This window comes from Moschus berezovskii, chromosome 23, assembly GCF_049115385.1.
Source record: "Moschus berezovskii isolate FMDL1 chromosome 23, NW_MosBer_1.0, whole genome shotgun sequence".
Taxonomy (NCBI): Eukaryota; Metazoa; Chordata; class Mammalia; order Artiodactyla; family Moschidae; genus Moschus; species Moschus berezovskii.
The window spans coordinates 36,652,844-36,795,679 of record NC_142482.1 but is presented as its reverse complement, the minus strand read 5'-3'; the positions used below and the strand labels follow the sequence as shown (position 1 = coordinate 36,795,679).

The window sequence follows — 142,836 nt, the reverse complement described above, 5'->3', positions numbered from 1 at the left end:
AGCAAATGGAGCTGAGATTCCAACCCAGGTGGCCTGGCCCCAGAGCTTGCATTTCTGCCTTTCTTACTGCATTTCCATTTCTCTCCACCAGCAAGTACACGTGTGTGCAAGTGCTCAGTTGCTTCAGTACTGTCTGACTCTGATCCCATGAAGTGTAGACTGCCAAGCTTCTCTGTCCATGGGATTATCCCAGCAAGAATACTGGAGTGGGTTGCCATTTTCTCCTCCAGGGGATCCTCCCAACGCAGGGATCGAACTCGTGTCTCCCACATTGGCAGGCGGATTCTTTACCACTGAGCTATCTAGGAAATTCACTTTTCTCACTGTGGGGAACCAAATGGTATTTTGATTATGAAAGAGCTTTGTGTATGGGAAGTATGATAAAAACATGAGAGATTATAACTACTTATTCAAGTCTCTTGGTGCTCGGTCTTATTTTTTTAATTTCTTTTTTTTTGTCATTCCCCTTGGCTTGTGGGATCTTAGTTCCTTGACCAGGGATTGGACCCGGGTCCCCTTCAGTGGAAGCTCAAAGCCTTAACTACTGGACTGCGGGAAGTCCCTCTTGGGGTTTGGTCTTGACCTGGAATCCTTACTCTTTCCTGGCAGGGTATAGAGCTGGGGGTTACTTTAGTTTTTCCTGAAGTCTTTTAGTTACTGGATGTTGAGTTGAATTGTGTTCTCCAAAAAAAATATATATATGTTGAAAGTCTAGCCCCTCATAGCTCAGAGTATGACTGTTTTTGAAAATAGGATCTTTTAAAAATAATTTTATTGACTGATTAATTGATATTTTTCTGGCTGTGTGGGGTCTTCCTTGCTGGGAGGGTTTTTCTCTAGTTTTCGGTTGCAATGCTTGGGCTTCTCACTGTGGCAGAGCTCGGGTTCTAGAGCACAGGCTTGATAGTTGTGGTGCACAGGCTTAGTTGCCCTGTGGCATGTGGGATCTTCCCTGACTAGGGATTGAACTCATGTCTCCTGCATTGGCAAATGGATTCTTTACCACTGACCCACCAGAGAAGCCCAGAAATAGGGTCTTGACAGAGGTCATCAAGTTTAGATGAGGTGATTAGGGGGAGCCCTAACCAATATGCCTGGTGTCCCTAACAAGAAGGGAAAATTTGGGCATGGATGTACACAGAGGGACAGAGGTCATGAGAGAATGCCAAGTGGAGGAGAAGTATTGGAGCCATCATCCCCCAGCCAAGGATCACTGAGGCCACCCGAAGCTAGGAGAGAGGCACAGAAAAGATCCTGTCGGGGTTGCCAGCACCTTGATCTTGAACTTCTAGCCTCCAGAATTGTGAGATGAAAATTTTCTGTTGTCTTAAGCTGATCGCCGAAGAATTGATGCTTTTGAACTGTGGTGTTGGAGAAGACTCTTGAGAATCCCTTGGACTGCAAGGAGGTCCAATCAGTCCTGGGTGTTCATTGGAAGGACTGATGCTAAAGCTGAAACTCCAACACTTTGGCCACCTCATGCGACGAGTTGACTCACTGGAAAAGACTCTGATGTTGGGAGGGATTGGGGGCAGGAGGAGAAGGGGACAACAGAGAATGAGATCGCTGGATGGCATCACCGACTCGATGGACATGAGTTTGAGTGAACTCCGGGAGTTGGTGATGGACAGGGAGGCCTGGCGTGCTGTGATTCATGGGGTCGCAAAGAGTCGGACACGACTGAGTGACTGAACTGAACTGAACTGAAGCCATGTAGTCTGTGGTACTTCATATGGCAACCCCAGGAGACAAATACACTTACTAAGATCAAGGTCTTGCCTGGAGAATCCCACGGACATAGGAGCCTGGTAGGCCACAGTCCATGGAGTCGCAAAGAGTCGGACACGACTGAGTGACTTAAGCTAAGCTAAGCTAAGATCAAGGAGGTGGAGATGAGATGAGGACAGAGATGAATGGGAAAGTCAAGGCTGACGATGGGTGATGAGAGGATGCTGAGAGGGGCTCAACGCTCCCACGTGCGCACATATGGATACACATGTGTATGTGCGCTTTGACTGTGAAATCTGAGCTGCAGGCTCACCAAGCCTGCAGAACTTTCTTCTACAAGATCACAGGAGAGGTCAAGCAAACGTTCAATCTGTTCCATCTCTACCTAAACAGGTAGGAAGGGGTGTCTTCTCTGGGAGAGCATTTAATTAACCCCCACCCCCTTTTTTCTGCACCAGAGGATGTGAGAAGTGGGGAGCTGGGCTCCCAAGACCCCCACATCAGTGAACAGCAGCAGTGGGGTCGACATCAGCCACGCTGACACTAGGGGTTTATTTTTGGTTGGCATGGAGGAATTCAGTCTTATGCTATTACAACTTACTTTACAAAATTACATTATGGTTTGTTTATTTTTTAGGAAACTTTTGCATGAAATATAACAGACATACATGTCACAGATCCTAAGTGGACAGACATTGAAGTGTGTCTACATCTGTGTAAGCAGCATCTGGACAAAGGCTGAGCCCATCACTGCACCCCGAGGCCCTCCTGCCCCTCCCAGCCACTCACACCAACAAAGGAACCACTATACCGACTTCTAACATCACAGATGGATCTGCCTGTTTCCGAGCGGATGTGAATGGGATTCACAGTCCTTCTTTGTGTTTGCCTTCTTTCTCTACACCTTATGTTTGTGAGATTTCTCTTCATCTGGTCTATGGAGCAGTTCATTCTCACTGCGACAGAATAATCCATGTTTCTGGTCTTTTGAATCAAATCAAGAGGTGCACAGAGAGAGAAGTGTCCTTACGTAATTCAAGCTAATCCTTTAAAAAAGCAAAACAGTTAAAGCCACTCAATTGCTGAGACAACAGCAAAACAAGTTAATTAATCTTTGTAAATTGGATCCAATTTATTGGCCCTCTAAAAAGCCACTTTCCCAGATCACTTTCAACCCACCCTTTCCTTTCCTGTTTCCCTGGATTCCCAAGCCCCAGTTATGTCACCCTGGGCTGACCCAGTCTGGACTTCGGGGAATGGATAAGGGGTTCACTTGCTCGGATTTCCCCGGGTGAACCCATCTCGACCCCAGAGTAACTGGGAGCCTGGACTATCCCTCACTTGGCTAGTAGGCTTTCTGTGCCTTAAGCAGTGTCAGAGCCGCCTTCACCCAGAGTCGAGGAGGCTGCCCCCCACATCCTGAGATTTTGGAGTTTTTCCCCCGCATCTGAATCAGAGATAAAGCCTTTAGAGCTCCAGTCCCTCCGAGGCAGGAGGGAGTCTGAGAAAGGGGGCGGGTCCTCTGCCGAGTCCCTCCCCTGGTACCGTGGCTGAGAGTCACTCCCACAGCTCGCTCTCGGGGCTCGGGCCTTCTTCCAAGGAGCAGCTTGGCTGGAAAGGGTCTGCACCCCATCCCCCACCCTGTCCCTCATCGTTCCACGCCAGACCACAATTGGCCAGATTCCTTTATGCTGACCAGCCTTTCTGGGGGCTTCCCTTTGGCTGGTAGCAATGACTTCATCCCAAAATGCAATTTTCTGGGAGCCCCGATGCCGGCCTGAGCCCGAGTCCATATATGGTCTTAATACAACCCCTGGGCCGGGGCAAGGGGTAGCGCTGAGAGGCCCTCTCCCTCCCCACGCCGCGCCTGCCCACTCCAGTTTCCAGTGACGTCAGCCCTGCACCCATAACAAAAGGTTAAGGCGGGCCCCCCTCGCAGCACTGCTTTGTGCCTTTGGACGGAGCAATCTAGTCGTCGCTTCTTTTCAGGCTCCCTAGTTGCTGGGGGCGCTTTCCCTTCTGGAATGTGATAAAACCGCGACACGACTGGTGCTTTTTCTTCAGTTACTGCTCTGGCTGTGGGTGTGGGCAGGGAACATGAGGAGAGAGGACAGTTACTTGCTCAAGCCCAGTTGCCCTGGACTGTTTTGAACTGGAAGCAGTCCCAGGGCCCCACCCTGGCATGGGGCAGAGTCCAGTTTTCGCAGACCTTAGTTGGAGCCTTGGCTGTGCCCCGGTCTCCACCCCTCAGCTAGTTTTTATTTGTTTGGCCTTCCGTATGAGCGAGGGAACTAAGACATTGTCAGACAGGGGAAAGAATATTGAAGTCTAGTTCCCAGCTCTGTTCAAAGCTCATTAGTAGATGAGCATGTTCTTTTTATTAGCATCCTCACCACCATTCTAGTAAATTAAAAGTAAAGCCTGGGACTAGACTCCAGCAGTGGTGTGCTGGAGCTAGCTCAAACCGGTTGTGAACCTAATTGTTAAGTTTTCAGGAACTTTGCAAGCCTATGGTTAAACACAACAATTACTAAAGATTAATTGAGTGAACTCCGGGAGTTGGTGATGGACAGGGAGGCCTGGCGTGCTGTGATTCATGGGGTCGCAAAGAGTCGGACACGACTGAGCGACTGAACTGAACTGAACTGAATTTATATACAATTAAAATAGAAGCAACTGGATTTAAAACAAATTTCAAGAAATGATCAAAACTCATTCACTTCCTAAAGATTTTACTGTATTTGCTGTTATCTGTGTTCTTGAAGTTGAAAAAAAGTGAAACTGTCAGTTGCTCAGTTGTGTCTGACTCTTTGTGACCCAATGGACTCTAGAGCCCACCAGGCTCCTCTGTCCATGGAATTCTCCAGGGAAGAATACTGGAGTGGGTATCTGTGTTCTTGAGATTATTCACATCTATTGTATCTTGGGCTTCTCTGGTGGTTCAGATAGTAAAGAATCTGCCTGCATTGTAGGATCCCTGAGTCAAGAAGACCCCTGGAGAAGGGATTGTTGGTGGAAACCTCCTATAACGCAAACATCCTATGATGCTATGCACTGTTCAGTCTTCCCAGTTCCTGGTTCAGTAAGGTCACACTGGGATGTTGACATCAGCCATGATGGGGGTATTTAGCCACTAGAAAACATTACAAATCAGAGCTCCAACCCCCAACCTCCAAGGCAGTTGTTGACCTTGACTGTAACTCTGAGAGGCAATAAGAAATGACCCACTCCCTGCCCTCAGGGTGCTTATAAGACGTGGAAGGGGACAAATCCTTCATGACTTGAGCTGCTCAGTATCTTCTCTAAAATGCCAAATGAAGGGTGTCAGAGGACACAGGCATTGAAGTCGGAGAGACCTGCCTCTGCATCCCAGTTCTGCCACATACTGGCCCCGTCCCCTTAAATAAGTTACCTGATGTCTCTGAATCATTTGCCAGGGAATAATAGCATCACAATATGGTTGCAGGGATTTAATGGTGAAGATATGCGCTTGTAGAAAGAATATTTCCAATTGAGGGACCAGCCTGAAGGGATGGTGTAGAAGCATATAGAAGTGGAAGGACTATTCAGGGAATGGCCATCAGTCTGGGATGTCTGGATATTATGATACATTGGAAGTATCAAGCTGGGCAGAGTGCAGGTAAGATGTGAATCTGAAAATACAGAATTAACAGGGAGGGAAAAGCTGAGACTCCTTGAAGCAGCGCTGGGGAGACTAAGCCACCGTGAGGGCAATCAGCAGTCCAAGTCACCAGGTTTGAAGGATCCAGCAAGTTCAGGTGCAATTCAGACAATCCTCTCAACCAGGATGTACAATCTTTGTTGTTATTGTTTAGTCGCCAAGTCATGTCTGACTCTTCAGGACCCCAAGGACTACAGCACACCATGCTTCCCTATCCATCACTATCTAGAAATTGAGCTTGCTCAAATTCATGGCCACTGAGTCAGGGATGTTATCTAATATCTCGTCCTCTGCCTCCCACTTCTCCTCCTGCCCTCAATCTTTCTCAGCATCAGAGTCTTTCCAGTGAGTCAGCTCTTCGCATGAGGTAGTCAAAGGATTGGAGGTTCAGCTTCAGCATCAGTCCTTCCAATGAATATTCAGGGTTGATTTCCTTTAGGATGGACTAATTTGATCTCCTTGCAGTCCAAGGGACTCTCAAGAGTCTTCTCCAGCTCCACAGTTCAAAATCATCAATGCTTCGGCACTCTGCCTTTTTTATGGTCCAACTCTCACATCCATACAGTCTGGCACATGGCATTGTGGACTATGGGCAACCTGTTCCTCTAAGACTAATCCCCAGCCATAACCAGAAATACAGGGTCCTCCTCCAGCCCTAAAGAGAGGGCCCGCAGAAGTAGGTTAATAGGCTATGTTGATTCAGTGGTTCAACATCGTCATCAAAAGGCCAAGCACTCTCTTCGTTTTGATATTCCCACTACTGTTCTCAGTGTGTCAGCTTTTATTCTTGGTGTTGATGCCAAGCATGGTATGATGGTTGCCACAGCTCACAACCCCTCAGTTAAAGTAGGTAAGAGTGGGGCAAACCTCAAAATCATTATGCTGCGCTGTGCTTAATCGCTCAGTCGTGTCCAACTCTTTGTGACCCCATGTACTGTAGCCTGCCAGGCTCCTCTGTCCATGGGATTCTCCAGGCAAGAATACTGGAGTGCATTGCTATGCCCTCTTCCAGGGGATCTTCCCGACCCAGGGATTGAAGCCAGGTCTCCTGCATTGCAGGCAGATTCTTTACTAGCTGAGCTACCAGGAAAGCCCCAAAGTTATTGTATCAGGGAGCAAAATCTTTCTCCAAGCCCCAGCAGATTTCCTCTATATCTCATCAGCCACAGTGGGTCACAAGTTATAGCAGGCAGACAGTGGCCTCCAAAGACACTTATACTCTTGTTCCTTGGAACCTGTGAATTTGTTACTTTACACCACAATAGGGACTTTGTAGGTTAAAGGTAGATTCTTGAGATGGAGAGGCTATCCTAGATTTCTAGGATGTTTAGCATAATCACATATGGGAATGCCCTGGTGGTTCAGTGGTTGGGACTTCGGACTTTCACTGCAGGGGGCATGGGTTCAGTCACTTGTTGGGGAACTAAGATCCCGAAAGCCATCCTGTGTGGCCAACCCCCCCATTAAAAAAAAAAAGTGGCACAATCACATAAACCCAGATTGGTAACAGAGATCGTAGTGTGGAGCAGGGGTTATATGTAAGAGAGAGGCCACTAGATACTAATAGAGGCCCCCAGCTGATATTTAGTGACCTCAGTCTTTCAGCTACAAGAAGCTTAATTCTACCTATACCTAAAAGAGCAAGGAAACCCGTTCTTCCCCAGAGGCTACAGAAAAGAACTCAGCCCTGCAGCCTTGATTTTAGCCCAGTGAGATCTACACCCGACTTATACAGCCATAAGAAAATAAGTTTGTGTTGTTTTATGCTCATTTGTTATGGCGGCAATAGTAAACTAACACACCTGCCCATCTCGAAAGCCAGTAAAGGCAAAAGAGACTGAGCTAACTATCCCTGGCTTAGGGATAACTAGGGAAAACTGGGGATTTTCCCCTGGGACTGGGTGACAAGCCAAGTTCCCTGTGGGTGCTGGCAACAGTCCATAAATCAGGAAGAAGTACCACAGTGAGGATAGGGATCGAGTAAGCTCCAAAACAGACATGCCAGTGGTTTCCAGCTGTCTTCTTTTTCTTTTTAAAAATACTTATTTATTTATTTAGCTGCATTAAATCTTATTTGCAGTATGTGGGATCTAGTTCCCAGGGACGGAACCCGGGCTCCTTGCATTGGAAACACCGAATCTTAGCCACTGGACCAGCAGGGAAGTCCCTATCTTTTGTTTTGATGGATCCAGTCTCTAAACATTTTAAATATCACACAGGGTTGCAAGCAGAGGTCCATACAGGCTTCCAGAGATCACTCCTGTTACACCACGACCCAGGTCTGGTTGGGGTCGGGGCTTCGGGGGGGGAAGACTCAGAGAATGGGCAGACAGCTTCCTAGTTCCTGGCCAAGCCTCCAGAGCTCTGCTGTGGAAAACGCTACCCACCACACTCCATCAAACCTGAGATGCCTTCAGTTGGAAGCGACATCGTTACTTCACAAACCAACAGAAGAAAAAGTGCTGTCAGATAAACAGCAGCCTGCCATCAATTGCAGTGCTTAAATGAGTAAGGTGTTAAAGTGAGAAAAAGAGTGCATCTTAAAGTCAACCAAATAGGATGCTGCGAATCTTCCACCAACAATCAGAGTTAACTCTTAAGATGCTGCCTGCGCAATCAAAATTGGCAGGGGATGTACTCATCAGTTTCTAGGGACCAAGGTGGGAGGGCGAGTACGTGCTTACGGCTCTCCTTGAAGCCAAGCTTAAGGATGTGGGCTTCCTCCTGTGGGCAATGGACAGTCACTGAGGGGTTCCTGGCAGAAGGGGGGTCCCCAGTTTCCGAAATCAAATTTACAACTCTGTTTCAGATCAGAGCATGAAAGACCACTCCTCTATTGCCCAAGAGAGTTGGACAAAGGTGAGCTCAACTTTGACTAGCACTGGTCACCTCTGTTACATGTGAGGATGCATTTGAAGGATAGCTCTTTATTAGTAAGGGGCTCGGGTTTACCCACCCTGATGTGCAGGGTCTACGTGTTCTTTGATTTACTCAGTTCAGTTTAGTCATTCAGTCGTGTCTGACTCTGCGAACCCATGAACTGCAGCATGCCAGGCCTCCCTGTCCATCACCAACTCCTGGAGTTTACTCAAACTCATGTCCATTGACTTGGTGATGCCATCCAGCCATCTCATCCTCTGTCATCCCCTTCTCCTCTTGCTCTCAATCTTTCCCAGCATCAGGGTCTTTTCAAATGAGTCAGCTCTTTGCATCAGGTGGCCAAAGTATTGGAGTTTCCGCTTCAGCATCAGTCCTTCCAATGAGCACCCAGGGCTGATCTCCTTTAGGATGGACTGGTTGGATCTCCTTGCAGTCCAAAGGACTCTCAAGAGTCTTCTCCAACACCACAGTTCAAAAGCATCAGTTCTTCGGCACTCAGCTTTCTTTATAGTCCAACTCTCACATCCATATATGACTACTGGAAAAACCATAGCCTTAACTAGACAGACCTTTGTTGGCAAAGCTGTCTAGGTTGGTCATAACTTTTCTTCCAAGGAGTAAGCGTCTTTTAATTTCATGGCATTAATTTAAATTAATTAAATTTAATTAAATTTTAATCACCATCTGCAGTGATTTTGGAGCCCCAAAATATAAAGTCAGCCACTGTTTCCACTGTTTCTCCATCTATTTCCCATGAAGTGATGGGACCAGATGCCATGATCTTAGTTTTCTGAATGTTGAGCTTTAAGCCAACTTTTTCACTCTCCTCTTTCACTTTCATCAAGAGGCTCTTTAGTTCTTATTCACTTTCTGCCATAAAGGTGGTGTCATCTGCACATCTGAGGTTATTGATATTTCTCCCAGCAATCTTGATTCCAGCTTGTGCTTCTTCCAGCCCAGCGTTTCTCATGATGGACTCTGCATATAAGTTAAATAAGCAGGGTGACAATATACAGCCTTGATGTACTCCTTTTCCTATTTGGAATCAATCTGTTGTTCCATGTCCAGTTCTAACTGTTGCTTCCTGACCTGCATACAGGTTTCTCAAGAGGCAGGTCGGGTGGTCTTGTATTCCCATCTCTTTCAGAATTTTCCACAGTTTATTGTGATCCACACAGTCAAAGGCTTTGGCACAGTCAGTAAAGCAGAAATAGATGTTTTTCTGGAACTCTCTTGCTTTTTTGATAATCCAACAGATGTTGGCAATTTGATCTCTGATTCCTCTGCCTTTTCTAAAACCAGCTTGAACATCTGGAAGTTCACAGTTCAAATATTGCTAAAGCCTGGCCTGGAGAATTTTGAGCATTACTTTGCTAGTGTGTGAGATGAGTGCAATTGGGTGGTAGTTTGAGCACTCTTTGGCATTGCCTTTCTTTGGGATTGGAATGAAAACTGACCTTTTCCAGTCCTGTGGCCACTGATGAGTTTTCCGAATTTGCTGGCATACTGAGTGCAGCACTTTCACAGCATCATCTTTCAGGATTTGAAATAGCTCAACTGGAATTCCATCACCTCCACTAGCTTTGTTCGTGGTGATGCTTCCTAAGGCCCACTTGACTTCACATTCCAGGATGTCTGGCTCTAGGTGAGTGATCACACCATCGTGATTATCTGGGTCGTGAAGCTCTTTTTTATACAGTTCTTCTGTGTATTCTTGCCACCTCTTCTTAATATCTTCTGCTTCTGTTAGGTCCATACCATTTCTGTCCTTTATTGAGCCCATCTTTGCATGAAATGTTCCCTTGGTATCTCTAATTTTCTTGAAGAGATCTCTAGTCTTTCCCATTCTATTGTTTTCTTCTATTTCTTTGCATTGATCACTGAGGAAGGCTTTCTTATCTCTCCTTGCTATTCTTTGATTTATTAGGTGATAGACAACCTTCTTTGGGGCCTCCCAGGTGGTTCAGTGGTAAAGAATCTGCCTGCCAAGCAGTAGTCATGGGTTCAATCCCTGGGTCAGGAAGAACCCCTGGAGAAGAAAATGGTAGCCCACTCTAGTATTCTTGCCTGGGGAATCCCATGGACAGAGGAGCCTGGAGGGCTACAGTCCATGGGATCAAAAAAAAAAAGTCAGACACAACTAAACAACAACAGCAAAACTTTTCATCCACCCAAGGATTTGGGCGCCCAGAAGCATAGCAGGGATCCCTCCAGAGGTGTTGTTTGGACAGAGGGAAACATGGTAGATGGAACTCTGAGGAGTCACCAACGATCACTTTTGCCACCCACTCCATCCCTTTGCCTGTGGTTGATCCCAGGTCCAGAAAGTTTGGAGATCTTTCTGACTGCTTTTATAATTAAGGAGGGAAAGTCACAGCATCACCACATGGAAGGGCCCCAAGAAATCACCTCTTCCTCTTAATTTTTCCAATTAGGAAAGAGTGTAGCTGGCCTAAGTTCACCCACCTGGGGAGTGGCAGAACAAGTCTGGAATCCGTCTCTTCCTGCCCACAGGGCACGTCCAGAGAGGCGAGGGTGGGGACAGGAGTGCCATCCCCAGGCACACCCTGCCCTGCCTCCTACTGTCCTGGGACCCTGGGCCAGTTACTTAGTATCTCTGGGCTTCTACTTCCTGTAAGTTAGGGCTAGCAGCAGTACCTGCTGTCAAGGTTGCCATGAGGATTACGTTTAGAAGTTCATGAGAGGGCAGAGACCGTTGGGTGCCAGCTGGTAATTGCTCCATCAAGAGCAATGGCTGTTATTATTCTTTCGTGTGATCTCAGGCCACCTCCATCACTGAGCTCCTGCTATCAAACAGGAGGTCTGAACTTTGAGACTCTGGGACTGAGGCATCCATGGAATTTGCTCCCCTTGCTAATCTGGCAAAGTCAACAAACCCTTTCAGTCCAACCCAACGGGAGCCTCCTGGAGGTGTTAGGTCGCAGCATGGAAGAGTGTGCTGGGAGGTCCCAGGGTGCTGGCTGGAGGGAGAGCGGGTGGCCCTAGTGGCAGGGACAGGCGGCCTTCCAGGAGCTGGGGGAGCCCAGCCCAGGGTGCTGGGGAAGGGGTGCAAGAGCCAGCAGGCGCCGGGCGGGGCACTTGGCATGTGAGTGGAGTGTGGAAGGCCAGGAAGGGGGGCGTGATTGGGCCTTCACGCTAGAAAGGAAGGGGACTGGAGTCGATGAAAAGAAGCATTTTCTGTGGCGCTCAGGAAGGGCCTCTCACTGGGGATTTCCTACCCGGGGCCGCAGGCCTTGGCCGCCTTCCCAGGAAAAGGTGGTGCTGGTCGTGGGGAGCCCGCACACTGCGAGGTGCCCACTCCCGCCTCTGGTGCTGCCGGGCTCCCGGAGCCTGCTTCAGCTTGGAACAAAATGCTTTTTGCTTGAACCGTCCATTTCAGATGTCTCTGTGCAGGACAGGGACCCCAAAGTCTGGGCGGAAGTGGAAGAGAGGACTGGAAACTACAAACAGTGGGTAGTAAGGGAGGTCAGGGCCTCACAGGGTGGGCCTTAGAGACTGAGCAGAAAGGCTATTTCAAAGGAACAGGCCTTGGCACAGGGGCTGGCATGGGCCTAAAACCTCAGGTCAGCCCCAGACCACTGGTCATGCTGACGTGGCTATTCCAAGGAGTTCGATGTGGGCTAGGGCGAAACCTCCTTGGGGAAAAGAATTTCAAGATTAACGAAAAAGAAAGAAAGAAAAAACAGAGATCAACTCCCTTTTTCTCTTTTTCCCAACCCCAATCAAAAAGTACGCTATCTGCTATTGAAAAATCACATCTCAGAAGTGGCACCACTTTCTGACAGTATCTGCCAAGATTTCTGCTGAGGCTGATGGAAACGTGTTCCATTTCCACGTTATGTAGTGAGTAGACAGAGTCCTTGCACATTTGTTCAGGCGAGATAATGACGATATTATTACTGGAAGCACTGTGTTGCAAAGAGAATCTATTTTTCTCTCCCTTTCCTACCCGCTGCCTGTATCCAGCCTCGCTTTCTTTCCTCTCTTCTCTCTTTACCGTCTCCTGCCGCCCATCTCGTGTTTACTTTCTTGCTCTCTCACTCCTCTTTCTTTCTTTCCTCATCTCAGTGCCCGACTCAGCCTGTGGGAACGCAGGGGACAAAGCAAGGAATTCTTCTCTTATCAGGAGGAGGGGCTGCGGAGAAGGGGCAGCAGTGGCCAGGGGCTGGCTGCCAAGATCAGGAGAGAGGGGTCTCGTCTCCCTCCGCAGAAGCCTGGTGCCGCCCGGTGAAGGGCCCTCTCCCGCTCGTCAATGAGTCCTTCAGCCCAGTCAGAGAAACCTCTGGGCTTGCCCAGCAAAGAATCAAGCGAAACAGCAATGTGACCCACTCATTCCTGCCAAAGAGACAACAGATGGAAAGGGTTTCATGTATTTAGCATCCAGGAATATTTTGCATCATAACTGGACACTTGCTGGACACATACTTGATTTACAAAGGAATGAACTTTCATGTTGGAATATAATCGCAGAGAATCAGAACGTGAGGATGAATATCAGAGTCAGGGGGAGCTTTCATTGTGTTTCCCAAATCATTCATTCATTCATTTTTGTCAACAAATATTCACTTAGCACCCATTCTGTAGCAGAGAATGAGGTGGTTATTAACATAAGGCACACATGAAAAGCTATGATTCCAGTCTCTCAGGGTCTTAAAATCAACCCCAAGGTTCTATCCAACCTAAATATAGCTTTGTTCTTGAACATACCTCCTGTGTGGAAGCAGACTCCCCTTGGGGCCCCTTCACTATGGAATTACTTTGGGCACCGCTATAAATATGGGATGGTATGGGTTCCTTCATGATGGTGGTGGTTTAGTTGCTAAGTTGTGTCCAACTCTTTCAACCCCACAGACTGTAGCCCACCAGTCTCCTCTGCCCATGGGATTTCCCAGGCAAGAATACTGGGGTGGGTTGCCATTTCCTTTTTGAGGGGATCTTCCCAACCCAGGAATCCAACCCACATTTTCTGCTTGGCAGCTGGATTCTTTACAGCTGAGTCACCAGGGAAGCCCAGATTCCTTCCTATTGATCCGTTAATCCATCTACTCTTCCACACATCCAATCATCCACCTTTCCAACCTTTCATTCACCTATCCACCTACCTTCAACCCACGTATCCACTCATTCATCTACCTGCCCATCCAACCATCCTACCATACACCAGTCTTCCGTTCCACTCATCCATCCATCCATCCACCCACCCTTTGACTCACCCATCATCCTTTCAAGCACACAGCAGCAGGTCAGTTATCTGCTCAATGGGGATCGAGGCACCCATAAACAGTTATTGTGGTTGGGAACTGTCCAAAGAGAGACCCAGTGGTCCTATGTTGTGTTCCTGATCGACAGCTCACAAGTGAATGGTTCCTGAAGCCTGGGCTGTGATGTGAGAATCAAGATGGGATGAATTTCATGGACTGGTATCAACGGTCCACAGAGAGGTGCTTAAATGTAATCAAAACAATGTCTCCCTTTCTCCCTAGTCTGGGCGAAAGCTGCTTGGGGAAGGCAGTGGCTCCTATAAGTCATCTTTCCATTGAGCTTTTCCTCACTGTGACGCCCACTGCATAACAGAGCTGCTGCTCTGATAGTTACTGCCTTCTTTTTAAACAAGCAAGGATACGTTTCCCAGATAGTTTCCATCTAAAGATGCCCCCCACATTGGAGAACTCAGTGGAAGTCAAGATCTGAAATTGTTCCTTTGCTCCCCAAATGTTGTATTCTGATCATTTTTCTGGTTGCAGGAATTCTGACTGCAATGTATTCATTTCTCGTGTTAACTTGAGTTGCATCTCTTCTTAAAAATGCCCCCCACTTCCCTTCTGAATGGTGGTACATTCATTAGTCGTCTGGAATAAATCTGTCTCCAGCTGAATGAGAGCTGGAAAGAGGAAATAGAGGGCAGTGGTTAGAGCCCTGAGTGGTCAGGAGTCCTGGTTCCCATGTGTTACTCTGCCACTGAGTCACTATCTGCCACTGGACAAGCTACTTGTTTTTTTCTGAGTTACTGCCTGTCTGCCAGAAACTAGTGAGCATGGGATACTGAGACTGGGCTGGGAGCTCCAGGCCAGGAAGAGAGGGCTTGTCCTCGCCCCAGCTCACCAGTCTTACAGGCTTTCCTCTGATTGTCTCTAAAAGGAGGGGAGTGAGCTATATAATCTTTAAGGTAGGTTTAAATACCTGGGCTCTTAAGTCTATATTCTCTTATACTTAGCATATTTAATAGTGAGCTGGCTTTTTTTTTTTTTAAGACTCTGCTCCTTTACCCAAAAATTAAAAAAAAAAAAATAATCATGAAATATGGCATGAAATTAATAATAATAATAATAAATAATAATGGTATTATGTACTCTGTCTCACTGTTCTAAATTTTAAAACACAAATAAGAGTGATCACACAGAATGATGGAACTAAAGTAACAATTTGTCTCTTCATCTGTAAAATCATTATCATTGTTTATTTCCAATTTGTGGTTCAAATACAAGCTTCTGTTACACCAAAGGGTGGAGATCTGGCTGTGCTGGAATTGAGCTCTGCTGATTCCAATCCCGTATGAACTTACCTGAAACAAATGTGAGCATCTGAGAACCTGTAAATTAGAGGGCAGCTGTATATGTGAGAGCTGAATTAACTTCACATAGGATGCAATGTTTATTAAAAGATAAGTAATAAAAATGGGCTAAGTTACATATTTATTATTAAAACTCAATAGCAACAACAGTTATTTAGAACTTGGAGCAAAAGTTTTGGGCAAGGGGGAGGTATTTTACATATTTATTATTACAACTTAACAGCAATGACAACAATTGTTTAGAACTTATAGCAAAAGTTTTGGGCAAGCGGGAGGTATTTTTTACTTCTGACATTGCTTAGAATTGCCATGGTGATATTTTTTTAAAAAAAGAAACACCAATTTTTAGTCACTTTTGTCATTTAAATTCTTTTAACTTTGAAATAATTTTAGATTTACAGGAGAATTGCAAAAATATTATGGATAGTCCTCATAACACTTTTCACTCAGCTTATATAACTGTGGTCCATTTTTTGAAACAGAAATTAATGTTGGTACAATACTATTAACCAAACTATACTCTTTGTTTCGATTTAAACAATGTTTTCACTAGTGTCCTTTTTCTTTTCCAGGGTACAATCCAGGATACCACAGTGCCCTTAAAGGTTTATCATTGTTTTAAAATTCTTTATAGATCATGCAACCCCTTGGTCCCTGCCCCCAGGGCTAACTGCTTGCACTGCCCTGACCTTGGTACACCACTGATTCCACTACACTGCTGTGGGGTAGGAAGCAAGAAGATCAGATGGTTCATCATTTGGCAAAAGGTGGTGTGGAGTCTGTTTTAATATGCTAGCAACAATGCTTTGTCAAGCTGGAGCTCCGTCAGCCAGACACTTCAACAATGACCGTTAGGTGTGTGACATTTGCAAAATTCACGTGTCTACTGTACAGAAACCAGAAAGCCGGACTCATTTTGGGCAAGAGTGCCTTGGGTCCCATAAGGCAAAGAAGTGAAAATATGCAGAGTGAAAAACCCTGACAGGGGCTTCCCTGGTGGCTCAGTGGTAAAGAATCCGCCTGCCGATGCCGGAGACATGGATTCAACCCCTGATCCAGGAAGATCCCCTGTGATGTGGAGCAACTAGACTGTGGGCCACAACTATTGACCCTGTGCTCTGGAGTCCAGGAGCCACAACTAGAGAAAAGCCTGTGCGGCAACAACATCAAAAATACATAAATTATAATAAAAAGCCTTGACAAAAATTACCGTGCAGACGTTTCCAGATGCGTGCTCCATACCAGTCTCCCAGCCCTTTTTGCTTGCCATCAGTAGTCAGGATCTTCACAGAAGGCTGAAAGCCTCAGCTCCTTTGAGGATGGCTTCCTGGTGAGGTTAGTCTAATCATGTCAGTTCCATTCCCCTTGCCAATGATTGGGTTATGAATGGACATGTGGTACAATCTGGTCAATGAGGCATGAGGGGAAAGTCGGGTTTCTAGGGAAGTTTTCTTCACTCTTCAAAATGCCCCTCTCCATCTTGTCTAAATTTTGGGTCTCATTGTATGAAGGATAGAATACCTGGAGCTGTTGCAGCCCCTTTGTAACCGTGAGGAACAAGTCTGAGACAAAAGCAAAGTGGGAGGACAGTAAGATTCCAGGGCTGGATGAATCACATAAACACTTGGAAATGAACTAATTCAGGACTTCTTGTTATGAGGGAAAAGACATTTTCAATTTGCTGGGGATAGTTATCATACTTGTACCAGTTATGACAACAACATTTTTCTTTCAGTCGTTTATTCGATTAAATAACACTTAATGAGAACACACCATGATATGAGAGTGAATGGCTAGATTCCTGCCTTGAAAGGTGACATCACCCAAAGGGGGTGTAAAACTCACAGACAAATCCACTGGTTGCAGGAGAACTTGCTGCTTCCTGAGAGGAGTACACAGGTGCTATGTGATGTGTCCAGCCTGAATGCCCTGAAGACAGTTTAGTGAAGGAACAGATAATGACCTTTATCTTGAAAGTTGGCTACTTTTAGCAAAGGGACACAGCACAAGGGTCTTATGAGGGGAACAAAGACACAGAAAGTAGAAACCACAGGGTGTGGTCTAGAAAGAAGGGCTACTCCAGTTTAGTTAAGAATTGGTATTTCAGAATTATCAGTCACTACTTCCCTGGTGACTCAGATGGTTAAGAATCTTTCTGCCATGAAGGAGATCCGGGTTCAATCCATGGGTCAGGAAGAACCCCTGGAGAAGGGAATGGCAACCTACTCCAGTATTATTGCCTGGAGAATCCCATGGACAAAGGAGCCTGTGGGCTATAGTCCATGGCGTTGCAAAGAGTCAGACATTTTACTATGGGACAGGTGGAGACAGAGAGATGGCACCTACCTGATCAGTGCCATGCTTTAGGAAGCCTGAAAGGCTCCAGTCTGGGCAGGCAGAAGGGACCCGGTGCTGACCTCTGGTCTGAGTCCTGTTTCAGCAACCTGCTAATGATGTGGCCCTTGGTCATTCATGTGTCTCAGAACACTGTAAGAAGGGGCTGGTAATCACTGTCTTGCTCCCTTACGGGGCAACTGTAAGCACAATATAAATGTGAGAGGTTATTATCTCCTCCACCTCCAGGCCTAACTATATATTCACCCATCTTAGGTCGTTGTCCCAGGCTCAGAGGAGTTTCCCTTCTTGCTTTTGTTGTTGGAGCGGCCCTCATGCCTCTTCCTTGGTTTCATTCACGATCTCCCATATTTCTAGTACTTTATATTTCCTTCTCTCTCTCCTGAGTGTTTCTTCTCTGTCTCCAAACAATCTCAGATCTTAAAAAATAAAGATCCTTCCTTGGATCCTCCATATCTCCCAAGAACACCATCCAGTTTCCTTTTTTTCACCAAACTTCTTAAAAGAATAGACTACTTTCTCATCTCCTACCCAATGTTAACTAAGTCCATTCTAATATCCATTTAAGAGCGGGCCTCAAAACTCTCCTACACTGTGGGTGTAGCCAAGACATGGAAGCAACCTAAATGTCCATCAACAGATGAATGGATAAAGAAGATGTGATATAGATACACAATGGAATATTATTGTTGTTCAATTGTTGTGTCTGACTCATTGTGACCCCATGGACTGCAGCACACCAGGCTTCCTTGTTCTTAACTATCTCCTGGAGTTTGCTCAAATTCATTTCCACTGAGTCAGGGATGCTATCTAACCATCTCATCCTCTGCTCTTCTTTTCTCCTTTTGCAAACTTCCATCTTTCCCAGCATCAGGGTCTTTTCCAATGAGTCAGCTCCTCACACAAGGTGGTCAAAGTATTCAGCTTCAGCATCAGTCCTTCCAATGAGTATTTAGGGTTGATTTCCTTTAGGATTGACTAGTTTTATCTCCTTGCAGTCCAAGGGACATATCCACAATGGAATATTAACCAGCCATTAAAAAAGAATGGAAGGACTTCCCTGGTGGTCCAGTGGCTAAGAAGACTGCACTTCCACTGTAGGGGCATGCACAAGAATCTGAAATATGTATATAATTGAATCACTTTGCTGTATGCTTGAAACATTGTAAATCAGTTCTACTTCAATTAATTTTTTTTTAAAGTAGGCTCTTGAACACTGTAATGCCTACATCTAGGGGCTTCATCATCTTCTCATCTTGCCTGGTTTAACCTGTCCTGGTGAAATGCTTATGTTCCAGCTTCCTCCACCCGACCCTTTCCTTTTCCTTTTCCTTCTCCTTCTCCTCTCTTCTCAGGGTTGGGGGTCCTGCAGATTCTGCTGAGTTTGGGCATTTTCCTCACTCAGCACACTCTCCTGGAACACTTGGTTAACCTCATTGATTCAACAGTCCCCTTGCAGATGAAGCACAGATACCTTTGATTCTGGCTTTCCCTCCCTTAATCCAAGCCAATGGTTTCCAACTGACCAGTCAAAGCATCAAGGACTCCTCAGACTCAGCTTGTGCAAAGCAGAGGCCCACTTTTCCTCTCTTATAACTGTTCTTTCTCTGTTGTTCCATATACATTTTTTTTAATGGTCCCACTATTATTTAGGTCATTACCTGGAAAATTCCATGGACAGAGGAGCCTGGTGGGTTACAGTCCATGGGGTAGCAAAGAGTCTGACTCAACTGAGCAACTGAGCATGAGTACCAGAGCCTGAAGTTTTGACTCCTCCAACTTCTATATATCATATATTAAAGCAAACACCAAATCCAATGAATTAACCCTAGCAATGCTCCTGAAATCATCCACTGCCCTTTCACTCTTATCACCACTGTTGAGAAGGGTTCCTTTTTTTTTTTCTTGACCAGGCTGTTATAATAGTTTTTTAATTGGTCTTCAAGATGCCACTCTTTTTAAATAAAAATGATCTTTACACTCCTGATGGTTCTCTCTCTAAAGAGAGATTTCAGTTCAGTTCAGTTCAGTTGCTCAGTCGTGTCCGATTCTCCGCGACCCCAAGAATCACAGCACGCCAGGCCTCCCTGTCTATCACCAACATCCATATCACCAATATCCCTGTCTATCACCAACATGAGTTTGAGTTGAGTTGAGTTCACTCAAACTCATGTCCACAGAGTCGGTGATGTCATCCAGCCATCTCATTCTCGGTTGTCCCCTTCTCCTCCCGCCCCTAACCTTTCCCAGCATCAGAGTCTTTTCCAGTGAGTCAACTCGTCGCATGAGGTGGCCAAAGTATTGCAGTTTCAGCTTTAGCATCAGTCCTTCCAGTGAACACCCAGGATTGATCTCCTTTAGAATGGACTGGTTGGATCTCCTTGCAGTCCAAGGGACTCTCAAGAGTCTTCTCCAGCACCACAGTTCAAAAGCATCGATTCTTCGGCGATCAGCTTTCTTCACAGTCCAACTCTCACATCCATACATGACTACGGGAAAAACCATAGCCTTGACTAGACGGACCTTGGTTGGCAAAGTAATGTCTCTGCTTTTTAATATACTATCAAGGTTGGTCATAACTTTCCTTCCAAGGAGTAAGCGTCTTCTAATTTCATGGCTGCAATCAGCATCTGCAGTGATTTTGGAGCCCAAAAAATTAAAGTCTGGCACTGTTTCCACTGTTTTTCCATCTATTTCCCATGAAGTGATGGGACCAGATGCCATGATCTTTGTTTTCTGAATGTTGAGCTTCAAGCCAACCTTTTCACTCTCCTCTTTCACTTTCATCAAGAGGCTTTTGAGTTCCTCTTCACTTTCTGCCATAAGGGTAGTGTCATCTGCATATCTGAGGTTATTGATATTTTTCCCAGCAATCTTGATTCCAGCTTGTGCTTCTTCGAGCCCAGCGTTCCTCATGATGTACTCTGCATATGAGTTAAATAAGCAAGGTGACAATATACAGCCTTGACGTAGTCCTTTTCCTATTTGGAACCAGTCTGTTGTTCCATGTCCAGTTCTAACTGTTGCTTCCTGACCTGCATACAGGTTTCTCAAGAGGCAGGTCAGGTGGTCTGGTATCCCCATCTCTTTCAGAATTTTCCACAGTTTATTGTGATCCACACAGTCAAAGGCTTTGGCATAGTCAATGAAGCAGAAATAGATGTTTTTCTGGAACTCTCTTGCTTTCTCCATGATCCAGCGGATGTTGGCAATTTGATCTCTGGTGCCTCTACCTTTTTTAAAACCTGCTTGAATATCTGGGAGTTCACGGTTCACATATTGCTGAAGCCTGGCTTGGAGAATTTTGAGCATGACTTTACTAGCGTGTGAGATGAGTGCAATTGTGTGGTAGTTTGAGCATTCTTTGGCATTGCCTTTCTTTGGGATTGGAATGAAGACTGATCTTTTCCAGTCCTGTGGCCACTGCTGAGTTTTCCAAATTTGCTGGCATATTGAGTGCAGCACTTTCACAGCATCATCTTTCAAGATTTGAAATAGCTCAACTGGAATTCCATCACCTCCACTAGCTTTGTTCGTAGTGATGCTTTCTAAGGCCCACTTGACTTCACATTCCAATTTAGTTATGCTAAAAAAATTCCCACTGTTTGCAGAGTAAAGTCACAATTCTCTCTCTCTCTTTTTAAATTTTCAGTTTTACTAAGGTATAATTGACAAAATTGTAAGATATTCATGCTGTTTTGATAAATGCATACCTTGAAAGGTACAATTCTTTATCATGGCATTTGAAATGCTTTACTATCCAGCTCCATCTTAAGTCTCCAAAATTTATCTCACACTGCTCTTCTGCATTCTCTATTAGTAAAACAGAGAATGGACCTACTAAAGGTCCAGCCTGAATGACCTCTTCCCAATACCCCAACCAGAATTAAGTTGCCTTTTCTTTGTCCTCATAGGGTACATATTTCAAACTGTTCTTAGAGTCACCATCATCACACTAAATTGTAATGATGCCTCTGTCTCTTCTAATAGATTGTAAGCTGCAGCATACCTCCTGCTGTATAACAAATGACAAACAGATTCAATGACTTAAAACAGCAGATGTTTATTATTTCACAGTTGCTGTGTGTCAGGAATTTGGGAGTGGCTATCTTGCTGGTTTTGGCTAGGGGTATCTCATGAAGTTGTAGTCAAGAGGTCAGCCAGGGCTGCGGTCATCTGAAGGCTTGATCAGAGCTGAAAGATTTGCTTCCAAGAGGGCTCATGCAGAAGCTTGGCAAGTTAGCACTGGTTGTTGGCTAGAGGTCCTGGTTCCTGTCCATAGGGACTTCTCCATAAAGCTGCTTGAGTATCCTCACAACATGGCAGCCCACTTCCCCCCCCCAGAGCAAGTGATCCACGACAAGAAAAAAGAAAACAAAAATGCCTTTATGACCATCACTTATTCTGTTTGTTAAAAGCGAGCCACCAAATCCAGCCCACACGCAAAGGGAGAGGGGAATTAATCACCATCTCTTTTTGGGAGAAATACCGAAGAACTTGAGGACATATTTTAAAACCACCAACAAGGGTTGTCCTATCTTTCTGTCTTCAGTAACTAGCACAGTTTCTGGCACTTGGTAGGTGCTCAGTAGATGTTTCTAGTGGAATAATGTGTGAAGGGGGAGATATTGGAGTCATGGTGTCATGGATAATTAGTGTAGCCCAGGTGAAGAATGGTGGAGGTGAGACTTGGTGGGAGAGATTCTGAGGTAAGAATTCATGGAACTCCATGACTGGTTACATGAGAAGGGTTGGGAAGAGGTCCATTTGGGGTGGAAGGTGGTCTTGAAACTAGGACTTAGAGATGGTTGTGACAGTTGAAGTAGGCATCTAGGACTTTCTTCTTGGGGTTTCAAAGGTAATGACATATAAATCATACAGCTAAACTTAAGCCCCAAGTCTATCAATTCGAGCCAGACGTCATCCCCTATATATCATGTTTCTCATTTATAAATGTGGAGGTTATAGTACCTAACTGTGTACCGGAACTTTCCAACTAAACTCTTGGGAATATTAAAAGGTTGGCAACATCTCATCTTTTGCAAGAAATTCCCACCACCGCATCCTCTAGATGTGGTCATGTTTAAACACAAGGGAACTATCAGATTAAACCATATGAAATGCTGGTATTCCAGTTTTGACTTATAAAGAAATCAGTTCCATAGGGTTCAACCTAACAGATATATGTCTGTAGTTTGAAGATTTGAACACCTCTTCACAGATGGGAAATTAAGATGTTCCAGAGTTCTGGATCTTTCTATTCCTGAGACTGAGGTCCAACTAAAAGAAAGGTCAGTCTTGAAGTTAAATTAGGTTTAGCCCAATACAGGCATTACTTTCTCATTTCCTTAAGTCAGATAAAGGAATTAAAGAACAAAGGCTAAATACTGGATTCAAGAAACTTAAGATGGAAAACTTATCTTGGAACTCCAGCTAAGTCCAGATTCAACCCCACTTCCTACACTGTGCCGTTTCTAAGAAATTGTATTTACTTAGAAGTGAGATAGCTGAGGACCTAATAAAAAAGGAACTAGGAATTAAATAGTTCTTTGCTCATTTTTGTATTTTTGTATATCTGGAAAGTGATTAGTTGACTCCTTCATTACTGGTAGGAATAAATCCAATATTTGCCGATATAAATTAATTTATGAAAAATACCTTTTGTCCTTTCCAGGAGTACTTCTAAAGCTTAATTCTGAATAGAAACTTTCAAAGTGAAAGGTCTTTCTTTTCTTCTTCTTCAGTGTTTATTCTTCCATTTTTTAGATTAATACCGAAGATATTTGGGTAAAAGGTGTGAAACTAACTGATAGCGGCATAAAGATCTCAAATGTCAATAGAGCAAAACTGCACGAATCCATCTATTCCCCTCTTTGGAAAGCAAACTCCCCGAGGGCAAGGTCTTTGCCGCTTATCCCAGCATTGTGAACCATGCCTAACACAAACACTTGGTTATCCGCCCATTCATAATCATCGGTGTAGGGCGCGGGCCATCAAGGAAACCGGCCTGCAGCTTTTCCTTCCTGCGCCCAACCTGCGCTGCTCTCAGCCCCCCAGGGTCAGAGCTCGCACCCCCAGAAGAACCCCGGAGGCGCGGCCCACCTCTCGGCGGCCCTGCGGCCCTTCCCTTCCCGTGGAGGAAGGAGCGGTAGCCGAGGAGAGAGGGAAATCCAGGCCCACTTCCTGTCCGGGCATGGCAAGGCGTCCGTGGGCCCCTCGGCTGGAAAGTCGGGTGCGGGAGCCGGGCGACAGGGCGCGGGTACCGCCCCCACCGGCCCCGGCCCCGCCCCCGCGCCCCGGCCCCGCCCCTCGCGTCCCCGGCCCCGCCCCCGCGTCCCGGCGGCGACGCGAGGGTTAAGCGCGCGGGGGGCGGGGCCCGAGCGAGCCGGGCGCGCGGATTGAAGGCCGCGGGCGGCGAGGGGGCTGCGCCGGGGGCGGTTCCGGGCGGCGGGGGCGGGGGCGGGCGGAGGAAGGGGGCGGGCCCCAGAAGTTGTTGGGCGCTGGGCCGGCGGCGGGAGGGCGAGAGAGCGGGCGGGCGGCGGGCGGCGGGCCGGCGGGTGGAGCGGGGCCGGGGCTAGAGAAGTTTGCACGGCGGCTCCTGAGCGCCGGGTGCGGGCCCCGCCGGCCGTGCGCGCCCGCTGCCATGGCTTTCCGCCGGAGGACGAAAAGTTACCCGCTCTTCAGCCAGGAGTTCGTCATCCACAACCATGCGGACATCGGCTTCTGCCTGGTGCTCTGCGTCCTCATCGGGCTTATGTTCGAGGTGAGCGACATCCGGGCGGGGAGCGCCCCTCTCGCGCGCCGCCCGGCGTCCCCCTACGGGTCCCCCGGGGTCTGCGTCTGCGCCCGGGCGCCGGGCCGCCGTGTCGGTCCCCCGCATCCCCCCGGCTTTGTGCACCGTGCGCCCCTCGGCCTCCTAGTCAGCCCAGACACCGCCGCCAGCTCCGCGTCGTGCCCGCCAGCCCTGCCGCCCCCTTGGGTACCCACTGGACCCTGCAGTTTTCTCTGCAGCCTCGACTCTCAACCCTGGCCTTGAACCGACACGGCGCTGCCACCCTGGCCCGCCCAGCGGAGGTTCCTTTCTGGTGTCCAGGAGCCAAACCCGGAGACTCCCAGACCCGCAGGCATTGCACAACTCCCCCTTCCTAGCCCTAGCTGCCAGCTCCTCTGGGCTTTTCCAGTGGGAGGGACCCCGGCCCTTATCCACTTCCCACCTGATTTTCGGGGTCTTTTGCATCCTCAATTCTGGGCCATAGTGGGGGGATTCGGGCTACAGCCCTAGCCCCATCCCAGCAGTGCCCTTTGCGGTCCTCCTGACAACCCACCCCTTTTTTTTTTGCTCTTGGCCCAAAGGCCAGTTTTCATATACTTTGTGAACATAACATTATGTGAACTGTTCCTTCACTCCATCTGTGGTAGACCTAGAGCTTCTCCCTGTGACAGGAGCAAGGTGAAGGCGAGCCGTACCCTCTGCTTTTAGGAGAAAGGTGATTCTACCATAACTGTGGGCGTAGGGGACAGCTGGGGCAGGCCTCACGGACTTACCTCGAATGGGGTCGGAATCCAAGGGGGCTGATGGGAAGACTCCCTGCTCCGGACAGCCAGAAAAATGTGTTAGTCACAAGCAGGGAAAACTGGCAAACAGCGAAGGACTCACCCTGGTCTGCCTTGTCTCAAGGTGAGTGCCACTTCATCGGCAGCTTATCTGCATCTCAGGAACGGGCTGGGAAGCTGTAACCTTCTATCAGTTGCCTTGGATATGGAGGATTCCTGGTGTGGCTAATTTCCTCTTCCATGTCCCTCTGTGTCTGGGTTCCCTATCTCCTCTCTCAGGATGATGAGGGCCCTGCTAGGCGGGGAAGCTGCCCTCAAGGTGGGGATGTTCTTGTGGTGGCTGAGCCAGGGTTGAATTGGTGCACGTGTCCTTGTCTGGGCTTCAGGGTCTGTTGGAAGTAACTGGAGATTACTACTGGGGTCTGCAGGCCTGCTTTACTCTTCCCTCAGCCCCCACAACTCTCGCGGTATATCTGCGACTAGGGCCTTGTCAGGCCAGAGTCATCTCCTGTGCTGCCATCTCTGCTTGGTCACTAAGCTGATTAAAAAAAAAACAAACAGCTGCAGCCTCAGTTTCCCTATCAGTACAGATTAGTAAAAACCTGTCTTTCTCACAGGGGTTATTGTGAGATTTAATTGAGATCATGTGAGCAGCAAACTCAGTAACAACTTCTCCCAATATAAAAGCAAGTCATTTGCGCCTGAACCTTTATTGTTGGCCATAAAAATAGCCTATGGGATAGAGGATTTGTTTGCTCCAGCAGATGCCCTCAGTATCTCCTTGCTGTCCTTCATTCTGAGAGGCCTCCCAATGCCTTGTCACCAGTCTTGGAGGGTGTGGTTGGAGAGACACACGTGACAGCTCTAGCACTCACAGCCACATGCTCGCCCTGCAGCCTGGTGGGCCTCTGCTGTGTCTCTGGCGTTCATTAAGGGTGGTGACTCTACCTACTCTGTCTTTGCTCCAAAAGAGCTGCCGAGCATTTGAGCTCCGGATACCTCCTTCCCTCGCCACCTGTGGTCTGGTGGAAAGTCCTGTTGGTTAAACCTGGCCACCTATGGGAGGTAGAAAGTGCCGGGAGTCCTTAATCCCCTACGTGAAGAGAGGAGGAAGGAAGGCCCAGGGTGGGAAAAAACAGCAAAAAGATTGCCCTGCTCTCCTCCCCATCTTGGGATTGGACTGGGAAATGTGGAAAGGGTTGTGGCTGAAATGCCTATGTCCGTCCCACCACCCTCTTCCAGTAGAGCCTTTAGTCCAGTGGCATCCATGCCTTCAGGCGGGTTGTCTCCTGGGAAAGGAGGTGTGATATGTGGGTCAGTGTGGGCTGGCCTGGGAGGAGGAGGCCTGTGCCCCAACCTCCCTTATGAAGCGTGTGTGTTCTGTTGTGCTAGGCACTCAGAAGGTCCTCATCATATCTACCAGCTGACGCTCCATGAAGATAGGTATTTGGGGAGACTCAGGCTTCTAGAACTACCAAATGAGAGTGGAAACAACTCACTGTCTTCTGGGGACCTCCGAGAAACACATGTGGGCGCCCTCACAGGGGAGACCGTCAGGGGACTTACTGCTGTCACTCAGGGCCATCTGGGCTTTCCCCTGGAGGGGTGCTGTGCCTGTGTGTGTATGTAGGGATATGGGTCAGGGTGTGGGGGCAGGCCAGCACTTAACACTACCAGATTTTTCTTAAGAGTGAAGATGGAAGGAGGTGGAAAGGGGAGGGGGAGGCAGGGCGAGGGGACTGCCGGCTTTTGGGTTTCTAACTTGGGGCAGGGCTAGGATGCCTTCATTCAGAAGCTGAGTCAGGAAAACTCAATTATAATTCTTCCCACAAAGAGCGAGTATCCTGGCCACTCCCTCCTCTGGGGTCCCCTGCCCAACCTCGGCCAATGAGCTGAGGCCCTGTCCCCCCACCCTAGCAGCCATGGCCCTTGCATCCTAACTGGTCTCCACCTCTTCTGTGCCTTGCCCCTTCCCCAACTCACTGGTCAGCTCACCAGCATTCAGAAGGGCTTTCGTTCCCCAGCAGGGACCTCAGGACCTTAGTTCTGTCCCCTGGGAGATGCTGACTCCACGTTCCTTCCCTTGGGATCTCTTCCTTTGGGAACACACGTGAAAGAGTTCCCCTCCCACCTCCATCTGGCTCACTTTTGAACCCTCCTGAGATTCCTTCTCCCATTTTTGAGGCTGGGGTAGGGGGACAGGCTCTTGCCCGTTGAGCCCAGGTTTTCTTTCCATCCTGCGGGCTGTTTGGAATAGAGCTGTTCTGTGCAGTCTCGGCACTGGGCTAAAAAATGTCAGGAATGTGGAGCTTTATTTTCCCCCCTCCTTCCCTTCCAGCTCTCTCTTTCTTGACTCTGCTGGGGAGAGATGGTGCAAGGCGGGGGTTTATCCTCTACACTTTGGGTCCTTCAGGCCTGTCTTAGGTGGAGTCCGGCCCCAGCGGCTTCAGGGTGTGGGCAGCCAGTGGGGTGTGTGTCCGATTTGGAAGCCGCATTCCCTCCCCTTTCCCTTCCCTTTCCAGTGTCCTGTTCCTCCGCTGCCACGTTTCAGACCAGACCAGGCAGGGAAGAGAGAGGAAAAGGCGCTCATTAGCGATCGGAGAATGAAAACAAGGGGGGGCATGTCCAGCGGAGATGAGGCCACTTGTATATTACCTCTAAAGTCATTTCGAGACAGAAACTTGTTTGTTGCCCAAGCTCATTTGCAAGCACTGCCGGTCTGCAGCATGGAAACGGTTCTGAAATTCTGGGCCCATCATTTGGAGGTTGGGTTTCTGTTTTGGTCCATGATGACTTTAAGAATTTCGGACTCAGAACTTTGAGGGCAGTGGCTGGCTTTTACTTTCAAATTGTTTTGGAGACAGATGTAGTAGGGCCACCTTTCCCCCAGGAACCACCTTCTTCCTGGTTGCTGACTGGTTGCCACAGTAAGCTTTTCAGGGTGATGTGTTTGCAGCATATACAGTGGGAGCCGGTTGTGTTACAACCTGGCAGGACACGGGTCCCGTGGCACCAGTCCACATCCTGCCAGGTGTCCCCTTAGGCACTGCAACCTGAAGTGAGGCTGCCAGTCCTGCCCCTTAGCATTCATGAGTGCCCTAAGACAATTCTGCCTCCGTTCTGTTAAGACGAAGAGCTGTGTATATGGCACAGATGTTCATCCATGGGCATATGTCGCCTCTCTTTGACTAACTCCTAATGTGCTTTTGAAGACGTTCCTCTGCCAGCTTGTATAGTTCCTGACTTACACGTCTTCCTCTCTGCCTCTGACGTGGCCCATCAGTGGTGTTCTAAAGAAATGAGTCAGGGTAAGCTGAGAAGGGCTGTCTCTTGGGTGCCCTGGTTCTGTGATTGGATTTCTACCCGCATTTGAACAGAGATTTGGAGCTAGTGTTCATCCTGGTCTACCTAAAGTGTCAAACCCTCTCCTGTGGAATGTAAGGGTACCTCAGTGATCCCTACTTACTCCCTTGGCAAGAATGTGACGGCCAGAAAGGCGGTGTTGATCAGTGAGTGAGTTTTTAACTCTCACCACGGGATCATGTGTAAATGTCTCGCACTGGGCCTGGCATGCAGGCACTCAGTTGATGGTCTCAGCAACCACGCTGGTGACCTCTGTTACTGGCATCCCAGTTGGGCGTGTGAGCACACCTTCCGCCATCACGCTGGCCCCGATTTCCATTTAGACATGACCTGTTTTTCTGTGAGACCTTTCCCCCGAGTTCTCCAGTGCCAGCCTTCTGTCCCAAAGGGGACAGTCACAATACCCTAGGTGCCTCTTTCCCTGGAGAACATCAGTTGTCCCTCTTCCGTTCATCTTATTGAAAGGTGGGCCAGGGGTGCTAGAGGGTCACAGATATGTGGCTGTCAGCCGCCCTGCCAGCTCGGTCCTTGCCACTTCCCTCTCGCCTGCTCTGTGTCTGCACCCTCAGCTGCTGCTTCTTGGGAGCACTGTCCAGCCCGGTCACAACAGAGCGCCTTAGTCCTGCCTGTTTGCAGAGTCCCATGTGTTGCTATGGAGAAAACTTCAGTCTGGCAGGCATGAGCTCCTTTTTTGATCCGCTTCATCGTGGGCAAGGGCCCCAGAAATCACTCTATGGCAGATGTATCCCCCGTTCCCACCCTGATAAATGCCTAAGCTGAAGGGTTGATAAGAGGGGATTAGAGTTCCCAAACTACAGAAGTGCTTTCTAATCAACCAGAGTGCTTTTAGCAGGCTCTGGTGGGAAACTTCACTGATATGATCTCGTAACCCTTTTATCCAGCTTTCTGTATCTGGTGTCCATTGGTACCTAGTGGTTAAAGAAAAGGGAGTTAAAAAAAAAAGTAGTTGGGGGGGGAGGGAGAAAACAGTAAAGCTACCACCACGGCTCCTGACACAGCCCTTCTCATTTAACAAGCGCACCTTTATCTCATATACAGCCTTGACTTGCTCCCTTGTCTCAGGTGTCCTGGGTGGAAAGAAACTCAGTCTAGCTACTCACAGCTGGTTAACGTTCGGGGTTGACTCTGAGGTTTAAAGAGCTTTGCAAGTGGGTCTCCTGGACCATGCAGGTTCACGTAGCTTTCCTGCACGAAGGAACAGAGCTCGGTCATCATGACTGGGGGCCTGGGAGGCCCCTGGAGGGAATTTGGGGACAGGCAGGGTTAGGTGAGGTGCTGCTCTGTGGCTCTCCACCCGAGCCACGTTGCCTCTCGACGGCTTCCCTCATCTGTCTCGAGGGGTTGGCAGCAGTCTCCCTCTGTGAAATGCTTTACTGGCCTCACCCTGTAATCTGGATGGTTTATGGGGGTTGTCATACCCATCCAGAGCCTGGCTTCTAGAGCAGAGACTTGGCCAAGAACCATCCTCTCCGAGTCGGAGCCAAGACAAGAAGTCAGCCCTGTCTGGCTCACACTTAGAGCTCAGCCCTGATGCTTCCACAAATGGGGTGTCTACGGAATGTGGCCAAGGGCCGCTTTATTTTTCTTCGTCTGAGTGGAATCCGTTTATTACCTGGAAGTAACGTCTGGGGGTCATTGTTCCACTTGGAGACTTTTCTGCCTGGAACAGTGATTGCAATTTGCATTTCCCTGATAGAGACTCTAGAGAGTGACCCGGATATGTGTGTCACATGTGACCATGGGTGAGTGGGCAGAAGCTTTCCCTCTTGTTAAAGTCACTGCCTGCTCTTGGCCCACATCTGTGTGAGGATCGTTGCCTCTGGCGATGACATCTTCATTGCCCTTTTCATCAAGTTAATATCATGGTCACAGCTCAAGGGCATAGCTTTTCTTCATGTTTTACAAGCCCAGGGGCTAAAGGAAAACCTAGACATCATCTGCTACGTTCATGGAAGAGGAAAACAAGACCCCAGAGGTTGAGTCATTTGCCCAGGACGATCGGGTGAATTTCTGGCAAAGTCGGGGCTTGCACCCCCACCATCCGACTCAGGTCCAGTGCGTTTTTACACATCTGCTCACTGGCTTTCCAGTGCTGCATTTGAATCCAACTGTGTGTGCAGAAGCCTTGAGACTGATGGATCCTCCTTCAGCGTGCTGCATGCATTTATTTGGCAGCTCTTTGCTGAGTGCCTGCTGTATGCCTGTGTGGAGTTCTGGGGATGAATGTGAACACGGTGAGGTCCCTCTCTCCCAGGAGGTCATGATGTGGTAGCTTGAAGCTGATAGTCTGTTTTGCAGATAGAAGTAAGGTCTTGAATTTGATGAAAGTGGCAGGTGCAACTTACAGAGTTACAGATGGTTGGGCCTCACCTTCGAGTCATTGCCATTGGCGGAAGAGGGGATTTACCGAATAGAGCCCCAACACCCTGAGCAAAGGACAAGTGTGGCGGTGACTCCTAGGCGTTGTGTATGACACAACTTCGTGGATGAGTGAACTGACCGAAGACGGGGTGTGTGTGCGCGTGCATGCAGGTGTGATTTCTGGTATGCGGAGGCCTTCATCAGTTGGAACTTTGGTTGAGGTTTCCGGTGCCGTATGGTTTCTTAAGATTTTCAGCATCAGTCCCCAACATGATCTGAGTTGGTGGGGGTGAGAAGGGCGTCATCCCCGGAGTCTCCATTGTCCTGCCTCTGAAGAGGGTTTCTTTTCCTTTTTTGGCTGCACTGGGTTTTTGTCACTGTCCTCAGGCTTCATCTTGCAGCGAGCGGGGGCTGCTGTCTAGTGGTGATGCGCAGGCTTCTCCTTGCAATGGGTTCTCTTATTGCAGAGCATGGGCTCTAGAGTGACTGGAGTTTTAGTAGTTGTGACTCTTGGGCTCTAGGGCATGGGCTCAGTAATTGTGGCGCTTGATGGGTAAGGAGTAACTGTTGATATGGATTTTGTGACTGCTGTTTGGAAGAGGCTGATGGGGGACCTGGGAAGAGCAAGAAGAAGTCACTGTCCTGGGCAGAATGGCCAGCGTCTGCCCTGCCTGCCCAGCATTCATCACATGGGTGCTCAGTGTGGTCCCGGGCCCTGGACTGGAGCATGTGTGCATATTCAGTGATATGACACATAACACACACACACCCCCACACCCCCCCACACACCGCCCCCCCACACCCACCCCCCCCCACACACACCCGTGGCCTCTTTATTTCAGAAGCCACCCTAACCCCACACCCACCACAGTGTTCTTAAGGCCTTGCCGGCCAGCTGGTAGGCTCCCACTCCATCGGCAAGGCCTCTTCAGCTCCTCTGACCACAGGCGTGCTTTCTGCCTCAAGATTGTGAGAGCGACTTAAATAAAGGGGTGGAGAGATGTTGTGAAGGAGAGGCATCAGCACTTGGTGACATCCTTCTGAAGCCTAGTGTCGAGGAGGGATCATCCGTTACGTTACGGTTAGCATGTGAGCTGTCACAGTTGTGGACTCAGCCAACACAGTCCTCACATGTGCTGTCCAGGAGGCAGCCACACGCCACACCCGGCTGTTTCAGTGTAAACTCAAGATGATACAAAAGGTTCAGTTGCTCAGCCACACTGGCCACATTTCAAGAAAATTCTGTTGGACACGCTGGTCTCCGTGTAGCTTTCTGAGAATTTGTTTTTTGTGGTTTTTGTTTGTGCAGTAATGTGAAATGGGGGGGGGGTCTTTTAAGGTGTGGTTCTGTTAGGGACTGTCAGAGGCATGAATTACGGGGCTGAGGTCATGGGCCTGGAGCCACATGGCCTGAGTCTGAATTCTGGTTTTCCCTGTCCTAGCAGTGTCGTCTCTGTAGATTATTTCATCGCTCCATGCCTCAGTTTCCTCATCCGGAAAATGGGGTAACACTATGTCTGAGAGTCGTTGGGAGGATTAGAAACATCAACACAAAAGATGAAATGTTGATACAGCCACAGCGCTTGCTTAGAAGATGGCTTGGTGCAGGGCATTAGCTGAGTGCGCGTGCCCTGTTCATGTTGCTCTCGGGAGGTGTTGGAGAGACGTCTTGACTCGTGGGGCTCCCCTTTGCGGCTCCCTCGGCATTTGGAATGCAGCTGGGAACAGGGTGTGCGGGGAGGTCAGCCCTGTGCCCTGTCCTGTGACCTCCACACCGGGTTGTCACTCAGGTCCTTGCCCAGCCGCCTGCACTCACTTCACGTACAGTTATAGGAAGTGTGGGTATGTGATCCAAGGTTACAGAAGAAAGAACAAGTTCAGATGGAGCCGTGGCTGGGCAGATAGACAACCGTGGGCAGGTAGGTGGTGGCCGACAGCCTGAGACTCTCCTGGAGGTAATGGGGGCCTTTGAAGAGCTTTGGGAGGGCAGTGACCTGAGACTTCATCCTCTGCTTTGCTGATCCCTGGGGGATGGGGTTGGAGGCGAGGAGTCTGATCAGAAGGCTGTGGCAGGGACTCCCCAGGAGAACTCCCCCTACCTCCTAATACAATACCAGTCTCCACCCCAACCGGGAAGTATGCCCTGGGCCCCCGCTTTCCTTGGGACCCCCACATCTGAACTTTCTGGTGTCTACTCAGAGACTCTCCCTTCCACCCACTGTGGCAGACACTCTCTGTGACCAGGCAGTTGCGTGGGGCAGACAAGGACGGGTGGGGCTGGGACGTGCTGTGACCTGGCTGCCCCGGTGCCGAGTTGCCCTTGAACGTGAGTGTTGCTCTGAGCCGCTGTCTGGTGCTGTCTTTGTGTGACCTTATCACTGAAGTGTCCTTCAGCCTTACTCAGACAGTATGTTTTGCGTCTAACATGATTCTGATTTTTTAAGAAGTCGGGCCTCAGCCAGATGGAACATCTTCACCCCCCTCCGCTTTTTTTCTCGCTGCATAAGCCATGAAGGGGGCTTATGTTCAAGTACAGCGGCCTGACCCAGGGAAGTGGGGTTTGTTCCAGTGTCAGCGGAGGCGGAGGGCGGGGGAGCCCTTTGGGGAGGTTTCCCGGGGTTGGGGGACGGGGGTTGATTGGGGAGGGGAGGAGAGAGGCTCGGCCTGTGCACAGCTTCGTTCTGTTCACGCACCGTACATGAGGGGCTGTCTGCGCCCCGCCCGTCAGGCGGTGGGTGCTGACGGGTGTCATTCATTGTGACGTGTGTTTTCCGGGGCTCGGCCCCTTGTCTGACCTCTCGCACCCCAGTGGAACCGTGGGGTCTTCTTCCCGAGGCCTGTTGGCGACCGCCCGTCATCTTAACTCAACACCCCTGGCCCCCAATGCCTGTAGTTGACATGGTCTAAAGCAGAGGGAGGTAAAGCAAGTGCATCTGTCGGAACAGACCCCTGTGGTCACCGGCCCACGTCTGGCCTCTTAGTCCCACCGGCTTGACCTTCTGAGCTGCCCCGCACCCCTTCTCACCCTTTCTGCCCTCCGACCTTTGCTCACACCCTGGGCGTCTCTCACCTGAATGGCGACCGTGAGCCCCAACTTGGTCCTCGGCCTCTTGTCCGGCCTCCTCTGCAGTCCCTTCTCCACAGATGTCCTCTGACTCAGAGCTGGGTCTGGGTCTCCCTCCCTTACAGGCCTCCGGTGGTGCCCACCTGAAGTCTGGGGAGCCCAGCGTGGCGTTCAGGTCCCCCTGGAGTCTGACCAGCCTTTGTCCTCCAAGCTCAGCCTGCTCCCTCGCGCTTCCTGAGCATTCCTCTTTCCTGCCTCCTGCTTTGTGTGTGCACCCCTCCCCATCCCCGTCCCCCGTTTTGTTGACTGACTCTCGCTTCTCCCTGGACGTCCCCTCCCGCGTCGCCCCGGCACTCCCTGCCCTGAACACTCTCCCAGCCTCTAACGGTTCACGCCTCCTCACTGCGTGCCTCGGCCTTTCTCATCCGTTCCTTCAGCCCGACTCAGACCGGGCGTGTGCTCTCTGCCAAGGGGGCCACAGATGCAGAGGTGAAGGTCCTGCTGTCACCAGGACCCTCAGTCCTCTGGGCGGGGCAGTGTCCTTGGTGCTATCGTGTGCAGAGGTACAGAGCGAGTCGCTGTGAACAGGTGATGTGTGTGCTGGGCCCCACGGCCGAGGGGCGCCGGCCACGCAGATGGGCCTGGAGAAGGTGTTCCAGGCGGAGAGAGGATGTATGGAAGGGACAGAGGGCTTAGGGAGTGGCAAGTGGCTCAGAAAGGAACTTATGGAAGATGAGTCTGCACTGGTTCCAGGGCCGTGGACGCCCAGCGTTTGGATTTGCTCCTCGGCTTAGGGAACAGGGAGCCATTGCTTGAGTCCATTTTAATAATACTAAAAAACATTTGTATATGCAAAGGCAAAATCCGGAAAGATCACAGCAGATTGTCAACATCGATGATGTCTCTTCCAGGTAGCTCATGGAAGTCTTTAGTTTTCAGTGTTATATCTTTCCCTTAATTTTTTTTTTTTTCCCTAACAGTAGGTGTATGTGGCTTTTAAATTCATCGAACTCCTCCCAGTCCTGTTTTGGAAAAAAAGAAACTTGGGATAAGAATTCAATCTGAATCACTAGATATCAGTGTACGCAAGAGTAAGCTTATAACAAAATGCTCAATACACTTGTGGTGAATACAGTGGTTTTACCCACTGTGTAAGCCTGGAGTTGAGAAAGCTTTTAGATTCCGGCAAGGGAAGCTTCATCAGAGAAGAGTGGGACTTGGCTGGAGCCTCAGAGGATGCTGACGTTCATGTAGCACTTTACAGCTTGTGGGGTCAAAGGACGAAGTGTGCTGAGTGCTGACCTTGTGCCAAGCACTGCTGTGAGCACCTTCCTTGGGTCCCATTATCCCGCCCTCCCAGCCACCCTTAGGGTGGGTACTGTGGTTGCTCCTGTAGTACAGATGAGGGAACTGAAGTCTGCAAAGACCAGGGAGCCTAACCAGGCTTCCGTTGGTCAAGAGGCCAGAGCCAGAATCAATAGCCCACCTGTATGACTTCAGAGCCTGAGTTCTGACTCCATTTTAAAGAGAAGGAAACTGAGGCCAAGAGAATTCACATAATTTGCCTGAGGTCACACAGCTAGTAAATTGGGGAACCAGGTATGCACTCAGGATATTCCAAATAATCCATCTACTCACACTGATATTTCCTGATTCAAGTTTCAGGCTGTTGGACTCCCTGGCATGGTGACAGGAGGCTGGAAGCTTCTGGGTCAGAGGGGTACATGAAACTCTTCCTGTCAGGCCCCCTTTCTTGGCGATTCATGCACCACATAAACTTAGCAAAGTAGAGGAACATCTCAGATCTACTGGCCCTCAGTTTCCAGTAGGATTTAGTAGCATCCACATGTTTACTCGGGCTTCCCTGGTGGCTCAGGGGTTAAGAATCTGTCTACCAAGACACAGGAGATGAGGGTTTGATCCCTGAGTTGGGGAAGATGCCCTGGAGGAGGAAGTGGCAACCCACTCCAGTATTCTTGCCTGGGAAATCCCATGGACAGAGGGAGCCTGGCAGGCTACAGTCCGTGGGCTCCCATAGTTGGACACAACAGTGCAACTGAGCACGCACACACAGGTCTATTCTGTAGACTGCCACCCTCCCATCCTCTTATAAGGAGCTGGGAGGAAAGCAGTTGTGTGGACAGTTCTCTCCTGTGACCGGTGGAGTGCCACCTCTCAGGCCTGGGGTTGAAAGTGTGTGGGGAAGAGTCTGGTTTCTTGGATGGATGTGGGGCTTTGTCTCTGATCCCTTACACATTTATTGACTCTTCCTGCTTTAGGATACCTGGAAGGACCGCCTGAGTGTCCTGTTTGCCACCTCTGTGACATTTTATTTCAGTAAATCATGGTTCGCTGTTAATTGTTACCTTATTAAACCCACCCCATACTTGTTAAACTCAAATTATTCAATGCACACAGTGCCACATTTCATGCAATGGGTATTAGAAGTATCTGAGTGTCACCACCTGTGACACGTGTTTTTCTGTGATACGTGTTTGGTTTTTTTAATTGTGGTAAAATATACATAACATACTAGTTAGTATCTTACCATTTACAATTCTAAATTTTTTAAATTGAATGAAATGTTCTATAAATTCCATAGTCCTTTACAATTTTCAGAAGTGTCACACACATGACTTCATATAATCCCATAGCCCTTTTACCCCCCTACCCTGATACTACCATTTAAGTGTACAGTTCCGTAGCGTTAAGGACATTCCCATTGTTATACAACCATCACCAGAACTTTTCTAAATTTGTCGTTGTTTATTTGTTGTTTAGTTGCTGAGTTGTATCTGACTCTTGAGACCCCATGGACTGTAGCCCGCCAGGCTCCTCTGTCCATGGGATCTCCCAGGCAAGAATACTGGAGTGGATTGCCATTTTCTCCTCCAGGGGATCTTCCCGATCTGGGATCTCCCTGACCTGGGTCAAACCCAGGTCTTCTGCATTGGCAGACAGATTCTTTACTGTTGAGTCACCAGGGAAGCTCAAATATTTATTGAACCCCTGCTGATTGAAGGTGCCTGGGACCTGGAGATGATTGAGACTCATGTGGAGGAGGGATAGGAAAACCAGTGGTTATAGTTCATTGTGGCCAGAGTTGTGAGGGGCTCTGTCTGCGCTTGATGGCTGGGGGGCTTCTGCATCTGGGGATGGGGCCACGTTACCACCTCGTGCTGCAGGGCTCCCTCCTGGCTTCCTGTTGGCTCCGTGCTGGTTTTCTCACCCCATCATTTCCTGGAATGGTGGTGCCACCTCTGCTCCTCGGAGCCCCAGGGAGGATTCAGGGATGTGCCTGTGTCAAAGCCAAGTACCGAGCCACGCGGCTTGGGTGGGGGCAGGCGCGGGTGGAAGAAGGGCACTGCCACCCAAGCCAGTGCTCCACGAAACCCCCCATCAACGGTTTGCCCAAATATAGTCTCCTTCCCTTCTGCCCAGCATGCTGAAGCTAAATAGACGGTCTTTCAGCTGTGATTAGTCCCGAGTGCCTTCTCTCCACTTTACTGCTAAAAAAAAAAGACCATGGTGACGTGGCCAAAGTCCCAGACGAGGGGCATGTGTAAAACCAAACAGATCGGAGAGGCCTGGCTCCAGGGCGCAATTGGTTCTGTGCATTTCCATGGAGACCTCCGGGAAGTGAAAGGCAATCGTGGTGTTCTTGTGTGGGTTTATTAGGATGGTTCACTCCCAGGCTCTCCTTCTCCTGGAAAACAGACTTCTGGTGTGAGGCTTGGCTGCCCTTGCCATCTGGGTGGGCACCCCGTTTCCCAACGTCATGTTTCCAGGTCACGCTGGGCTTGTAAATACTCCAGAGCATGTACAGCTTGGGAGTGCAGGAGTTGCTTTCACACTGCCTGGTTCTTTACCGGCTCCTTCACTTCACTAATTTAAGATCCTCAACTGTGCCCCACATAAGCTCAGTAAAATGGGAATGAAAATAATTGTGCTTATTGAGTTTTTTGTGAGCTAATGGTGCATGTACATACAGCATTTTCACAGAGCTTGATATTAAGGACTCCATCGATGTTCATTATTCATGAATCCTAATTAATTCTGTGACCATCACAAGCGTCATTAGGCAGCTGCTTCTCTGTTGTCTCTCATTTTCATATATATTTATATATAGTCCTGATGTATCCACGCCACACCAGACACACCATTTGCTGCCTGGGCCACCAAGACTGCTAAGAAATGTGGAAGTGGAGTACGTTTGCCGAGGTTTTCTCCTTGGTGGGCTCTGAGTCCCCAGCCCATGGTTGACTGGGCTCCCTCAAGTGATCAAGCCTCAGAATTACCTCTCACCTCTTCCCTTTCTCAAAGATCATATGACTTCAGACCATTGTCTCCTTTTCCCCATAGGAAGAAAACTCTGTGGTCCAATGAAGTGGAGATCTGCTGCTTGAACTATGTTATACTACGGTGTGGTCTGTCATGAGCTTCTCAGGTGGTAATCTGCCTGCCAGTGCAGGAGGCCTGAGTTTCATCCCTGGGTCGGGAAGATGCCCGGGAGCAGGACATAGCAACCCACTCCTGTATTCTTGCCTAGAGAACCCGATTGGCAACTGTCCGTAGGGTCCCAAAGAGTCAGACACAACTTGGTGACTGAGCACACATGCACAGCCCATCATAGCGTTTTTAAAGATAATATGGTATTTGCATTTTACGAATTGTTTTTATTGAATGCCTTTCTTTGCTATTTGAATGCCACTCTTATAAACAGATTTCTTTGCGCCCTCCCGCTTAGCACAGTTGATTTAAGTTTTACTCTGTTTGACTAGTGTATGGGCGAGCTTAGTCATGTCCGACTCTTTGTGACCCCATGGACTGTAACCTGCCAGGCTCCGCTGTCCATGAATACCAGAGTGGGTTGCCATTTCTTACTCCAGGGGAATCTTCCTGACCCAGAGATCGAACTTGTGTCTCCTGCATTGGCAGGCAGATTCTTTACCACTGAGACACCTGGATACTGTGGTTTTTCATGATTGTAATAGAAATGCACAGACCAAATTCTGACCCAGGCAATGGTATATCCAAATATTTTGAAATGTTAGCATTTTTAAAAGTTGAGGTTGTTTCTAAATGCCTGCCCAGTAAGGGATTGGTTAGATCAGTTGAAAATGGTGACATAAATCTATATGCAGTGTCACTGAAGGCTGTCCGTAGCCTATGGGTGTGTGTTTCTTTTTAAATCAGGTTATAGAATGTAATGTCAGTGTGGTCCTCTCTACAAGCTTGGATTTGTGTTATTTTTATAAAAAGGCAGCGGTTAGGATAATTATCAAGATATAGTCGATGGTTTTGTTTTCTATGTGTGGCACAATTATAATTTAACTTTTTTCCATGCTTCTATCATACATATATTTTTTTCAACGAAATACAGTTTTGCTAAGCAGAAAAGGCATATTAAGGCTGTTACCATTTTGGAGATGGAAAGATGGAAAGTTTGGATTGGTGCAGAGCCTGTTGCTTGGATAACGGGAAAGATGAATGGACAGAGGAAAATGGGGAAAGCATCTGGAGGTGGAGTGGGAATTCGGGTGTGTTGAGTGGGGGAGCTTGAGAGGGGTGTCCACGGAGCTGCCAGGGGATGCTGTAGATATAAGCTCGCGCCCTGGATCTTAGAGACGTCATTTCCTCCTGCTGTAAATTAGAGTTTGCTTTTCTGAAGCCTTTTTTATTTTAAAGAAAATATTTATTTATTTGGCTCCTCTAGATCTCTACTCCAGTTGCAGCATGTGGAATCTAGTTCCCCTATCAGGAATTGAACCCGAGTCCCCAGCACTGGGAGTGTGGAGTCTTAGCCACTGGACCACCAGGGAAATCTTTCTGAAGCCTTTTGAAGAGAGGTTCAGAGGGTGAAATGAGGGTGTTTCAAGCCATTCAGAGACGCAACTACAGATACATGAGGAAAAACGCAAGTCAGGGTGGACCAGAAGTGGAAATGAAACTTCTCAGTTATTAACCAAGCAAGTCACATGAATGAAAGGGCCTGTGGTGAAAATTTAAGCTTTTAAAAACAGCAATTGAAAATTTCAAGTTAAGTTCTAACACAGCAGGTCATCATGGCCCAGCGTGGGGCTGTGGAAACCGGCCACCCTGTCCACTTTGGGGCGAGACCCACCCCCCTTGGTTTCCCGAGCACCTCCCTGCCCTTCCAGGGCTGTAGCGGGTGAACAGGTGGTGGGGGCAGGGGTTCAGTGAAGGTACGGGTCTTGACTGCTTGAAGAATCTTTGGAGCCACAGCGTCTTGCTCAGTGCTAATAGCCTGGGGCTGCTGACTCTTCTTCCCTGCCCGGGTGTGTACCCACCTGCTGTTTGTGATGGTGGCTTTTGTGCATGCGCCGTCGCTCAATCGTGTTCAACTCTTTGTGACTCTGTGGACTGTAGCCCACCAAGCTCCTCTGTCCATGGGATTTCCAGGCAAAAATACTGTGGCCCTCTCCTCCTCCAGGGGATTTTCCCAACCCAAGGCTCGAACCTGAGTCGCCTGCGTTGGCAGGCAGATTCTTTACCACTGAGCCACCGCATCAACACATTATTTGTTAAACCTGATTGTGTAGAGGGAAGAATGGGAGAAGGGACAGCTTTGGGGCTTTCTATTGTTTCCCATTGAAAAGATACACAGAAAATGATAAATGGCAAAGCAGCGGTAACAAATTGGAAGAAAAATGGCTGATGATGACTTAGTGAATGTGTGATGTGCGCAGCCTTGTGCTGGATCAGCCCTTCTGATTGCACAGCTCCATCAGAGTTGCTGAAGACAGGACTGGGATTTAACACCATCTTCCTGAATTCAGAATCCAGGCTCTTCACTGTCGGGCTCCCCTGTATCTCAGGAAGGCCTGTAGGCAGCATGGGCTTTGGGGTGAGGGAAGGAAGCAGTGTGGGCACGGACGGCAGGAGGGGAAGTCCAGGGAAGGGGAGGCCAGAGCTGGCCCTCGAAGGGAAATCGAGGCAGAGACACAAATGGAAGGCAGAACGGAGGGCTGATCTTCCAGGCAAGAGAAGTCGTGCAGAGAACTGAAGAGAGCAGTTAATAGATGAAATGCTGCAGAAGTTTCTAGGCTGAGTAGGCTGGGGAAATGATAGGCTAAACAGAGTTCTTTGCTGCAGGACTTATCAGAGCCTTTAATGGAGCACAATGAGTCTTGTATACCTGCACCCCAAACATATTTGTTGGCCTTGGAGAGTATTTCATGGAGTGTTATTCTAGAAGATTCTTCAGGGTATCCAGGGCTAGTGTACTGAGTTTGGGGAGTTGTGGTAATCAAGGGCAGAGAGGGAAGGAGTTTCAGGAATATCGGATGGAAGGGTTAGACGTCACGCTGTAAGCAGTAGGGAGCTTGGAAGAGCGCGGCTGTTCTATCTAGGATGGCCAGAGAAGTGGAAGGAAAACTGAGTCCTGAGGCAGAGACTCCAGTTAGAACCCTCCTCTGTAGGCTGGTGAGAGGTGAGGGTGTGAGTGGAAATAATGGATTTAATTACATAATAAAGCCAACAGGTGACTGTCAGGGCCAATGGGAGTCCTTGACTGCAGCCTGGGACACGGGCAGATACGGGCATGTCTCTTGGGTACCAGCTTTTGCAATAAAGATGCGTAGTGTGAGTTTTCGGAGAAGGCAATGGCACCCCACTCCTGTACTCTTGCCTGGAAAATCCCATGGATGGAGGAGCCTGGTAGGCTGCAGTCCATGGGGTCGCGAAGAGTTGGACACAACTGAGTGACTTCACTTTCACTTTTCACTTTCATGCATTGGAGAAGGAAATAGCAACCCACTCCAGTGTTCTTGCCTGGAGAATCCCAGGGACGGGGGAACCTGGTGGGCTGCCGTCTATGGGGTCACACAGAGTCGGACACGACTGAAGCGACGCAGCAGCAGCAGCAGCGGTGTGAGTTTTGGCATGCCGAATGGGGTCTGTGGCGTGCTGTTTAGGTAAAGATGCGGGAACGTCCCCCAGGAGAAAGATCTGAGTAGGAAAACTAGATTTGAATGTCACTGGCTTCGAGGCGGCCACTGGGGCAGTATTTCTAAAGGACCAACAAGGGCCGAGCCTTGAACCCTGAACCTGGGGGTGAGTCTCTGTCCTGGAAGCATCTGTGTGTGGAGAAATCCGAGGGAGCAAAGGGACTGCAGGGAAAAGCCCTTTGGAAGAGGCGACGCCCCAGGCCTTGTGAGTGGTGGCTTGTAGCCCGAGGCTCCACAGCTGCTCTGTGGCTGAGCTTCTAAGAACAGCCCTCTGCCTCCTCCGGGTGCTGTTGGGGTTGCCTGCTTCCTCTGCTTAGTGATAAATATCACGTCAGGCTTAGATATTTACAGGTGCTTCACGGAGGGCTGCTTCCCTGGGTCAGGAAGATCTCCTGAGTTGGGAAGATCCCCTGGAGGAGGGCATGGCAACCCACTCCAGTATTCTTGCCTGGAGAATCCCATGGCCACAGGAGCCTGGCAGTCTACAGTCTGTGGGTTCGCAAAGAATCGGACACGACTGAGCACTTGCAGACACAGGAGGGCTGCAGGTGGCTTCCTCTCAGGCATGTCACCCAATGCCCACCAGGATTTTGGACTTGGGTCACTTTTTGTCCCCTGCACCCTCTGCCAGGCGGCAGAAGGACGTGAGGGTCTTGTGGTCCCACCCAGCGGTCCATCTCCTCTGAATCCTTGTCTGCTGGACTTCACCTGGGGGAGCCTGAAGTCTCCGTATTTGAGGCTGGGGCCCCGGCGTGGCCCGGGGCCTGCTTGTCAGCACGTGGCTTGGGTTTCCGTGTTAACGTTCCCAAATCGGGATCACAGAGGATCGAGTGTCATGCTGGCTGGTCGTGCTGAGCCTTCTGGAGCAGCCAGCTGCAGAACTTTCAAAGGGCCGCGTGTAACTTGCTCAGGAGATGTGGAATGGGTGGGGGGACCGAGATGGGGACAAAGAAGCCAGTTTGTGAAAGGGAAAAAAATAAATGAGCATAACAGCCCCAGGCCATTGGGTGGGGTGCGGCAGGACACTTGGGCACCATGCAACCCCTTTCCTCTTCCCTTCGGAATTTTCCCCTTCCAGAGCCACCTTTAGTCAGCGCCTTAGTGACCCCTGCAGACCCCCTCTGGGTAAATACAGCCCCTGCCTCCCACCCCCCACTTATTATGCATTCCTTTAATCCGGCCCATCTCCAGGTTGCCAGCTGGCCGAGACTCAGCGGATTCCAAACCCCAGCTGGTGCCGGAGTGTTTACACGGGGAAGCTTGGCAGACAGCTTGCCCCCAGGCTGCTCAGCTGGAGGAAAAGGTGGAAGGACGTCCCAGAGCTGAGGCCTGGTTTGTCTGCAGGCTCTCCCTTCCCCGCCACCTCCCAGGCCTGCTGTGTCCCTGAAAAGGAAAAGGGAAAAAATCCCCCCATGTCTGAGGAGGTGCTGGGCTGGGGTCTCCCTGGCTTACCCCTTCCACCCACTTGGAGCCTAAACAGGCCAAGAGCCTTTCACTTGCCTGCTGGAGCAGATGAGGTTATTATTTCAAAGCTGTTATTTGTCAGTATAAAGTCAGTCTCCAGAGTGGATGTGACTTTCCAAAATCAGGGCTGGAAGCTCTGTGATCAAGTATTCCTGAAGCCAAGCCTGGGGTTCCCTCCTGCAGCCTGAGGGCAGTGGTGTACTCGGAAAAGGCCCCTGAACACGCAGGTTGCTGGTCCGAAGCAGGGGCTTGTGTTGATGAGAGTGTGTGAGAAGCCAGTCCCGAGGCATCTTGCACAAGGGAAGTGGTTTCTGCTGATTGTCAGCATCGCTGGTCATCGGGAACTCGGAGCAGCCGTCTGTCCGCCTTCCCGCTAGTTTCCTGGTTAATGTTCCCAGCTTACACGGATGGGAGAGGATTCGGCTGATGTGATGTGCCCTGTTGCCCGCAGTTGTATTGATGAGGTTAATTATTGTCACGTGGTATTAAGCTTTTTATTTGAAGAGCACAACAGTTTCAATCCGGGTCCCGGTGGAAACAGATGAGGTGACTGAAGGTGCTGTTAACACCGGTGGAGACAGCCAGGGTGAGGGGAAATGGACAAGAGATGGTAAACCGCCCCAGGGCTTTTGATCTTGGAAGGTGGCCCCAAATCTGAAGAGTTGGAGGATGGAGTGGGTGCAGAACTTGTGCTGTGAGGGAGAGAGGGAGGAAGAGGGAGAGGTGGTGGCCGTGGGAGCTGTGGCTGAAGGAGGAGGCTGGACCTTTGGTATGTGATCGAGTCACTGCCACGTCACCCAGGGGGGAGGGCGCCAGGCAGTGGCACCTCCTGGTGTCCTCTCGCCTCCTGTGGATTCAGATGAAGCCAGGGCTCCAAGAAGCCCATTGATGCACTCAGTAAAGGTCATCACGCCCTCTGGGCCCCAGGGCAGGATGGGGACTCAGCCAGCCCAGTAGCACTTGCATAGTCTTTTCTATCTCCTGTTTGAATCCTGCCTCCTTTATGCCCGCGGGCAGTCGGAAAGGGGGGCAAAGGGACACCGGTACTCCTGAAATACTGCAAACTCTGACGACAGCGTTTTGGGGCAGATGTTTCCTGATTGCAATAATTCAAATCCTGTAACACATTTACTGTAAGCTACTGACTACCCTGATTGACCTCTGGGGAGACCAGGATCGCCCTGGCTCCTGATCCAGTTCAGACAACGCTCAGGTACCACTTCAACCCATTTCCTTCTCTGCCAATGCTCTGTACCCTCAGCCTTCTGGGACCAAGAAGAGGTTCCAGTGGAATGTACATAGGATTCTTATCATGTGTCCAGTTACCACTGGTCTTGGAATATCGGTATCCAACAGGAAATTATTTCCCTGATGGTTTCACGTGGAGAAGCTCAGACTCACTGGACCATTAAGTAACTGATAAAATTTAATTGGCAAACTGAAATGCTGGATGGTCTGTCAAGTTTTGTGTCTGGAAGTAGAGTTTGGATTTTTGTGTGACAGCGTTGCCTCCCTAATTGAGGGAAGCAATTATTTTTTCATCTGTGCTTGGCTCTTTGGGGAAGCAAGATGTTGAAATGCCCATGATGTGGGAATGGACAGCATCCCATGGAAGAATTCAGTAGGCAAAAAGTTGACTTTGGAGCCAGGTTGCTTTTAGAATGAATGAATGAATGCAAACTTTAAGGGGTCTGAGGACCAGATTTCCCTTCCTTTTTCTGTTTTAGACTAGCTTGTTTGAAACACATGGGATTCAGCTGATCTGAATCGACCCACATAGTAGATGCCCCCCAAAGTTGCACCACACAGATGCCCTCCAAAGTTGCCCGACACAGTAGATGCCCCCAAAGTTGCCCGACACAGTAGATTCCCCCAAAGTTGCCCCACACGGTAGATGCCCCCAAAGTTGCGTCACACAGATGCTCCCCAAAGCTGCCCCACACAGTAGATTCCCCCAAAGTTGCCCCACACGGTAGATCCCCCCAAAGCCGCCCCACACGGTAGATCCCCCCAAAGCCGCCCCACACGGTAGATCCCCCCAAAGCCGCCCCACACAGTAGAGCCACCTTCCCCTGCCGCCCCCACCAAAGCCGCCCTCGTGCTGTAAGCTGGCTGGTTCCATCTGGGTCCTCCTGCACCGTCTCAGCACAGTTGCGTCTCTCCTCACCCTCGCCCCTCCCCGCTGCTTATCCACAATCTGTACGTCTTTCTGGCTGAGCTCACCCCCTCCCCAGGAGTCTTCCCCAAGGAGATCCATAGGCTCCAAGCCCAGAGCACTTGCTGACATTTACAGAGTCGCTCCTTTGTACCAAGGACCCTCAGGGTGCAAAGATGAATAAAGCCACAGTCTCTGCCCCAGATAGTAGAAGGACCCCCACTTGTCCTTTGTCTCGTCATGTCCTGATTCACGGCATCTTTTCTTGTTGTCTCACAAATAACTCTTTGCGTGACAGAGTCTCCATCGTTAGTTTTCAGGCTCATTGTTCAGGGGTCATGTGGCTAAGAGTCCACACGTCACAGTCTGATGGATCTGGGGTTCCAGTCCCACTTCTGGGGCTTATTAGTCGTGTGCCTCTGGGCAAGCTCCCTAAGCTTTTTGAGCCTCACTTGTTCTGTATAATAGGGCTTGTGGGAGGATTAAATGAGATAATTTCTGTTAACTGTTCACAGCGATTCCTGGCACATGGTAGGAGCATAGTAAATAAGAGAAGTAGAGGCAGTGTTAGTAGCAGCAGTAGTTTCTACAACAGAAGGTTAAATGGGGTGATCCTGTTTGCTGTTTACCACAGGGCCCAGCATTTAATGAGAGCTCACACATTCATTGTTGCTCCTTACAGGCTTGTTGAGGGTTACGTGAAGTAATCACATAAAACGCCTCAACCTGGCCCCGCTGGCAGTAAATGTTCAGTAAAGGGCGGTCAGTTTTACCACTGCTGAAGTTAAGGAGTTGCACTGGATTGACAGCCTGTAGCTTCTGGTTTTGGTCTCTGAGCCTTTGAGGGAAGGAAGTGGATCTTAGACATTTTTGTGTCTCCAGGAGCAAAGTGCCTTGCACAGAGCATGCACTCAATAAATATTTTGTGATTGATAGGTTGATTTTATATTTTTAAAAGTTTTACATGTTCTTTAACTTTTTAGATTTTTCAGTCCTAAGCAGAGGTATGTTTCTGGGGAGTGAGGGTGTCTTTCTCACCAGCCTGTTTTATGTGCATGCGCACACACATACGCACTTCTCTTGCTTTCCTTGACCCAGCTGTTAGGAAACTCGGCGTGGCCACTGTAAGATCCAGGAGAAGGCCCCAGAATCCCGCCTGCGGCTGTGGTGGAGAACACGGACCCCGGGCTCAGCCAGACCTTATCTGCGTGTCTGAGGGTTCCGATTCCAAGCCCCATCACTCCGACCAGAGACAGTGAAGGCTGATGGAATGATGGGAAGTTGGAGGCCTCCTGATGGTCCTCTGGCCAGCACCCTAACAATTCCTGGGAACTGGCAGAACAGCTGTCCTCCTGTGAGTCCATCCAGGCGGCCCTGCCTCTCCCTCTCGGGCCACGACTGGAGGTGAACTGATGGCCTCGGAGAGTGGCCGCACAGTGCTGGGCCAGAGGAAGCGACTGACCGGCCGAAACGTTTTCCAGCCCTGTTGAGTGCGATGGTGCGGGGGTGTTGTTATAATTTTGGTTTTGCTTCCCCATCACAGCCTCCCCAGTCCTCTTGACTTCCTGTTTCCCCCTTGAATTACATCCGTTCAAGGCATCCTGAATGAGCATCTTCTCGGATCTGAACAAGTGTCAGAACTTCAGAGGCAGCAGCAATCTTGTGGAGCTGCCCACGGCCGGTGCTTCCTCAGCCACCCCTCTTCTGTGGTCCTGGATCTCATCTCCTCAAGAGATCCCCACTTGAGTAGATGTATTCCTTCCAGCTCCCCCGTTTTCTGTGTATCCAGTCACTTCACCTCCCCTAGACTTTCTCCTTACCACACAGAGGTTTGAGAACTCTTCCATCCCTCCCTGACCTCCTGGCCACCGGAACAAGCGGTCCAGACCCGTCTCTCTTCTCTGTTTCACGCTCATCCCGTGCACCAGCTTCTGCCACCTCCTTTTCTGCAACATTTTACTCAGCAAATAATGACTTTATGACCTTCCCCAAATCGGATAGATTCTTCATGCACTCATTCATTCAGCAAATATTTATTGGGGTCCCAGTGTGTACTGAGCACTGTTCCAGCTGCTCTGGATCCATCAGAAGAAAAAAAGACCACTGCCCCCTGCAGCAAGAATCTCCATCCCAGGCTGGCTGGTCCTCCCTGGAGCCCAGACTGCTCCTGATGGCCTCTCCTCTGGCTGCTGTTCCTTCTGCGTCTCCTGTGGGCCCTTCTCAGCCTCCTCCCTTTCCCTCCCCGTTCCAGCCCTGGACCACAGCTGTCTTCTCTCTGTTGATGAGCCCACCACCTGCCCAGCATTCCTCATTACCATTCTAACACCAAGCACATCTTACTGAAGTTGTCTGTTTTGCTGTCCGTCTCCTGAACAAGATGGGAGCATCACTGTTGGATACTCCATCTGAATTCACTATGCCATCGAATCTTCTGAAAACGACCCACGCTGCCTGTGTCTGTGGCCATCACCTTCGTCCAGGTCTGCGTTTTCCTTCCTTCCAAACTGGTTTCCTGCTCCCCCAGCCTTCCCCAGCCCCTCCTCTGCGCCCCGAGCAGGTATGCTGTCTGCAGTGGAGACCTCATTGTGTTCTCCCCTGCTTTAAGCCTCCCACAGGGAGCAAGAAGTCCAGTTTTTATACCCACCATAGAGGGTCCTTCATGGGATCTGGGTCTTGCCAGCCTTCCAGCTTCATCACTTTCTACACACAGACCATTCATTTCCCCGGAGTCATATTTCTCTGGTGTTTCTGAGCGCGTGCAACCCGCTTCCTGCCTGCCTTCGACCTGTCCATCCCTTCAGTTCTTCACAGCAGGCAGAGCCTTCCTCTGGTCTCCAGAACTGCTGTGTGTACCCTCTGATAGTGACGAGGTCGTGTTGTGAGCTTTTCCACGCTGGTTTATCTGGCTGGGCTCCAGGTTTGGGCAGTGCCTTTCCCGCCTGGGATGATGTTTGGCGCAGGGGTACTCTTGTGTCTGGGAGTTGAGGGGGCAAAGCTTAGAGAGGTGGGGTGGGGTGCCTGTGGTGTCCTGGGGTCCAGGAGGGGGCCTGATGCCTTTGCAGGCACTAAGGAGTCACAGAGGACTACAGAGCGGGCATGTGGTGTTTTCAGGACGGCTGATCCTAGTCTTTCCCAGTGGAGTCTGGGAAGAGGGTGAGACCGCACTCAGGCTAGCTCTTTGCCCTGCCCTCTGCAGGCCATGGCCCGGGCTCCTGCCTTAGAGGGGGCAGAGCAGTGGCTGAAGCATTGTCCCCCCTTGAGGCCTTGGCAGGGAGGTGCCCCCCACCCCCCAGCTTTGTGTGTGCCTGTCTGCATCCTCCCCTCCTCCACCTTTGCTGTGTGACTGATTGCGTGGCGTTCATCCTTGCTTCTCAGCCAAAGCTTAAGCTCACTGGTGTCCCCAGAAGTTCCTGTTCCTTCTTATGTCCCTCTGAAATAGAGTTGCCCAGTTTCGCCGCTGGCCCTTGCTCCAAGGCCTGGATTCACCAGCAGGTGTTTGGGGGTTTGCACACTAGGTGAGGGTGCCTGCTGCCTTCTGTCTGCCCCTGAGGACCCGCCATGAGTTCAGCCTCGGTCCAACCTCTCCCTCTGAGGTGTGGTTTTCTTCCTGGGCCGCCTTCACCTGTGTGAGGTCACAGGCAGCCTCCTGGGGTGCTGAGAGACTGTGACGGAAGCTGGCTTCCCCAGCAGACGAAAAGCACCACACATTTTTACATCTCATTTAAAATACCGCTTTGAGTTAGTAAAGCGAGATTTTGCACTAACATGTATTGCTTTATCTGAGTGTGTGTGTGTGTGAGAGAGTATCTTGGAATATAGCATGTAACCTAGATATTAGTGTTTGCCTGGGCTCTGTTTATTTGGTTTAGGGGTACGGAGGGACTCTTGTGGCAGAGTGTGGGTAGTGTATACCTCAAGTGGTGCCTTGGGGGTTAGAATTGTGTAGTCTGTCTGTAGCACATTGTTTTTTGGGAACTCTTGCCTTTCGTGTTATTTTTCTTCTCCACTTTGAAGACGATTTGGAACATCCCCTGTGAATATTATTTGCAGACACACAAGGGATGTTTGAGTGCCTGGTGTTTTTCATTCACCTTGGTGGCCTTGATTTAATCCACCTGGACCAAGTCGTCATTCATGAAGTTCCCTCAGGTGCCCTCCCGCGGGTGGTCTTCAGCAGGCCTTCCTAGACTTGTGCTGGGTAGGCTGGGGGCCGCCCGGAGTGGGGTATAGCGCATGCGCAGTGAGCACGGGAAGGAGCAGCGGTTCAGAGGTGGGACGCACAGAGCTCGGCCGGCCTCGAGTGTGGAGGGATAGGAGCGGCCTGCAATTAGGTGGCGCCACAGGGGACCCGCCGGGACCGCCCTTCACCCCTCAGTGGGCAGGGGATGAGTGTGCAGAGACCAGGACGACAGACAACGCACATCCTCAATTGCAGAGGAACAGCTGACTGTAAGAGCTCACTTATTTGCCTTTTTGCCCTCATTCGCTCAGTTCGCGTGTGGGCGGAGGTGGATCGCCTGAGTCAGGGCCTCTCTTCTCGGCCTGACCGGAGCCCAAGAGGAATCCGAGGGTTCCCACGGGAATCAGGCCTGGTCTGCGCCCCCCGCCCGCCCCAGAAGCTTCATCGCTCTCCCCAGTTCCCTTCTCTAGCAAGCTCCGCTCCCCACGCCTGGCTCTCCCCACGCCTGGCTGACGTTTTAAGTAGGAAACTTTCCAGACGGTGGAAAAGCATTTAAAAGGGTGGCCCTCGACCATAGTCTACCCCGCTCTTTCCTTCCTTCGCTGTAAACAAGCAAATGAAGGCAGATCCACCTGGACCCTGCCTGGTCCCCCGCCCACCCCCGAATAATCCTTCCACTTCCTCCAAACAGGAGGAAATGCCACGAGCTCCCTGGGGCTGATTCTCCCTGGCAGCCACTGGTGATGATGGCCACTGAGTAGTGACTGGCTGCCGCAGACACATGTGCCTTCAGAATTGTCCCTTCCCTGTGTGTCCCGCCTTATGGAGCTAAAGCTCTAGAAACTGCAGCTCGGTGGACGCTGTGATATATTGGTGCCACAGTTCCTTTTCTGCAATCAAGTCTAAGATGTTACTTAATCTGAACCCTCCCCCAAAAATCACCTGGAGCCTAAAATTCTACACTCCACAACCCTTTCTTTTTTCTTTGTTGATTTTTGTTCCAAAGATGATACTGCATCTGAACAGGTAGCTTTTGCTCATAAAAATAGTTTGTTCTCACCCATGTATGTGCTCTGGGAATATCCACAGAGAATCTGAACTCTCCCATGTCCTGCAAGAGAAGCGCATTTTAAGAACATTGACAGGCTAGAAAGGTATTCTGTGTACACACTTCCTTATTTTGTTATTTTTAAATTTTGAATGACTAAGTGCTTCTTTGAGCGTCCTGGGTGGCTCAGAGGTAAAGAATCCTCCTGCCAGTGCAGGAGACTCAGAGTCAGACCCTTAGTTGGAAAGATCCCCTGGAGAAGGAAATGGCAACCCACTCCTGTATTCTTGCCTGGAGAATCCCACGGACAGAGGAACCTGACTGGCTTCAGTCCACTGGGACCCGAAAGAGATGGACACAACTGAGTGACTAAACAGCAACAATAAGGCTCTTTTTATTTTTATATAGTTTTTGGCTTCTGTGAGGAATGGTTTCTGTGTAAGCTGACCCACCCAAATAAGGGGAGAGCTGCTGAGGATGAAGGGGAGGTGAAGTGTGTAATCAACTAAGAGTATTTAAAATATTGGCTCAGGGCTCTTTTTGGGAGGGAGCAGATGAGAGTGTGTATATATTAAGGCCTCCAGAGAAAAAATATAATTACACGGGATGTAGGTATTTTATCTTAGGCTGTCTGTAAGGCACATAGTGGGTCGAATTCCTTCTGTACAAACATAGGTTGCATAAACATGGAGTCTTAAGGTTATCAGTTAGTTGTGGCTGTGAAGGAAGTGGAAAGAGCTGACCTTAGACCACCTCCTGTGTTTTAGTACTGGATTAACTTCAAATTCAGTTTTCATATGTATCTTTTTTTTTTTTCCTTTTTTTGCATAGCTCATCTTGGGAATTCCCTTGCTATCCTGTGGTTAGAACTCAGTTCTTTCACTGCCAAGGGCCAGGGTTCAATCACTGGTCAGAGAAGTAAGATCCTGCAAGCTGCTCAGCGTGGCCAAAAAAAATTAAAAGCTCAACTTCAAAATTTTTGAAACTGTTTAAGTGGCCCTTTCTAAATTGCTCTTGATCCCAATATAAAGTTTAGACCTTGGAATCAGTGAATGTCCCAAAGCCCCTGCTATCATTGTATCATGGCTGCTCTGATGATGGGTTTTTCTCATAAATACCCAGTGTCATTTTTTCTCAGTGTCATTTTTTTCATTTGATATAGGACTATGATCATGACTGTTAACAGTCTTTTCAGCACAATGAACACAGGCTTGTAGAGAATCTGTTGTGTGTGTGTGAGTAGCTTTGGCGTGTTCTTACATCAAGGTGGTTTTTCAGGTGAGAAAACTGAATCTCCAGATGTTTATAAAAGCCACATGGAAGGTACCATCAGCAGCCTGCCCCTGAGTACAGGCACTCGGCCCTCCCTGCCAGCCCCTGCTCATCCAGATGGAAACTTTCAGAAAGCAAGTGTGAGAAGCAGCTTTGTCTCAGCTGTATCTGCCTTTTATCAAGTGGCAGAGGGGCTTCGAACCTCCTTCACCGAGTCCCAGCCATATTAAGGTGCATGTAGGTGACCAGCTGGACTCAATGAAGCCAACACTCCAGGAGAGAGAAGCTAAAACACTGTTATTAAAAACACTCACCAGTTGAACATGACTTATTTACTTTTTCTTGCAGTTTTTAAAACTGAAGTATAGTTGATGTGCAATATCATATAACTTATAGGTGTACAATATCCTGATTCACAATTTTAAATGTTATTATAAAATATTGCCTATATCCGCATGCTGTACACTATATACCTGTAGCTTATTTTATACATAACTGTAGCGCTTAACCCCCTACTCCTATATTGCAACCCCCCACTGACTGGTAACCACTAGTTTGTTCTCTGTGTCTGTGAGGGGTGTGAGTTTTAAATGTTTTTCTGGCTGAAATTTTTCTGTGCACCACCTGGGCAGGAAGATGCAAGAGCAGTTTTGGGAAATTCTAAGTGGAGATCGTGTGGCTTCGGAGAGCAGGCTGGGGCACGAGAAGGGGACAGGTCACTTGGCTCACTTGTGCTCCTGAGGAGCTGATGGTGAGCATCCCTCCCCGGAGGTTCTAGGTTGGCTGCATGGACTGCGGTTCAGCCCCTGGGTGGGTGACCTTCCTTTGGAGCAGGGCTGCCTGTGAACATGGGGGCCTGGCCCCCTCCCATCTCCTGTCCTTGGCGGTGAGTCCTGAGTGTAGCCCCATTCAAGGACCAGTGTGTGGGTATGGTCGGGAAATAAACAATAAACCAAACTGAAGGTCAAATGCCGCTTACCAGGAAAGCCACGAGACTGCCTTCATTGTATCTCTCCTCTCTTTGCTGTCCAGACATCAGCTTGCAGTGAAAGAGAGCAGACCGGGGCATTGGGAAGCCCAGGTGTACCTGGTACATGGGACTGGCAGGTTGACCCTAGGGGCCTTGTTTTCTTGCTGTTGGTTACAGGTGACACCTGGGCCTCGTCTTCTCACGATGCAGTTACAGTAGCAGATTTTACACTCAGCAAGCTGTCAGCATGAAGCTGTTTTTTAAATTTGTGTGTGTGTTTGGCTTGCTGGGTGTTTCTTGGTGTGCAGGATTTTCTCTAGTTGCGGTCCTCTGGCTTCCCATTGCAGTGACTTCTCCTGTTGTGGAGTGCGGGCTCTAGACTTCAGTAGTTGCGGCTCGCAGGCTCTAGAGCGCAGGATCAGTAGATGTGCACGGGGTTAGATGCTCGGAAGCATGTGGGATCTTCCCGGACCAGGGATCAAACCTGTGTCTTCTGTATTGGCAGGCGGATTCTTTATCACTGAGCCGCCAAGGTAGGCCAAGGCTATGTATTGATGGTAAGTGGAACCAGGAAATAACTTTTTGGAGCTGAAGGTGGAGAAGAGGACCTTTAAGGACATGCATTCTGATACCCAATCCTTTCTATGCTTATCTGTAAAATGGGACTATTATGAGTATCTGCTTCACAGGGTGGTTGTGAGAATTATGGGAAATAATTTCTGTGAAGCCCTTTAGAACCATGCATCGCACTGAGTAAGCCCTAACATTCGCCACCATTGTTGTTCGTGGATGAAAAGACTGGGGCCCATAGAGGTGAAATGCCCTGCCTGAGGTTGCCCACAGCCACAGCAGGACTGGGACTGGAGTCCAAGTCCATTATGCTTTGCTGGAGGCAGCTGTTTTACTGGCATCCTTGGTCTCATTGCAACTGAGAGCTCAGATTCCTGTGCCCCGATAGAACACGGCATGTGCAACATTTGGTTCTGTTCCGGCTGCACAAGCACACTCAACGTCACTGCCTTTGTGCTTGATGCCCTGTTTGAGTTAGAAGTTCAGCGAAGCTTCACGTGTGTGTGTGTGGTGGCCCCTCCTACATAATTTAGTATTCTTCTTTACATTAGTGTATTAGCATGTTCTCACTTTCACCCACTGAGCCTGGCATTTAAAATGCTATTAAGCTCGATAATGTTTCCTATAAACAACCTTAGAAGGATGGGAAATAAATGGAATGACATTTTCAGTAGGTTCCTGTTTCTCAGCCCTCTGTGTTACACGAATCCAGCCAGTGCTGGCAGAGGGGGTTTGTTTGCTGTTTCGTCCTTGGTCTGAAGTTGGGAGAAGTTTGGAGTGAAGCTTTGGGGTGCCAGAAGACCTCAGAAGTTTCTTGTGCTGGAAAAGTAGAGCTGCCTTTTTTTGTGTGCTGAAAAAGTAGAGTTGCTTTTGAGGGGCCGTCTTTTTTGTTTTCTTAATTAATGGATGTGATCAATCTAGGAGCTGATGATCCTCCTCCTTCCTTCTGACGACTTTGAGAAAGCTTAAGGCCAAATTTCTGGGGGCCTTAAGCCAATGAGACTTTCTGAAGTGAGTTTTTGTGGATCAGCCTCATCACTGCTCCTTCTCCTTGCCTTCAATATATATTTTTCGGTCGTCCTCTCCTCCTATTTTATGTCATCATTCTATTTTATGTGCCATGTTGTATGTCTCCTAAATTTGTTTTTGAAATGAATTTAAAAAAAATCGGATTGTTGCCTTTTCTGCTTGTAAACTTGTGAGGTCTTGGTGGACAGGGGACCTCTCTGTGGCTTAGGTGTAGTCTCTGTCGTCAAAGCAGAGAAAACACTATCTTGCTGAGGCGTGTAACGTGGAAGCAAGCTTGGCTGCTGCAGACAAGGATGCATGGCTTGAAATGGTTTCTGCTGTTGTCACCAGGGGCATAGGGATGGAAAAATACAGGAATCTCAAATTTTTTGCCTTAAGCAGAGTCCCAGATCCTTTCCTCTTAGAATCATGTTTAGAAAGCATCTGTTAAGCTTTCGTCTGTGGTTACTAAATACTATAGCTTCTTGCAGTATTCACTCATCAAATAGGCATTTATGAGAGGTCTACTACATGCCCAGCACTGGGAAGGACCCCAGGGAGAGAGAGAGGGGACATGCACAGGGGAATGAGGGCAGAGGACAAGCTGAGGGTCAAGTGACAAAGCAGCAACGCCTCCCCTGCTTAATCAGGTCTGCGTTTAACAAGCGCTTGCCCAGTGCAGGCTGTTCCGAGGCACTTTTGCAACAGTAGATTGAAGATAATCAAAGTAAGACCCCTCCTTTCATAGAATTTACATCCCAGTGAAGAGAGAGTTTAAAAACAAGGAAAGATAAGCCCTATAAAGCTGGCTGCATATCAAGGATGAAGTTTATGGTGCGTAAATTACACCCCAATAAAAGTTAGAAAAGAGAAAACCTTTCGGGTTGACCCCAGATCACCCTCACTCTTGGCACCGCTCATGTGAGCACTGCTGCTGTGTGCTGACGTGCACCTGTGACCCCAGCACCCCATCTCCAGGCAACTTTGCAGTGTCTGTGGACGTGCCCAGGGCGGTGGGATGTGTGGCTCACTCGACGAGCGCGTCCCGGACGGAGGGGAACCGGGTGACGCTCTGCCTTCCCGATCCAGCTCCTGCCATGAGCAAGTGGCCTTCTTGCTGTCTGTTTAGTGCCACAGTCTTGCATCTTCATGCCTTTCGTTGGTGACTTAGCTGCTTGCAGTGGCCCTCATATGGGGTGCCAGGGTGCCATCTGGGGATTTTGAGCATGGAGAGGCCGGGATGGGTCTGGCGGAGAATGTAGGTGTGTTAGAGAAGCTTCCTCAGGCTCGAGCCACAAGCTCAGGGTTCATGTTTCAACAGTGTGTGTTCCATGCCGCGTCTCTCAAAGGGAACACGTGTAAACCAAGGTTCCATATTGATCAGTTGATGGAAATGTGCTCAGAGGCCTGTAGGAGTCTAATCCCATGTTCCCCTAGGAGCAGTGAGTAGTCCACTGTTCCTGGGATCACAGTGGTTTTGCAGAATAGCAGCAGTAACAAGAATTGGCTGGGTGTGCAGGGCTAGGCCAAGGGCATTGGTACAGCCCATATACCAGATGGCTGCCATCCCTAAAGCAAGGTGGGCGTATCCTTCCACCAGTTAGAGGCTGATGCTCTGGGTGTTAACTTCTGTGTCAGTAGCTGTTTCCCTTAATTCAGGGCACAGCTTCTAGTGTAGGACAGCATTCCTTCACATACCATTTTTGTGGATGTGTGTCTTGGGGCAAATTGAGACAGAAACACAGCTTTTTCTTTAAACTACAGTTGATTTACAATGTGGCATTTCAGGTGTACAGCCAAGTGATTCAGTTATATATATTCTTTTTTCCGATTTTCCATTATAGGTTATTCTTTTTCTTATTTTTTCCATCATGGTTTATCACAGAATATTGAATATAGTTCCCTCTGCTCTACAGTAGGTCCTTGCTGTTTCTCTGTCTTATATACTGCCGTTTGTAAGTGTTAATACCACACTCCTAATTTATCCCCTACCCCCAGCTTTCCCCTTTGGTAACCATAAGTTTGTTTTCTATGTCTAAATTGAAGAAGCCAGTGGCATTCTTAGTTCTCCCTTGTCTATGTTTTCTACTTGGATATCCCTTTTGATTTGTTATTGCCCTTTATTGTCATTTTCTAAATTTTTTTTCAATGAAAAAGTGTCCGTCTGTGTATACTTCACAGAGAGGCCAATTTATTTGGCCAAGCTTTTCAGCATAAAACTTCAGCGGTAGCCCCATGGGAAATAGTAATGAAAAGGCCTAGTATTTATAGAAAGTTTTTATTATATAGCCACTTATCTCTGTGTTGGTATCAGTAAAGAAAATGTCAAGCTACACATTCTGTGTCACCATACTTTGAATACTTTCATGTATCCTGAATGTTTTTGTGCCTTGGTCTGTACATTCCTATGACAACCATTTGATTAACCGAGCTAAGAAAGTGATTTAAACAGTACTTAATACGTTCTTTTACTAAGTGACGTAAGTCAAGGAGATAGACAAATACCATATAATATTGGTATATGTGAATATGTTGCAGAAGGGGGACCCCTTCCAGGGCCCAAAACTGGGTTCTTATCTAATACTCAGAAATGAATTGTCCGAGGAGACATGTGCTGACAAAGCAAGAGATTTTATTGGGAAAGGGCACCCGGGTGGAGAGCAGAAGGGTAAGGGAACCCAGGAGAACAGCTCTGCCATGTGGCTCTGCAGTCTCGCAGGGTTTTATGGTGATGGGATTAGTTTCCAGGTCATCCTTAGCCAATCATTCTGACTCACAGTCCTTCCTGGTGGTGTTCAGCCAAGATGGATGCCAGAGAGGATTCTGGGACGTGGTCGGACATGTGTCTCCTTTTGACCTTTCCCGAACTCTTCCAGTTGGTGGTGGCTTATTAGTTCCGTGTTCCTTAGCAGGACCTCCTGTCCTAAAACAACTCATGCAAATGGTTACTATGGTGCCTGGCCAGGGTGGGCAGTTTCAATCAGTGTGCTTCCCCTAACAAATATATTGCCTTGTATGTGAAATCTAAAATACACAAACAAATTTGTTTACAAAACATACAGACCTGGAAAACAAATTTATGGTTACCAAAGGGAAAAGCTAGGGGGGTAGGGAGGGATAAATTAAGAGTTTGGGATTAGTAGATGCAAACTACTATATACAAAATAAATAGCAAGGTCCTACTGTATAACACAGGGAACTGTATTCAATATCCTGTAATAAACATAGTGGAAAAATATGAAAAATACATGTGTGTCTAACTGAATCTGGTGTACTACTGCCATACACCAGAAACTAATACTACATTGTGAATCAACTATACTTCAATTAAAAAAGGGGGGGGGAGTTTGTAACTCTTTTAAAATTTCTTCACTCTTTAATCCCTTGTGTCAAGTGGTATAAACACAGCCTAAGTTATGATGTCAGAGTAAAATGAAATTAATTCCAAGTGGATAGATGCGTAGGAAAGCTCTCAGAACACTGACCCCACACAAGCGGGGAGAGAGGAAAACCAAGAATGTAGAGTGAATATTCAGCTCTTAGTTTACATTTCTGAATTGTTTCAGTTTTTAAAGTGTGTGTGTTTCTCTTGAAGTTAAAAATTGACCTGAAACCTAACTTGATTACATGAAATGAATTCTATGGAGGACACACAAACTGGCCAGAGAGACGTGCTTTGCGAGGTTGGGGAGGGTGGATTTCCCGTGAGGGGCTCCCAGGCCAGGCTGCACCTGGCCTGCTTCGGGGAGCCTGCTGGGTTGCTGACACCCCCAAGGGTAGGGCTAATTGGGGGTGGTTCAGGAATCGAGATTCTAGAAGCTCCCCCAGAGGTTCAAACATGCAGCCTGGGTTGGACCCCAGTGCTGTACTCATGAGACTCTGATATATCTCAGGGTGGACTCTGACCAGCTTTAAGGGACCGCCTGGGGGTTCCTACAGTTAATGTGAGTCTCTGCTTCAGGACAGAGCTTCAGGAACCCCAGCAGGAGAGTCTGGCAGGCACATGGCACTGACCAGGTTTTATCCCCGCCCAAGATTCAGAGCCCGGGAGAGGGTGTCCGATAGGCTGGGAGAACGTCTGCCCCCTCCATCCTCCCAGGAGGATGGGGGTCACCAGACCACCATCACCACAACTCAGGTGGGGAGAGGTATCTCTTCAGGAAATGTTGGTGCCATTGGGCAGGGGTCAGGGGTCCTGGTCAGCCAGAACCACGCAGAGGTCCACTTTAGCCCGCCAGCTTAAAAGGCGAGTGTGTTTCTTGGGTGATACTGAAGGAGACTGTGCCCTAAGAAGTACACAGCGTTTGGTTGAGGGGCTGTAAGTCTTCCTTCAGCCATCTCCCTGCTGTTTCTGCGACAGAAACCTGTGTTCCCCAACACCCATGGGGCAGGCACCCTTCACATCTTTCTGTTAAGAGGCAAACCAGTAACTCTGCTGATGAAGTGTCCCCAGGGGCCTGCCAGGAAAGGCCTGGGGTCTGGCTACCCAACACCTGGCCTCTGCACCTGCTCCAGAAACATCAGCACATCAGAAACATCTGGGGAGCTTTAAACAACGCTGACAGCTGGGCCATTGCAAACCCCCCTCCTCCCGCCCCCCAGACCAGCTGGGGCACCGCAAATACCCTGCCTTTTGCAGACACCGGAAGTGAGACTCCAGGTGTAGGATCATGGCTCCTGGTTGCAAGGTAGGCAAATGCAGAGGCAGCATCTGAGCCCAGGCAGTCGGTTCTAGAGTCCAAGCGTCGAATCTCCTTATCTTACAGTCTCTCCCCTGCAGGCTGAACCGCAAGAGGACTGAGTTGGCTGTTAATAACCCAAGTGACAACCACGGTTTTATCACAGCACCACTGAGATTTGAAAGGCAGCTTTCGAAGTAAACAGACCAACAGTGTGGGGTGTTGTGTCCTACCCCCGCTCCCGAGTAGAGAAGATGTGAAATTAGCAGCTGGAGTTCTCTGTTTCTGAGACTCAGGTTTAGATTTGGGGGGCTGCCACCCGCTGTGCAGTTAATCAGTGTGCTGGGGAGCCTTGGCTAGGTCCTGAGTTCTGGAAAACTCTGGAAGGCTGTGACCTTATCTTCTGTTAGTTCCTCTCTTCGCTGGTGCTGGGTACTTAGAACTAACTTGGTAAACACTTCCGTGAATGAATGAATGACGCACAGACAAATGTGTGTCCTTTGCTTTTGAGCGCTCTGCCGGGGGTGGAGCACACCTTGTCACATTCTATCTGCAGCAAGCACAAGTCTAGATACCATCCAGGACTTGGGGTGGTTTCGTTTGTTTTCATTGCAGGTATTGGGAGGGATGTCATTGAAGAAAATAGGGGAGAAAAACGTTGTCCAGAGAATAGCAAGGAGAGATAAGAAAGACTTCCTCAGTGATCAATGCAAAGAAATAGAGAAAAACAACAGAATAGGAAAAACAAGAGACCTCTTCAAGAAAATTAGAGATTACAAGGGAACATTTCAAGCAAAGATGGTCTTGATAAAGGACAGAAATGGTATGGACCTAACAGAAGCAGAAGATATTAAGAAGAGGTGGCAGGAATACACAGAAGAACTGTATAAAAAAGATCTTCACGACCAAGATAGTCACGATAACGTGATCACTGACCTAGAGCCAGACATCTTGGAATGTGAAGTCAAGTGGGCCTTAGAAAGCATCACTACTAACAAAGCTAGTGGGAGGTGATGGAATTCCAGTTGAGCTATTTCAAGTCTTGAAAGATGATGCTGTGAAAGTGCTGCACTCAGTATGCCAGCAGATTTGGAAAACTCAGCAGTGGCCACAGGACTGGAAGAGGTCAGTCTTCATTCCAATCCCAAAGAAAGGCAATGCCAAAGAATGCTCAAACTACCGCACAATTGCACTCATCTCACACGCTAGTAAAGTCATGCTCAAAATTCTCCAAGCCATGCTTCAGCAGTATGTAAACCGTGAACTCCCAGATGTTCAAGCAGGTTTTAGAAAAGGCAGAGGCACCAGAGATCAAATTGCCAACATCCGCTGGATCATGGAGAAAGCAAGAGAGTTTCAGAAAAACGTCTATTTCTGCTTCATTGACTATGCCAAAGCCTTTGACTGTGTCGATCACAATAAACTGTGGAACATTCTGAAAGAGATGGGAATACCAGACCACCTGACCTGTCTCTTGAGAAACCTGTATGCAGGTCAGGAAGCAACAGTCAGAACTGGACATGGAACAACGGACTGGTTCCAAATAGGAAAAGGTGTACGTCAAGGTTGTATATTGTCACCTGGCTTATTTAACTTCTGTGCAGAGTACATCATGAGGAACGCTGGGCTGGAAGAAGCACAGGCTGGAATCAAGATTGCCGGGTGAAATATCAATAACCTCAGATATGCAGATGACACTACCCTTATGGCAGAAAGTGAAGAGGAACTCAAAAGCCTCTTGATGAAAGTGAAAGAGGAGAGTGAAAAGGTTGGCTTGAAGCTCAACATTCAGAAAACAAAGATCATGGCATCTGGTCCCATCACTTCATGGGAAATAGATGGAAAAACAGTGGAAACAGTGTCAGACTTTATTTTTTTGGGCTCCAAAATCACTGCAGATGCTGATTGCAGCCATGAAATTAAAAGATGCTTGCTCCTTGGAAGAAAAGTTATGACCAACCTAGATAGTATATTAAAAAGCAGAGACATTACTTTGCCAGCAAAGGTCCGTCTAGTCAAGGCAATGGTTTTTCCCGTGGTCATGTATGGATGTGAGAGTTGGACTGTGAAGAAGACTGATCGCCGAAGAATCGATGCTTTTGAACTGTGGTGTTGGAGAAGACTCTTGAGAGTCCCTTATACTGCAAGGAGATCCAACCAGTCCATTCTAAAGGAGATCAATCCTGGATGTTCATTGGAGGGACTGATGCTAAAGCCGAAACTGCAATACTTTGGCCACCTCATGCGATGGGTTGACTCACTGGAAAAGACTCTGATGCTGGGAAGGGTTGGGGGCGGGAGGAGAAGGGGATGACGGAGAATGAGATGGCTGGATGGCATCACCGACTCTGTGGACATGAGTTTGAGTGTACTCCGGGAGTTGGTGGTGGACAGGGAGGCCTGGCGTGCTGTGATTCATGGGGTCGCGGAGAGTCGGACACGACTGAGCGACTGAACTGAACTGAACTGAACTCAGCTCCAGGTGAAACCCTTCATTGGAGAGGCCTGTGGGTCTGAGAATGTGAAAGGCATGGACTCCAGGACTGGTCGCAGGCTTTGCTGGTGGGTTTGTTTTTTTTTTTTTGATGTGGCCAAGAAGCTAACTTGGAACTTTTCACTCTGTTTCACAGGTCACCGCCAAGACTGCCTTCCTATTTATCTTACCTCAGTACAATGTTAGCATGCCTACAGCAGGTAAGGAAAGCACTGGTCTCTATCTTTCTCGGGCCCTGTTAACCCCAAAGTTCTTGGAAAACTTCCTTTTCTTGTGCCATGTATGATCATTTTGGATATCTAGACTCAGCATCCAACTTCCTGTTGCTGAAAAGGTGTGGGCCATGTGCATTGCTCAGTCAGGGCTCTGCAGGCTTGGGGATCTGAGGTCTACCTCCAGGAAGCGAGTGGGCATCTCTGGGGCCCTCCTGGTGAATAAAGGGGGAAATGTTCTTCCTGAATCCAGTCCCTCCTCCTCATCCTGCAGTGAGGAGGTGAGTTGTCTGGACTTGGAGGTAAGATTCCTTTCTTGGCCTGGCTCCACCAGAGGCTACCGAAGGGCACTGGGGGCAAACCTCTTAAACCTTGGCCTCTGCAGGACATGGCTGGCGTCTCTCCCAGACTCGCCTACCCCTGCGGTCCCTGTAGCTAGGCTTTAGGGGAAGTCACACCCTGGGGACAGCTTACTCAGCCCTTCATCTAGAATCAGAGCTGGTTGGAGAGGGAGAAAACACCATACTCATGACGGAAGAGACAGGAAATGGCACGGCCAGCTCATCCCAAAGCACATCCCAGCCTGGTATGCACACAGACCACCTTGCTCCTTGCCATGTGATCCAGGGTCAAATTCGGCCTATGTCTCTTGAAAATCGTAATAACTAGGACAACTCTGGACCCAATTATACTTATGATTTATGCATTTAACATATGTTGGTTTTTTAAAAAATTGGGGTAAAATGCACATATCGTTGACCATCTTAGTTATTTTAAAGTGTACCAGTTCATGGTATGAAGTTCCGTCATTACCATCCATCCATCTCTAAGACTGTTTCATCTTGCAAAACTGAACTCTGTAGCTTTTAAAGGACTCACCATTCTCCCCTGCCCACTACCACTCTACGTTCTGTCGCTATAAATTTGAGTCTTCTAGGGCCTCCTATGGAGAAGGCAATGGCAAGCCACTCCAGAACTCTTGCCTAGAAAATCCCATGGATGGAGGAGCCTGGTAGGCTGCAGTCCGTAGGGTCGCTAAGGGTCGGACACGACTGAGCGACTTCACTTTCACTTTCCACTTTCACACATTGGAGAAGGGAATGGCAACCCACTCCGGTGTTCTTGCCTGGAGAATCCCAGGGACGGGGGAGCCTGGTGGGCTTCCGTCTATGGGGTCGCACAGAGTCGGACACGACTGAAGTGACTTAGCAGCAGCAGCAGGGCCTCCTATAAGTAGAGTTGTATAGTATTTTTTTGTGTGTGATTGGTTACAATTTAGTTTTAAATGTTTTCCGGAGTGCATTTATGACTCTCACAGGAAACTTATAAAATACAGGTAAACATAAGATAAAAATAATACATGACTCTACCCCCCGAAGACTACAGTTAGCATTTTGTAATCTTGATTCATATAACCCACTTTTCTGCTCTTAGCATATGATGAACCTTTTCCCTATGTCATTCATTATTCTTCCATTCAATTAGGCATTTGCAAAAACTACAGAAAACTTATTAATAAGGATTACCACAGTTATGTAGTGAGTCATACATTGTTGGATATTTGTTTCCAGTTTTTATAGTGCTACAGTAAACATTCTTGTGACTTCCTGCATTCATGATTTTTTTTCTGGATGAATTCCTATTACTGGAATTTCTGGGCCAAGTAGTATGTACATTATAAAGGTTTTATATATGTATTGCCCAAATACCCTCAGGCATATAATTCTTACGACCCTTAAATCATGTTTTTTATAGATAGCATCAAATGCTTTTTTTTTTTTTTCCTTTGAGAGTCACTCAATTGTGTCTGACTCTTTGTGAGCCCATGGACTGTATTGTCCCTGGAATTCTCCAGGCCAGAATACTGGAATGGGTAGCCTTTCCCTTCTCCAGGGGATCTTCCCAACCCAGGGATTGAACCCAGGTCTCCCACATTGCAGACGGATTCTTTACCCGCTGAGCTACAAGGGAAACCTGAGAACACAGGAGTGGGTAGCCTATCCCAATCGAACCAGGGTCTCCTGCATTGCAGGTGGATTCTTTACCAACTGAGCTATGAGGGAAGCCCAAATGCATAGGCTTTTAAAAAATGTCAGAATGCCAGTTTATTCATTTGTAAAGAGATATCCAGGGGCTTCCCTGCTCATGCAGTGGTAAAGAATCCGTCTGTAATGCAGAAGACACAGGTTCGATTCTTGGTTTGAGAAGATCCCCTGGGGAGGGAAATGGCAACCCACGCCAGTATTCTTGCCTGGAAAATTCCATGGACAGAGGAGCTTGGTGGGCTACAGTCCATGGGGTTGCAACGAGTCCAACACGATTTAACAACAGTTGGACACAACCTAGCAACTAAGTCAAAGAGATCCAACAAAGAGATACACACCTATCAGAGGTGGGGCCTGTACTTTCTTTACATTTCTGCCCAAAATCGACTTAGAGGGGCTGCCTGCCAGATCCTAGCCCAGCCTTGCTTTGTTCATTACTGAGAGGACGTGCCGTCCTGAGGACCACAGTGGTTGAAGCACATGTGAGTGGGACGTGGCTTTATTGTAGGACGGGCCTGTTTGTAAAGCCAGATCATGACCAGGGGATTGATTGTTTCAGTCTGAAACTTTTCAGGAGAAATTAGGCGACAAGTGATATCCTAAAAGCGTCCCTCTTCACAGCAAGGGTAACAAGCGAGGCTTCCTGCTCCAGGGCCGAACCCAGAGCTCCTGAGCAGGAGGCGCTTCCTATCCTGCCCTCATTTGTTTAACTAATTAGTTAATTGATTAATCCAGACAAATATTTGTGTGCCTGCCGTGTGCCAGGCCCGAACTGTAAAGTAATTCATAAAACACGTCTGATCTCTGACTCATGGAACTTACCGTTTATTAGGGAGGGAATAGATACAGCATAGCAAATAATAAATAATTACAGTTGTGATATGGGTGGCGAAAGGAGCATACAGGTTGTGCGATAAGGAAACATCAAAGGGTGATTACCAGATGTTTCTGGGAAACTGCTGTTTGAACTTGTGGGCAACAGCTGATGTGAAGGGGTGGGGGAGGGGTTATGGGCAGAAGAAGGAACATTCCAGACACGGATTGGCATGCACAAAGCCCCCAGGTGAGGCAACTGAACCAAGGCCAGTGTGTCTGGAGCCAGTGAAGTCTGGCATTTTTCTCAGGTGGGGCTATTGAATTGTGTCCTGGAATCCCCATCCAGGCCAGAGTAAGGCCTGGGTAGAGGTGGAGGGATGTACTGAAAGAGGAGATAAAGTATTGCTGAAGAGCCTGGCTTTTGTTTAAATCTTGCCACTGGGGCTATTCAAAATAAGACTGGCACATCACCCAGAGAGACAGTGCAGTTAGAGCAGCCTGCTTAATTTTGCTTTGAGCCCCTTGATCACCAGACCAGTGTGGTGGTGGTTGGTTTGTAAGTTGCGGAGGAGGGCCAACTTCTCACCACAAAGAAGCAGTTCACAACCCAGGGCAGAGGCCCCTTGAAGCTGTGGATTTAAACCCCGCACCAATGGCAACCCACTCCAGTATTCTAGCCTGGAGAATCCCATGGACAGAGGAGCCTGGCGGACTACAGTCCATGGGGTCGAAAGACACTACTTAGTGACTAAACCACCACCACCCTCCCTGCTTTGGGACTTCCCTGGTGGTCCACTGGTTAAGAATCCACCTTCCAAGGCAGGGATTCGGGTTTGATCCCTGGTTGGGGAACTAAGATTCCACGTGCAACAGGGTCAACTAAACCCATGGGCCGCCAAAATAAAAAAACACGTAAAACCCCTCCCGCTCACATCTCTTCCAGCCTGCAGCTTCTTGAGGATGAGTCCTATTTGTAGAACCAGGGTCAGTTCTTATTTGTAAGGTTTCTTCTTTCAGTGGCTTACAACTTGTTCAAATCAATGTTTAACATGTGTATTTTAGGACAGCAGCGACGGTTTTCATATAACTGGCCTGCTGCTTCTAAATCCCTAACCTCCCTCGGCCGAGGTGTTCAGGTTCTACAGGAAACAGCCGGTGGGAACGCTGAGGAGTTTCTTCCCAGTTTCCTTTCCTCCCTCTCCTGTCTTCTTTCCAGCTCCCAGCATGTGTTTATAGGCCAGCGGTGACAACATACCACAAGCTGAGTGGCTTAAGCAACAGAAATGTAAGGTACTGTAAAAGTGTAAGATGAGGGTGTCAGCAGGGCTGTGCTCCCTGGCTTGGACCAGCGGGACGCCAGTCTGTGTGTGCGCGTCCAGTTTCTCTTTCTGTGAGGACGTCAGTCGTGTCAGATTAGAACACATTCTACTCCATTATGGCCCCATCTCAACTATTTACATCTGCAATAACTCTGACTCCAAATGGGCTCATGTTCTGAGGTGCTGGCAGTTTGGACTTTACAGGAGTTTTGTTTGATTCAACTCATAATGCTGGCTAATAAATGCATGACTGTCGTATTTTATTAAGCTAGCTAAGAAGATTAAGCTCCATTCAGAGAAATGAACTGAAAGAGAAGGTGGCACAGTCCTTGCAGTCAGAAGTTGTGCATCCTGGGACAATGTCAGTGTCCCTGGGGTTTTCTTTAAGGTCAACAGTGATGAAGCAGGAAGTGTTTTTATCACATCATTCCCACCTGCTAGGGTTGCCAGACTTTGCAAATAAAAATCCAGGACTATCTGTTAAACTGGCATTTCAGAGAAACAGTACTTTTTTTTTCCCAGTGTAAGTATATCTCAAAGTATATATGGGGCATAATTATACTAGAAAACTAGTGTTTGTTTATCTCGAATTCAAGTTTAACTGACCATCATGTATTTTATCTGCAACCATACACCCAGCTCTGGCAAGGAATAAAATGTCATGTTTCTGGTCTTAACCATCAGATAGTGTTTCTGATTCAAATATCCCAGAGTATCTGGTATTATAGCCAGACGTATATAGACTGTAAAAGGTCAGCAAAAAGCAGAGGCTTGAGTCCCCCCACAGACAGACTCGTGGCTTCCTGATTGCCCCTTCTGATGTAGAGCAGGGGACCCCACACAGGCTGAAATGTACCAGCTTCTTTTGAGTTGTTCCAAGAGTTTGCTGTCTTGGGCAAACCAGGCAGTGTCAGGGTCTCCATCCCCATCTGTCAAGTTGAGGGTGATGGTCACTGTCTCCACCCAGCGCCTTCTGAAGACAGGGATCCTGGGGGCACTCACTCCCCAGATTGTCACAGACCTGCACCATCTGGGAATTGGTTAGAAACACAGACTCCAGGCCCCACCCCAGACTTCTGCCCTGGATCCATCGTGGTAACGAGACCCCCAGGTATCTGAAGTGCTGCTCCCCATGCTCTGGGTGGAATCCGCTAAGTAGGCTTTCAGAGGACCCTGTGCTCCCAGCCCCCAAGTTCAGGGAGGGAAACCCCCTAAATCCAGGAACTCATTTGCATCTTTCTGTTCTCGTCCAACTTTGGCTTTTCTAGAACTGTTTTTAGTCTGAGGAGTGGAGGCGGGGGTTACTATTGTTGGGTGGACTTGGTTTTGAGCCGGGGCTGCCACGCTGCAGGAGTCAAGGGCACCTGGGTGTTCCTGGCACCTGGAGAGAGAAGGCTGGGTGTGCAGGGCCTGTTCCGGAGAAGGGCTGGCTTCGCAGTGAGGAAGGAGGACGGGGGGACCATTCCCTGTTGGTTCCGGTGGTTTTATCACCACCAGCTGCCACGTAGCATTTAACAGCTGGAGATGAAAAGCCCAGCGACCCCCAGGGTCCCTCCCCTGCACCACAGTGTGGCGCTTGTTCTCACAGCCCTCCCAGGGCGAGACACACGGCCCCATCAAAACAACCTCAGACAGATGGTTTTAAAGCCTCATTCAGCTGAAAGCCTTTGTCCAAGCCTCAGAGTGTGTTTTGTTCCCTTGCTGGCCGGTAAGAGTTAGCCCTGTGCTTGTATCATGTACTTAGGAGATTGGCGTCACATACCAAACTGAGCCCCTGTTTGTAGGATGAACTTGTGGGAGACAAAGAGGGAAGAGACAGGTGGGCGACAGTGACGCTAGAACTGGAAACCTGACTTGATTACAGGCGGAAGCTGCCCAACCAGGACCTGTGGTCTGTCCAGCTGCAGGAGACTTGAGACTCACAGTGTGGCCTTGTCATTTTACAACAAGGAAGAGAGATGATGGAAGTTCCTAAGGATACACCAGTAAGGACAGAGGGGGTGCTGGGCTGTCATACCCCTGAATGCAAATAGGGTGGTGGGTGTGGCTCCAGGGGGCCCGGCGAGGCTGGCAGAGAGCTGGCTCCATCCTAGTCCCTCTGGCCAAACAGCTGCCAAGATCCCCTTTTGCCCTGAGGTCCTGTCTGTATGAATAAGAGAAAATGAAAATAAACCCATGTCTTCACTGCCCTCACCGTATTGGTTGGCATCTGAAGAAGCGTGGGAGTTTATAGCCAGACCTGGGTATAATCTTTTTTTTTTTTGTTATTAAACTTTCTTAGTCTGTTCAGGCTGCTGTAACAAAATACAGACCAGGTGGCTTATAAACAACAGAAATTTACTTCTCCCAGTCTTGGAGGCTGGAGTCCGAGATCTGGGTGCAGTCTGGTCGGGTGAGGCCCCTCTCCCAGGTCACAGGCTTCCTGCTGTGTCCTCACGTGGTGGGAGGGGCAAGGGAGCACTCTGGAGCCTCTTTCATAAGGGCACTAATTCCATTCATGAGGGCTGCACCCTCATGGTTTAAACACCTCCCAAAGGCTTCACCCACTAATACCGTCATCTTTGGGAGTTGGGAGTTCAACGTGCACTCTGTGGGGGGACACCAACATTCAAATCATAGCACATATTATTTAAGTGTAACAGTTGTGCAGAAAAGTGGGCACACAGTCATTGGTCAAAGCCACTCCAGTACTCTTGCCTAGAAAATCCCATGGATGGAGGAGCCTGGTAGGCTGCAGTCCGTGGGGTCGCTAAGGGTCGGACACGACTGAGCAACTTCACTTTCACTTTTCACTTTCACACATTGGAGAAGGAAATGGCAACCCACTCCAGTGTTCTTGCCTGGAGAATCCCAGGGACGGGGAAGCCTGGTGGGCTTCCGTCTATGGGGTCACACAGAGTCGGACACGACTGAAGTGACTTAGCAGCAGCAGCAGCAGGTAACCGCCCCTCAGAAGTGTGTCCCTTTCCTGCCTAGACTTGATTTTTATCCAGTCCCCCTGTTATAGCCCATAGAATTTATGCCACGTGGAGCTCCTAAGGTTTAAGCAGGAGCTGCTGAGTTGCTGTGGCTAATTGTTAACCAGCCTGAAGCCTCCAAGCCGGAGCATCTTTGAATAGCTGCCTCCCCTCCCCCACACGGCCATTTCTCCTGAGCAAATCTTTTCTTCTCTTACCTAGCCAGGATTGTTTTTTTTTTTTTTTTTTCTTGCTTGCTTAATTCTTTTGTCCTTAATTAAACAGTGAACCTGATATTTTTAGCCAAGTTAAAAACAAGGCTGAGATTTTGGACGTGTTTTTGGTGTGTGATCTTGAGTCGTTTTTTCCTTATGGCTCTCAGTTCACATTGTCCCGTTGGTAGGCGCTCTTCAGGGACTGCACGATTTCTGCCCAGGCCTCAGACTTGTGAACCACAGTAAGGCTGAGTGTGTGCCTGTGGTATTTCTTTCTTGAAGGCCTCAGGCAGAGCTATACAGCCTTATAGAAAGAAACGGTTCACCAGGAAAACTGCGCAGAGGCTCGACACTTTATTTGCAGCTTCTCTTTAATGCCTCTCTCATTTTTGTTATCGCTCTCATTTTTTCCTACATTTTTGTATCATAAAAATATCCTTGTCTTCCTACCTCCAGTGAAACTGGAGAAAAATATATTGCAACAAATTGTGCAGTCTGCAGTTAAAATGGTAACTTTGAAGATTCTTTCATTGTCTGAACAGCCTGGGATAGAGAGAGTGTGTGTGTGTATTAAGTTTGCTAAGGCTGCCATGATAAAGTACCACAGGCTGGGTGGTTTGAACAACAGTAAAGCATGCACGTACTTAGGGGCACAGTGAGATGAACTTTTACGTCTGTGTGTGCCCTGCACCCATCCTCCAGCTCAGGAGGCAGCCCCTCCTAGCTTCCTCGGACCCCTCCGGTGAACACCCCCTCCCAAAGCAACCACTTATCTGCTGTCGTGTCCTGTTCTCGCCCTTCATTTCTCCCTGATTTTTTTAAACTGGCTCCATTGTCTATATGGACAGTGTGTTGGGATCCCCTGGTGACGTTAAGCATGGATTCCTGGGCCATGTCCAAGTTTCTGACTCACTGGTCCTGGGGTGGACATGCAGCAGCATGCACCCTTGGGCTCCCTGGGGAGGCTGGCGCTGTGGTACCTCTTACAACTGTGTGTTTTAAGCCCCAGTGTTGTAAGTCTGGTCTGTTTACCCAGGCACCCAGAGATGAAAACTACTTGGGTTGTTTTCGTAAGGGTACTGTTAAAAACCATGCTACCATGCACAACCTTTTGCAGGTGTCATTTTGAACATGGCAGATATGGCTATGCAACAGATTCCTGGAAGTGGAATAGCCATATCCAAAGGCTGATGGTTTATAATCTCAGTGGAAATTTTCAAATGGCCTTTCCAAAGAGGTGGTCCATTTCGCATCCCACTGCAGGGTGAGAGCCTGGTTTCCTGTAGTTTCAGCAAGAGTGAGAGACCAGCTTTGGATTTATGCCAGTCTGGCAGGGGTGGGATGCTATCTCCTTGTGTCTATAGTTGGTTTGTCTTCTCAGTGAGGTTGAGCATCCTTTTAAATGTAAAAGGGCCATCTGTGTTTTTTTCCTCTGTGAATTCTCTGTTCAAATCCTTTGCCCATTCTTCTGTTGGGTTTGTTATCTTTTCATCCTCAAGTTCTAGGAGCTCTTCATACATTAGATCAACCTTTGTTTCTAATCCAAATTATAAATATTTTCCCCTCAGACATCATTTGCGTCTTGATTTTGCTTTTGGTGTTTCTTCATGTCAGAGTTCTGGATTTATTTATCGTGTCGAAGATTCAGAATAATGGGGAAACAGTTGGCCACAAGCACAGAAACCAACAGAAAGTAACTCATAAATCCAGGTTTGCAAGGGTGAGGAAGGAAGCTGGGAGCGAAAGAGGCATCCAGGTTGTACAGTGGTGGTCTTTGAAGCACCAGGTTTCGGGACAAAGGCAGAACCCTCGCTGGCAGTGCCTGGACTTTAAGGGGATGTAAAGAGTGGATGGGGCATCAGCCGTAGCTGGCCACTGGCCAGCTCAGGTTCCTGGGAGGAGGTCAGACACTGCACAGCTGTATCCAGACAAGATGAGACTTGTGGAGGCAGGCGGGAGAAGCTGCTTCCAGGGGACACCAGGGGAAACGGGACAATGTCTGTTAGTCATAGGAAGCAAACAAAGCAGGAGGTGAGAGGGTGCTCCCAAAAGGGCCGGCTCCACCCGAGGTTGTCAGGACAGCCAGGCTCTTACTGATCACGTTGATTCTCTTTTTAAACTGTTGTTGTTCGGTTGCTAAGTTGTGTCCAGCTCTTTGTGACCCCATGGGCTGCAGCGCACCAGGCTTCCCTATCCTTCACTTTTAAACTGATCAGAGAGAAAGCGAGTGCCACTTTTGACAGGAGACAGGATGAGTCACTCACAGAGGGAGGGTCATTGTTGAAGGTGCTTCTTCCAGGGCGAGGTTAACCCCTCCGGGGGATATAGACCTCCATCGTGGTGCGCAGGAAGAGGACTTGGAATATGGGTGTTGGGAGGTGTCAGGAGGCATCTGGGCTGGGGATTGTAAATCGGTGGCCTGTGGTCAGAGCTGGCTTGTATGTGTATTTTCTTTGGCCAGTTTGGTAATTGGCCCATAAAGTGTTTTTACAATTTTGGAATTAGTCACCAGCATTTTAAGATCAGATGATTTCACATAGGGATCTCTCTCTCTCTGCTTTTGAAATACAGGGCCGCACCCCTCCAGTGGCCTTCCCCCTCCTTCCTTCACGCCCTCGGGGCAGACGCTCTGCACTTCACCACAGTCGCCACTCCTCTCTAATGTGCCCCCCAACACCGAGACTGCCTAGCAGCCATCGCGTATCCCAGTCTGAATTGTTGTGTTTCTTCTAGTAAGGTTAAAAGGGATGTCACTCTTTTCCTAAACTTGTTTCTCTCTGCAAGTGGAAATTTGAAAGACAGACCAAGAGGGCCCTACAGCTAACGAGAAACAGCGGGGAGCCTCTGTGGTACTGAAGACTGTTAGTGCAGCAGACTCTGTCGAAAGGACCTCAAGACACCTGGATCACTTTGCTCATTGCATTCCCCGCCTGGTCTCTGCGGGCGTTTTGCTGTGACTCTGGGTTGGAGTCACCTCTCTGGTCTAAGAGCTCAGATGTGCCGAAACATAGTCTTAAAAATCACAGCAGCTCAGAAACTTCCCTGGTGGTCCAGTGGCTAAGACTCTGCACTTCCAGTGTAAGAAGTGTGGGTTAGTTCCCTGGTCGGGGAAGTAAGGTCCCACATGCCATGCAGTAAAGCCAAGAAAGGTTTTTTTTTTCTCTTTTAAAAAGGGACCTATTGGCTATACCCCAATACAAAATAAAAAGTTTTTTTTTTTTTAAAAAAAGGACCTAAACTTTAAAAAAAATCACAGTAGCTCACTGCACAGTGTTCATTCTTTTTTGAGAACTCATACAAGGTGGGGGTGCTGCTTAAAGGGTCAGAGCTCTAACATGGGGAGAGAGAGGATTTTTTAAAAACTCATTAGCAACCAAACATTCAAAAAGAAAAAAAAATCCATTTGTTTATAACCTCCTGGAAAAACACAGGTTTCTGACCTCCATAGCTCCATGTTGAGCAGAAGGGGCCAAACCAGTCCCCTTTCCTGCTCTGATCAAGGGCAGGAGGGTAGCGGATAAGGGGAGAGCAGTGGAGATGCTGTGCGTGAATCAGAGCACAGCTTGTGAGCGTTTGAGTGTGACACTCCTTGCTCTGCGGTAGGAGAAAGAAGTCCAGGGATCAGCTTGTCACCAGTCAGAGTGTGGGGTCAGGGCGGGGGTCGTGAAGGGGGTCCTGTTGACCCGAGGTGGCTTTGGGGGCCAGGCCGGGCTGTGGGACCCTGGGAGACCTGAGAAATGGCCCTGTCCCTCAACCCTGTGAGGCCTGCTGCTTCATCCACTCTGCCTACCCGTGGATGGGGACGAGGCCCAAATAAGACAACTTGCCGCATTCTGAAACCAGGGCCGCTACCAGAGGACAGATTCCGGAGGGAACCTGAGAATCGGTCCGCACGGACAGCCCGCCAGCTGGTCCTTGTGAGTCCATTGGCCACGCCTCTCCGAATTTGTCTTCTCAGACATCACGCTGCCACCCCACCCTGGCCTCCTGTGGGACCGCTCTCCCGGCCCTGTTCCAGCTCACTTAACCCTTCCATCTGACAGGAAGGGGGATCTTTACAAAAGGTGTCTGTGACTCAGTGCTCCAGAACCTTCCCTTGCCTTTGGATGCTTGTCCTGACACGACCTGTCAGGGGTTGGGGGCAGGGCATGGCATGGCCTGCTCACCTCTGTTCTCCAGGTCACCCAGTCCTCTGCCCACCAGGATCTTCCCTGGTCGCCTCTACCCAGAACGCTCTGCCCTGACCCGCTCTCTGACCGGCACACCTCAGTGACCCCTCCTCCCCAGGGCCCTTGTCATTTCCTGCCCAGGTCATAGCACTCATCACCCCTGGCCGCTGTTTTTTTTATCGTGAAATATGCCTATCATGAGACGTGTCTTACCCGTTTCTGAGTGTCCAGATCAGTAGTATTAAGCGTACTCATACTGTTGGTGCAACCTCCAGAGCGCTTCATCCTGCAAAACTGAAACTGCAGCCATGAAACAGTGGCCCCCATCCCTCCCCAGCCCCAGTCCCTGGCAACCACCATTCTTGTTGTCTCTCTGAATTTTTCTCCTCTGGGACCCTCCGGTAATGAAATCATGCAGTATTTGTCTTCTAGTGACTGACTTATTTCACTTAGCATGAGGCCCTCAAGGTTCTGTGTAGCATGTGACAGGTTTTCCTTCCTTTTTAAGGCTGAATAGTGTTCATGGTCTGTTGTACGTATAGACCATATATTTTGTTCTTCCATTCATCTGTGGATGGACACTTGGGTTGTTTGTGCCTTTGGCTCTTGTAACGTGTGTTGCAAACATGGGGTTTACAGATATTTCCTCAAGATCCTGCTTCCAGTTCTTTTTCTTCTGTATCCAGAAGTGGAATTGCTGGATCATCTGGTAGTTCTATTTTTAATTTTCTAAGGAATCATCATACTATTTCTGATAGTGACTACCTCATTTTACATTTCTCAAAACAATGCACAAATATGGTTCTAATTTATCCACACCCTCACCAACGTGTATTCTTTTTTTTTTTTCTTCTAAATTGTGGCCATCCTAATGGGTTTGAGGTGGTGCCTTACTGTGGTTTTGATTTGCATTTCCCTCATGACAGTGATGGGGAGGATCTCTCTATGTACAGGTTGACTGTTTGCATGTCCTCTTTGGAGGAATGTCTATTCCTTTGCCCATTAAAAAAGCTTCTTTTCCATTATGACTTATTACAGGGTATTAAATATAGTTCCCTGGGCTATGCAGTAGGGCCTTGTTTATCTAGTTTGTGTATAGTGGTTTGTATCTGCTCATCCAAACTCCTGCTTTATCTGCACACCCGTCTCCCCTCCCGTCTTTCCCCTTCGGTAAGCATAAGTTCTCATGTCTGTGAGTCTGTTTCTGTTTTATAGATAAGTTCATTTGTGTCATATTTTGGCTTCCACGTATAAGTAACATCATACGATGTCTGTCTTTCTTTGTCTGACTTACTTCACTTAGTATGATCATCTCTAGGTCCTTCCATGTTGCTTGCAAGTCTTTGCCCATTTTTCAGTCTAGCTGTGTGTGTTGGTTTATTTGTTTGTTTTGTTTTTGTCATCGTTGTTGGCCTCTGGTTTTGGGTAGAGAGAATTTGGTGTGTAGCTGCTAAGCTGCAAGAGGGCAGGGCCGTGCCCACCTCATTCCCTGCCATGCCCCAGTGTCCAGCATGGAGCCCTGCATGTGGTTTATTGGTGGGTGAGCAAATACGCATGGAGCTCTCATCAGCAAAGGAGTGAAAGAGTGTTAGTCCATGCATCCGTTCTTGTTTCAAGAAGGATTTAAGGCTCTGGTCACATCTCTTTGGAAGCATAGTGAATGGGGTGGTGAATGGACGTAATTTGAAGAGGCTTTAAGATGGATAATCCAAAGTCTTGACTTTTTTTTTTAAGACTTATTTATTTTGGCTGCCCTGGGTTTCTCTAGTTGTGGCAGTCAGGGGTTGCTCTTCGTTGCGGTCTGAGGGCTTGGCAGTTGCCACTCGAAGGCTCTAGAGCACTGGCTCAGTATTTGTGGCTCACAGGCTTAGTTGCTCTGCAACATGTGGGATCCTCCCCAACCAGTGATTGAACCAGGGTCCCCGGCATTGCAAGGTAGATTCTTAACCACTGGGCCACCAGGGAAGTCCTTGACATGTGTTATTCAGCTACTCTGGGGCCATGCTTTTTCAGTTGCTTCCCATTTTGCCTAATAAGGCTGGTCTTGATGGTGAGACTTTGCATATATTATAGTTTCAAAATATGCTGCCGTCTAGTCTCCGTTGATCCTCCATTACGAAGGCTGGGAAAGGGTGATGCCGGCCTTGCAAATGGAAGGGCAGAAGCATAGGCTGACCCACACGCCCACCTCTTCCCTTCCTCCTGTGCTTCCTCCGTCCTGGGTCCCAGCTCCCCTCCCAGGTCTCAGCCCCTGCCCGGGTCAGTCACCTTGTCTGACAGGTCTCGGCCACCGATGGCCCTCCTCCCTTCCTGGTTCCGCTGCCACTTTACTTCCTGTCCCCCTAGCTCCTTACCTGTCTCACTGGCGTCTGCCTCCAGGCCCAGTGCTTATGCAGCACTGCTGCCAGAGATAACTGTCTGAAACCCAATTTCCGCGTTTTCCTGTTGAGTTTGAAATTCGATGTTTCCGCGTTGCCTTCAGGATCATGTCCCCACCCTTTTATGTGGTACCCTGGCTGCCCTCAGCAGTGTGTTCCCTGCATCCTTAGCAGATGCTCCTCTGCCCAGGATGCTCCACCGCCCCCTCCCGCCCCCCACCCGCCTGCCCCTGCTTGTTCTCGAGTTTCTGTATCATCCCATTTATCCTGACAGGCTACCCCACCTCCCCCGCCCCAGCTGGACTCTCCCTCAGCTGCCTTGGCTCCCTGTGTGGCTGTGTTTACCTCTAGGTACCACGTGGCTGTCTGCCTGTCTGTGGGTCTTTGTACACTGATTTGTCAGTCTCCTGACTGGTCTGTGCTCTCCGAAGCTAAGGCAGTGTCTTTTGTCTGCATGTTTCAGCACTCAGCCCAGTGGCTCTCACAGAGTAGGGTGTTTGTGGAAGCAGGGAGGGAGAGGACGAAGGAAAGCTGGTCTGATCTCACAGTTCCTGCCCCCTCCCCAGCCCCTCCACCGCCCGCCAGTGCATTCTCCTGGCCCAGGGCGGCGGGGTCATGGGTTGGCTCCCAGAGTGACCCAGTCAGCTCTGCTTGGCTCTGTGGCCACCCTGAAACTCACTCACCCTGGCCTACCTTCTGGTAAATGCATCCCAGCAAAGAGAGATGACTCATGTGTGTGTGACTCAGCGCGAAGGCAGCACAGCTGGAGAGGTGGCCAGTGTGTCTGCCTGGGGGAGGGCGGGCCACGGAGCACCAGGGATCCAGGCCTGGGATCTGAACTCCTTCAGGCCTGCCAACTGGACCGAAGGCAGGAGCCTCCTCTGTCCGTGGAGGGAGTGATTGCAGTAGCAGAGCTTTGCAAGACTTATGATATCTGGAACTACATCTCATTTATCACTACTAAATACTATTTTTAATAACTTTAGTGTATGCTTATAGGCACTGGTAAGCATCTTGCATGTAACCAAAACAACAGCAAAAATAATAGCAGATACGTGTACAGTACTTCCTATACACCAGATACTATTCTAAGTGAGCACTTTGCATTTTTGAAGTCACCTAATTCTCACAGAAACCCTATAGTACAAGAATTCCATTATCCTCATTTTTTAGATGAGGAATCTGAGGCCCAGAAAGGTCACACATAGAGGTGCCCCAGAGCAACACAGGGAAGAAATGACAGTTTCTTTATCCATTCGTCTGTCGACGGACACTTAGGTTTGCTTCCATGTCTTGGCTTTTGTAAAATAGTGCTGCTGTGAACATTGGGGTGCTTGTATCTTTTCGAATTATAGTTTTCCTCTTTTTTTTTTCCTGGATAAAGACGTTTTATATATATATATATATACACACACACAGTGGAATATTACTCAGCCATAAAAAGAATGAAATAATGCAGTTTGTAGCAATGTGAATGGACCTCGAGATGATCATACTAAGTGAAGTAAGTCAGACAATGATCAGTATTATAGGATGTCACTCATATGTGGAACCTGAAAGAATAGTGTAAGTAAATCTATTTACAAAGTAGAAACAGACAGACATGGAAAACAAGCTTATAGTTACCCAAGGGGAAGGTAGGGGGAGGGATAAATTAGGATTGACAGATAGGATTAACAGATGCACAATACTACATATAAAATAGACAAGCAACAAGGAATTACATATAGCACAGGGAACCATATTCAATGTCTGTGATAACCGATACTGGAACAAAATCTGAAAAAATTACATGTAACTGAATCACTTTGCTGTGTACCTAAAACCAAAACAATATTATAAGTCAACTATACTTCAGATTTTTTTTGGTTTTAAGAGGGAGGAGTGGGTTTCCTGGTGGCCTAGAGATTAGGATCCAGGCTTTTGCTGCCATCGCCTGGGGTCAGGAACTGAGATCCTGTAAGCCCTAAGGTATGGCCAAAGAGAAAAAAAAGGGAGGAGGTAAATGACAGTTTCGATAGGAGCTCAGGTTTCTGAGTCCACACTCTTAACCACACCCCGTGCTTCCTGAAGTCTCTAGACTTCTATGAAGTCTATAATCTGCAGTCCCATTTTTACAGAGGAGGCGATTAGGGCTCAGAGAGGTTGGTCACTTTTCTATAGTCACACAGCCAGGGAGTGATGGAAGCTGGTTGTCTCCAAGCCCTAGCTGCAGCCACCAAGCCCTCCTGTCCAAATCAGGGCATGCTATGGGCTAGCTTCTGCTTACCCCTCCCCACTGGAGCTCCCGGGGGCCAAGTCCAGAGGGCGGGTGGGTCCTGCAGAATAAACTCTGCCTTCTCAGTCTGGGGTCACAGCCAAAGGGAAGCCCTTGCTGGCACATTGCACTCCGGTCTCCCTTCAGTTGTGGGCTGCAGAGCACCTCCTCCCCCAGGGGTGCTGACGTGGCTCTCCTTGCCTCCGCAGATGGCGAGACGGTGCAGTACCACTACGGCCCGAAAGACCTGGTCACTGTGGTGTTCTACGTCTTCATCGCCATCATCCTGCACGCGGTGGTGCAGGAGTACATCCTCGACGTGAGTGCCGGGTCCGGGCTCGGAGGTGGGAGGCTGAGGGTTGCGCGGGTGGAGCGGCCGCAGCTCGGAGGCCTGCATCCCCCTGGCCCTGGGGGGCCGCCCTTCCACACCACACTCGTCTCCCTCCCCCTCACCGCCGCCTCGTAGCCGTGTTTATTCACGGGAGGGAGCTGCCCGAAGTGTGTCGACACGGCGTCATCGGGGCTCACACGGCACGGTTGCCTTTACATCTCAGCTAAAGACACCCACCTCGCCGCTTTTTCAGAGTGCTTGCCTTCAACTGAGCACTGTGCACATGCAGCACTCACGCGGAAGAGCTTCAGCCCCTTTGTGGGGAGAGCAAAGGTGTTTGAAACCTGCCCGTCATCCATACACTTATATATTAACACGCAGGTCCCTCTCTGTTCTTTAGAAAATCAGCAAACGGCTTCATCTCTCCAAAGTCAAGCACAGCAAGTTCAACGAATCTGGGCAGCTGGTCGTCTTTCATCTCAGCTCGGTGATCTGGTGCTTCTACGTGGTGGTGACGGTGAGTGGTCCTCGGGGCTGCTGACGGTGGGGGCGGGGCAGCCATGGTATCGTGGAGGAAGAGGGGTCAGTGGTTTAGGAGCTGCCTGAAGCCGGGAAGCATCATCTGGTCCAAAAGATGTCACGGTGATGACAGCGTACAGCTCCATAGCTCCGTGTCCCCTCCCAGGGCCCCCGCACGGTGCTGTCCATTGAGCTGAGGTTTATATTCATCTTGGCACCTGGGTCATGGATTGAAGAAATCCAAGCTCAGGTTTCGCAGTGGTCCTGCAGTCAGAAGGTTCCACAGTGGACAGGACTTGAGGCTCCACTTCTGTTTCACCACGTTGGCCTCCCAGGGCACGGCCAGCCCTGCTGTGTGCACATCATGCCCCCGAGAGTCAGCACCTCCCCCAACGAATGCCTGGAGGACCAGACAGCTGACCTGCCTCCGCTCTTTGCACAATACGCCTCTTAAGCAACCTTTGATACAGCAAAATTCCTTTGTACAGCAGAGTGTGGACAGTCCTTTGAGGTTCGCTCTAACAAGCCGGTCGCACTAGGAAGTTTTTAATTCCCCAGCCACAGCCTGGAGCACCTCCTGTTTGTAACCAGGTCTCCTCCTCAGGAGCTAGAATCGTCCTGGGAGAAGTCCAGGCCAGGGGCTTGGAAAATTCTGCAAGCTTGTGATCTTTTAGGAGCTTCTTTCCCTGCCTCCCCTGACCCCTCACCACACTTCCTCTTCCTTAGTGAGAGTGACCCGCTCTCCCATCCTCAGGACCCCTCTGTCTCTGGTCTGAACCCTGGGCCCTTGTTCCGAAGCAGGACTCAGCATGTCTTTCAGCATGTTGCCTGTATTTCTGTTACCACAGAACACTAGGAATTTGAAACCCAGGGCCCCAGGCCTCTGTGCTGCAAAGCAGGCCCTGGGGCGGACTTTCAGTGTGGTCTGCACGAGTAGCGCCCCCTGCTGTTGTGCGGCAGGAAGTGTACACGCCGCTGGGCTCAGATGTCTCCCTGCTGCTGGGTGTTTGGGTCCCGCGGCCTCTGGAGACCCAGCGCTCCCTTGAGACAGAGCAACCCTGGGGTCCCTCAGACACCTCACCGCTCTTGCCTCCTCTCTGAATCACTGTTGGCCTTTCTGTCTCACCCCACCCTCCACCCGAGCTGTGACCCAGCTACTCACCCAGGGGATTTCCCACCCCCTCCAGAGTCTGCAAGGCTCCACGCCAAGTCCCTGCTTCTCCCGGGCCCATCGAGGGCTTGGAAGCGAGGCTCGTTAGTCTGGAGCAGTTGCGCTTTCCTAGGTTCACTCCTAACAGGCTTTTACTGTGGTGACAGCTTTCCCGGGTTCACTCCTAACAGACGTTCACTGTGGTGACAGCCAGGCCTTCACTCAGCGTCTCCAGCTGGAGATAGAGACCCTGGAAAGTTCCAATGACCCCGGTCCTTATCCACCATGTGGCTCTTAGCCCTCACGCGCTCCCTCCACGCCGTTCCAAATGAAAGTGACGGAAGAGGAGAGGGTCCTTATGTAAAAGGAGTGAAAACAGCTAGGTTTTTAAAATCCTGTGTTTCTGTTATGATGAACTTTTTCTCAAGTCTTCAGTCAGTTCATCAGCAGGTCCCCTGCCTCCACCAGAACGTGGAGGGCCTGTCCCCTGCTTTCTGCCTGCATCTCTGCCCCCAGGCCGGTGGGTCTCTCCCACAATATGCTACCGGCACCTAGTGGGTCGAGGCCAGCGATGAGCTGAGTGTCCTGCAGTGCCCAGGAGAGTTTCCACAGCAAAGATCAGCCTGGCCCTGGGCGGCACTCGTGCCACAGCTGGGCAGCCCTGACCTGTAATCTAGGCCACCATCATCCTTGCTGGACCACTTGGAGAAGGAGGCCGTTTCCATTCCTGTATCCATCCACCCACCCCTATCCATTTTCTGCCCAGCCAGACAGATCTTCATAGAATGTAAACCAAGTCACGCACCCCCTGCTTTCAAAGCCACTGTCCCACTTGTGGGGAAGTTATGCTTTTTCCTGAGCTCTGGGCCAGCCTTTTCCATCTCTTCTCACTCGCCCCAGCCCCCACCGTTCCTCTAACTCCTGGCCTTCCTACCTCCTGGGCTTTGCAGGCAGCGCTCCATCCCCTGACATCCCACTCCTTCCAACTCTCCACCTAAATGTCACCTCTGCAGAGAACTCCCCTCCTCCTGTATCTGCTGCACTCTGCCCTCTACTCTGGTGTTTGCTTGTTAACGGGTGTTCTCTGCTGCCTGCTCCTGCCTAGCACTGCTCCCAGAATTGTGCTCACAGCTGGCCCCCGAGTTCAGTTCTCGGTGTGTTCCCAGCATGTACAGCATGTACAAAATGCTCTCTCAATATTGTTGCGAGAGGGAATAAACTGCAAATGTATCTTCTTGTTCCAGCTTTCAGCAGCTTTTAACGTAATCAGTCACTTGTTTTTATGAATTCACAGATGATCTTTTTTTTTAAAACATGAGCCATAAGTAAAAGTTTAAAAAAAGAGAGTAAAAATTGACTCTAAATCTCTCCCCCACACTATAACCGGTTTTATGTTGGCATTGGATTCAGATTTCTCTTGGCACTGATGTAGGCAGGGTGATGGGGTTGTGGATGGGCCAACTGATCACTTAATAAGAATGTCAACCTCCTACCTTTAATCTAGCCCAACTACTGTTCATCATTCAGAGCAAAGAAACAGAACTCTACTGCGGAAATCAGGCTGGGTGGGCGCCTGGTCCGCCTGCCTGGCTTCCCAGAGACGCTTCCCTTCCTAGTGTAGGCCTGCAGTGGAGTGCTCAGCTGGAGCCTTGCCCTGGAGCACCTTCGGGGCAGGTGTTCGGGTCAGGGTGGCCGCCTCCTGACAGACAGACTGCCTGGAGCAGAACCTCTGCAGCCGTGTTCCTGAAGGACCAGTGGGTCCAGGGAGCAGCTGGCCGTATCAGGACTGGATTCTCCTCTTCCGCTGGTGCTTTCTGGCTGTGGGGGAGGGAGGGAGTGTGTAGGCTCAGCGGGCCTCCTTGCCTCCTAGTTGATGTGTAGAACCAGGAAGGAACAGAGGGCCCCAAAGGTCCCCAGACGGCCTGCCCGGCGGCAGGGGGATCTGGGGGCGGCGAGCCCACACTCGTGCTGAGCTCCGAGGGTCCCCGCCTGGGCCTTCCTGGTCGACTGCCTGGCCCGAGGTCTGGAAAAGACTGTTCTCAGAGCAGTGAGTCATTCTTCCTCCGGCTGCCCCGTGTGCCTCCCTCCTGCCCTGCGCAGGCAGGCAGCATTGTTCTGGGGCGTTTTCTCTGCCGGTTGGCTTCACAGTTCTGACTTCTTTGTCTCCTAAATGAAGGGCCAAGCCGGGAGGGTCCCTGGTTAATATCCTGGGATTCTCTGGGCTTTAAATTTCTGTCAGTGCTGCTTTTCTTGGCCAGTCTTTTTTTTTTGGCAGCAATTCTCCCACCTCAGTCCTCGAAGTACCATTTTCCTCCTTAAGTACATTGGTGCTTCTTCCAGGAAGGAGCGTCCTGCCTGCTCTGGTTTCCTGGAGGGCAGGGTGGAAGGCTGTGAACCTCTGTGCCCGGGGTTGCTGTCTGATGCAGGCGGTGTGTGGGTGGCAGCGAGCGGTGGCCTCCATGCAGAAAAGCCCTCTCTTCACCCAGCTCGCCCCGGAGCCTCCCACCGCTGCCAGGCTGAGGAGGAAGATGGAGTGAGGCCGGAAGGGTTTGGGGGGAGAGCATGACTGCCCTGGGCCTGTGCCTGAGGGCACCCAGTCAGCTGGGAAGCCGTGTTAATGAGGCCCTGGTCATGGGTTTGGGGCCATGGGCCATACCTGCAATGTCCTCAGGTGTTTCGTGATTCAAGTGGGGGTAGACTGACCCTCCCATGGAAATAAGGCTGAGGCTCCTGTAGCCACCTGGAGGTTTCTCTGTGAACTACTGGGCCTCCTCCCCCCAGCACAGCCCAGTCCTTGGTCCTGGTGGGAACATCTGAAACTCTCGGCCTCCTCATCCAAGCCACTAGCTCGGTTTCTTTCTGACGGACCGGGCAACCATGCCTGCGGTGCTGGGACCAGGAGGCTGGGGGTGCAGCTCAGATTTCAGTTGTATTGAGAAACCACCTCGTTTCTGGGGCTCCTTCCTTTCCCTGTTTCTGAAAGGAGGTCAGGCTGCCGCTACTTCCTCTGTCTTCTTTGAGCGTCCCATCAGCCTCCTCGCTATTGGTGGTTTATTTCCTTGTATGGTTTGTGATCCTGGATTATAAAGTCATCTTTAGCAAGGCTTTGCGTGTCAGAACCCTGTATGTCCTTGGACAAGAGTATGTCCCAGTGGTCTCACTGGCCCACAACACCGCCAATGCTGAGTTCTTAGGTGGGGACTCCTGGACACACAGGTGATGTCCATGTGCGCTCCAAACCCACATGAAAGTGAACCTGAGCTTACAGATGTTCAGGAGGTCATATTTTTTTGTTTCCATGCTAAGCCGAGGGTAAGCAGACATCACCTCTGATCTTTGTGAGATCCTTTCTAGTTTCCCCTTCCTCTGGAGTGGTAGCCTTTTGAGGGTGTTCCTGTGCCCTGGTCCCACAGCCTCAGTCCCCTGATCTGCCCTCCTGAGCCCTAGGGGTTTTGCCTTCCTTATTGTGAGCCCAGCTTTGCATCTGAAAGAACATTTGTTAGATTTCATGCTGCACATCCAGGTGTTTTCTGATCGGAGGGTTTTCAGGTTGCCTCCCCCTGACTCTGTAAGAGGCCCTGGGCTAGATACTGGAGATGCAAAGAAGGGCTAGAAAAGAACCAGAGGGGAAAAAAAAAGGCCAGAAAAGAAGGCCCGTGGTGTCCTGGCGCCAGGACAGGGACTGCACTGTGAGATGAGTGTCGCACGGGACACCTTTGGGGAGGCCTGTGAGGTCCTGCCGTTGTTTTTACTCACGACGTTGTGGAAAACCAGAGGAGGCTTTTCATTTTTCCAGTGGACGGTGATTCTGGAGTTGATCTGCTTATTCACCCTACAAGCATTTCCTGAGTGCCTGCATGCCAGGCATAATACTCGACACTGTCACATAAACATAAACTGTCACATTTATTTCTAACAATAACTCTGGGAGGGTATTTTTATCCTCATTTTACAGACAAGCCAGCTGAAGCTCAGGGAGACAAACTTGCTCGGAGGATGTGGCCAGGCAGGGTCAGACCCACAGTCAGACTCGGGTCTTCAGTCAGTCAGACCCCAGAGCAGGGCTCTTCCTTCTACATCGTGACTCTCTTTTATAATAAAGAAACCGGCCAAGTGCCAAAGGGCCTCCGTGTTCACGTTTCCTGTTGCCTCCTCGTTCTGGCATCTGGGGACTAGGTGTGTCTCTGACCCCTGACCCCCGGGCCTGACCTGGGTCCCTGCTGGCCTCGCAGTCACGTCTCTAACTGCGGTGTCTTCCTGCCCATGACAGGAAGGATACTTAACAAACCCGAGGAGCCTCTGGGAAGACTACCCCCATGTGTACCTCCCGTGAGTATTGTCACGTTCTGTCCCCAGGGAGGAGCGGGCTGGGTGCACCAGCTTCTCACCCCAGAGTGGCCAGGACATGGGCCAGTGGGCATGGAGACCAGATGCCCCCCAAGCCTTTTGGGGCCAGTGTCGTGGAGGCTGGTCTGGGAGCTGCTTCCTCCCCCAGTGCTCGTGGGTGCTTCCTGCAGGAGCGTGGATGCAGGGTCTCTGCCCGGCTGCCATCAGGGAGCACTGCAGATGGCGGGGGTCCAGAGGGCTTATAGACCCCAGATAGTCCTTCCTCGCAGTTCTGGAGGCTGGCAGACCTAGCATCTCCTGAGGCCACTTCCTGCTTCACAGATGGCATGTTCCTCACATGCAGAAGCAGAGAAGGGCCTCTGTCACCAGGGCCCTAATCCCACTCGGGAGGATCCACCCCTGTGCCCTCATCACCTCCCAGAGGCCCCACGTCCTGGTACCCTGTCACTGCGGGCTTAGGATTTCAAATGTGAATTTCAAGGGTAGGGGCCGCAAGCATTGGGTCTGTGGCGGGTTCCTAAACCGCTGGGAGGGAGGGGGAAGCAGAGCCACTGCCTGGAGCTCCGTGAGCTGCACCTCTTGGCACCTGCTCACATCCACACTTGCATCTGTCTGAGCTCCATTGGACACAGGACCCTTCCCCATCCTGTTCCGAAGGGATACTAGGAGGGCAAAGCTGGGCCCGCATGCTCCCAAAAGGACTCTCAGCCTCTCCTAAGACCCTTAGAACAGCCCCGGAGACTCAGCGGATTTAAATCCATCCCCTGTGGCTGAGACCCCTGCCTTCCTTGGCACGTACCCACTGCCCACTACCTCCTGACAGGGCTCTGGAATCAGGCCCCTCCTTAGCCTTTCGTCCTCTGGGCTGAAGACCCCCATCCTCTGCTCTTTTCATCCTTCCTGTGTCTTTCCATGGGCTTCCTGTGTCCTTCCACATGTGGAGCAGTGTCCCGGCCCAGGGGTCTAGTGCATGCCAGCTGCCTGCCCCCACTCCCTGCAACCCTGCTGTCCCCCATCCGCCCCGCCTCTCCCTCAGCCCAGCTCCTCACACCGCCTGCCCCCGCCCACCCTGGCAGGGGCCTCTCTCCATCCCTCTGGGTGACTGGCCCCCTTGTCTCCAGCTTCCAGGTGAAGTTCTTCTACCTGTGCCAGCTGGCCTACTGGCTGCACGCACTTCCCGAGCTCTACTTCCAGAAGGTACGGAAGGTGAGTACTTGCCGCCCCTCTCTGACACCACTTGTCCCCCCACCCTCCTGCTGCTGCTCCCTCTGGCTGCCCACTCATGGGGGGTGGAGATGGGGGTGTGTTGAGTGATACGCTGAGCCAGTGCCTGTCAGAGTCTCCCTGACATCCTCCAGGATTGTTGGGGGGACGGGGGCTGCCAGGTCAGCCTCTTCCTCCCCCAGAGGATGTGTGACTTTGGGGGAAACCTGACTCATCTTCAGGGGAGCTGATGGAGAGGTCCTTGCCTTTTCCACAGAGATTCTTCTTTTTCAACCCAGTCCCGCCCTCTGACCATCGAGTTACCTTTGGACTTTGTACAGCCTGGTGCATGGGTCTCTGGGGGACCCCAGTCTGCCTGTATTGAGCATCGTTCTGCACCCCTTCTCCCTGCTCTGCAGCTCCCCCTGCATCTTCTTCCCCTGCTCCTGCATCTCGGGTTAGGGAGTCGGCACGTGTACCGTTTGTGTCTCTCTTCTGCAGGAGGAGATCCCGCGGCAACTGCAGTACATCTGCCTGTACCTGGTCCACATAGCAGGCGCGTACCTCTTAAAGTGAGTGGGACCCGGAGCGGGCCAGGTCTCCCTGCCCTTTTATGTCTGTGCCCCTCTCCACACCGTCATTCAATCAGGAGGCACTGATCAGACACTCTGTGTGCCAAGCACCACGCTGACACCTGGGAATACATAGACGGACAGTGGCTGGTTCCTTTATGTTTACCGGATTTTTTCTCCGACAAGTAGGAGAGAAAACTACTAAGATAAGTGGGATGAACACTGTGCTACCACGTGGACCACCTGCCACGGGAACCCAGAGGAGTGACCGCCTCAACCCGAGACAGAGCTGGGAGGGATCTGAGGCATACAGCTCCCGACCCGGGGCGTTGCAGGTTGCCGGCAGCCTGAGCGGGGCTCCCGCCCCACGCGTCCAGGTTGGGGCGCTGCCAGAGCTCGTGGCCCTGGACTTCCCTTTAGTCCGCAGTGAAGTGTAGAGTAGGCACTGCTTGGCTGTCCTGAGGTCCGAGGCGTGGCCGTCACCCCGAGGGTGTCTGTAGTGAAGAGAATCACCGCTGGGCAGGATGTGTCTTCTAGTTTGGAGTTTTCTCGGGCTGGGTTTTTTTAGCAGTACAGGAAAGCAATGCGCTGTGTAACCTTCTCAGGTGCCCCGGGGGTCCCGGCCCTAGGGTCTCGTGGGTCTGCGCTACAGGCCTCCTGTGAGAATGACCAAACAGGGCGACCCAGGGCCAGGTCTGCACTCCTGTCTGGAGGCTGGGAGCAGCATCCGTGCCTGGACAGGCCTCTGAAGGGCACAGGCCGTGTGGGGCCCGCTCTGCTCTTGATGCTGCATGCAGGGCAGGTCTGAGCAAGCCAGCCCGCGGTCACGCAGCAGTGGGGCGAGGACGGGCTGTGGGTGCACAGGCAGGACGCTCGGAGGGAGGGAAGGAGCGCCAGGAAAGTTTCCCATGGTGGCCAGGGTGAGGAGGTGGCCCCTGTGTGGTGGGAAGAGCTCTCTAAGGAGGGGGCTTCGTGGGAGTACAAGTGGCTGTCAGGCAGGTGGAGACCTGGGTGGGGGGAGTTGTGCAGGAGAGGGGACCCCAGGAGCAGGGCCCTGAGGTGGGAGTGGGCTTGGGAAGTGAGGCTTGAGACAGTCAAGGGCACGATCCCGCTGGCCAGCCTCAGTCATTCTCTTGACCATCCTCAGGATCCAGAGAACTCGTGGTTTAAGAGGCTGTTCACTAGCACATATTCTTATATTGTGTTGAGTTTTGCTTCTTTGTGCTCCTCTTAGCCGTGGAGACCTGGATGAGAGAACTCGTGGTTTAAGAGGCCGTTCACTAGCACATATTCTTATATTGTGTTGAGTTTTGCTTCTTCGTGTGCCTCTTAGCCGTGGAGACCTGGATGACAAATCGGGCAGTGGGACTCCCTCCCACCAGTCCCCCCGTATTTCTATATGCACACAGTTCAGCTACCCGCCATGAACACCTTTTCTGTGTTCGGCCCCGCCCGGGCCAGGTGATGAACACAGAGTGACGGGTGACGTGAAGTCAGCCAGGTCCACGGCGGGAAGCAGGTGGGGGCAGCGGGCCCAGACAGAGCAGGTGAAAGGCCAGGCTTGGCGTGGGGAGAGACTCTGGAAGGAGCAGAGCTGAATCGCGGGGTGAGGCAGGGCCCCAGGGCAATGGGCGTCTCAATCAGGGACTGTGAGGCTCGCCTGTGTCTCCGCAGCCTGAGCCGCCTGGGCCTCGTCCTGCTCCTGTTGCAGTACTCGACCGAGTTCCTCTTCCACACGGCCCGGCTCTGCCACTTCGCGGACGAAAACAACGAGAAGCTGTGAGTGATGCTGGGCTGAGGCCGGGGTGGGGGGGGGGGTGGGGTGGGATGGGAGGGCCCCGCCCTGGCAGTAGGTGGAGCCCTGGGGTTATTTTTTCCTGGAGCATCTTAATGCTGGACACCTCAGTTCTCAAGCACCCTCCCTGACCACCCTTGAACCCTCTTCCCATTGGGGCCCCGAAGGCTGACACACCTTCTGCACCTCCCCGCGGGCAGGTTCAATGCCTGGGCGGCCGTCTTTGGAGTCACCCGCCTCTTCATCCTCACCCTCGCTGTGCTGGCCATCGGCTTCGGCCTCGCTCGCATGGAAAACCAGGCCTTTGACCCTGAGAAAGGGAACTTCAACACGTTACTCTGCAGGTGAGCTGGCCAAGAGCCTTGTGAACTCGGCCCAACTTTGGAGGGAGGTCAGGAGGGGGCAGACCCCTGGGTCTCCCACACCTTGATGTTTAGGGGGAAATCTGAGACATCCGGCTGGGAGGGGAGAAGAGATGCCACCCCCCTGCTTCCATCACAGCCGTCTTTCCTGCCTGGCCCTGGTCCGTCAGTCGGCAGGCCGGGTCCCGGTGCCAGCAAGAGTCCCCTGCTGGCCCACACCTCACGGTGGGTGCTGGGTTTGCAGACAGCCTCTCATTTGGCCATCACAACCCCTTGTGGGCTTTTCACAGCATATTCTCCCAAGCGGCCAGGAGGGCAGCTAGGAGGCCACGGTCGTCATGACCCCTGGGATCTGGGGTGGGGGGATCAGAGATTTGTCTGGGTTGCTCGCTGGGTGAGAAGTTGCTCTTCTAGAATGATTTCTGCTGTATTGTATCTCAGTTCACTTGAACCACCCCCTCACCCCCACTCCGTGATATGGAGCTTACATGCACCGTGTTCTGGGCCGCAGGTCCCAGGCAGGCATGGGGAGTTGTGACAGAAGCTGGAATTACATCTGTCACCTCCTCCCGGCCGGCACACCCCCCTCCCCCGCCACGTGCCTGGAGCTGAGCCCGGCACTGGCTACGTTCTTCCCGGAGGGCTGGCGGGCCGGGCCCTGCGGGGTCCTGGCTGTGCCTCCGCCTGAGCCCACCCGGCCCTTCTCCCCGCAGGCTGTGCGTGCTGCTGCTGGTGTGTGCCGCCCAGGCCTGGCTCATGTGGCGCTTCATCCACTCGCAGCTACGGCACTGGCGCGAGTACTGGAGTGAGCAGAGCGCCAAGCGCAGGGTGCCCGCCGCCCCCAGGCTAGCAGCCAGGCTCATCAAGAGGGAGTCGGGTGAGTGTGGATCTGCGTGGGGCAGGTGGGCTCCCACAGGACCCTGGACCAGACCTGCTGCTCCTCCTCCCCAAAGGGGGCTCTTTGGCTCCTCCCAGGGCCTGACTGGCATGTGGCTGGGCCCAGATAGCTTGTCGGGGGGGTGGGGGCAGGCAGGTGAGGCAGGGCCCCTCATGGCCACAGAGGGCAGGGCGGCGGTGGGGTGGGGAGCTCTGGCAGGAAGCATGCCCTCAGGCTGGCCTTGGGGACCCCATCAAGGGCAGCTGCCTGCCCTCGTGTCCTTACCTGCCCCCTTGCTCTGCCTCTCGGCCTGGCTATCTCCCAGGATGCTGGCTCTGCCTCTCTCCTCAGGGGTGACCTGAGGTGACAGCGCTAGGGACTGGCGGATGGGGGACACCCCCTTCTCTGGCCCCTGCCAGGTCCTGGGGCGCTGCCAGCCCCATGCTCTCCGTGCAGCCTGGGGGCCTGTCTGCGCCAGGCTCTGTCTTCTGAGTCACCGGCCTTTCTCCAGGTGTGGCCTGCTTGGCAGGGCTTGTGTGTTTGAACCAGACACGTGCATGGCTGGGTGTGGCTAGGAGTCAGGCCCTGCTGGGGGCGGGAGTGGGTACGGGGCAAGGCTGCAGCCAAGTGAGCCTCTGACTCTGAGCAAGGAGACTGAGGTGTTGCTGACCCGAAAAAGCAAAGATTTTTCTGGCAGAGAGAGCATCAGGCAAGAGGGTATGGCCTTGTCCCTGCAGCCTCTCCACCTCCTCCTGTCCGGCCGGTCAGCTTCCCTGAAACTTTGCTGAAGCCGGCCAGTGCCCTACAGGGGCCTTAGGGGAGCTGAGGACTCCAGAGGCCTTGGAGTGATTTCAGGGAGGGTCTGGGCCGACCTCGGTGACCGTGTGTGTCACCCCAGCCCCTCCTGCTGAAGGACAGAGAACAGCCACCTTAGGGGAGTGGCCTGCTGGTGTCCTTCGCCATGGGGGGCTGCAGCCTGGGTCCCCTCGGCTTGTCCCGTGCAGAGCCACAGGTCTGCCAGGCCTCCCCCCACCCCTCCACACCCACCCCCGCCCCCTGCCTCCCGCTTCAGACGCAACAGAAACACCATGTCCGTCTCCTTTCATTCCCAGGTTACCACGAAAATGGGGTGGTGAAAGCTGAGAATGGAACCTCCACACGGACTAAGAAACTGAAGTCTCCTTAAGGCCAAAGTGCTGAGAACAGGAATCCTCTCGTGGGGGCCGGCCGGGAGCGCCCCCAGCCGCCTTCCTGCTCCAGACGCCCCGCCTCAAACAGCACAATCCCGTCTTCACACAGGGCCTTTTCCTCTTTCTCACGTCTCGGCTGTCTCGTCTTCTTCCTCCGTGAACCGTTCTCAATAAAACCAAAAATCTCCCTCTCTCCCTTCCTCAGACCGCCTCCCCTCCTCACCTCTGTCCTGGGTGGGTTTGCTAGAAGCCCAGGCTCTCTCTCGGTTCCTTTCCTGTTGGCTTCCTCTTTCTCTTCCTTCATGGCTTGTTTCTCTTTTTACTCGTTAGTGTCCCTTATCGTGCAATTTCTCCATGTCTGATTTTTTACAACAAGAGGAAGCTAAGCCTGCAGTGCTGGCCGTCCAACACCCGGTCCCTGGGATCTGAGTCGGCTGCCTCGTGCCGTGGAGCCTCCACCAGGCTGGCCGCGGCCCCTCGGTGATCTCTGTGCGGATGGGCAGCAGGAGGAGAGACCGGCTCTCTTGGATCATCATCTCCTAGGTGCTGATGAACTGACAAGATGTGTGATTCCGGTTCTGCACGTCCCATCTTGAGCACCCCCCCACCCCGCCCCGGGGAGCCTTTCTAGTCCTGAGTGCCAAGCGTTTGGCTTTGGGACGTGACGACTTGTTCCAGGACGGTGGTGACTGAATTGGGTCCCGTGGCCGGTCATGCATCGGCAGCCACCTCTGCTCTCTGTCGGGGATCTGCTAGAGAAGGACGAGTCATCCCACTCTGCAGCAAGAGCAAAGTGACCAGTGCGGCAGGCCCCTCCAGAGAGGTAACGCGGCAGAAGCGATGGCGTCGACTTGGGCCTTCTGCGGCACATCCGGCTGCACTGCGCTTCCCATCATTCACCAGCAACCAAACCAAACATCAGTTAACAAACCAGCCAAGCGGGGGACGCGCCGGTTCTGAACCCAGCAGCCCTGCCTTTTGGGGGCTGGCCTCGCCCCTGACTTCATCTCTCTCACTGCAGGAACACTAAGCTCCCCGGTGACCCCTGGTGCCCCAGCGAGGGTCACCTGGGCCCCTCACCCGCAAGCCTCACTTGCTGACTGTCCTATGGAGTCGTGTGGTCGTCTGCTGCTGTTTGCTGAGCATGCCCACAGCATTTTAGACGGTGTAAACCCAGGCTGACTCAGAACCGCTCTGCTGGTTAGGAGGGCAGACTCAGCCTTGTTGACGGGAGCCTTTTTGCACCTTCCCCCAGTGTGTTCCCCGCCCCAACCCACCAAAGACAAGGCTTCCAGGCCTCGCAGTGCCTTGTGAGGACTCCAGCAGGGAGCGAGGCTCTCGGGAGGAGACCTGAGTGCCGTGTGGAGCAGGCATGTTAGTGCCATTTGAGGGGCTGCTTTTCTTCCTGACATCAGAATAGAAAGTAAACCTTGGGTTATTACCCAGCAGGGGGGAAATGGGTCTCTTCATCAAGGCAGCTTCCTTCTCCAGGTCACTTGCCCCAGAGAGAAGTTTTAATATCCCAGTGCCTGGGATTTGCTTCCTGAGAGCCTGGTAGACCCTCGCCTCTCTGCTCAGGATGAGGCCCTGGAGAGGGGAAGGGGTTCTCCTGATTACCATTAGGAGAGGGATAATGCTTGTGAAAACACGAATTCCTCCCATCTTCTCCTTCCCTGACACTTACCTGGGCTGCAAGGCAGAATGTTGGTGAAACGGTGGCTTGTACCAACTGAGCGGACGCAGTCTAGTTCAAATAGTCCCCCTCCCCGCTCGCGGCTGTAACCAAGTTTCTGCTCCTGCTTGCCCCGGGACGCTGGGTATGTAGCCCAGGTCAGCCTGCAGCCTCCTCAGCCTGCCTGCCGGCCGCGCACCCGGCCCAGTCCTTTCTAGGTGTCCTTGGCCTTGACACTGCCCCCCGGAGGCCACCCCCCATGCTGGGGAGCCCTGCAGCCTCATGCCTTCTCCCTGGGCCGGGGAGGAGGGAGCCGCAGCTGAGGGAGGCCCTGCCCAGAGCAGCATCCCTTCTTGGATACCAAGGTGATCGCTGACAGAACACAGGTGTTTGGCGGGCCCTTGGTCTCCGCAGTACTGAGTGCCTCACGGTGGTAGCACCAGCCCGGGGCCGGGCCGACTCTCACTGTGTCCTAAACGATGGGGTCGGTTCCCCGATGATAGTTGGGGAAATCTTCCCCGCCGTGTGAAGCCCCTGAGAACATTACAGGAGACTAGTGTCCCACCCGCCAGCTTCAGGAGTGATTTGAGGGGAGGCTGAGAGGATAACTAGGTGCCTGTCACCCCAGGTGTGCCGGGCACACCCGCTTCAGAGCAGAGCCGAGCCTGCGGCAGGCTGGCTTTCAGTGTGTGGCCGGGGCCGAAAGACCTCAGTTCCACTTGGTCCTGAGAACTTGGGCTGCCTTGTGTTGGTTTGGCCCTTCTGGCTACGTCCTTCGGTCTCAAATCCTCTGTGATGGCCCGGCCAGACGCCCCCAAGTTTGAGAGGCTGCTCAGCACCGTCTGCCAGGAGCCACGCAGACACTTATCTACCTCAGCAGCCCCGCCCCACCCCAGCATCGCTGGCTAGCACACGTGGGGGCATCGTTGCGTGGGAGAGGAGGCCCTGGGGTGGTGATCCTAACTCTCCCTGGAGGCTCTGTGATGGGAAGTTGCTTTCTCGCTCCAGGTTCTGATAACTGCGTATTATTCCTTGGCTATAGGTGCCCATTCTGAAGGCAGGGCAGTTCTGGGGGAACCCAGGAGCAGGCCGAGCTGGGCCTGGTCAGTGCTAGCTCTGCCTGTGTCTCCAGACCTGCATCCTTTCCCAACGAGGACCTCTTCCATTTCTGTCCCAAGCGAAGCTACCACAGTTCAGAAACCAGACTAGATCCCTGCCCTGGCCGCCTCCGCAGAGGCTGCTGTTGATTGGAAAGCTCTGGAGCTGGGCCGGGTGTTCCGGGATGCGCACGGCTGGGTTTGCTTTGGGGACCTTCTTTCTCGTTGCCTTTGACTGTTTCCTCGGTGTTGAGTAGCAGGTAGGGGCAGGGTGTGAGCCCCCCTCCCGGGTTCCTTTTCAAGTTCAAAGTGGCTGCTCCCAGCAGCCTTTTGGGTTCCTTCCTGGGCTTCGGCCTTCTTGTTGGTCTGTCCTAGGCCTGGGAGCCAAGAAGGCTGGGAGGTCTGCACGTGACTTATGCCCCTGCAGGGGCCTCCGTGTCCCAGTGAACAGACCCCCTTTCCTGAGGGTCAGGGCCTGACTCCCGTGGAGTGTGGGCCGTAGGCTTGTGAGTCAGGACCGCCAAGTGGTCTTTCTCCCTCTCCCCACTGCCATCCTAGCTCACAGCCCTCTCCTCAGGAGGGCTTAGGCACGACTGGACAACTGGGCTGTTGATAGATCACTTGGGACCTAAGTCGAGTCTCTCCCCAGGTATGGCTGGTTCGGGGAGGAACCTTCACCAGCTTCTCTCTCAGTTCTTGCGTGAGTAGTAATTCCTTTCAGAAGGCTGTGAAAGACCAGGGGTCCCCCAGCCGCCTCCCTTTACCAGCTCGCGCTCTTTCATGGAGGTCCCCAGAAAGCACGGGGGTGCTGGCTCTGCGAGGCCTCTTCCTGCCCTGAGCTGATCCTCTATCTTTGTGTCAGAAGTGCCTTACTTGCCGGGGGTCTCCTGGCCTCCACCTGCACTGTGTGGCCAGCCCCCGGCCCCAGTACAGCTTTGTGGAAAAGGGATGTGGACTGTGACAGTTTCCCCTCATTCGTCTTAGCCTCACCCCGCCCGTCGTCAGGACCTGGTGGTTTCCAGTTCCTCCTTGAGTCCAGGTGCTTGTGAGGGCCCCTCTGCAGGCACCTGCCCATCAGGAAGCTCGGAGCTCCCTGGGCACCAGGCCGCCATGCCTCTGGCCCATGCGCTAAGCCCTGCTCATCCAGCTCCCCCAACTGTAGAAGAAAATGTACCCTCGCAGTAGCCTCTTCTCATCTGTTCCATTTCCCATTCGACCCACAGTTTATGCAGGAAGGTGTTTACTCTTACTTCCGGTCACAAGTGTTACTCAGATGCCCATCTGACGTGGGTCCTGCTGGACTGTGGCAGATGCCCCCTCCATGCAGTGTTACCTTGTTGAGCAGCAGCTCCCCCTCGCCCGCCCCTTCCCGCCACCTCCCCACTCTTCCGGGTTGTGCAATAACTCTCCCAGCCAGTGGTCTTTCCCACAGGCCGCCTGTCCCTTCCAGTGCTCGGCCACTGGGGCAGGACGGGACCCATGGGAGGGTGGTCGTCATCCCCACAGAAGAAACGGTAGCCACGCTCCCTCTGTTGTTGTTCTCGTGACCTTGGTGGCACTCTAGTGGAATTATAGCATCGTCTTAGAAGTCCCTGTATTTTTTAAACTGTTCAAAAAAAAAAAAAAAAAACCATCCTCATGATGGGGCATTAATAGGTTAGCATCTGAGAATAAGATCTGTGAGCCACCCGAGCATCACCAGCACTTCGCTGAAAGTGTTCGAGAGTTTGTGTGGAGAGGAGGGAGGTTTTCCTGGGAATCAGCCATGTGTGGACAGCCCTGGTCACCTGATTGCATCTGACCGGTGCTAAGTACCACCATCTCTTTGGGTACAGAGTCGAGTGTTTGTGATGAGACTCTGCACCTCATCTTTTTCAGTGTCTCTTGTTTAATAAACATCTGAAGGATGAGCTGAGGCTGCTGGTGCCCTGAGCAACTCATAATGCAGATGTGGATGAAGTATCTTCACTTTTCTATTTCAGCCTGTTCATGTTATGGACCAAATTTCCAACAAGGAACTCAAGGAAAATTTGTACCTGCCGTATTTATGCGTTCATGTAAAAGGGTTTTTTTTTTTGTTTTTTGAGGGGGCTCTTTTTCCTTTCAGTGAACTTTTTTCCAAATCCTTTTCCCACTGTTTCTGTCTGGTTTTAAAACAAATTACAGTTTTGTATGAATTTTTTTAAATGTACATTTTGAAATAAATGATCAAATATTTTTGAAATAACTGAATAAAAGGCATAGAATTATTAGTCTAATTGTCTCAGGTATAATTCCTTTATTCCTTTTTACCTGGATGCTCACTCAATTCGCTTTTTAAAGTTGCAGTTATTTTATATCACCTCGGAGTCAGATGGCTATTTGGGAATTGATTAGGGTGTTGCTTCAATGCATTTATAGAGTATGTTTCTTCCCCTGAAGACTGAAAAGGTTAAAATAAGATTGCTTTAAAACAGTGATAGTGCTGGCAACTTTTTTGCAAGATCTTGCACCAACTATAGTCAAGTTTGTATTCTCAAGTGTGATTTTATATGAAGAATGAGTTTGTGTCCATTTCAACCTCCTTTCTAATGTTTTTCACTGCTAGTAGTTTCTTACATATCTTTTGAGATCGTTGTGGTCATGTCCGTAAGGAAGTTGGAATTAAGGACAGGAAACAAGTCGGTTATTCTGAGTGGTGGGTAGCAGAACGCCTCTTTCACTTGTGTCAGTAACAGGAAGGTGTAAATGTGGAAAGGAGTATGCTGCCGTGGGGTGAGGGTGGTTAGGAAGCTCCGGGAGGCGGTGCACTGTGCCCGATGCCTGCCGTGCGGCTCCCCGTCATCCACAGGGATGTGTTCTGAGACCCTCAGTGAATCCCTGAAACCCCAGGCAGGACCGGGCCCTATACACACTGGGTATTTTCCTGTACATACCTACCTACAGTGAAGTCTATAAATTAGGCACAGTGAGAGATGAACACTTACAAACATACACCATAAAGGCAGGTCAATGTGGTCTCTCAACATTTTATCCTAACTGAGCTACACTTATCCTTCTTGTGACGTGAGGTGACGTGAGCTGTATGATGCAGATGCCATGATGGAGCCTTGGGCTACTGCTGACCTTCTGACCACACGTCAGGAGGAAGCGCACCTGCTTGGGTCGATCCTGGATCTCAACCCTGATGGCTGGGGATCCCGGGTGGGACAGAGCGGGATGGTGCAAGAGTCAGCACAGTACTCAGGATGGCACACAATTTAAAACTTACAAAGCATCTCTGGAACTTGCCATCTAATATTTTCAGACCGTGGCTTGCTGTGGTAATTGTAAAGTGAAGGTGCGGATAAGGGAGGATGACTGTGTTATGGCCTCACCTGGCTCAGAGAAGATGGGGTTGTCTGTGTAGAAGCCACCAGATGTCCGTGTCGGTGCTGAATAGATGCTGCCCGAGTGCTGGTACCAGTGGTGGGCAAGGGACACTGCTGGCACAGTCAGGTGGCCTGCTGCCCATCTCCAGAGAGAGCTTAGGAGATGGGTACAGCTGGATGAGGGACACGCACGGGCTGTGAGGACCAAGCAGGAACCATGCACTTGAGGCAAAGGTGAGGAAGAGCCAGGGCTCAGCTGGATGCGCTGGGTTACCTGAGCAGTCGGCCTTTCTGAGCTGGCGTGCTCACTCACCTGTGCTCGGTGTTCTGGGGGAGGCGGTTGGCTGGTTGGTTTGCTTGCTTGATTGATTTTGGAGGGAATGGTGGTGGTGAGATTTAGGGACAATGAATACTAAGCTTGTGGTTTGAACAGAGCACTCGATGAATTAATTTCTCACAGGAACAGGCTCAGGCTTCCACACCAGCAGGATATTCACTCATCCAAGTGACCCTTGATCTCCTGGAAATCTAGAGACATCTTCTCAGGTACCCCTGAAGCCTACAGGTAACAGACTTGATAGTATTTTCAGGCCCCTGGGAGTGCAGACGCAGTACTGGTGGGGAGGAATCTAAGATAGTGCTTTTAAAGGTGAAGTCGGCGGCTGACTTCATCTGCGGAGCAGCCCTGCTTCTGGACTTCTGAAAGTCCATCAGAGCCTAGTAGATAACCGGGAGCTGTTATTCTAATCTGTTTTGCTTATCTTAAGGCCAGGCTCTCTAAGAGCAGTTTCTCTGATTTTTTTTTTTAAGCTACAGCCAACATCAAGAAATACATTATGCATCATGACTCATGAAGCAAAAATTTCATGAGACAATACGAACTAGTGGACCATCCTCTGATAGTTGCTGTTCCTTTAGGTTGGTGCAAAAGTAACTGCGGTTTTGCATTGTTGATGTTTGCGTTCGATGTTGGAATACATTCTTAAATAAATGCAGTTATGTTATACATCATTTTAATCCACATTTCTTGCTTTGTTGCTTTTTTTTTTTTTGCTAATGACTTATTATTTGCTGTTTATTTTATATTTGATGTGTTTGAGCCTTGTTATAATGATTTAAAATTCATGGCCTGAAACATTTGTAATTGCATTTGGTGCAGTTACATTTGCACCAACCTAATATTTAACTTTTTTAAATGCAGGTCTACTAAGGGGCCTAGAACTGCAGTTGAAAAGCAGCATCTACTTCTCTACCCTGCTGGGGGAGGGGTGGTCTGGCAGTGGTACCACACCCCACATGGTATCTCTCTGAGCAAATTCTATCCGTCCTGCTCCTAATCATTCTACTCCTGCATTAGTCAGGGCTCTTTCTCCAGAGAAATAGAACCAATAGGCTCTATAGTGAGAGAGAAAAGGACTGAGTATAAGGAACTTGTTCTTGTAACTGTGTAGCCTGACAAGCTCCAGGATCTGTAGTCAGCAATCTGGAGACTTGTTGAGAGCTGATGAGGAGGTCCTGTCTGAAGGCCAGAAGCCTCGAGACCAAGGAAGAGCTCATGTCTCAGTTTGAGTTCTAAAGCAGGGAAAAGCTGATGTCAAGGCAGGCTAGAGGAGTCCTCTCTCATCAGGGAAGGGTCAGCCTTTTTGTTCTATTCAAGCCTTTAGTGAGGGGTGACGGTCTCCCATACTGGAGGGGGCCATGTGCTTTCCTCCATCTATCAACTCGGATGGTAACCTCATCCAGAAACAGCCTCACAGACACACCCAGAAATGTCCAGGCACCCATATTTAGTCAAGCTGACACAGAATTAACCATCACAACACCCCCGGTCCCCTTCCCTAAATAAGGCACCAACCTTAGCTCCTACAAGATCCAATTTAATTTAGACTTCAGTGGTAGTGAAATATAAGAACCAAAGAAGAAATGGAATTTCAAGAGCTCTGTAAATGCCTCTATGAGGCATACAGGTAGATGGAGGCCCAGAGTCAACATACTGTGCTGTGTTCTGTCCTCAGCAGGTCAGTTGGAAAAAGCACGGACGAAGTTATAGTAGTCAATCTTGTCTTCTCCATGAGAGCACATCCTGATCAGCTGCAGGTGAGAGACAGGAGGCTGCTTTCAGCTCCTCAACAGAGCCTCTTTAGTGACCGCCCCCAACGCTGTGTGTAACAGCTCAACTGTTTATACCCTCAGCTGATCTGAAATTATCTTAGGAGCCCAGCAGAGGTAGGTCAGATTCCCCGATCTTAACGCTTCATGAAAAGAAAGCTCAGATGGTGTAAATGGCCTGCCCAAGGTTTCAGGTCTAACATTTATAAGAATACTGTCATTTTCAAAACATTTTTGTTCTTATAAAAACAAACTCATAAAAAAAGACTCATAATGTAGTTAGAAGTTATCACAGCCTAAAAGAAAAATCTAGTTATCTCACTGCTAACACTGGGTCTCCTGAAACTCACCTGTGAGTGGCAGTAAGTACACCGATTCACTGTGGTTAAAAGATGTGTGCAGACCCATCCCTACCCCACCCCCTGATGCAGCTCCCATGTCAGGTCACAGGCGATACAAAGGCTTGGGAAGCCAGATGGGCGTTTTATCCATGTGAGAGTGATGAAGGCCAGCAGTCTTGAGATCAAGGAAGAGCCGATGTGTCAGTTTGAGTCCAAAAGCAGGGAAAAGCTGATGTTATCCTTCCACCTGCCTCCCTCACTCCTTGCTAAAGTTCCTGTCTGACAAATTCTTGTCCCCAAGCTAGTCGCACCAATCCCAAACAAAAGTTTTCCCTAAATGACTCTTAACTTCCCAGCATCCCACTGTGCTAAAGTGTCATTAAGAAGGACTACAGCACCACAATGCTCTCCATCAGTGAGAATGTCTCATAATATTAGCCATTGTCATTGGCAACCGAGGGAGAAAGCCTGTCCTAACTAACTTCAGTCCTGACAGACATCCTGAACCTGGTCAAAGGGATTCATGAAGAGAAAGAGGCATGAAGTGCCCTCTCAGCTACCTCATGGAAATTCTAAGAGGAGAATGTCCAGCTGGCCATGGACCTGGGTCAGTGGTCACGTCCTCTCCCATGCCGGCCCTACCAATGGACAAGCATAGGTGGCACCTGTGAAGGTGTCAGAGGCTCCCACCATCCTGCTCAGTCCCGCTTTTCCATCTGCCGTTGGCGACCGCACCAACACATGTGGTGCCTTCAGCACCCACATGGCTCACCGGCTGTTCTGCTGTCTGAACCCTGCCCACTTAAAAGAGAAGCCCTACAACAGCATTAGGAATGAACAACCAATGATAAGAGTCAAGGGCAAATCCCATAATCAGGACTGAATGGGAGATCTGATTTGAGCACTCCAAAGCTTCCCCAGCTGCCTTTGGGAGTGAGTGAGCTGTGCCGAGCCTCCACAATTAGCCCAGAAGAGTAACTCCTACTCACCTCCTTAATCAAGGAGTCGTCAACTGGGATTTGGTAAGAGCCACAGATTTTAAAGAACGTCTCCCTATCCACATATCCTGAAGCTTCCTTGTCATAGATCTGAAAGGCCTCGCGGATGTTGTCCCTGCATGGGCGATCTTTCAGTTGCTTCTGGATCGTGTCTATCAGGGCCTCCAGGTCCCGCACACCCGGGTCCTCTTCCGCTTGCTGGCTGTGGAGAGAGGAAAGAAATGGCTGGACGTGGTGTTCATTCTCCAACTGTTTTATCTCGGTGACCAAAGTTCTCACATGGTGAAGCTGGGGAAGCCTCTAATGATACACTTTTGATGCTGAGCTGATCAATAACTGTTCATGTCTGTGGCTCAGCCTCCCTCACTGTCATCTGTCAAATACTTGCACCACAAAAAGCCAGAGCTACCACCACAGATGCCTAAAAGCAGTGTGATGAAGAAATCAAAGTAAAAGAGAGTAAAATATCTAGAAACAAACAAAAATGGATATACAGTTGACCCTTGAACAAAAGCAGGGTTTAGGGGCATCAGCCCTCCATACAGTCAAAAATGTGGGTATAACTTATAGTCAGCCCTCAGAATGTGTGGTGGTTCTGTATCCACAGATTCAACCCATTAAGGACTGTGTAGTAGGGCAATACATATTCACTGAAAAAAAATCTGCATATAAGTACACTCACACAGTTCCAACCTGTGCTGTTCAGTGGTCCCCCGTACCACATACCAAAATTTATGGGATACAACAAAATCAGTTCTAAGAGGGAAGTTTACAGTAATAAAGAAAAAGAAGGAGCTCCTGGGCAGTCCAGTGTCTAGGACTCGGTGCTTTCACTGCTGTGGCCCAGGTACAATCCCTGATGCAAGGAACCGAGATCCCATAAGCCATGCAGTGCAGCCCAAAAGAACGAAGAAAGATCTCAAACAACCTAAGTTTATACCTCAAGGAACTAGAAAAATAAATATAAGCCCAAAGTTAGCAGAAAAAAGGAAAGATCAGAGCAGAAATAAAGGAAAGAGATCCTGGAAAGATGATAGACAAGATCAATGAAACTAAGCACTTTTTTTTTTTTAAAGATAAAACTGACAAACTTTTTAACTTGACCAATTTTTAAAAAAGACTCAAAATCAGAAATGAGAGAAGACATTACAACTAATACCACAGAAATACAAAGGATCAGAAGAGACTACTATGAACAATTACTTATCAACAGGTTGGATAACCTGGAAGAAATGGATAAATTCCTAGAAACAAACAACCTACCAAGCCTGAACCACAAAGAAATAGAAAACCTAAACAGACCAATGATATGAAGATTAATCAGGAATCAAAAATCTCCCAACAAATGCCCAGGACCAGATGGTTTCATGGTGAACTGTACCAAATATTTAAGGAAGAACTAATAGCAATCCATTTCAAACTCCTCCAAACAAAAATGAAGAGGAGGAAACACTCCCCAATTAATACAAGGCCAGCATACTTTGACATCAAATCCAAACAATAACACTACAAGAAAAGAAAATTACAGGCAAATAACCCTTCGTGAACACAAATGCAAAAGTCCTCAACAAAATACCAGCAAACTGAATTGAACAGCACGTTAAAAAGATTGTACATCGTGATCAAGTGGGATTTACCCTGACTAGGCAAGTATGGTTCAACATATACAAATAAATACACACTGAGAATGAAAGTTAAAAATCACATGATCATCTCAATACATACAGAAAAAGCATTTAACGAAACTCAACATCCTTTCATGATGAAAATTCAAATAAATTAGGTAGAGAATAATCTACCTCAACATTATAACGGCCACACATGAGAAGCCCCCAGCTAATAACATACCCTGAGTGAACAAGATGATGAAGCCCATTCTGTAAGTTCAGGGACAAGACAAAGGTGCACATTCTTGCCACTTCTACTCAACAGAGACCTGTGTGCCCACTCAGTTGTGGCCGACTCTTTGTGACCCTTTGCACTGTAGCCCACCAGGCTCCTCCCTCCATGGGGTTTTTCAGGCAAGGATACTGGAGTAGGCTGCCATTTCCTCCTCCGGGGGATCTTCCTGACCCAGGGACTGAACCAGAGTCCTTTGTGTCTCCTGCCTTGCAGGCAGATTCTTTACCGCTGAGCCATTGGGAAAGCCCTACAGAGACCTAGCCAGAGAAATCAGGCAAGAAAAAGAAATGAAAGGCATCCAAATAGAAAAGGTAGAAGTACAATTATTTCAGTCTACAGATGACAGGATCTTACATATTAGTCTTTCAGTTCAGTTCTGTCACTCAGTAGTGTCCAACTCTTTGTGACCCCATGGACTGCAGCACACCAGGCCTCCGTGTTCATCACCAACTCCAAGTCCATCCTAAAAGCACTCAGTCCTGGATGTTCATTGGAAGGACTGATGTTGAAGCTGAAACTCCAATACTTTGGCCACCTGATGCAAAGAGCTGACTCATTTGAAAAGACCCTGATGCTAGGAAAGATTGAGGGCAGGAAGAGAAGGGGACAACAGAGGATGAGATGGTTGGATGGCATCACTGACTCAATGGACATGAGTTTGGGTAGGCTCCAGGAGTTGGTGATGGACAGGGAGGCCTGACGTGCTGCAGTCCATGGGGTCACAAAGAGTCGGACACGACTGAGTGACTGAACTGAACATGCTTATATTACCCAAAGCTATCTACAGATTCAATGTAATCCCTACCAAAATTCCAGTGGCATTTTTCACAGAAATAGAAAACAAAATAGTAAAACTTGTATGTAGTTACAAAAAAACCCAAATAGTCAAAACAACAAAGCAAGAGGCATGGTATGTCCTGATTTCCAACTGTATTATAAAGCTATAGTAATCAAATCAGTATGGAACTGGCATTAAAAACAGACACATATACCAATGGAATAGAACAGAGAGCCCAGAAATAAGCCCACATATATATGGAAAAAGTTGGCTTGAAACTCAACATTCAGAAAACTAAGATCATGGCATCTGGTCCCATCACTTCATGGGAAATAGATGGGGAAACAGTGTCAGACTTCATTTCTTTGGGGCTCCAAAATTACTGTGGATGTTGACTGCAGCCATGAAATTAAAAGACACTCCTTGGAAGGAAAGTTATGACCAACCTAGATAGCATATTAAAAAGCAGAGACATTACTTTGCCAACCAAGGTCTGTCTAGTCAAGGCTATGGTTTTCCCAGTAGTCATATATGGATGTGAGAGTTGAACTGTGAAGAAAGCTGATCACCGAAGAATTGATGCTTTTGAACTGTGGTGTTGGAGAAGACTCTTGAGAGTCCCTTGGACTGCAAAGAGATCCAACCAGTCCATTCTAAAGGAGATCAATCCTGGGTTTTCATTGGAAGGACTGATACTAAAGCTGAAACTCCAATACTTTGGCCACCTCATGCGAAGAGTTGACTCACTGGAAAAGACTCTGATGCTGGGAGGGATTGGGGGCAGGAGGAGAAGGGGACGACAGAGGATGAGATGGCTGGATGGCATCACCGACTTGATGGACATGAGTTTGAGTGAACTCCGGGAGTTGGTGATGGACAGGGAGGCCTGGCAAGCTGTGATTCATGGAGTCGCAAAGAGTCGGACACAACTGAGTGACTGAACTGAACTGAATCTTTAAAAAGGGTCCCAAGAATACATAATGGAGAAAGGACAGTCTTCAATAAATGTTGCTGGGAAAAATGGATATCCACTATTTTATATAATTAGAATGAGGCTGGATCCCTATTTTATACAATTCAAAAATTACTGGAGACCTAAACATAAGACCTGAAAACTGTAAAGCTCCTACAAGGAAACAGAGGAAAAAGGTCTTTGACTTTGTTCTTGGCAATGATTTTTCGGATATGACACCAGAAGCACTGGCAAGAAAAACAAACAAGTGGGACTACATAAACATCAAAAGGTTCTGCACATAAAAGGAAATGATCAACATACAAAAGAATCAACAGAAAGGGAGAAAATATTTGCAAACTCTATTCGGGCTACTGTAACAAAATACTAGAGACTGGATCACTTGTAAACAACAGAAATGTATTTATCATAGTTCTGGAGGCTAGAAGTCCAAGATCCTGGTGCCACAGATGACATATGGTGGCCAGTGCTCTCTTCTGGGTCACAGTTTTCTCACTGTATCCTTCCTTCCTTGTGGAAGGGGGCTAGTCAGTTTTTAAGGCCTTTTTTATACAGCCACTAATAACCTCCCAAAGGCCCTACCTCTTAATAGCATCACATCAGGTATCAGCATGAATTTTGGAGGGACACAAACATTCAAACCACAGCACAAGCCATATATCTGATAAGGGGTTAAGATCTAAAACATATAAGGAATTCACATATGTCAACAGCAAAGAAAAAAATAATTATAAAATGAGAACTGAATAGCTACTTTTGTAGGACACACAAATAGCAATAGGTACATGGAAAGATGTTCAACGTCACTAACTATCAGGGAAATGGAAATCAAACCACAAGGAGATACCTCACAGCTGTTAGGATAGCTATTATCAAAAAGACTAGAGAGAACAAGTCGGTGAGGATGTAAAAGGGAACCCCTTTACACTCCCACCAACAGAGGTGGGAACTGGCACAGCCACTATGGAAAATAAAAGCTGGAAAATATTTTACAGTTTGGAAAATAATGTGTAGGGAAGTTTCTTAAACAATTAGAAACAGAAGGACCATACGATCCAGCAATCCCACTTCTGGGTTTATCTCTACGAAGGATACAAAATTAGTATCTCTACTAAAGAGACACATGTACTCCCCTGTTTTTTGCAGCATTATTCACAACAGCTAAGATACGGAAACAACCAAAGTGTCCCCTGACAGATGAATAGATTTCAAAAAGAAGTCTTGCCATTTGTGACAACATAAATGAGTTGTGACCATAGTCAGTAGTACTGTATACTTGAAATTTGCTTAGAGAGTAGATTTTAAGCATTCCCACCAGTCACACGCAAGAATAAATGGTAACTGTGTGAGATGACTGCAGTCCCTGGACGGCAAGGAGATGAAACCAGTCCATCCTAAAGGAGATCAGTCCTGAGTATTCATTGGAAGGGCTGATGCTGAAGCTCCCACACTTTGGCCACTTGATGTGAAAAACTGACTCACTGGAAAAGACCCTGAAGCTGGGAAAGACTGAGGGCAAGAGAAGGGGGTGACAGAGGATGAGATGGTTGGATGGCATCACCGACTCAATGGGCGTGAGTTTGAGCGAACTCAGGGAGATGGTGAAGGACAGGGACGCCTGGCGTGCTGTAGTCCATGGGGTCACGAAGAGTTGGACACGACTGAGTGACTGAACAAAAAACAATGTGAAATGATCAATGTGTTAACTAATTAGGTTGTGGTAATCACATCACGGTGTACATGTATATCAAATCATCACACTGTACACTTTACACAGTTTTGTCAATAATACGTCAATAAAATGGGCAGAGGAAAAGTAGTATGATGAAACTGGAATCAAGTTCCAGCATGACTGGTATGATAACTTGCGGTCTGGTAACTTGCTGCCATGGGTTAAAGGAGAGAAAGGAGGTGGGCAGATGAGTCAGAAGGCACTGTGGTAAAAAATCAACTTACATTATATGTAGATCAAAAAGGCTGAACACTAGTACGGGTGGGGGGGGCGGGGATTGGCCCAAAGGCCAAAGCCAGTGGGCGGCCTGTTTTTCTAAATAGAGTTTAATTGAAATACACTTATTCATTTACACACTTTCTATGGCTGCTTTCACCTTACAAAGGCAGAGCTGAGTAGTTTACAACAGAGATGCCGATATGGCTTACAAACCTAAATTATTTACCACTATTTCCAAGAGAGTCTGCCAACCTCTGCCCTAGACAATGAGCTCCTATTCTCTCATCTAGCTGCCTTGAGTGTTTATTAAGGTCCGGCACGTGGTGCAGACTCCAATATCACTGCTGCTGCTGCTAAGTCACTTCAGTCGTGTCCGACTCTGTGTGACCCCATAGACGGAAGCCCACCAGGCTCCCCCATCCCTGGGATTCTCCAGGCAAGAACACTGGAGTGGGTTGCCATTTCCACTGAATTAATGAATAAATGACAAGAGACCATTAGATCTGAAAACAATCAGTGACCTCAAGAAACAACTTCTGGAGAGTATTTGGATACTAGCGCAGTCAGAAGGAAGGCAGTGACAGACACAAAATAATTTAATTTGGAGAAATGGGAGCTACTTAGCTGTGACAAGAAGGTAAAGAGCTTAGTAAAGAAACATTCCAAGGCAATGAGTAGGAAAGTGGACGCCACTCACATTGGATCTACCGGAGACCAACTGCGGAATGAATATGGATGGCTTCCCTGGTGGCTCAGTGGTAGAGAATCCACCAGCCAGTGCAGGGACCTAAGCCTGAATAGAATTTCAGATGAAGTCAATACTCCAATCATGTGGGCACTTTTCATTTTATGGCTCAGAGAAAGAAGACAGCTAACTCCAAATTTCATCATCCAGTAGCCAACACTGGACATAAAAAGTTCTTGGGCGTGACAAGTACTCAGGATCCCTTTTCATTATTCTTAGCAATGATCAGTCAAATACAGGGTTTGCATTTCCTTAGAGTGGGATTCTTTACCAGATGGGTGGAGTTAGGAGCCAAAAGAAGTATGGCTATAAGACATGAAGGGCGAGACCCCTGGCTTCATAGCACCTTTGAGCATTTTCTGTCATTTACCCCTGACTCATCACAAGAGAAAGGAAGAAAAGTGAGGGTCAGAATGAGCATAGCCATGGACCTATTAACCCAGAACTTGAATTTATTTTCATTTGTATCTTACTCTAAGTGCCCTGATACTATCTTTTACTCACTATTAAATAAAGGGGGAGAAAATAGCCCACCTGTAGTATGCCAAAGCAAAAAGCTTCCAAGTGTTCCTGGTATTTGCACAGACATGGGGAAATTACAGAAAAAAGCTTCTGAGAAGTACTCGAGTTAAATGTGTGCCATGAGTCTCAACCTGGCCCTTCCTGGTGCCCAGCCACCAAACTATGGCCCTCGGGCCATCTGCCTCCCACTCTCCTAGACGGCTGTCATGTTTCACCAGCCGAAGAGACTTGTTTTCCTTCATATTTTTCACATGTCTAGAATCAGGATGCATTTTAAAATTGATGGTGAGTCTCAATTATAACTGACAGTCTTGCTTTCTTAGTAGCAGGTAAAATGGTGGTATGTATGTATGTATTTTCGCTTTATTTTTATATTCATTTTATTTATTTGTAGAGTCAATAGAATGTTTCCCAACTTCTCCTCCTGGAACTCCCAATGTCTCCGCATCCGCATTCTTCCTACTGCACTGCTACAGCGAAAACAGTGAAACAATGAGAAGGACCCCTCAACCAAGTGTGGACCCCTCAACTGACCTGCCAGCACCTACACCCACACTGCCTTCCTGCCTGGCGCACACATTGTGGTTTCAGAGCATAATCCAGGGACCCTGGCGGAAGTCTGTGAGGCCATAATAAAGTCTGCTCTCATAATACTACTACAGTGGTCTGCTCCTTTACTCCTGATTTCTCACACACCCACAGAGGACTTTTCCAAAGATTACATGACAAATGATATCACAGTAGGCGCAGTACAGAGGCAGATGAAAATCCAGCTGTCTTGCAAATAATAAAGTCAGACATTAAAGACACTTGCAAAAATGTGAAACAATGCTGCCACTGTTTTTTTGGGGGGGAGGTTGCGAATATAATAGTTATTTTTCATAAAAATTATTTGTATTAACACTAAATGGTTTTTTTAAACATTAATAAATATTTTTAAATGCCTCAGCTATCACTTCTAATATGGCAAATATCAACAGATATAAACCACATAAACCAAAACCTTTGAGGTCTTCAGTAACTTTTATGAATGTGAACATTCCTAAATGTGAACATTGGTGAACCACTGCCCAAGATGGATGACCGATGCTTCCGTCTAAAGCCAGTTCCTCCCCTTGTGTCCTGAACACCCCACCGTCTCTCAGAGACACCAGAAATCTCCCCTCTCTCACAGATTTATCAATGTTTCCTTCCCTACAGAATTATTCCCATTTACATACAAACTTGCTGCTCTTTATTCTTATAAACAAAACAAAAAGCCCTCTCTTGAACTCCACTTCCTCTGCCAGCTACTCCCCATCTCCCTATTCCCCTTTGCACCAACTTCCTCAAGTTCCTCTCCTCCCATCTCCTTAAGCTCACCCCCCATTCCAGTGGAAGTGCTCACTGAGGTCCCCAGTGCCCCCTACTTGTTGCTACATCCTCACCAGAGCCAGCGAATCACTGTCTTCGTTGATGTGCAGACAATTATGACTTCGCACGGCTCAGATATGCGTGAATTTCAGTTACCACAGTTCACTGGTTAAATAACCCAGTCCCTCAACAACATGGTTTGACTTTTAGTTACCTCAGTTCATTAACTGTGAATTACTGCCGAAAGTGAAAACTCACTGTCAGATCTCTAGCCCACAAGTCATGGTATAAATAGCAGCTGTGGGTCACAATCAATGACAAGCATATCCTCCCTTCAAAATCTGTCACTAACTAGTAACCAGGCATGTGTTTTTCAAGCCGCACACAGATAGCAAAGTGTGTAGCTGGGTTGCCTCCTTTCTCCAAAGGATAAACTCAAGTGACAGTTTACAAAAATGGACAATGAAAGAGAGAACTCTGGCCAGCAAAGATGAGAGTGCGGCGAAAAAACCAAAAGTGATAGAGCTAGAAAGGGGAATTCAGGTCAAACACAGCGGAGTTAGAGAAGGACGAGCTGACTGTGGGAATGCGGACACCACTGCCATTCGAGACTTGAGACTCGAGACTCGATATGCAGCCAGAGGACCCCCACAAAGGCCGGCGCACTAACGCCAAAGAAGGAAACGATCGGGACAGAAAGGATCACAATATCCCAGAGGCCAGCAAGACGTGAAGCAAAAGTCACTCAGTCGTGTCCGACTCTGTGACCCCAGGGACTGCAGCCTGCCAGGCTTCTCTGTCCATGGAATTCTCCAGGGAAGAACACAAGTGGGATGCCGTTCTCTTCTCCAGGGGATCTTCCCAACCCAGGGATGGAACCCAGGTCTCCCACGTGCAGGCAGGTTCTTTACTGTCTGAGCCACCTGGGAAGCTCAAAAACTTCGCATTAAAAGGACTCTGAGATATTTCACTCATTAAAGGAACTCTAGGATGTATTCACAACACTAAAAGTGAAAATAAGAAAACAGTGGAAGTTGATTCAAACTTGGAAAGGAATCTGATGATTTGTGGAGGCACAGAAAAGATACTCTGAATCACAGATTGTGTGACAACAAGAAGGCAAGCACTGTTTAAACTACTCATAATTGTTTTTTACAAAGAAATGAAACATTTTTAATCTGCAGCATTGGCAATGTCTTAAAATTACAGTGGACTAAAAAAAAAATCAATTTTACTATTTTTTAATCTCCCTATACATTTGTAACCATCAGAATTTTTCATGTTTTGACAAAAAGTTTTTGAAGTTACAGAACAAGAGTGAATTTTCCCATTGGCACGAAGATTGTCTGAGTGGTCACGTTTATAATCCCACCATAAACTTCTGGGCAAAGGGGGACGCCTGGACCCTCCACATGGATTCCAGGACACCACACCTGCCTAGCTTTCTTCCTGCCTCACTAGCTGTTCTCTGGTTTCTCTTCCAAACTGTTACTGCTGGAGGACTCCAGAGTGCAATCCTTGGAGCTATTCCTTCTTCTCTGTCTATAACGACTACCATAGAGATTTCACCCAGTCTCATGGCTTAAAATATCATTTATATGCCCACAACTCCCACAGCCCAGGCCTCTCACCCGAACTCCAGATTTATATGTCCAACCGCCTGTTTGATCACTCTACTTGAATATCTAAAGGTATCTTAAACCCTAGTATGTCCAAAACTGAAACAGCCCCACCAATCCACCACCTCCACAAAACCCTCCTCTACCTCTGGAAAAGACTCTGATGCTGGGAAAGGTTGGGGGCGGGAGGAGAAGGGGACGACGGAGAATGAGATGGCTGGATGGCATCACGGACTCTGTGGACATGAGTTTGAGTGAACTCCGGGAGTTGGTGATGGACAGGGAGGCCTGGCGTGCTGTGATTCATGGGGTCGCGGAGAGTCGGACACGACTGAGCGACTGAACTGAACCTACAATATACTTCTCCATCCCAGTTCGTGGCAACTCCTCCTTTCCAACTGCTCAGGTCAGAAACATTAATCATCCTTCAGTTCAGTTCAGTTCAGTTCAGTCGCTCAGTCGTGTCCGACTCTCCGCGACCCCATGAATCACAGCATGCCAGGCCTCCCTGTCCATCACCAACTCCCGGAGTACACACCTCCCCCTTTTCTCATCTCCCTATAGCTACTGTCTTAATCATTGTTGTTTAGTCACTAAGTCATGTCTGACTCTTTGAGACCCAAAATAGACTGCAGCCCACCAGGCTCCTCTGTCCATGAGATTTCCCAGGCATTAATACTGGAGTGGGTTACCTTTTCCTTCTCCAGGAGATCTTCCCAACCCAGGAATTGAACTGGTGTCTCCTGCATTGGCAGGCAGATTCTCTACCACTGAAGCACCAAGGAAACCCAAGTTGTTATATGAGACCCAGGTAACCTGTGTAAACCACCTGCCAAGCAGGAAACATGGGTTCCATACCTGGGTCAGGTCAACAACCACCTGTGTATAAGAATTTCCATTGGTGAGGGAACTCTGAAAAGCGAAAATGTGATTACCCATTCATTTTGTTAAGAACTGTTTCCTGAATATCTCATTGTGCCAAAGCCAAAATGGATCTCAGATGGTCAGACGTACCTATCCAATTCCGGTGCATGAGCCTCTTGCTTTCGAATGCGGTTCTGCATCGACAGGAGTGCTTCTGGTGAATACTGGGCAGCATTGCTCTCCATGTATTTCAAAACGTAGTCATCTGTATCAAGGATAACGAACCGGCGGCCAAACACTGGGGAGAAGGTAGAAATACATTAGCCTGGTGATGTTTTTATCAGGCAACCAAGAGTAAAAATTCACAGACATGTATTTGTGACCTAGACTAATTAACCTTAAATAACTCTCCAAACTAATATGCACTAGTTTGCTCAGCGCTTAGGGAGCTCCGAGTCTCCATCTACAGCCCACAAATGCAACCAATTTACAGTTTAATTGATAAAGGAGGACATTAAGACACTGAACCACAAGTACTTCTGGACTGCAGACTAATGCCTCCTACAAGGGTTCACTGAGTTAAATCCCCAATAAGGCCAGTAGGAAAGCCTGAACTCTGCTGAGACCTACCCTCAATCACAGCACCAATGAAGAAGTCACTGGGACCATAGTAGACAGGGGTTTCCACCGAGGAGCCTGGTTTGACAACTTTAGTTCTGCCGAGATACTTGCCCCCAATGATACCAGAATTGCGAACAGGAGGCTCAAAGATACTGATCGTGTCAGTGGCTAGAAAATAAGACAAGACAAACCGGCGGTCATTGTCTTCTGGGATGGGGGATTCCTGGAAAGGTGAAGAAAAGAGGACATTATGAAGATACACAATCTATGCAAATGTTGACAACTAAAATACCCACAGGGACTAGGGTACAATATACACCTAACATGTGGAATATAACATGAAAGAACAGTATGGGCGGACTCTGGAGGCCTGGACAGGGTACACCTCACCTAAGGGAAGCTGCCCCATCTCACACCAGTTGACTGTTGCCTGTGGGAATGAATGAACGCAGGCCCAATGTTGCTAGATCTTCCAATTTTTCATGAGAAGATGGAAATATGGATTACTGTATTAAATCCATGACTTTAACATGTCGACTTCAACTCTTTAAAAGCACCAGGCAGGCCAGAGATAATATATGGGCTATATTCTACCCAAAGGTGGCTAGTCTGAAACCTCTCACCTGACATTAAGTTCAGCTTCAAGGATACTAAAGTAATTACGCTAAGTCTATGCCTTTACACAAATCCATTTATATACATAATTTTTAAAAAAATTTTAAAGGGGAGGAAAATTTATGAAGATCCTTTTCCGTGCGTATCAAGGAGTCCATGATGTCAAAACGTCTTTTTATCAGTGATGCTGACCTTGATCACTTGGTTAAGAAGATGCCTGGTAGATTTCTCTCCTAGGAAGTTACCATCTTTCCCTTTGCAGTTAATAAATATCTTGAGGGAGATACTTGCAAACTATGGAAATCGTGTCTACTTGCAAACTATGAAAATCGTGTTTTTCCCCAAGGTTTTCCCATTAATTTTAGCATCTGTTGATGGATCTGGTCAGCAACAAGTTTACTGTGGTGTGTCCATAATGCTAATTTTCTACTTCACTCTTCTCTTCCAGGCTTGTTCATTGAAATTCTACTATATGATAATCTCTAGGTCAATCCATGTTGCTGCAAATTATTTCACAGTTTTCTTATGGCTGAGTAATACTCCATTACACACACACACACCCTTCCACACAACTTCTTTACATCCATTTCTCTGTTGATGGACATTTAGGTTGCTTCCATGTCTTGGCTATTTTGAACAGTACTGCTATGAACACTGGGGTGCATGTATCTTTTCAACTTAAGAGTTTTCATTAGGTTGAGTTCTAGTTCTGCCCCTGTCTAAGCACTAAGACCTGGGACACACCAATTAACTCTGATTCTTATCTTTGAAAACAAAATGAGTATAACATTATATTGCCTGACTCATGGACAGTGTATGTGTAAATAAACTCATTTACCAACTCAACCAACAATTATCGAGTGCCTAGAAAGCCTAAAGAGACACTACCCCTGCCCTCAAGGAATTCACAATTACTATGTTATAATTCAACAAACTTCTTGAACTTTAATAGTAACTCAAAGAACTTAGCAACAATGCAAAACCTTCATTAATCAGAATTCTTTATTTTATTTTTTAATCAGAGGAAAATTGCTTTACAATGTTGTGTTGGTTTCTGCCCTACCAGAATTCTTACAGTATGGAGTGTTCTAATTAGCCTAGAATTTGCTAGAACTCTCGTTTCAAAGCTTTGTTCAACATTTCAAAAAATATATCAGTTAACTATGTTCTCATTTTTCAAACACATTTCTATTGCCAGAGTAACATGTCAATTTCTATTTATGTCTACATTTCTAAATAAAACACTTTCTGCTTTTTTTTTTCTATTTTTAAAGACATTACCCTTTGAATTCTTATCAGTAATTTGCTTCAGGCAATTTAGCCACTGAGTGGAACATTCAGGATCTAAATTTGTCTCTTTCCAAACCTCTCAGCCACTAAACATATGACCTCCCAAAGTTACCTATTAAATTAGCACAATTCCATTTGTTACATTTAAAGAATATGAAAGACATGGTCCCTACTGTCAAGGAAATGACAGTTCACTGGAAAGGCACACAAAGAGACGGATACTTTGACTACAAGTCAAGGCTTTCATAATTGCTTAAGAAAAAAGGCCAAGAAGTTGGTCAAAATTTGAGGGCTAGAGAGGAGAGATTAATGATTTCAGAAAGATTCTGAACGCAGATAGGACTTGAGCTAGGTCTTGGTTTGGGAGCACCATGCTTAATGCCGTCCACCCTGCCTGAAGGCTGGGGTTCAACGTAACTCCGACAGCTGTCACTCTCTAGCTTACAGACAGAATGGACAACTGTGTGCAGTGCTGAGACACGACAGAATCTCAGGACACAAAAACTGTCCTCACCAGCGTGGCCAAATAACGAAGCACCTTGTTCTCGTTCATCAGCATTTTAATAACATCTTTTTGGGGAGCTTTTGGAATGAGAGCAAAGCAATTTTGAGCAGAGTCTTCAATCAGGCCAAAACCATTGTAGGGAGGCAACTCCTGAAGAAAAAAAAGGAAGCAAGAAATAAAATTTCGTTAAAGGTAACTGTAAGTTTCTTTTTAAAGTCTGGAAAATATTTAAAAGTAATTTCTACATATTCAAATGCATCGGGAAAAAACAACATATCACATATTCCATTCCTCTTTATAGATTTTACGCCCTTGATCGCTGCTCACACAAGTGACTCATGATGCTACAAAGTAACCCTCCAGACTGGACTGAGACATCGCTGAAGTCCACGGACCCCTTACCGCCACAGCAGAGCCTTGCCCTGCTCCCCAGCCCTGGTACCCGTGGACTTGCAGCATGGGGAAGCCCAGGGGCCTGTGACTTCTTTGTTCTGGGGTGTAGGTCTCAGCCTGGCAGATCTGGAAACCATTTTCTCAGTTTACCCACAGTGCATACATCTGTGTGCTGGAGCTGGGGGTGGGGTGGAGGTGTCAGGGCTTGGTTCATGCTTCTTTTTTTCCTATTTACTTCTATACTTCTGATATTTTTATTTCTTGATTTTTGCCTCATAGAAATGACAGTCATACTTTACTGAGAACTCAGACCTCCCACTGTCCACACAGGACTCCCCTTTCCTGGTGAAGAAGTAAACTCATAGAACTGAATTCCAGATGCAAAGATTATTCGGTGAATGTGGAAGTACAGGGTGAACTTATGTTTGTCATGAACTTAGGTTCCATAAAGGGCTGAAGGTACCACTACAGGATGCTGGGATTTGTCAAAAACTTAAGTATTAATAATTCAGAGGTTTCCTCCCTCTCATCAATGCCAGGCAGACTGCAGCTGAATTCGTTTCCTCTGACTCCTTTTTGTGCTGCTTTCTCAGCAAACTTGCTCGTACCATGCTTTCACCTGTAGATACCTTCCCCAAATCTTCAAACATATTGTATTCAGCAAGTTTAACAAATTAGTCTGTACGAGCCCTGATCCATCTATAATGGGGACTCCCTCAAAAACCATGGACTCTGTTATGTTCATTCAAGGGGAAGTGCTTAGAACACTGATCCTTCACCCATTCCTGGGCTGTATGTGATTAATATGATCTGCATGGCTGGAATGTGACTAAATTAAGTGAACTCGTTCAGTTGTGTCCGACTCTTTGCGACCCCATGGACTGTAGCCTGCCAGGCTCCTCCATCCATGGGATTTTCCAGGCAAGAATACTGGAGTGGGTTGCCATTTCCTTCTCCAGGGGATCTTCCCAACCCAGGGATTGAACCCAGGTCTCCCGCACTGTAGGCAGATGCTTTTACCGTCTGAGCCACCAGGGAAGTGTGACTAGAGGATTCAGTCGATGGACAATGACTAATTTGTCCCAAATGCGAAACCAGTAGGCAGTGAATACGTAAGTTGCCATGGACAGAGCGACTTTGGTTGAAAGTCCCTCATGCTAAGCTGCTCATAGCACTGCCCACATGCTAAGCTCTAACTTACCTGTAAGTAGCGGAAATTCAGTGGCACAATCTAATATCAATACACGGTGAGAGCAACCTGGCTGGGGGGCGCAGGGGAGGTGAAGGGGTTTTGAAATAGGGAGGTAAGCTTCTGAGCACCTTCCTTCCAAATTCCTTTTGTGTTTTAACAGGCTTCCACCTATTTCCCTCAAATCGGATCTCATTTCCCCTCTTGGGATGCAGGCCTTCTCTAAATATCAGCCCTTCTGCCTGGGGCCCTGGTACTACGCTTCTCATACTCCATCATACGCCAAGCTGCTGCATGGGTCCTGTTCCAAACTACAGTTATTCCTCTGTGGATATCACTACTCCTGGGTACCCCTGTTCCAATGACCCACCCTCCAGAGTTCCTGCCCAGGGTTTTTTTTACCATGTACACACAAAGTCTGAGAGCCCCTCATCCTTCAAACGCTGTGTGCAGAGGCTGGCTCCCTGGCAGACGGGCCCTCCTGGCCCCGGCTTCTTCCTCCTCCCTACCAGCATGGCTCCAGATGGACTGGGTCTGAGATCTAGCTCATGTGGCCTCTGGATCCATGGGGACTCACTCCTGATCTGAGGGTCATGATTCTCAAATCAAATATACGCACTTCATATCCAGTTCTGTCCCTGCCTATCGGCCTGACTCTGGCTCGGTGCCTCTAGAAACTGCTAGCCTCCAATCCCCGTGTCCCCACTTCATGGTGCAGAGTTTAGACAGCCAAGGGGCAATGACTGAGGACAGCTTAAAACTTGCTTCTTGGAAGAAAGAAGTTGTGAGAGGTGAGAGAGCGCCATGTAAAGAAATGATGTAAAAGTGGTTCAAGCAGGAGGAGGAGCATTAGCAGATCCCCGGGGGATAAAACAGGACACAGAATCCTTGTAACTCGGCAGATATGCAAGTGGCTTAGGCCAAGAGATGTGGGTAAAGCAGGGGCCAGGCTGGAGGAACTCAATAATTCCATCCTTCCAATCATTGTCTTTTGAAAAGAGGCCGCTGACATAATTTTACACAGAGGCTGGCAAAATAAAGATGGGCCATGGGTGCTCACACATCATTTTATACACGAGCAACACACCAAAAGGTTGTGTGAACTGTTCTTTCCCTAGACAAGTGTAACAGCACCAGTGCCTTTGGCCTATGACACCATGGGCCTTGATACGTGAGATGCTTCTGGAATTGGCTGTGTAATTCTGAAAACATGCAGTTGTTACTTCAAACTCTAAAATACGTGGCTGAGCCATTCTGAAGGCCCAAGTTTACTAGATCACTATTTTGGTGCATTAAAGACACCATGAACTTACTCTCAGATCACAGTGGACTTTGAGGCGCACAGAACTGAATTCTGGGATTCTGCCTGATTTTTAAGGACAGCAATACTGCAATTAAAGAACACCATCTTCCAGCATCTTCAATTAATCAGGTTTGTTTTTTTTGTGTGGCTCCCAATCACTTTTTAAATGAAAGGTTTGATAAATAGGCAAATTTTTAAAAAAGGAAAGAAATGTCTTAGGGGTCTGGAGTTTAATCAAAAAATTTTTAAAAATTATTAGGGTAATACACAGCTTGGTATAGAAAGTGAAATTAAAACCACACAGTATGAAAAGCAGGCCCCTGGTCATCTCCCACTTCCCTCTCCCCCCGCCTTCCGCCCTTTGGAGAACTAACAACTGTAGATCGTCTGGGGAAACATTCCTCTGGGTCTTTTCCTCAGTGATGGAAGCAGATGTCGTATATAATAATCTACAGAAATTAGTGCACATCATGCATTCACACTCCCTTAAAAATGTTATGGACTTTTTTTTTATGCTAATATGCACAGACTTCCTCTTTTTTTTTAACGAGACTGACAGTCTTCTAATTGTATGGATGGATATACTATAATTTATTCGGCCAATGTTCTAACGCCTTATTATAAACAATGCTACAGTACAGGTCCTTACGTCTATCTTTTTATAATCCCCAAACCAGATTTTCTGGGTCAAGAAATAGATAATATTTTATTTTGGAAAAGTTAAAATGATAACAAACGGCCTTTCAGAGTCTTCCTCACTGGGTCACCTATTAGCAGTCCAGGAAAATGCTTATTTCATCACATCAGGGCAAACACTGGATGCTGTTGAGTCTTTTTAAATAAAAAATCCTAAACCTCAGTATTTTAATTTCTATTTCTTTGATGATGAGTTCAGGGTCTTTCCATATGTTCATTAGCCATTTGTATTTCTGCTTTTGTGAACTGCTCTATTTCATATGTTTTGCCCATTTTTTAATTGGGTATTCAGATAAGAGCCCTTTTTGTCCTTAAAGTCCTCTATCAGAAGATGAACTCTCTCACTACCCTCAGAGCCAGTGTCCCATTACCTGTTTCATAGGGGGTGGTTCCTTCTTGCTCATATCAATGCGTGGTAAATCAGAGATTCCAAATTTTTCTTGGTAATACTGCCGAGTAAATGGATCACAATCATAAATGAAGAAAGTTCTCCCGAGTATAGTGAGTGGCTTCCCAACGATGAAGTCTTTGGCTGTGTACCATTCCAACACCTCCTTATCAGAGATCTCCAGCACGCACTGAGGGAAGTTCTCTAACAAAAGACAGCAGAAAGAGGAGAGAGAAAAAGGAATGAGGATGGGAAGAAAGACAGACACACAACAGCCAGGCATTCCTGAGAACAGGGCGGGTGTGGGCTTCAGCTCTGACCGAGGGTCAGTGACTCCTCCACGCTCCCAGCAGAACACAGGGCTACGTATTTCTATCTGTGAACGGGACCCATAAATAATGGCCCAGATGGTTTCTGTAAAGTCTCTCTCCCATATTAGGCTTCAAATATCCCTGTTGGGTGTGTCTTAGTCACTCAGTTGTGTCAGACTCTTTGCAACCCCATGGACAGACAGGCTCCTCTGTCCACGGGTCACTAATCTCAGTAGAATTGAGGCTTAGAAGGAATCATCACAAGAGAAAAGAATAAACATCCTTCTATAAAGACAGAGTACTGGATCTAGCATGGGGGGATCCAAGTCATTTAGTTCAACCGCCCACCCATTTAGGGGCTTCCCTGATAGTTCAGTTGGTAAACAATCTGCCTGCAATGCAGAAGAACCCACTTTGATTCCTGGGTTGGGAAGATTCACTGGAGAAGGGATAGGCTACCCACTCCTGTATTCTTGGTCTTCCCTTGCGGCTCAGCTGGTAAAGAATCCACCTGCAAAGCAGGAGACCTCGGTTTGATCCCTGGGTTGGGAAGATTCCCTGGAGAAGAGAATGGCTACCCACTCTAGTATTCTGGCCTGGAGAATTCCATGGACTGTATAGTCCATGGGGTCCCAAAGAACTGGACACGACTGGGCAACTTTCACTTTCACCCACTCATTTATCCACTCATCTAACAAATTATTAGTGACCACAATTAATAAACGGATAAAATTCCTGGCTTGATGGAGGCAACACTCTGTTTGGGGTGGCAGGCTCTAAACACACAAAAAATGGTTTCATTACAGTTGTGATCAATGCTATGAGGCCAGTGTGATCCTGTGGCAGGAGGCAGGGACAGTCAGTGTGGATGGTTCCAGTAATCTGTTTAGCCGGGGAAATCAACAGGTTTCCAAACACAGAATTGATCTTCACTATGTCTGTGAGTCTGTTTCTATTTCATAAATAGGTTCACTTGTGTCCTAGTTTAGATCCCACATATAAATGATATCATATGATATTTGTCTTTCTCTTTCATTATCCATTCATACAATGAATATACTCAGCCATAAAAAAAGAATGAAATCTTGCCATTTTCCACAACATGGCGAGACCTAAAGAGTTATTAGGCTAAGTGAATTAAGTTGGAGAAAGACAAATACTGTATGATTTCACTTACACGTGGGATCTAAAAAGTAGACATGGAAAAACTGACTGTTTCAAAACTGGGGAAAGAATACATCAAGGCTGTATACTCTAACCTTGCTTATTTAACTTATATGTAGAGTTCAGTTCAGTTGCTCAGTCGTGTCCGACTCTCTGCAACCCCATGATCACAGCACGCCAGGCCTCCCTGTCCATCACAACTCCCGGAGTTCACTCAAACTCATGTCCACAGAGTCGGTGATGCCATCCAGCCATCTCATTCTCTGTCGTCCCCTTCTCCTCCCGCCCCCAACCCTTCCCAGCATCAGAGTCTTTTCCAGTGAGTCAACTCATCGCATGAGGTGGCCTAAGTATTGCAGTTTCAGCTTTAGCATCAGTCCTTCCAATGAACACCCAGGATTGATCTCCTTTAGAATAGACTGGTTGGATCTCCTTGCGGTCCAAGGGACTCTCAAGAGTCTTCTCCAACACCACAGTTCAAAAGCATCAATTCTTCAGCGATCAGCTTTCTTCACAGTCCAACTCTCACATCCATACATGACCACGGGAAAAACCATAGCCTTGACTAGACAGACCTTTGTTGGCAAAGTAATGTCTCTGCTTTTTAATATACTACCAAGGTTGGACATAACCTTCCTTCCAAGGAGTAAGCGTCTTTTCATTTCATGGCTGCAATCAGCATCTGCAGTGATTTTGGAGTACGTCATGTGAAATGCTGGACTGGATGAATCACAAGCTGGAATCAGACTGCCAGAAGAAATATCAACAACCTCAGATATGCAGATAATATCACTCTAATGGTCAAGAGGAGGAACTAAAGAGCCTCTTCAGGGTAAAAGAGGTGAATGAAAAATCTGGCTTAAAGTTCAACACTCAAAAAACTAAGATCATGGCATCTGGTCCCATTACTTCATAGCAAATAGATGGGGAAGTACGAACATTTTATTTTCTTGGGCTCCAAAATCACTGTGGACAGTGACTGCAGCCATAAAATTAAAAGATGTTTGCTCCTTGGAGGGAAAGCTATGACAAACCTAGAGAGCAAAGATGCATAAAGGCAAAGCTATTGAGAGTTGGACCATAAAGAAGGCCAAGCACCAAAGAATTGATGCTTTCAAACTGTGTTGCCAGAGGAAACTCTTGAGAGTCCCTTGCACCGCAAGGAATCAAACCGGTCAATCCTAAAGTAAATCACCCCTGAATACTTCCTGGAAGGACTGATGCTGAAGCTGAAGCTCCAATACTTTGGCCACCTGATGCAAAGAGTCAACTCGTTGGAAAAGACCCTGATGCTAGGAAAGACTGAAGGTAAAAGGAGAAGGGGAGGCAGAGGATGAGAGGTTTAGACAGTATCACCGACTCAATGGACATGAGTTTGAGCAAACTCCAGGAGATAGTGAAGGACGGGGGAGCCTGGCGTGCTGCATTCCATGGAGTCGCAAAGAGCTGAACAAGACTCAGTGACTGAACATCAACAACAAAAAGTAAAATAAAAGAATAAACTTAACAAAACAGGAACAGACTTAGAGATAGAGAGAACTAACTGGTGGTTGCCAGAGGAGAGCGGGGTGACAGGATGACTGTAAAACTGAGCAAGATTAAAAGAGACAAACTTCAGCTGTAAAATGAGTCACAGGGGTGTAACGTACAGCATAGGGATACAGTCAGTAATAAGTCTGTATAGTGACAGATGTAACTAGATGGATCCTGGTGATCATCCTGTGATGCATAAAAATATCAGATCACCTGAAACCAACATAATACTGTAAGTTAATTCTATTTCGATGAAAATAAATAATCCACAAAAATACCCACTTTTCAAAATTAGTTGCTTTCTTAATCCCATCACTGGTCCAGCATCATTACTGTAACACACTTTAATTTTATCTTGATATTTTTAACCCCCTGAAATTCAATCCTGGTGGCTCAGCTGGTAAAGAATCCGCCTGCAATGAAGGAGACCTGGGTTTAATCCCTGGGTTGGGAAGATCTCCTGGAAGAGGGAACAGTACCTCCACTATTCTGGCCTGGAAAACTCATGGACTGTACAGTCCATGGGGTCGCAAAGAGTCAGACACAACTGAGCGACTTTCACTTTCACTTTAAATTCAACGTTATTCCTTCAGCCTGTATAGTCAATGTTTATTTAGATTCACCTACGTTTTACCATTTTCTTTCTTTACTGCTTCTTACATCTCAGAGTTTTACTTCTGGAATCATTTTCTTTCTGTATATAAGATTTTTCCAAGTAAGGGTCAGGTCTTACTAACCTAACCCTGTAGGCTTCTTCGCTGTTTCTTGCTCACACCCGTTCTTCTGAGCTCTGTCTACATGACACACGAGTCAGGAATCAGATCACCTGGGGCATCTGTGTTACTGTTTAAGCACTCTGAGTGTGGATATGACTTGTCTCCCCAGCCACTGAAAGTGACTGAAGGACAGGCATTCTAGGTCTGGCAGCAATTTTATCTTATCCTCCACGGCACTTAGCACATGACATGGTTCTCAGAGAAGATATTTAACTCTTGTTTAACTGAATTCAATAAGAACTACCCACTGGATAAAGGCCTCTGGGAGTCAATCAGATGCTTTTAACACCATTTCTTTTTCCAGTTAAAGAAATTATTTAGCTGATGGGAGCTTAGCTTTTACTGTCCTGCTACCACAAGACTAACTGTAACTTTCACAAAAAGATAAGTCTCCTATCTTTTCAAAGGACCATACATAGGTCACCTGGCTACCTCTCCATCTACCTCTGATGGAAATTTCGTTAAAATCTGGGAAGTTATAGGAGTGGACGGTTACATGTTGAAAAGTTTAAACACAGGTCACATTGATAAGGCAGACAAACAAGGAACCTAAGAGTGAGTTCATGAGATTTAGTGACCCTTCTGCATGCCACCCTGAATACATTCCCATTCTTCCTCTCAATCATAACTCTAACGCTTGTCAGCTCCAGATGGCAGGCATTTCGGCTCACTTAAGCACCTGGAAGGCCAAAATCAGTACGCAGTCCAATGTCATGGAACTCTAGGAGGGTTCTGTGGGAGCTAAGTAGAGCAGAGCAGGCAGCAGCTGACGGAGCTGAACAAGGGCACCGATCCAGTTATTGCTATTTGAGAACGGAGGCTGTTAAAGCAATTACTCTCACTTCTCAAAATAAGCGGGTTTTCAAGTTAACTCTTAATTTAAAACGATGACAGTTTTGATCCCCCTTTCCCCAATCTCATTCTCCTCTGCCTCACAGGCAACCATTCTAATGTGTTGCTTTTTGGTTTGTGTGTACTGTTTACACTGTTTTGTGTGTATTTTACTTTATGTAAATGGTATGGCACTATGCATCTCGTTTCCTTTTTTCTTCACAGCAGTATGCATTTAAGATGCACCCATTCGCTTTCTTGTACATTTTGTTTGTTGTTTCTAACAACTACATGTTTATCATGGTGTACCTTCACCACATTTTGACTATTTACTCTCCAAGTGAAGGAAATCTCTACCTCCTTGCCCCAAACAACTCTGCATTTTAAAAACACACTCCTCAGACCCAGCAACACATGTGGGTGGGCTGGATTTAGCCTTCAGACTGCTGATTTGTTTATAACCTCTGAGACAAACCTCTTGCTCAATACCTGGAATTTCTTATCTCTGAGTTCCAAAAAAACAGAGTTTAAAAAAAGAAAAAAACAATGAAAGTATTTACAGAGTTCTATCAGCCATCCAAACATTGGTCAGTACATGTGACCAAGATGACACTCTTGCAAGAGAAAATTCTTAAACTCTTAAGTCAATAACTAAACAAGTCCACTTATTCCAGAGAAGTAGTGACAGACAGCATGTCTCAGCTGCGTTCTGTTTGCACTCTTACTCCAATTCACAAGGTTATTTTATACCAGCAAAGACAGACCAGGGGGGCCGATAAAACGGGGATCCACCTTTACAAACCACAGATGTGTCTTTACCACCTGAAGTTGTTCCACACAGAAACTTCCTGATTGATTAGGATGTGGTTGAGGTGAGAAGCAAAGTCCAAAGCACACATAAGGAAATGGTAAGCTGTACCTCTGAATGAAAACAAGACTGTTTCAGAAAAGCACTAAAAACCTGACATGAAATGGCTCAGAAGCGTTGCCCTTCCACACTTAAATAAATCTCCCACTGCTGTTTTGGTTCTGGTCCCTTGATCTGGATATCAATCATCTCTGCTGGACCATTTCAGAGACAAGCTTGGACTGAGGGGCCAGTAACGGAGGGAAGTTACGGGAAAGCCTACAGAACACAGCAGGCACCTCCCAAGTGTGAAGGGAATGATCACATGATTGAGTAACTCCTCTGAGATCCAGGAAAGGTCCCAATTAGAAAAGGGTAAATTGAATAACACATACTTGCATTCTCTACCAAAACCTTGGGCACGCGCTGGCGGTTCATCAGGAGGGGGAAGGGATCTCGCCCATCATTCCGTTCGTGGACCTCTCGAATTTCCACTGTATCATCCATAAGATAGTAATGGATGATGTAGGTCCGACATTCACCGAACATGCTGTCTGTGTCATCCCAGATGGCATAGAATCGAAGAACCTTTGAAGAACCCAAAGCAGTGACTTAAAGAAAAATTCCACAAGGGGAGAGTTTAACTTAGCTACTTTGGCATTTATGTATCAATGATGAAAAGATTAGCTAGAAAGACTATGAAGTAATCTCAGATGGTTATTTAAAAAAAAAGTATTCACCAAAGATACAAAAACATCTGAAATTATAAACCAGATGTCAACAGCTGGAAAGTATTAAGTAATAGACTTATAAGCTTGTGCTGAGAAAGGATTCATTTTGATACAAAATATTAGTCAGTGAAAGAGAAGCTGAATTAAAAGAGCAGTGGACCCTTCATTCAGTGGTTTATATGTATTAATAAAGATACACGTGAATGGTTTGTCTATAATTAGTATGGAAAGAATTTTCATTTATTAATCAGTATTTTAGTTCTTTCAACCTCAAAAACAGAATCTTTACAAAAGAGTAACAGTCACATGACTGGTTTAAAGAATGTTCTTAAAAGAATTTGGTAGTGCTAGGTAAAATTTTCTGTACTAAACTGAATTACATTTCTGAGAGAAACAGCAGCAGAGAAGCACTGAGGGTGACCTCACTGTTTTCTCCTTCCCTTTAGTACAGAGAAAAGAAGACTCGAATCTGCTCTCAACACCAGCTCACAAGGGGGAAAGACAGGCTGGAACAGAGCTGGAAAATACCCAGAACATTCTGTACTCAAACATCAATGTATAATAACATTTAACAAGGAAGCATCTGCAATGGGAATGCTTTGAAATGACTATTTTAACATTAGAAACCTACATATATGCAACAGCTTTGAAACATCCCAATAATTCACTCAAGGTTTCCCAAAGGATTCTTGGAGATTAATTCATATTTGGGAAAAGAAGTGGGCAGCTGGAAATGTAAAGTTAGGGAGCAGATGGTGCTCAGGAATTACTTTAAGAGAGAAGTTTGGTGGAACTCACAAGACTTAACTTCACAATCTTCTTTGAATCTCTGATATGAAACTTAGGGATTCCTGTACCTGTAACCCCAGAAAGATAGCACTGTACCTGACCAGTTAAAATACAGATGTAATGTTTCAAAATACACACCTACCAAGACAGCTTGCTAATAAGCAGTACCACTTTGGGAAACAAACCTACCTACCTGTTTGTCAAAGGTGAGAAACTGCTTGAGTTGATCAAAGTCCGTTGGGGTCACATATTTACGGAGAGGCTGTTTTCGGAGTTCAGTGTAAGGATCGAGCGCCATCTTCTCTGGGGGATTCAGCTCAATTCCTTGACTTTCCAAAAATACCTACGTAATTCAAAATTAATAATGATTATCCTTCTTGAAGCTTCTCAAAGTAAGTGCTAAGTGATGCTGTAAAAATAAACACTAACATAATAAGAATTTCTAAGCCACTGTTCTCATTAACCATTAGTTTAAAGCTTGAGCATGTCTTAGCAGTACCAAGCCTCCAACTGACCCAATTCTGTAATGCAGACAATAACTAATAATTACCTTAAGTAAAAATGGAAGTTGTGGTGGCAAGGTAACTGGCTCCAAATATGAATTCAGATCAATTAGATTTAGGCGCCCAGGAACAGAGGAAAAACTAGGATTGCTTATACAGACTTATATAATGCTTATACATTGGGAACCTCATCATAGTCTGAACAGTATGTAATTCATGTCAGGTATGGGGGCAAGCTGGGGTTCCCAGGTGGCACAGTGGTAAAGAATCCGCCTGCCAATAAAGAAGACCCAAGAGACGTAGGTTCAATTTCTGTGTTAGGAAGATCCCCTGGAGTAGGAAATGGAAACCCACTCCAGTATTCTTGCATGGAAGGTTCCACAGAAAGAGAAGCCTGGTGGGCTACAGTCCATGGGTCCCAAAGAGTCGGACGGGACTCAGCACGTCATAGAGCACATGGTGGCAAGCTGCACAAGGGAAAAGTTAAGCTGAAATCAAATCCCCAGCTTTCCATCTCAATTAAAACAAATATATGATTAAGTACTTCTCACAAAAAAAAAAAAAAAAGGAAAAGAAAGCAAACCCACCGGTTATTTCAGACCAAAAAATATTTCCATCAAACAGGAAAGACGAATCAAGGGCTCAAATCTCACTAGAAAAAGTAAAAGCCATCTGAAGTTGATGTGATCTTGAATTTATTTGTTGATTATGAGCAAATATATATTATTTTAAGTCACTATATATTTAATACAACTCAATGCTTAAAAGCACAACAAACTAACTTTTTTGTTGAGCACAAAAAAAAAACAATTTCCTGGGATCTATTTACATTCTGGAACTGGAAATTAATGTGGGTTTCTTTGGAGAATTGTGTGGTTTGCTTTTGTACAATTCCATACAAAATGTATAGAATTCAGGGCCAGAATATATGGGCTCTAGTATCACTTCTGCTAACTAGCTTGTAATCTTAGTATTTAAAGTTTTGGCAGGAATGTAGAAGCTTCCTGAAGTTGACTATTCTTCCTGTCTCTTAGAAAAAAGCCTAAGCTCTTTGAAGTGGTTATTCTAAACTGTCCCCAGAGGAGCAGAGAGAAGGGAGTGTCTTTGAGAGCAGAAGAGAGAAGTGGGGGAGGGAATTCCCCCAGACAGACTAAGAGCAAGACTCCCCATGGCTCTGCACAGATGCGCCAAGCCCAGGTGCAGCCCGCCAACACAGGTGTTCAGAGTCTAGTCTCCTACTCTGCACCACGCTCCAGGAAGGGGCTCTTGGTCACCAGACAACATGTGGACCCTGGATGACCCCGTTAGGTCTGGGAAGGCTGCTGCTTCCTTGCTATTCCTAGGGCCCAGAATCTCACATTCAGCTCACTCTGTCTATGGGACCATTTATGCAGAGCCCTGAGGAGGGTTGAGAATGGATGGTGATGATGAAGTGGGTGAATAGAGATGGTGTGAATAGAGATGGTGCCTTGTCCAAATCACACTGTAAAGACAGTTTCCTTTCTTATTCACTCATAGGTCCAGCCATGGCGAAAACCATCAAATTAGGTAAAATGTGGACAAACTTTAAACTATTATAGGAGCCAACTTCTAACAGATCAGTTATTGAAAACATAATCTAATCATCAATGCCTGAAACACTCAGCTCTTGTCTATCAGTCATTAGATCTTCATTTTCCACAAATTTCTGTATTTGCAAATTTGTCTACCTGCTAAACTTTATCAACTTAATCAGCTCTTGTGAAGCTTTTGTGGTCCTTTTCAGCTGAGCACGGAGCAGTGGAAATTCTGAGTTTTCCGATGCACACTCTCAGCTGAGGTCGAACACTGGGAAGTTCTGCCATGTTTCAGTCCTTTTCCTCGAACGTCCTCTTCAGTCTGTTTGGAGCCAGCCGCTTTTTCTCACTTATTTGCTTTCTGCAGGCAATTCTGCAGTTTGAAGTGGCCCCCGACCTTAGCGCTACGGTGCTGTCTCATATTCCCAGTACAAGAGGGTTGATAAGTACTCAGTACATCTAGAAATGGTTAAAGTGCTGACTTTCATGTTACCTACATTTTAGCACGAAAAGTAAAAGGCAGCTGTGATGTACCTTAAGGAAAAATTACAAGTGTCAGCTAAGTTTCATTCAGGCATGACTTACAGCGCTGTTGGCCATGACCTCAATGTTAATGAATCAACAGTAATCTGTAAACAGAAACAACACACAGAACAAGACCATGTATTGACTACAGGCTTGGAGGAACCCAACTCTGCATTTCTCTTAGGAGCAATGGTTCAGTATTTGTTAATTCAGTGTCTGTGAAGACTGTACTGCACATAACTACCATTAATAATGAAACGTGACTGTAACTGGCTTAGATCAATAGTTCAGGGATCAACTTGCAAATGTTCAAAGTATAAAGATGTGACCGTAAAAACAATTGTGATACCTCAAATTCATACAACACTTCATAATTTTTCATCGGTGGCACAATCCTGGAACTGCCTATGATAAAAAGGACTTCAAAAACCTAAAAAGAGATATCAAGACCCATCTGAGGGGGATGGTCTCTCAAAGATGGTCTGGTACCTCCACCTTCTCTATGGTTGTCTTGGCTGCTCTGGGGGCAGCACGGATGCCATGGCTCCCTCCCTCACTGCCCTGAGGTCCTGCCCCTGAGACATCTCATCAGCGAGGCCTTCCCTGGCCAGTATTCACATACCACACCCGCTTCAACTCCAACCCCTTCCCCCTCTTTAGTTTCTTCCGTAACTCTTTGCAGCATCTGACAAACATTTGTTTGCTGATTATTTGTCTCCTCCAACCAGAATGTAATAACTTCCATAAGGGCAAATCTTTATAGTAACCTGGCACCTAGAACAGTGCCTGGCATTCAGCAGGCACTAAGTATTCACTAAATATATTACTAATTAAAAAAAATAATAAGTGAGTGAACTCACAGTTCGGTGCACGGAAAAACTTAATCACATTTGGCATTATGTCACATGGGATTAAAGGCATAAAAAATTTAGGAACTGTATCTTTGCTAAAGCAAATTTGCAATTATTTACTAATACCTATACTTTGTGCTAAAGAAAGTGCTCTCTTTCGCTCTTTTTTCCCTCTCTCTACAATTAAAGCTGTCCCAAATCCATTACATATGAAATAGAGAAATGAGGATTTTTCTCAACATGTGTTTTTCTTTAAAAATGGTTTTATTCCAGGAATCTTTTAGATAGCACATTTCCCTAGTATACAGCAAATATGAGTTCCAAAAAATTACAAATCGCACAAAAAACTTGTGTCTCTTATCTGCTAGTAGAGATAGTGCTATTTTTGTAAATCTAGACTTAAGCTAAACTGCCCAAGGTCTCTTTCATATTTCTACCCCTTCAAGAGTCCCAGCTCCACTACTCTCTATCCGAACTGGCATGTGAACTGACTTCTAACCAAATGATTCAGCCACAATGGGAGTTTATTACTCAAAGATCCATTTAGGATATGTACCAATATCGTCATGAAACAAATGATGTCACCAAGCAGTGATGGCACAGGTGTGCATGTGTGCTAAGTCGCTTTAATCGTGTCTGACTCTGTGCGACTCTACAGACTGTAGCCCGCCAGGTTCCTCTGTCTACGGGATTCTCCAAGCAAGAACTCTGGAGTGGGCTGCTATGCCCTCCTCCAGGGCACCTTTCCAGCCCAGGGATCAAACCTGCAACTCTTACATCTCCTGAATTGGCAGGCAGGCTCTTTACCACTAGTGCCACCTGGGAAGCCCATGATGCCACACATGACATACACAAATGCCAAGTTAACCTACATATTAATCCACTCAGGACTGAGGATCAATGCCCTCCTCTTACCCTAACAAGTGACATGTATTCTCTCATAGATTAGAACAATGCCTCAGACACCAAAGCTTCCAAAAAACACATACTATACCTGTGTGAACTTGTCACAGTCAACAATGCGGAAAGTTTTGCCATAAATTGTGATGTTTATCCCTCGGTTTAGGTCTTTCCAATGGTAATGGTCTCCTCGGTCATTCTTGGAGAGGCGATGGCGTTTGATTAACTTCCCTTGAGGGATCCCAGAGTTTTCCACGACAGGCTCTACGACAGACATGCTATCATCTTCCAGATAGTAGTAAATGTGCACTTGGCGGATCCTGTAATGTTCCTCAGTTGACATAGGAACATCTTCTTGGAAATAGGCATCAAATTTAAGCACCTGTAATACAGAAGGGTGGGAGAAATGGTATGTTAGTGTCTCATCAAAAAAATAACAAGTCTCTTTTCACGCCGAGAATCACTCAGGGAGGCTCAAATACTACTCATCATTCCCACCTTGTAATTCCAAGGCTGCCAGACTACGATCATGGGACAAATCTACCCCTGCTGTCTGTTTCTATAGAACCTGCAACTAAGAACAGTTTTTAATACATTTAAATGGTCAAAAAATCAAAAGGAGAACAAAATTTCAAAACACATGGGAACTATACCACATATAAGTGCTAATGGCTGCTTTCCCATGATAAGGGCAGAGTTGAGTAGTTGGACTGCTGCTACGGACTGAATTACATCCCCACCTCCACAATATGCAGTGTTGGAAACTTAACCTTCAACATGACTGTATTTGGAGATAAGGTGTTAAGAAGCTAAGTAAGATTACGTGAGTCCTGAGGGTGGAGCTCCAATCCAACAGAACTGGTGGCCTTCTGAGAAGAGGAAGAGAGCTCTCTCCCTCGCTCTCAGCACACGCGCCCTGAGGGAAGGCCGTGTGAGGACACAGCAAGAAGGCAGCTGTCTGAGAGGCAGGACGAAAGCCTTCACCAGAAACCAAATCAACAGCAATCTTGGACTTGAAGCCTCCAGAACTGTGGGAAAATTAATTTCTACTGTTTAAGCCACCTGTCTGTCTGTATTTTATTATGGCAGCTCAAGCAGACTAAGGCAGTTGCAAAGCCCCAAATATTTATTATTTGGCCCTTTACAGAAAAAGCTTGCTGACCTCTGAATTAAATACTCAAAATAGGGGTAGATGGTTTACTAATGTGTTCCTTAAAGACTTAACTCTACTAGCCTTATTTCAACTTCAAAAATTCCATTTCGAATTTGTGAAAAGGATAAGAAATTTGGACAAGACGACGACTTTTGGCTTCAAAATGAAAATGAAACCTCAAGTCCATTTCTTTAGAAGTGGGGTGCCTTGTAAACATATATTAATGACATATTCATTCTTAGAGACTTTATAGGAATGAATCTCAAGTCGACCATCCACCACAACATCTTTGGGTGGCTTGTAAATACCCGTTTTGTGCTCAGAAACAACCATCCCAGATGGAGCAAATCCCAGGTCTTCTGGAAGCAGCAGCATCAGTGTAAAGTCAAAATGGCACAAAATGGGATTTTTAAGTTTCTATTATTCTAACATTTCTTTTCAAGGCAAGAACATATTAGAATGATGTTTCAGGGAAGTAAGAGTGTTAACCCAAACCCAACTCTATTAAAACAAGGGGAACAAACCAAGGAGACTCTTTAGCAAAGACACAATTATGGCTCAATGGAGGAGAAGATGAAATAATGTATAATGTTTACTGTGGAAGAATAAGATAAAAGCCAAAAAATAATGGGCAACTGCATAGCAGAAATATGAATATAATGGTCAGGGCCTTAAAACTCATAATAAAAAGATGGATCCATGTTGCAGAAAGTTTAAAGCAGAAAAATCATACAGTAAAAGCCAAATATGAAGATCCTTTTAAAGTAATATTTTACAGCAACTGCAAAGAATGAAGTGAAGCCATGATCAGTAATTCATGTACATAATAGTCAGTATCTGAACCACAGACTTACACAGATTTATCTGAGAAGATGACTCTGGTAGTGCAGATGGGGGGCTCGAATTTAGGCTTACTGAATTTAAGTGACAGCAGAGTTAATACTGAAGGAGGCGACTTGACATGTAGAGCTGGGCTCGGGGAAAGAAGTCAGCACGAGACAAAAATCAAAATGACTCAAGCATTTTGACCTGAGCAACTGAAAAAAATGGAACGACAATCAAATTGATGTGGGGGAGACTGTGGTGGAGCATATTTTGGGGATGAGGAAACAAATTTAGGGGTTTGGTTTTGAACATGTTTACTTTTGAGATATTCATTAAACATTCAAGAGGAGATGCCAAATGGGTAACTCATCTAGAATTCAGGACACAGTTCATCACGTAAAGGACATTTCAAGGTAAGAATCTGGGGTCAAGGAGTGAGCAAAGACAAAGGAGAACAAACACTGAACCCTGGAGCGTACCCAGCTTCCGAAGCCATCTGTTTTCTAAGGTGGAGGGGATGCAGATACCTTTGGCAACAGAAAGTTGGCCTCAGAATGGGAGGCAGGAAAAGGATACATACACACACACACCACATTTTCAAGGTTCAAATAATCAGGATTTTATGCATTCTATTTTTAAACACGTTAATGAGTTATTTAAAAGCAAACCTTATAGAATTATGTCATATGATCAGTACAAATGAATCCTAATCTATCTTTGTGCATTTACAATTGTGAATTGTGACCACTGTAGGCTAGAGTAGCTGGGTAGTGGTTACATTTTCCGAAAGAAGTGATGTTCTCAGAGCTGTGCTTTGAGGCATAAACCAAGCAGAAAGAAGGTAGGTTTTTTGTTTTGTTTTTTTTTAAGACAGGATGGTATGACCCTAGGTAGAGAAGCAGTCCCCTGAGTGAAATGGCAGTAGGAGGAAGGATGAAAAAGATGAAAGAAGAAGAAAACCACAAACAGAGTGGGAAGTCAGCCTGGGGAATGATGAGAATGGTACAGGAGCAAAGGGGAAGACGCAGGCACTCCCTGGAGATGTCCTGGTCTTTATCATCTACATAAGAGACCGTTATATTCAGTTATATTCTAATCATGAGGAACAGCACGAAGAATGTCCAAAATATGGGCACATATCGTGGCTATGAAGTGGATTTCTGGGTATTCAGAAATTTAAACTCTGATTTAATTCACAGAACCTGTGATTTCTTTACTGCAAAAAATAAAAATAAAAAAATCTTAGGTTCAAAACCATGCATGTAACTACTTCATAATCTATGGTAAGAATTATTTATCAATAAATTATGATGATCCAAGTAAAATGAATAGAAAAAATGTAAATATTCTTTTCACAACAATATCTTTAAAGAAATGAATTGCAGTATTTAAAAAGTATAAATTAAGTAATGACAATTAGCATAAAATTACATAGAGAAACAAAAAAATAAGAAGCTTATTTCCTATTAGGCACAATTTTCTCTCTTTGAATTTCATTAACACTTTTTCACTTTCTAGTTTACAACAGTTACTTGCTATTGTTTTCAGTAAAAATTGAACATAACCATTTATATCTTGATAAACTGTTAAAACCTGCCTGCAAATGCCAGAGACGTAAGAGATGCGGGGTTTTATCCCTAGGTCAGGAAGATCCCCTGGAGGAGGGCATGACAGGCTACTCCAGTATTTTTGACTGGAGAATCCCAAGGACAGAGGAGCCTGGTGGGCCCCAGTCCACAGGGTCACAAAAAGTCGGACACAGATGAAGCAACTTAACACAGTACAAACTGTTAAAAATGCCTGTCTCACTCCTCTCGTGTATTTTCAGCCCTCTCCCTTTCCTACTGGCTTTGCAGTACCTATCACAGCTGTAAATAAACAGGAGACACAAGAACAAGTTAAGACATACAAGATCATATATCACTGATAATGGATGTTTAGGTTCAGCCTATGAAAGGACATGTTAACGTGTTTGTATCAAATGAGTTAGCTGAGATGGGGAAGGGGAGATGATAAAGATTATGGCTGATACAGTAAAAAATACTTTCTTCTAATATGTGATTACCAGTGCAAATGGCAAATTTCCACAAGATTATTTTGTACCTTTCTGCCTCTAGCTTCAATAAGTACTCTGTAAGACCAAGAAAAAAGACAAGTAATATAGGCCAGGAATAAATGAAAACAGTTAACTAATGATTCGTAGTTGTCACATTCAGTTATATATAGACATCACTGGGAAATGAGAATCAATTAAGGGTTGGGGTGACACCCAAGTTTCTTAAAAGTCCCGTCAGTAATTCTGCTGCATGGCCAGGGTTAGGACAACCTCACCTTAGTGAAAAGAGAAAGCTCATTGACAAGGAAAATCAAGAATGATATGGAAATGTTAACAGATGGAAATAAAACTCACATTACAAAAGCATAAGAATAAATAAAACAAAAATGTTATACTACTACCCTTTGGTTAAGTTATGACAAATCTGAAATGTTCCCTGAAAAACAAAAATTTACAGAAACAGCCTAGACAAAACCCGACAATAGATGAAGTCATTTTCATGATATTTTGCATTTCACAGAGATTAAGAATTTGTCATTATTGCAGAATACCGGACTTTTAAAATGTGGAAAACACATCAAACAGGTAAACACAGCAATATGAACTCAAGAATTCAGAACCACCCCATCCAATGTTTTAAAACAGTATTTAGAAAATATTTCAGTGACATCTACAGGGAATTATTTTCTGTAATCAGCTTCCTGAGTAAAGAAAGAGTCTTTCAATCCTGAGTCCAGCTGTCTATGACTAAGGGTTGAGGCATTTGAACAATTTTTTCCTCAGAGAATCTGGAAAGCCTGTGGTTTACTACTGACTTTTCTGCAAACAGCTGGCTCTCAGAAATCTGAATTTGAGGGGTACCTTTTGATCCCAGATGATACCTTTTTATCGAAAGCCACATGCGCAGGAACAAACTGTGCAGGCGGGGCCTGCCTGGCCTGGCCATATGTAAGGATTGGGAGCTTGTTGGCCAGCTCGTCCAAATCAGCCTGGGACAGCTGGTTGACCTGGAGCCTGTCCCCGCCAATCCCAACTGTTGGACGTCGAACAACTGCATAGCCATTCCTATAGCCCAGCGTCTGGCTTCTATGAAATGCTGTTTTCTGAAGAAAAAAATACGTGTGTCATGATATAATAAATATTTGTTAGGTAGAAGAGCTAACTTCCAAAGGTATCAGATTCAACCTTTACTTATAAACATCCACAAACCCTGCCCTGTATCAAAAATTTTACCTACATGAGAAGGTTCTTGTATTTTAAGCTAAAACACGTGGCCAGGAACAAGGAGGCAGGCAGCAGTCTGAGCTTAAAATAAAACTTAAAGCCCTTTTACTGAAGCTCGAATTTTAATTATCAGCTCACCTGCCACAAAAAAACTAAAATATCTTTATGTAGACTCCTAATTTTGTACTATCTTATCTGGTGGTCATAAGTCATGGAACCAAAACAATCCAAATCTGTGAAGTGAATTCTTACCTGAAATGAAAGGCCCTCTTGCTACAGGGACACTAATATATTCATTGTAACTCTTTGGAAAGCAAATGGATATTATGGATTTAAAGTCAAACTCAATAATTCCACCCTCCATCCTTTAAGGATATAATCCAAAATCATGGGAAAGAACAATATGCCTAAGGCTGACAATTACAATGTTAATTATAATACAGCAAAACATGAGAAACAATCTAAAAGACAAACAGGAGCAAATGATGGAAAGCTGGCTTAATAGGCTACTATGCAGCTATTAAAATACTGGTTTTTGAAGACCATGTAGCAATCTGGGGAAAATGTCTATGATTTAATGAGCTCAGAAAGCAGCTTATAAAATTATACACATACTACAACTACAAGCATGCAAACACGTGCACAAAAAGACTGCTTTGGAGAATGTTCTCTGTTCTATACATTTCTGAATTATGTTCTTGGTCTTTTTTACAATCAATACATTTTTTTTTGATAACTGGAAAAAACAAAAGATTATATAAAAAAAGAAAAAAGTGAAAAGGAAATATTTTTGAAGGAAGGATATCAAAACAGTGGCACGGGGACCCAGGCTCCCCACCTTTCCACAAATATCAACGGTCAAACAGCTATCCACAAACAAGAGCTCTGGAAGAGGTCCATGTAGTAGGTTTCGCCAAAACAGTGGGATAAAAAACCAAGGATATTCATACAGGAAGAGAAGGAAGATTACCTCATTTTGTCTGCATCATCCCATTCTCCAAACCAGCACTGTTCAGTGCCAGGAGACAAATTCCCCTCAATAGGAAAGGAAGAGCCAAGTAAGCAGTCTCCAGTCTTTTTTACCTTAACTTCATGACCAAGAGAGGAACTTATTGTTTAAATTCTTACACTACATAAATGATTATTGTTTCATCTTTGAAAATCAGCCTATTGAATCTTAATGCTGACCTTTCAACACATATTTCAGCAACCCTGAAATTTCAGTATTAAAATAATAATTTTGTCAAGGGCTAAACTGTGTCGGAGAAAAAAATAACACAAGCCTATTTTTTTTTCCTCTTCAGTTTTGTCTAGAAGATACAACTAAAAACACTTGAGGTAGGGGAGGAGTGAAACAAAGTCCAAACAGGAATCTTTTATAAAAATGTTAAAAGTGAAAAGAAAAGGGCTAGGGAAGAAAAAACAAGAACATATCAATTGTGGCAGACAGTACTAAAGTGCAATTAGCTCCCATAAAGCACATGAGGATGGTTTGGGAGGAAGACGGCCAAGTGTTGAAAATTTAACTTTCCGAGCAAGAGCATTTGAGAAAAAAGATTAAACAAGACTGCAGAAAAAGTCGACGTGCTGGACAGAAAAGGAGATGGGGCTTGGTAGAAGCATAAATGAGACCGCGGGAAAGGACTTGACAGAAAGAACCCAAAAGGTGGAAATGGAGTTGGGAGTGGGAGCGATTACTGGGTTTAGGATTCAGAAGAGGAAAATGCGGGCGGCAATGACGGGCTTGGGGAGAGTGGGTGGGATGGGGCTGTGGAAATAAGGACGAAGGCGTACAGAGGTTGAGTCGGGGAAGGGGACCAGGTTGAGGGAAGAACAGTTTAAGGATGAAACTGGGCAGAGAGGGGTATGCAGAAGGGAGAATGAACTAGGGAGAAGGCCGAGGGAGCAGGGAAGCAGGTAGGGAAAACCAGCAAGAGCAGAGCAGCAAGGAAGAACGCTGGGAGGCCAACAGATTGCCAGGATGGAGTGGAAAAGCCAGAGAGGGATGGGCTGAGAGCAAACTCGAGAAAGTGGGTGAGGTTGGGTGTGGTGGTGGTGGGAGGGGGGAGAACAGAGTTGGGGGCAGAGAGAGGGTTTGAAGGGAAAAGGACAAACTCGCGTGCAGAGACGAGCAGAGACGCAACCTGCTGCGAGCTCTCCGAGGCTGCCAGGAGGTGGGGACAGGGGTTTGGCCGGAGAAGTCCTCACCGTTAAGTCCTTAAAGGACGTGCCTGGGAGAAAGGGCAGGCCGTGCACTGGATTAGACACCATTGCGGCCGCTCTCGCCGTAGCCACCCGGGTCGGGTTTGGTCCTCCTGGGTTGCCAGGGGAAACAGCAGCGTTCTGGGCCGCCCGGCAGCTCCATGGTAACGCCAAACACGCCGAGCGCTCGCGGAAGAGAGGCGGGGCCTGAGACGCAGGCGTGCCCGGCCCGCGCGTGCGCAGCCCGTGGACTAGACGTTCTCGCGGGAGTGTGGCCGAGGGGAGCTGGCCCCGCCCCGCGCAGTCACGTGAGAACGCGGGGCGGGACGAGGTGGTTGTGGGATGACATGATGGTTCTCCGCTCGAGGGTCCGGGTTCGGGGCGGGCCCTTAGATCAGTTACGGGAGAAGGGTCCTTCCTTCGCTCCACCCCAATCCTCTCCTCGCCTCGCCCCGCCCGCTCGCTCTTCTCCCACCTGTGGGAAAAAGGCTCTTGTCCCAGTTCACACGGAAGTGTCACTGGTTGGTTCCGGTTGAAGGTGTCACCTCTCCCTAACCCGTGCTTCCCTGGGGCCAGGGACTGAGAATTATTCATGATTGTAATTCTGTTGTTCAAGGACGTTCAATAAACAAAAGCAGCTGACTGGTGCCTAATCCTCCAACTACCGCATTCAAGTTTTTTCCTACTTTACCTTTCTGAAGGAAATGGCAACCCACTCCAGTATTCTTGCCTGGAGAATCCCGTGGACAGAGGAGCCTGGCGGGCTACGTACAGTCCATGGGAACGCCGAGAATCGGACACGGCTGAGCGACTAAGCGCAGCACGTTCTACTTCTGCACCCTCCTTCACAGGCCTTGGGGGGTCTTACATAGTCACCGCAGGCCACTCAGTATTTGTTGACTGGAGAGCTACAAGGCGCTCCTGTCGAGTCTCTAGTATCACTACCTACAGTTGCAAGAAAAAGATCAGACCCACGAGGGGAAATACATCTTCCAAGAAAAATTTATTAGTGCGGTGATAAATTGTCAAAACCGTAGGTAGTCTTTTTACAAAACTTAAATTATTGTCCCTTTAAAAATGTAATCCTGTTCTTGAAACATCTTCAAGAAAGAAAAAACAAGCTATCAGCAACGCTGAGGAGCTTAAAAAGAAAAACAAAACCCAGATGCCTGGACAATTGGATTCACTGGGTTTGAAATGGGGCCCAGGCATCTGATTTTATAACAGCTGTTTCTGAGAATGAGCCAGTTTAACGGAGTGCTATAGAGTAGCAAGCTTCACGCCAAAGGCATCCATGTCATGGGTGGTTTACTGCCAATACAGACAAAGGCTTTAGTTTTACTGCAGCTTGTCAGAGTAAATCCCCCTGATGGGTTTCACTAACAGGCATAAACCTCAGGGGGCCCAGGACATCAGTCCACTAGTGGCACGTGAAGCAGTTATTGGTGGCTGTCTCTACACCTTACCCAAAGAGTTTCTTTTCTGATAACACTTGCTCTCCCCTAACTTCTTCTATTTCCCATTTTTGTCCCCCACTCCTTTTTTCACCTTTCCAGCTTTTTTTTATTATTTTATTGGTGTAGTGCCCTAATGTAGGTGTTTAATACATTTTTTGAACCAATGCTTTGTAATGATACTAAAGACTTTACAAGTATCTGTCCATTACATTTTATCTTAGCCACTGACCTAGAAGGGCAGTGTGGACAAAGGATGTCACCTTCCATATCAGTAAATAAAAAGATGTTGCAGCCATTAAACCATCAGTCACAGAAGTCATCACAACTGTGCATGCTGAGGGGATTTAGGATGGACAAAAGCAGGATACTGGTCCTGGATGGTAAGATGCCTATCAAAGGAATGAGTTCAGTGAGCCCAGACTCTTGCATCTTCTCATACAAAGAAAAGCACTCATTCATTAACTTGAGATGTCTGGTTTTCTTTAATTAACAGTATTTTTTTTTCGATGTTCTGACCCCGTTTTTGTTGCAAAAGCTCCTGGCTCCTCCCTTATCTCTTTATGGTTGTTGCTTGGAGCTGAGAGGCTGTCTTCCTGGTTTGAATCCTCAAAAAGTCCATCGAATAAAACATAATTCTCAACTTTTAGGTTTTGCTTTTTTTGTTCATTTGACAGAAGTCAGCCACTGGGAAAATATTTCAAGATAGCAAGTTCAGCCTCAGAATCACTGGAAACTATGACCCTTGCTGACTCTTCATGATAAACTTAACACTGTTCCGAATTATACAATCCATCCCCCTGCCGCCCAACACTGCCACACCCTTTCTCTTAATTAAAGTAAATCCATGGCATTAGGATATACTTGGAAGAGCCCCGCTAGACTCAGTGCAGAGTTGCACTTGGGTCTGTATTCCCTGGGCTGGGTAGGGAAAGAGCCTGCAGGGCTTGGAAAGGGTGAGTCCTTCCTAAGTTTCCTGTCCTTTATGGCATCTGTTCCTATTGGGGCAGTGCCTTCTGGTCAAATGCCTTTCTTTCCCAGAAGGGCACACTATGATACCCTTAATAGAGTCTTTTAACTTCTTTCAGACCTAGACGTGCATGGTGAAGGAAACTTCTCTCAGTCGGTGGGCTCATAAAAATGACTTCACCTCTAAGGAGGTGAAGCCAGGCAGTATTGCATCTGTGCTAAGAAGCAAAGGTACAGGTCTGTGAAGAAGGTTGGGGGGAGTAGGTAAGACAGGGCTTCAGAAAACTGCATGTAACCTGAGAATGGGGGGATGTGATTAAGAGTTTATATCCCATTTCTCCTCAACATGATGATTCAGCATGGATTGCATTCACTATTTCTCACCTTTTGGAATTGAATATACAGGAGAGGGCCAGAGCCTGACCATCCCAGGCAGTCAAAGTGGAAAGTGCCGTGTTAGGAAGGCTGAACATAAAGCCTGGACTCAGAAGGCCATGGGGACGTTGCATGACCTTACAAGGTGCTACAAAACTTGGGGGATGGAAAAATTAGGGAAGGTCAGACTGCCAGGAGGCCGAAGCTGAAAGAGGGCCTCTTGGGCAGGATGACGTCTCTCAGGTATTGTTGATGGGAGAGGTCGGACAGCAGAGCCTGCAAGCAGTTGCCTACATAAATCTCCTTTTCCAGCATTTTGCCCAAAACTGGATTTTACCCAGAGTTTGTTTACAATCCTGGGACATCCTTATTTTTTAGTACCTAACATCACAGGATTAATATCCACGATGCACTACTGCCCTCTGCTGGATAAAAGTGGTACAGCATGGTTTGTGAAAAGCAAACTCATGGAGGTTTGGAAGTACTGGTGGTGTTGCTAGTGAGTGGCCGTGGAGGTGACTTGGGCTTCAAAATCACTGCAGATGGTGACTGCAGCCATGAAATTAAAAGACGCTTGCTCCCGTAAGAAAAGTTATGACCAACCTAGCCAACATATTAAAAAGCAGAGACACTACTTTGCCAACAAGTTTCCGTCTAGTCAAAGCTATGGTTTTTCCAGTTGTCATGTATGGATGTGAGAGTTGGACTATAAAGAAGGCTGAGTGCCAAAGAATTGATGCTTCTGAACTGTGGTGTTAAAGAAGACTCTTGAGAGTTCCTTGGACTGCAAGGTGATCAAACCAGTCAATTCTAAAGGAAATCAGTCCTGAATATTCATTGAAAGGACTGATGCTGAAGCTGAAGCTCCAATACTTTGGCCACCTGATTCGAAGAACTGATTCATTGGAAAAGACCTTGATGCTGGGAAAGATTGAAGGTAGGAGGAGAAGGGGGATGACAGAGGATGAGATGGTTGGATGGCATCACCAGTGCAATGGACATGAGTTTGAGCAAGCTCCGGGAGTTGCTGATGGACAGGGGGCTTGGCGTGCTGCAGTCTGTGGGGTTGAAAAGAGTCGGACACGACTGAGTGACTGAACTGAACTAAACTGATGGAGGTGACACCTTGCAAGGGCATGTACCTTGGTCAGATGCTCTCTATCCTTCATTTCTATCACTCCATGGGCTCTGGAATCTACCAAAACATTCTGGTCAACCACTTTGATCTTTGCTAAGTATGAAAAAAGAAGAGCGAAGCACCCACAGTGATTTGCAAGCTGATTCTGAAGGTTTAAGACACACAGGAAATCTTCATTTGACACAAAAATCACACAATTTAAGTTTAGACTATTTTAGTCTTGCAGTGTGGGTTCCTTCTAGAGGGTTGAAAAAAATTGTGTTTCTGATGCTTTTTCCTCTAAGTCAGACCCATTCTATTATCTTAACTGATTCACTTGGAATTCCCTTCCCTATGAAAAATTCTATCAAACACAAGATCACAGAATTAGAGATTCCACGGTAGGTTTCCCAAGGATAAGTCTTTTGTTCAGTGCCATTTTTTCAGCTTCCATCACAGTGTCTGGCAACTCATACTCAGTAAACAGTTATGAAATGATTGACCAAGTAAATGAATACTTGAAAATCACCCAGTACTTTTCAAACTGCCAGTGTATCCCCTTTACCAGGTCTTTAAATCATCTTAATGATCATGACAACCAGAATTTATTTAAAAAAAAGAAATAGAATATTAATTATCAGGATGCATCAAATGTTGAATGGGTGAAATTCAGTGGAAAAACATTTTAAGATGTATTCAAATACACCCATTGGTATTGTGGGTATTACTGTGGTCAGAATCAAAAAACTTGGAAAGTGATTAACACCAGCCAGTCCCTCATTTTACTGATGCAAAATCCCCAGGTCAAAAGAGATTAAGGAAACATGGGTGAATGACTGGTTACAAGTTGGGGATTTCTTACACTTAATCCCAATCCTCGCACAGCCGGGAAAGATACTCCTCCTTCAGCGCGTGAGGGATCATTGATTCTGGCATCCTGTTTCTGAGACCTCTCTGCCTTGCTATTTCACAGGATGGAGAAAGAGATGTGTTCAAGTGATGTGACAGTAACGTTGATTTCAGGTTTAAATTCCAAATGCAGAGAGGACGTGAATCCGCTGATTCCGGTAAAAGGAAACCTTGGACATGGGGAGAGGTCTTTGGTTCCTCCTCTCCCACCCAACATCTCGATCCAGTCTTCATCCTTCTCTCCTCTCACATGTGTGCAGCATGGGACAGAATGTGCACAGCATGGAACAGAACATAAGCAGCATGAGACAGAAAGTAACCAGCCATGTTGAGAGTCCTGAGAGCCATGTTCACGTCCTCCCTGAGTCATGAATATTTCTATGATCTTGGACAACTTACATGAGTTTTTTTCCCTTACATATGTTTTTAGCTTTTTCATCTCTGCATTGAGAAGGCTGGGCCAGAATTAGTGATCATTAATTGCTTTGAAAACCTAGTGAAAGCTGTCCTGTCTTCCCCAAAAGCACATACTCACAGGTATAGATTTCAGCTATGACTTTATGGAGGTAGGGAGCCCCAGTGGGTCTCAGGCCTAGAGCTGTCCCCTCTCTGAAATCTTACATAAGGAGTCCGTATCATAGCTCCCCGGAAGCAGAATGATGTGTTGGTTGAAAGTACTGACTGTAGAAAGCTCTTCAGAACAGACAACCCTTTTTTGCCAACAAATGAATTTCAGGGAAGGGGACAACGAGTGAATTGGAAGGGAAACCAATAGATTAAAAGTCTTCAGTAACAAATCAGCCAGCTTCAATGTGTGGGCCCTGTTGAGATTCTGATGTAAACAGAACTTTAAATACACTTTAAAAATAATGAGACTGCTGGGAATTTGAACATGAGGATGTTAAGGAATTGTTCTTCAATATTTTAGAAGTGATCGGTATGGTGGTTTTGCAAGAATGTCTTCATCTTCTCTAAACACTTTGAGAGATACATACCCAAGTGTTTATGATGGAGAAAACGGTAATATGTCTGGTATTTGCTTTAAAATAATATGAGAAATGAGTCAGGGTAGATTAAGCCAGATTGCCCATTAGTTGACCTTTGTTGACATGATTAAACACTTCACTAAATACTTCTGTCTACTTTTGAATATATTGAAATTTTCTATAATAAAAAGTTAAAATTTTTAAAAAATGTATGGACCCTGGTGTCAGATGGCCTGGGGCTGGGCCCTGATTCTACCACTTAGCAGCTCTGTGACCTGTGGGAATTGCCCAGTGCCTGCCATCAGTGTGGCCTGGGGGACTCTTCTGAATGGTCTGTTTGAAGAGAGACAGGGAACTAGAAAAATGATGGGTGAAGACAGAGAAAGGGGCAAGTGTGTCAGGCATTTTAAAGCCTGTGTAACATTTAGGAAGCTTGGTAGCTATCACTTAAGTCTTTCTTTCCGCTTTCCTCTTGGACTCTCCAAACTCTCAAAAAACATCTCACAGATACACAGAGACACACAGACACACACATAGACGTGCATAAAACAGACACAAAGACACACACAGAGAAAGGACATAACACAAACACACCCCACATCCCTTCAGCAGGTAGGAGGGGCTCCAGACTCTGAGTTTCCCCTGCGTGCTGTGGAGGAGGCTGGGGATCAGGGTTTCCCTCAGCGCCCTGGACCTGTGTCTGGTTCCTGCGGTCACCATCTCCTTTTGACACCAGGGGGATGGAGAGCAGGCTGTGACTCTGCAGCCGTGGCAGGTGGATGGGTGGCTGTGGGAGATGAGAAGAGGCCAGGACCCCAGAGGGAACTTGCTGAGGTGGCCCACGTGCCCTG

The 142,836-nt window shown here is 47.8% G+C and overlaps 2 protein-coding genes across 5 annotated transcripts; one reads left to right on the top strand and one right to left on the bottom strand.

Moving 5' to 3' along the window:
* Positions 1-23,780: 23,780 nt before the first annotated feature.
* TRAM2 (translocation associated membrane protein 2) lies at positions 23,781-95,145 on the top strand. Of its 2 annotated transcripts, none has more exons than XM_055407265.2 (11): positions 23,781-24,000; positions 61,547-61,610; positions 77,988-78,097; positions 78,510-78,626; positions 84,049-84,107; positions 85,247-85,331; positions 85,830-85,900; positions 87,575-87,679; positions 87,896-88,039; positions 88,771-88,934; positions 90,047-95,145. In XM_055407265.2, the coding sequence occupies exons 1-11, from the start codon at positions 23,881-23,883 to the stop codon at positions 90,118-90,120; spliced, it is 1,113 nt and encodes a 370-aa protein (XP_055263240.1). In that variant the 5' UTR covers positions 23,781-23,880; the 3' UTR covers positions 90,121-95,145. The 2 variants fall into 2 exon arrangements, with proteins under 2 accessions (XP_055263240.1, XP_055263241.1); XM_055407266.2 differs by lacking the exon at positions 23,781-24,000 and adding an exon at positions 61,226-61,398.
* Positions 95,146-98,042: 2,897 nt separating this feature from the next.
* EFHC1 (EF-hand domain containing 1) lies at positions 98,043-136,371 on the bottom strand. Of its 3 annotated transcripts, XM_055407263.2 has the most exons (11): positions 136,182-136,371; positions 133,631-133,852; positions 128,810-129,097; positions 124,574-124,723; positions 123,256-123,448; positions 117,382-117,602; positions 113,439-113,579; positions 111,029-111,242; positions 110,549-110,696; positions 99,683-99,893; positions 98,043-98,334 (listed from the first exon to the last, which is right to left on the bottom strand). In XM_055407263.2, the coding sequence occupies exons 1-11, from the start codon at positions 136,242-136,244 to the stop codon at positions 98,263-98,265; spliced, it is 1,923 nt and encodes a 640-aa protein (XP_055263238.2). In that variant the 5' UTR covers positions 136,245-136,371; the 3' UTR covers positions 98,043-98,262. The 3 variants fall into 3 exon arrangements, with proteins under 3 accessions (XP_055263238.2, XP_088687419.1, XP_055263239.2); XM_088831293.1 differs by lacking the exon at positions 133,631-133,852; XM_055407264.2 differs by lacking the exons at positions 133,631-133,852; positions 136,182-136,371 and adding an exon at positions 130,723-130,877 and having other exon boundaries at positions 98,049-98,334.
* Positions 136,372-142,836: the final 6,465 nt, after the last annotated feature.

Bases quoted from the DNA above. Each gene is read 5' to 3' on its own strand.
- TRAM2 (XM_055407265.2), top strand. From the start codon at position 23,881: ATGGCTTTCCGCCGGAGGACGAAAAGTTACCCGCTCTTCAGCCAGGAG. The intron at 85,332-85,829 runs GTGAGTACTTGC...TCTCTTCTGCAG, and splicing joins ACTTCCAGAAGGTACGGAAG to GAGGAGATCCCGCGGCAACT. The intron at 88,040-88,770 runs GTGAGCTGGCCA...TTCTCCCCGCAG, and splicing joins TTCAACACGTTACTCTGCAG to GCTGTGCGTGCTGCTGCTGG.
- EFHC1 (XM_055407263.2), bottom strand. From the start codon at position 136,244: ATGGTGTCTAATCCAGTGCACGGCCTGCCCTTTCTCCCAGGCACGTCC. The intron at 124,724-128,809 runs GTATAGTATGTG...TGAATTACGTAG, and splicing joins ACTGTGACAAGTTCACACAG to GTATTTTTGGAAAGTCAAGG. The intron at 111,243-113,438 runs GTGAGGACAGTT...TCACCTTTCCAG, and splicing joins TTCGTTATTTGGCCACGCTG to GAATCCCCCATCCCAGAAGA.